This window comes from Oncorhynchus keta, chromosome 14, assembly GCF_023373465.1.
Source record: "Oncorhynchus keta strain PuntledgeMale-10-30-2019 chromosome 14, Oket_V2, whole genome shotgun sequence".
Lineage (NCBI taxonomy): Eukaryota > Metazoa > Chordata > Actinopteri > Salmoniformes > Salmonidae > Oncorhynchus > Oncorhynchus keta.
The window spans coordinates 50,263,930-50,408,108 of NC_068434.1; the positions used below are offsets into that span (position 1 = coordinate 50,263,930).

The 144,179-nt window shown below is 42.1% G+C and overlaps 4 protein-coding genes and 2 long non-coding RNA genes across 11 annotated transcripts in view; 2 read left to right on the top strand and 4 right to left on the bottom strand.

The window, feature by feature from the left end:
* Positions 1-18,415: 18,415 nt before the first annotated feature.
* LOC118393574 (nucleus accumbens-associated protein 2-like) lies at positions 18,416-29,516 on the bottom strand. Of its 2 annotated transcripts, none has more exons than XM_035786352.2 (6): positions 29,133-29,516; positions 28,209-28,762; positions 27,623-27,796; positions 23,171-23,276; positions 22,872-22,969; positions 18,416-22,745 (listed from the first exon to the last, which is right to left on the bottom strand). In XM_035786352.2, exons 2-6 carry the CDS (start codon positions 28,711-28,713, stop codon positions 22,180-22,182), a joined length of 1,449 nt encoding a protein of 482 aa, XP_035642245.1. In that variant the 5' UTR covers positions 28,714-28,762; positions 29,133-29,516; the 3' UTR covers positions 18,416-22,179. The 2 variants fall into 2 exon arrangements, with proteins under 2 accessions (XP_035642245.1, XP_035642243.1); XM_035786350.2 differs by having other exon boundaries at positions 27,918-28,762.
* A 12,314-nt stretch (positions 29,517-41,830) lies between these two features.
* On the bottom strand, positions 41,831-97,560 carry qsox2 (quiescin Q6 sulfhydryl oxidase 2). The gene is made up of 12 exons (XM_035786353.2): positions 97,120-97,560; positions 68,954-69,054; positions 68,817-68,865; positions 59,520-59,625; positions 59,209-59,299; positions 58,919-59,064; positions 58,479-58,628; positions 58,034-58,163; positions 57,799-57,921; positions 46,158-46,308; positions 45,751-45,939; positions 41,831-45,525 (listed from the first exon to the last, which is right to left on the bottom strand). Exons 1-12 carry the CDS (start codon positions 97,391-97,393, stop codon positions 45,029-45,031), a joined length of 2,007 nt encoding a protein of 668 aa, XP_035642246.1. The 5' UTR covers positions 97,394-97,560; the 3' UTR covers positions 41,831-45,028.
* Positions 89,401-91,255, top strand: LOC118393576 (uncharacterized). The gene is made up of 3 exons (XR_008064305.1): positions 89,401-89,777; positions 90,999-91,102; positions 91,191-91,255. It is a non-coding gene; the product is annotated as an uncharacterized LOC118393576 (long non-coding RNA).
* A 24,311-nt stretch (positions 97,561-121,871) lies between the features above and the next one.
* cmlc1 (cardiac myosin light chain-1) lies at positions 121,872-122,677 on the bottom strand. Its single transcript, XM_035786355.2, has one exon. It carries the CDS (start codon positions 122,600-122,602, stop codon positions 122,006-122,008), a length of 597 nt encoding a protein of 198 aa, XP_035642248.1. The 5' UTR covers positions 122,603-122,677; the 3' UTR covers positions 121,872-122,005.
* A 5,893-nt stretch (positions 122,678-128,570) lies between these two features.
* On the top strand, positions 128,571-135,530 carry LOC118394277 (uncharacterized). The gene is made up of 3 exons (XR_004827716.2): positions 128,571-128,750; positions 132,333-133,794; positions 133,928-135,530. It is a non-coding gene; the product is annotated as an uncharacterized LOC118394277 (long non-coding RNA).
* Positions 135,531-142,662: 7,132 nt separating this feature from the next.
* The window catches only part of LOC118394113 (regulator of G-protein signaling 3-like), a 93,112-nt gene continuing 91,595 nt past the window's right edge, over positions 142,663-144,179 (bottom strand). For all 5 annotated transcript variants that reach the window (XM_052462634.1, XM_052462635.1, XM_052462636.1 and 2 more), the window contains one exon: positions 142,663-144,179. This exon is cut by the window's right edge and continues 2,693 nt beyond it. The gene's annotated coding sequence lies outside the window, so the exon portion shown is untranslated.

The following is a 144,179-nucleotide window of genomic DNA, read 5'->3' on the forward strand; positions in this document are numbered from 1 at the left end:
TGACTGGTTGGTTACACGGACTCCTGGCCTCCCATTCTATTCTACCCACCAGCCGGCTTTTTTATTCACGTTACCTGTACAATATGATCTTGTTGCCATCTAAGGCACATTCAAATGTTATAAATCAAAACTGCAGAGTTCTCCCTCCTCTGCTGTGCCCTGATTGTATTATTTAATTGTTTTAGTTATTTTAACCTTTATTTAACTAGGCAAGTCAGTTAAAAACACATTCTTATTTACAATGACGGCCAAACCCGGATGACACTGGGCCAATTGTGCACCAACCTATGGGACCCCTAATTACAACCGGATGTGATACAGCCTGGATTCAAACTAGGGACTGTAGTATTTATTATGGATCCCCATTAACTGCTGCCAAAGCAGCAGCTACTCTTCCTGGGGTCCAGGAAAATTAAGGCAGTTTATACAATTTTAAAAACATTACAATACATTCACAGACTGTGTGCCCTCAGGCCCCTACTCCACCACTACCACATACAGTTGAAGTTGAAAGTTTACATACACTTAGTTTGGAGTCATTAAAACTTCTTTTTCAACCACTCCACATATTTCTTGTTAACAAACTAATGTTGGCAAGTCGGTTAGGACATCTACTTTGTGCATGACACAACATTTTTCCAACAATTGTTTACAGACAGATTATTTCACTATCACAATTCCAGTGGGTCAGAAGTTTACATACACTAAGTTGACTGTGCCTTTAAACAGCTGGGAAAATTCCAGAAAATGTCATGGCTTTAGAAGCTTTTAAAAGGTTAATTTACATTATTTGAGTCAACTGGAGGTGTACCTGTGGATGTATTTCAAGGCCTACGTTCAAACTCAGTGCCTCTTTGCTTGACATCATGGGAAAATCAAAAAGAAAATCAGCCAAGACCTCAGAATCTTTTTTTGTAGACCTCCAACAAGTCTGGTTCATCCTTGGGAGCAATTTCCAAACGCCTGAAGGTACCACATTCATCTGTACAAACAGTAGTACACAAGTATAAACACCTTGGGACCACGTAGCCGTCATACCGCTCAGGAAGGAGGCGCGTTCTGTCTCCTAGAGATTAACATATTTTGGTGCGAAAAGTGCAAGTCAATCCCAGAACAGGAAAATCCCTGTGAAGATGCTGGAGGAAACAGATATAAGTATTTATATCCACAGTAAAACGAGTCCTATATCGACATATCCTAAAAGGCCGCTCAGCAAGGAAGAAGCCACTGCTCCAAAACCACCATGAAAAGCCAGACTATGGTTTGCAACTGCATATGGGGACAAAGATCGTACTTTTTGGAGAAATGTCCTCTGGTCTGAGGAAACAAAAATAGAACTGTTGGGCCATAATGACCATCGTTATGTTTGGAGGAAACCAAAGCAAAGAAAGTTAAAGTTAAAGAGCCCCCTCTCCTACCTTACTAGCACCACATGGTGCACTAACCAAAACACAGGGGATGGTCCGCCCAGGTCTTACCTAGTGTGTAAAGACAGTACATACTACAGGTACCATAATTTGCAAATAAATTCATTAAAAATCCTACAATGTGATTTTCTGGATTTTTTTTTTCTCATTTTGTCCGTTGAAGTGTACCTATGATGAAAATTACAGGCCTCTCATCTTTTTAAGTGGGAGAACTTGCACAATTGGTGGCTGACTAAATACTTTTTTGCCCCACTGTATATCATTTTCAACGGCATTCTATCTGCCCACTCCGTTCCTGACAAGCAACGCATCACATTCAATATTTTCTTTCCTTTGACAACTACTCTGTTAACATGCTCTGCCCGTGTCATTCGAGTGTCAAACCAGACCCCCAGGAATCTAAACACTCCCAACCTCTCCAGATTCCTTCCATACAACTTCAAGTATATTTCCTCCCCAACCTTCCTTCTAGAAAAAACTGTCTGTGTTTTCTCAACTGAAAACTTGAAGCCCCACCTGAGGGACCACTGCTCTACTTCACTAATCGCTTTTTTAACTCTTCTGGCTAAATGGGTAATATTTCTCCCACTCTTCCACAGCGCTCCAATGACCTCCCAACATCAGGTCTCACCTGAGAGAATACATCGTCAATCATAATGGAGAACAACAAAGGACTAATGACAATTCCCTGGGGTGTTTATACTGAATCGGGTGCTGGTAATTAAGGGACCTTTTCAGCATTCTGAAAGCACTGTTCTGACTCTTCACTACTTCTCCACACTCTTCACTCCACCAGGGGACTGCGTTTCTCTTTCTTCGCCCTGTACCCATAGGAATCACCTGCCTTGCGGGCCCTTACTATTGCTCCTCTAATTCCATCATTGACTGTTTCTATATCTGAATTAAGATCTCCTGAAACTGACCCCACTCTGCTTTCCCAAAAATCCATCTCCTCAATCCATTTCCTACTGATTCTTCTTCCCTCAATCCTACAGTGCACAAGATAGGATAGTGACACTGTAGATTCCTCCAAAACCTCCCAAATGCATCTACCTGCCATTGAACTTGAGATCAAAGTAAGATCCAGAGCAGATTAATTTCCTGTTACTGGGTCAATCCTGGTTCCCCGGCCATCACAGGCCCTATCTCATCCAGTAGTTCCTCCAACACTTGTCCGTTTACATCAGTCCATAACCCTCCCCAGAGAGTGCTTTGAGTCCCCACACCACATTACCTGTCTCCTATCTTGACCTTCTACATTCCCAGGGGCCAGCAACTCCAGTCTCTTTTACGGGTTGTAAGAGTTCACTATTACCATACACCCCCCGGAACCACACCTCTACCACTTCAACTCCCTTTCCCACACACCTATATGGGATCCCACGCTTTATAAAGGAAGCACACCCTCCCCCTATCTCTACGGGCTGCAACATAACCTTGTAATACAAAATCTAGCGTAGGTTTTAGCCATGTCTCCTGGAGACATATGTGACTCACCACCTCGATTCTGTCTTATGTAGCAAAATTTGAAATTGTGTTTTTCACATAGGATAAAAGTAGAGACTTAGAGCTACATAATAATGGTATATCATGCACTGCATTTGAGGAACAATGGAAAAATAATTCTGCTTTGAAATGTGATCAACTTGTAAACTCACTTTTGAGAAAATCGCCTTTGAATGTTTTGGTATCTAGTGAAGAGCTCTTCTTTGTCTACACCCATTCAGCATCGTTCACACCCTCTTAAGCTTTAGCCTCACCCATCTCATTTCGCTCTTGAAGCGCACACGTGACACTCTGGCCGATGATTTGTTTACCTCTGGATAACACGAAAACAGCCTAACCAGCTCTGCTGGCAACAATTTCATGATGCTTTTTGCAGACATTTACTGACACTGGCCATATTCAATGGATGTTGTACACATGTCACGCAACGTTAGCTAATGAGCCAGCCAGCCAACGTTAGTTAAACAACAATGAACAGTGCCAACAATGCCACAGTGCTGGGAGCTAACCAGCCATGTTCAATGTTAGCTAGCTAACATTAGGCTCTGACTAGGACAGCAAACGGGCTCTGGGAAACAAATAATAATGTCAGCTAGGGAGCCAGCCAGCTAACGTTAGCTAGCTAACTAACAGTACACTTTAGCTTGAAATGAAACCACTTTCTGTCAAAATTAGAAGACGTTTAATATCTGAAAATGTACTGTCGCTAGCTAATGCTAGACTATCTTACCTGTATACATCATTGTGCATGGACACGTCTGCCTGTCAGGAATGCCATACCACAGTTGCCCTTAGTTTAAAGATATAATCCGGAGACAGGTGTTTTCTCCATCTCTTTAGCTATCATACTTTAATACTTGATCCTCCAGAAAGTGGAGAGCAACACTTATGCAACTCCACTACACAATGCATTTTTAAAAAAGACACGTTCGACAGGATTACCAACACAGACTGACGAGCTTCTATGGCAGACCAATCTGAACTCCTCTCTCGGCATGTCCAGCCCACTCATTATCTCAGCCAATCATGGCTAGTGGGGAAGGTTGCTGACTTTTTCTGTGGCTTAACAAACAAGGCTCATAAATGTATCAATTGTATTCATATTTACAGATGGCATGCAAGTTTGTTATTAAGGCACATGAAAGTTCACATGCTCGAGAAGGCATTTCTGCCTTCAGTTTGATGGCTAATGGGCAAGAGTTCAAACAGTTTCTTGAGTTACCAGCCAAACCTGATATAATATGTAACCTAATTCAGAAAACTAGGCATATGTCATAAGTAACAACTTCACAGGAGAGCCATTTGAACGTAAAAAAATATTTTTTTAATCTAAATGAGTTTGAAACATTGCACCCCAAGGCATGTAAATCTGTAAGCCGTTGTGACATTAACAAGAAGTCCAAAATGCCATTGCAATTACAACCTTAAAATAGACAACCCTGAACCTCACGTGTGTGGTATCATACGTTGCCCAATCTGTAAAAGTCATTTGAAAAGCAGAGACACTGAAGTGGTTCAAGAAGTGCCACACGAGTGCTATAGTCAGCCCTTGGCTGAGGATGAACATTCAGAGAAATATGTGTTTTATGACTTTGAACCTAATCAGCTATCCGGGGTTCATTTGCCTATTTTTGTATCTACCATGACTTTCAAGGGTGAAAAGTGGTCGGCAGAGGGCTCCAATTGTGCACTACTCTTTCTAAAACACTTCAGAAAACCCCAGTACAAAAGCTTCACGTTTGTAGCTCACAATTCTAGAGCCTATGATTCCTATCTTCTTTTGAACCTCTTCATACAAGCTGTTGCACCCAGGGTCATAGCGCAAGGTAGTAAGAGCTTGTGTTTTGTAGACCCCGCCTTCAACCAGAGATACATTGACAGTTTAAGCTTCTTACCCATGAGATTGGCTCAAATGCCTGAGGCCTTGGGTTTTGAAAACTCTGTGAAAGGTTGGTTTCCTAATATCTTCACATCTGAGGAGAATCTACATTATATTGGATCTTATCCCAGCCCCGAAATGTACGGGTGTGATGAAATGTCTCCCAAAGAGCGAGAGAGATTCATGACATGATATGAGACAGTACGTCATAAATCCTTTGATTTCCGTAAAGAGACGGAGTCATACTGTGACAATGATGTGGTTATACTGCGTGATGAATGCCTCAGATTCAGAGAAGAGCTAATCAAAGATGCCGGCATTGACCCCTGGAGTTGTGCAACTATTGCATCGGCATGCATGAAAACCTATCGTACACACTTTCTATCCCCAGCATCTATAGTAATTCCATCGCCTAACAACTACCACCGACAATTCAAGTCATACTCTAGCAGGTCCATTTAATGGTTGGAGTACTTGTCCCAGGATAAAAACATTTTTATTCAACATTTTTTATGCTTTGAATAGAGGGGAGAAGAATATTGGCCCGTAATCACGTAGATGGATACACAGAGATTGATGGTGTTGAGACAGTGTTTGAGTACAACGGCTGTTTCTTCCATGGTTGTAAATCTTGCTTTTTGCCATGTGTGTCTTAAGCTCCCCATCATAATCTTTTAACTTGGAGACAGATACGTGGTAGACATTCGGTAACTGTGAACAACTCATCGCTGTAACCTTGCTCATATTTTATGTCGAAAACACCCCTCAACTTGGATATACGTACCAAGTCCCCCACTATGAATTTAAAATCTATTTTTTTCTTATGGCGAAGGGGGAACAAACCATACAGATTTTTAAAGACTTGAAAAGAGTTTTCAGAAGAGACCTCGGAGGCTTCATCCGTATACTCTTATGGTAGCTGTAGTTATAACCCTTTACTAAATCTTGAACTATATCCACATATCTATGGGTGTTGTGAGCCGTAAAGCATTTCCACATCCTCTCCTTCAAAGTTCTGTTAAAGCGTTCAACAACTGAAGCTTTCAACTTGTATCCGAACCTGTAGCAAAAATGTACGATATTGTGCTTCTTCATGAGTTTCTGAAAAGTATTATTAAAAGATTCTTTACCACCATCAGTCTGCACCGTCAGTCTCCTTCCTTCAAGATAGATTCAAAGGCCCGGGTCACCTCTGCCCCACTCTTATTTTTGAAGACCCTTACAAAAGCTATTTTAGAGGATAATATCTATAACCGTTAGCATGTATCTATTTCCATAATTGTCTATCTGCAAGGGCCTGCTTATCCCATAGATCTGCCTGAAACTGTGACAAGAGATGAGTAGAAAAAAGTCTATTTCGTGGAAATTGTTTTCGCACAGGTTAATGTAGAGTATAAGCATCCTGCTCTGCTAGCCAATCATTCACATGAGCAGCGCATAACCTGCTACCTGTTTCTTCGGCTATAGCTCTCTGGAACCTCTTCCCCCATTAGATCCTGGGTTAGAGGGGGTATAATAAATGTTTTTCATAATCTGCTCCGCCATCATTCTTGCCTATCTGATGTACAATAACATTAATGAGCCCCTTTCAAATAACGAGAACATTTCAATTTTATTTCTGCAATTTAAAAAAAAGTATTACGCATCCTGTCACGCCCTGACCTTAGTTATCTTTGTTTTCTTTATTATTTGGTTAGGTCAGGGTGCGACAAGGGTGGTTTGTTTATTTTTTGTATTGTCTAGGGGGTTTTGTATGTCCAGGGGTTTTTCTAGTCTAGGTGTTTATATGTCTATGGTTGCCTTGATTGGTTCTCAATCAGAGGCAGCTGTTTATCGTTGTCATAGCCATATTCCTTGGTTATTTTGTGAGTTGTTATTCTATGTTTAGTTGCCTGTTCTGCATTAGCCATATTGCTTCACGGTTAGTTTGGTTTAGTTCTGTTCAGTGTTCTCTCTTTTATTAAAGAGTTATGTTCGCTAACCACGCTGCGCCTTGGTCTCCTCTTTATGAAGACCGTGACACATCCATACAATTCAGGATACGTAGCAGAATATTATGTCCCGTTTTCTCAATGACCCATGCATGCAACACTTTGTATACTTGGTTTACATTTACAGGCTTATATCGCTGAATTTTTAAAACACATACATCCGTTCTATAAGTAGATAAACAACAAATATGATACATGTTACAATTAAATGATGTTTCAAACAAATAAACTAAAATCTCAGACAAGGATGTTTCTATTTCTTCAGAATCATCCACAAGACGGGATACCAGTTGTGACCATTGTAGAGTCTCCCCCGTATGCATGTATGTCGTACATGACTCATGATTTGTTCCATTTTTAGCACACGCTCTGCATTAACCCCTGTTTTGTGGGTTGTGTAGAGCGATACATTGCTCACTTTATTTTCAATAATTTGCTGCATAACATTTGTAAATCCTCTCAAAAGAAAAAATGTATTAATTTTCTAACATCGTATTCATGTACAGTAATTACCCATTGCTTTATATCTAAATAAAACATATATATTGTTACTCGTTCTCTTGGGGTTTACAGACCCAGAAAGTCACCACATCAGCCACCAAAGCTTCCATGTATTTGTTGTCGTCCACCAGTGCGTGCCTGATTTCTTTGAGTTTCTCATGGATGTAGGATCACCTCCTTCAGTTCATGTAGGAAAGCCTTGGTTACACCGTAAACCGTGGGAATAGATGGCACAAGACCCATAGACTCCAGGGCTCAGACCATCAATGGTATAAAGCAGCAGGACCACAGTCTTTTCACCAGCTCCTCAAAGTGGTTGAAGAAGTACCTGGGTGGGTCATAATATAAACACAGAGGTCGTCGTTGGCTGGGGTGACTGATCTCACGACCGTGGCATTTCTCTCTTATATACTCTCCGATCACCACATCTAAAAGTGTGGCTACAGAGGCCTTGATGGTGTCCATAAAAATACTACTGCCCACCCCATCAAACACATCCTCAGGCTGTGTACATGTAGGGGGTGTCAGGGGGCTTCCCTGTGGGGAGTAGAAAGGAGGGCTGTGAGGCATAGAGTACTTAGGGTCTGGTACCCATGACGTATTGGAGTCCTGATATGGTATATGAATATCCATGGTATATGCTGAAATGAAGAACCAGAGGGCTTTATGGTCACCCTTTTTATTGTTGAACCATTCCTTTGGTATAGGGGCGTGGATAACGTAACAGCCACGTACTTCGTTTTTTTCAGGGTATGACCCTTCTGAGGATGACCCTTCTGGGGGTTCTTTTGAATCATAATCCTTAGGATTCATATATATCATGCACTTCCTTAATTTAACCTTTCTGGTTCTGCTAGTGACCCACCTTGACAACATCCGGTGAAATTGCAGAACGCCAAATTTAAAATACAGAAATAGTCACAATAAACATTCATAAAAAATACAAGTGTTATACACTGACTTAAAGATGAATTCTTGTTAATCCAGCCGCTTTGTCAGATTTCAAAAAGGCTTTATGGCAAAAGCATACCATGCGATTATATGAGGACAGCGCCCCGCTGACAAACATTTTACAAGTAAAGGAATGACAAAAGTCAGAAATAGCAATAAAATTAATCACTTACCTTTGAATATCTTCATATGGTTGCAGTCACAAGAGTCCCAGCTACACAATAAATGTTTGTTTTGTTCAATAAAGTCCCTCTTTATATCCCAAAAACTCAGTTTTGTTGGCGCGTTTTGTTCAGTAATCCACTGACTTAAAGGCGGTCAAAACATGCAGACGAATACATCCTAATAATTACCGGTAAAGTTTGTCGAAACATGTCAAATGATGTTTATAATTAATCCTCAGGTTGTCAATTGTCTAAATAATCGATCATATTTCAACCGAACAATAGCGTATTCAATAGAAAGGAAAAACAATGAAGGGCGCGCACTCGGTCACGCATGCAAACCAGCACTGCATGATTCTATAGTCCACTAACAGAAAGGTCTCATTCTTCTTCATTTTTCAGAAAACAAGCCTGAAACAATGTCTAAAGACTGTTGACATCTAGTGGAAGCCATAGGAACTGCAATCTGGGTCCTACCCCCTTGGATACTCTATTAGGCATTCAATTGAAAACTACCCACATTTCCTCAGGTTTTCGCCTGCCAAATCAGTTCTGTTATACTCACAGACAGTATTTGAACAGTTTTGGGAACTTTAGAGTGTTTTCTATCCAAATCTAACAATTATATGCATACCCTAGCTTCTGGGCCTGAATAACAGTCAGTTTACTTTGGGCACTCTTCTCATCCAGACGTCAAACTTCGAAATAAGAAGTTTTAACAATACTCTGCCTTTGTTGGCTCTGTACAAAAAGAGCATCCACTAACTAACATTTTCAATTCCATTATATCCCAACGTTTAAAAGGAATGAGCATACGCAGCCTAAAATCCCAGTTAGTCCACCATCATGGATGTTACCGTTGCGGATTTTCTCGTTGCTGATATAGAACTCCACGCACCCACATGGTCGTCCATTCTTTCTTTTTATTTTCACCCTATGAAATATTCTTCCTGAGGAGTCAGGGGCACCTTCCCAACGGGTCTCGTAGCCCGTGAACAAGCTATAACCCTTTGTGATAACTCTCAGTTCGGGACATACCACCTTGCGAAATACATGCCAGTCTTCAAGCCTGTAGTCCACGCCTAAAGTCTGGTCTGTAAATTCTTCTCCTTCGGCTACAGTATAGAGTTTCACTCTACAGGCTGGGTAATCAAACAGATAAGCCCATAGTTGTCCATTAGACATCAGCACTTGATCTTTCAACACAGTTGCGGGCAGCATTTGGGTTCTATACATATTTGGAAAACGCTTTTTATTGATGCTTTATACACTTCCCTTTCTCTATGTTTTAACCAGTGTCCTGCTTCTGTTGTTAAGGTCATCATGGGTGTGTCAGTGATAAAAAAATCCATGTTTAATTTCTTCTTTAGTGTTCTGGGGTTTATTAGTAGTGTTCACAGCTCTTACTTATACTCCGGTTGACCAATACCCCGGACATTACTGTTTCATATACAACAGCCAGGCCCTAAGTTCACTAGAACAGGGGCCATACTCTTTCAAAGGCTCAAACACATTCCACAGTTCAACGAGGTCACTACACATCAATCATCATGACAGCTTCAAGCTTTAACATAAACACTCACTCGATAGCGTGAGAATGGAAGGACAAGATGCACATATATGGGCATAAACACTCACTTGATAGCGTGAGAATGGAAGGACAGGATGCACATATATGGGCATAAACACTCACTCCATAGCGTGAGAACAGAAGGACAGGATGTACATATATGGGCGTAACCACGTGACCCATAAAATAACTCATCAATCACTTTTTGACGTGTGCCGTCTACTGTATTCTCTCTGACAGAGATTTTTTACTAGGATTAAATGTCAGGAATTGTGAAAAACTGAGTTTAAATGTATTTGGCTAAGATATATGTAAACTTCCGACTTCAACTGTATGTTGTGTGAGTAGTGACAGGAGGATGATAATAGATCAATGGGTGGATGAGCCATGAGTGTCTCATTTCAATGCTAATATGTTCTTAATATGCTCTTAAGGCACTATTTATAGCTCTGTTACATTTACTTTTAGTTTGTTTTTGTGCCTGATTTTTGCCTACAGCACGGTATGTGGCTTGTTTGCCTTTACTACTGAAGTATGTTCTATTGCGCTTTCATTCGATCACAACAATTTATTTTACATTTTGGGAATTGTGAAAAGTGCTTTATGAATGAAATAGTTAAGTAGTGAGTCATTAGTCTGTCCTTAGTAGAGTGACCTTCAAATGTAATATCGAATCAAAATATAAATTAGGATGACATAAATGACCCAGCTGCTGGGTCAATCCCTCAACCCAACGTGCTGGGTTTATGTCACAATCCAGAAATATAGTCTAATATTTACCCAGCAGTTGGGTCAAGTGCTCAACCCAAGACGTTGGGTTAGAAGCACAACCCAAACCCGTTGGGTTGAATTAACCCAATGCTGTGTCTGACCGATATTGATCCAGCAGTGGGTTGTCGAAATTACCCAAATTGGGTTATTTTTAACCCAGGATTTTTTTTTAGAGTAACAATAACTCATGTTGGAAAAATAATATGAATTTCCATATTAGGCATAACTCAATTTCTACCTTTTTAAGATGCCAAAATATATATATTTTCTTCAGTAATTGTTTTCAGTATCCTAATGCATGCATTCAACAAACATTGGACAAAGGACTTTCTCCAGGGCCGTGTCATAACGTTGCCCTGTTGGAGAGGTTTATGACCCCCATAGCTCACAGCGTAATTTGGCTGATTGTCCTTTAATAAACTTCCATTGGTTAATCTATTGCTCAGTTAATACTCGGCTCGTAAATAATTCTGTAGTTGTCACACATGCTAAGGTCAACATCTCGATAATGTTCACATTCCTCTCATTTAAATGTTCTATTTATACATAACAAGATTAAATAAACTATTTATTTGGGAAATATCCAGTCTTAGCTATTTTCTTCGTTTACCATGCTGATGATTTCAAGTTGTATTGTATTGTTATTATTTTTTTTGTTAAAGACATTGAATATATGTTGTTTAGTTACTACATTTAGTATGTTTCATTTCCTTCTCTATGTGAAGTACACAACCGGTCAAAAGTTTTAGAACACCTACTGATTCAAGGATTTTTCTTTATTTTTTACTATTTTCTACATTGTAGAATAATAGTGAAGACATCAAAACTATGAAGTAACACATATGGAATCATATAGAAACCAAAAAAGTGTTAAACAAATCAAAATCTATTTTATATTTGAGATTCTTCAAAATGTTACCCTTTGCCTTGATGACAGATTTGCACACTCTTGGCATTCTCTCAACCAGCTTCAACTGGAATGCTTTTCCAATAGTCTTGAAGGAGTTCCCATATATGCTGAGCACTTGTTGGCTGCTTTTCCTTCACTTTGCAGCCCGACTCGTCCCAAACCATCTCAATTTGGTTGACATCGGGGGATTGTGGGGGCCAGGTCATCTGATGCAGCACTCCATCACTCTCCTTCTTGGTAAAATAGCCCTTACACAGCCTGGAGGTGTGTTGGGTAATTGTCCTGATGAAAAACAATTGATAGTCCCACTAAGCCCAAACCAGATGGGATGGAGTATTGTTGCAGAATGCTGTGGTAGCCATGATGGTTAAGTGTGCCTTGAATTCTAAACCAAAAATCTTCAATTTGGACTCCAGACCAAAGGACAAATTTCCACCGGTCTACTGTCCATTGCTCGCCCAAACAAGTCTCTTCTTATTATTGGTGTCCTTTAGTAGTGGTTTCTTTGCAGCAATTCACACAGTCTCCTCTGAACAGTTGATGTTGAGATGTGTCTGTTACTTGAACTCTGTGAAGAATTTATTTGGGCTGCAATTTCTGAGACTGGTAACTCTAATGAACTTATCCTCTGCAGCAGAGGTAACTCTGGGACTTCCATTCCTGTGGCAGTCCTCATAAGAGCCAGTTTCATCATAGTGCTTGATGGTTTTTGCGACTGCACTTGAAGAAACTTTCAAAGTTCTTGAAAGGTTCCATATTGACTGATCTACATGTCTTAAAGTAATGATGGACTGTCGTTTCTATTTGCTTATTTGAGCTGTTCTTGCTATAAAATGGACTTGGTCTTTTACCAAATAGGGCTATCTTCTGTATTCCACCCCTACCTTGTCACAACATAACTGATTGGCTCAAATACATTAAGAAGGAAAGAAATTCCACAAATTAACTTTTAAGAAGGCACACCTGTTAATTTAAATTCATTCCAGGTGACTACCTTATGAAGCTGGTTGAGATAATTCCAAGAGTGTACAAAGCTGTCATCAAGTCAAAGGGTGGCTATTTGAAGAATCTCAAATATATTTTGATTTGTTTAACACTGTTTTGGTTACTACATGATTCAATGTGTTATTTTATAGTTTTGATGTCTTCACTATTATTCTACACTGTAGAAAATAGTAAAAAATAAAGAAAAAACTTTGAATGAGGAGGTGTGCTAAAACTTTTGATCTGTAGTGTAAATTAATTTAAAGTTATGTGATTTGGTTTATGTAGATACATTTGAATTGTTTAACACATTATAACAAAAAACGGATTTAATTTGCATATTCGTACTGTTTGTCACAATGTTCGCCACAAGTTTCCTAGAATTGTTTGCCAGAAGTTGTACGAGCTGCCGCATATTTACTGCAACAGTTTGCCACAAAACAAATTTGCAAACATGTTTGGCAAATTGGCCAAAGGTTTGCCACAACTTTTTTGCCAAGAAGCCTGTTTTTTCGTTCTTCTTCCTCCAGACGGTGTATTTGGAATCTCTTTCGCCTGGAGAACAACCACCTCAAACAGAACAACCAGTTCCACACTGTCTGGACGTTTCGGAACCTCCTCTTCACATTTAGGGACACGTCCTCCTCCTGGAGAAGCTCATGGACCAGAAGGACCTCACAAAAAAGCATCACAAAACAACAATGACACATGAACATTCACCCTCCAATGCTCAAGTTATCCAAGGTACAGTAGTATGTGTAGTAGTACGTTTTGGGTAGTATAAGTATTGACATGTATTTCTACAAACAATACTCAATTAATACCGTATAGCAAAAGTGTGATTAAAATAACATGTGTGACATAAACAGCCAGCCATTAGGTTTTGAAAATATTCCAATAGCCAGACCAATCTTTGTGCAATACAAACCCGTCTAGATGTATTGATTGTGGAAGAGTTGGTTTAAAGACTAACATTAATTGTCAAGCAAGTAATAGTAATTGTGAGCAAAGTCAACCAATATAACAAACCTAACATACAATATATGCACCCATTTCTCCCAGCTCTAACCATCCTCTATTGGTAACTCTGTTGTCTTTCACATGACATCAAAACAAAGAGGATTTTGACCAATGTTTCTGTTTATTGCATCTGTTTTGTTGTAAACCACGACTCTGCTGCGCTCAACCTCGTTTCAGAACATGAGTGTGAGAAACTATGTTATTGATGGAGGGACGGACTGAGTTTTATTAGTTGTATGTACAGGATAAACATGACATACACCGTCCAACGAAATGCTTCCTTGCTGGTTCCTTCTCGACAATGCAACAGCAATAAGAAATTATAAAAGATAAGAATACGAACTTAAATATAATACAGGAAGGCACAATTTATAGTCCAATATTTACACGTGTTTTGGGGAAGGGGGGGGTTTGGTGGGTAAGAATTTAAATTGTGCAGTATTTAGCAATAATAAGAGCCTAGTAGCAGCAGTTGGGATGTGTGTGTGCGTAGCATGAATATGTGTGTGTGTGCACGCGTATACAGTATCTGTGTGGCTGTGTATGTGAGTGAGTGCATGTTTTCTTAGGTGCAGAGAGTCAGTGCAGGTGGTCAGTCCAGTTCAAGTGTTCAGCAGTCTGATGCCTAGAAACTGTCTCTGAGTCTGTTGGTATCAGACCTCATTCTCCAGACTATAAGGGAGTGAACAGCTCTTCGCTGTGGTGTGTGTTGTCCTTGATGATGCTGCGGGGCTTCTTCAGGCACCGTTTCAAGTAGATGTTGTGGATGGGCAGGAGCATGGTCCCAGTGATGTACTGGGCCGTCTTCACCACACTGGAGGGTCTTGCTGTCGTGGATGGAGGAATTACCCTTACCAGGCAGTGATTGCAACCATTCAGGACACTCTCAATGGTGCAGCGGAAGTATTTGGAGAGGAGCCGGGTTGGCATGCGGAATATCGTCAGCCGCCTTAGGAGGTAGAGACGCTGTTGCGCCCTGTTGACAAGAGTGGTGGTGCTGTTGGTCCATGTCAAGTCCCTGGTGATGTGGACACCGGGAACTTAAAACTGCTTACTCTTTTTACTGCAATCCCATATATGTGGATCAGGGCATGTGTCCGTCCTCTGCTTCCTTTTTTTTAACACATTTTTTTATTTTGTTGGTCATTTTTTCAGAAGGGGGTTACAGGTACCGGTATAACATTCAAAGTCAAATCAATTCAGATGTATTCAGTTATCATATTTGCCTTTCATATTTTTTTGTACCTGTGGGATGCCACTCGAAAGAAGAAGAAGAAAAAAACAACCAGAGAAATGCATACATACATAAAGAACAGTATCAATAGTTTTGTGTATCAACAGTTTTGTGTATCAACATTTTTGTAATACTTTTTACGCAAGGAAAATAAACAAAAAAGGCTCTGCCTCACCAAACCATTCCCCCACCCCCTCAGTCCATATCCACACACCTGCATCCTCCCTCCCTCCCCACCCAGAAACCATTTTCCCACCCCTTCCCACCCTACCAAGCACACCTCCTCCCGCATCTTCACTGAGCATTTCTGTTGAAGGTTTAGACAATGGTTTTGCCTAACGAAGGAAATATATCTATTCCTAAATATAATATTTAAAATGGGAAACGATTGGGATTCAAGAGTAGAGTTGGGGTACTCTTTTCAGGTTCTTGAGGGGGGAGTAGGGGAGATTTAGTTAGATTTATTTTATAACTTGAGCTGGAGTGGAATTTGTCTATGATCTTCAAAGCATTTGGGAGGGATTGAGATACATCTTCAGCGTATAATGAGATGATTTGAGCCGTAGAATTGAGGCAAATTGGTGTAACTTCTTTTGAATGTCGAATTGTCTGGGCCAGGGGCTCAATGGGGGGGATTCTACTAAGCTACTGTATATGGAATTGTTTTAAGAAGGTCATACCAGGGTTCGTTTTGTTATTTCATATTAATTTAAATTATTATAATTTTAAGAACCCTTGATGTATAAAACATATATTAAAAAAATTATATTTGATGACCAATGTTAAATATATATATATTTTTACCCCTTTTCTCCCAAATTTCATGATATCCCATTGATAGTTAGTCTTGTCTCATCGCTGCAACTTCCCTACAAACTCGGGAGAGGCGAAGGTCGAGAGTCATGTGTCCTCCAAAACACGACCCAGTTTGATTAACAATTTTATTTGGCCTTACTATTATTAGCCCATACAAACGCATTGAATAACAGACCCCCCCCCCCCCTCAAAAAAAAAAACAGAACAAAGTTTGTTCTGAAGTGTCTGTCCTATATCTGAGAGATATAAGAAAGGTCAGGAAGCATTTTCAATTTTTATGTACATATTTAACACCTTATTTTTGTCACAAAACAGTCTCCATGTACAGCGCATTCGGGAAGTATTCAGACCCCTTGACATTTACTGCATTTTGTTACGTTACAGCCTTTTTCTAAAATAGATTAAATAAATACAAATCTTCATCAATCAATCTACACACAATACCCAATAATAACAAAGCAAAAACACTTTTTATTTTATTTTTAGAAATGTCTTGCTAATTTATTACAAATATAAACAAAAATACCTTGTTTACGTAAGTATTCAGACCCTTTGCTATGAGACTCGAAACTGAGCTCAGGTGCATTCTGTTTCCATTGATCATCCTTAAAATGTTTCAACAACTTTATCCACCTATGGTGAAATTAATTGATTGGGAATAATTTGGAAAGGCACACACCTGTCTATACAAGGTCCCACAGTGCATGTCAAAGCAAAAAACAAGCCATGAGGCTGAAGGAATTGTCCGTAGAGCGCCGAGAAAGGATTGTGTCAAGGTGCAGATCTGGGGAAGAGTACCAAAAAATGCCTGCAGCATTGAAGGTCCCCAAAAACACAGTGGCCTCTTAAATGAAAGAAGTTTGGAACCACCAAGAATCTTCCTAGAGCTGGCTGCCCGGCCAAACTGAGCAATCGATGGAGAAGGGCCTTTGTCAGGGAATGACCAAGAACCCGATGGTCACTTTGACAGAGATCAAGAATTCCTCCTTGGAGATGAGAGAAACTTCCAGAAGGACAACGATCTCTGCAGCACTCCAGCAATCAGGCATTTATGGTAGGGTGGCCAGACGGAAGCCACTCCTCTGTAAAGGGCACATAACATCCCGTTTGGAGTTTACCAAAAGGCTCCTAAAGGACTCTCAGACCATGAGAAACAAGATTCTCTGGTCTGATGAAACCAAGATTGAACTCTTTAGCCTGAATGCCAAGCGTCAACGTCTGGAGGAAACCTGGCACCATCCCTACGGTGAAGCATGGTGGTGGCAGCATCATGCTGTGGGGATGGTTTTCAGCGGCAGGGACAGGGAGACTAGTCAGGATTGAAGGAAAGATGAACAGAGCAAAGTACAAAGAGGTCCTTGATGAAAACCTGCTCCAGAGCTCTCAGGACCTCAAAATGGGGAGAAGATTCACCTTCCAACAGGACAACGACCCTAATCACACAGCCAAGACAACGCAGGAGTAGCATTGGGACAAGTCTCTGAATGTCATTGAGTGTCCCAGCCAGAGCCCAGACTTGAACCCGATCGAACATCTCTGGAGAGACCTGAAAATAGCTGTGCAGCGACGTTCCCCATCCAACCTGACAGAGCTTGAGAGGATTTGCAGAGAAGATTGGGAGCAACTCCCCAAATACAGGTGTGCCAAGCTTGTAGCATCATACCCAAGAAGACTCGAGGCTGTAATCGCTGCCAAGGGTGCTTCAACAAAGTACTGAGTAAAGGGTCTGAATACTTACTTAAATGTGATATTTCAGTTTTTTTTAATCCATTTGCAAAAATGTCTGAAAACCTGAAAACCCTCATTATGGGGTATTGTGTTCAGATTGACGAGAGATAAAAAACAATTTAATTAATTTCAGAACAAGGCTGTAAAGTAACAAAATCTGGAAGAAGTCAAGGGGTCTGAATACTTTCTGAATACAGCGTATGTTGGAGAGTATGTTGGTCTCATTAGATTTGTCCCGCATGTCCAAAATGGCATTCATGTCTGTCCGAATAACCAGTTGGAATTCAGTCAATTCTAACAATATGCTGGTCAGAGAACTTAAAAAAAAAACTTGGGATCATATGAATTTGGAGCATACACATTGATAAAGGCAATTCTCTTGCCATTATGGACATTTAAGGAAAGTGATTCTGCCTTCTTGGTCTTCGCCTTCACCAGGGATACTGTGATTTTGAGTTTCTTATGCATCATTATGATAACACCCTTAGTTTTATTTGGGGCTCATTAAAAAGCCACCAGTTTGTACAAATGGTTCTCTATTCTATGTGCGTCCTTATGGAGAAAGTGTGTTTCTTGGAGCATTGCTATATCAATATGGTTTCTTGCTTGAATATAAAGACAGCTGGAATGTTTGATAGGATTACTAAAGCCTTTCAGATTCCATGAGACAATAGCTAGTGTTGCCATTGTTTTTCTAAAATGTAATTGTTATCCTTAGTGTTGATAAGATCATGGATGTAAAATAAAATAGCACGACCCACTGGGTCTCTATAAACCGTTCCCCCTTCCCTGCCCCCCCTTCCTCAGCCCCCTCCTTCCTATGTAGCTCCCAGCCCTCCTTCTCCTGTTCCCCCCACCCTCCTTCTCCTATTCCCCCCACCCTCCTTCTCCTATTCCCCCAGCCCTCCTTCTCCTGTTCCCCCAGACCTCCTTCTCATGTTTCTCTTAAGCAGCAGGGGGGGATCTTAAGCTATAACATTAAAAAAACACATTATTATTGTTAAATAAAACATCAAATAAGCAACCAATTTAGACCTTTACAGTTAAGTTTGCAGACTTGAGTAAGGGTGGGGAATGAAGGAAAAAATAAAGAAAATGAAAACAAAAACATGACAGATATGCAAGTCTAATGCCTAAACAGTCAAAAATGGGAGGAGCAATAGATCTTAATCCATGATATGCATAAATTATTAGCCATATGCTTTGAATGACTTTAAACATATATTTGCCCTCCTTTAAGTGCTCTGTTCTATGTACAAAACAAATAAGAGGGTATGTGCAAAAAGTGAAGTCTATACTCTAGATGCTACTGTATATAATAATTTATCATTGCCTGTAGGGCAAGTCCTCCCTGGGAGATACATTTAGTGCCTAAATAGAGGGGGAAAGGAATCAACAAGAAGGAAAAAAGCAAAAACAAAACAGCTATTGTATAGTAGTAGCCCGTATTGGACTGGCCATCTCTCCTTGGCAGTAGCAAAACATCTATACAAAATTAAACATAAAATAGTAGGGGAATAGCTACTAACTTAAACTACTTGACTATATATAACTATATTGTCCATTGCTCATTAATTGGTGTGGTGCCATTACTGTGTAAATGTCCAGGACCATAGGCAATATACTTATAACAAGTTTAATGCTCAGCAATAATATTATTATTGTTCCTTGTACCCAAACATTAGGGGGTGTCATCACTGTCTTATGCTGAGGGCAGCATCATAGCCATAGGCTAGGCCGCGTGATTGTGCATGGATAGCATACCTTAAAAAATGTGCCAGTCATGAGGTTCCTTCTGTTGGCTTGTCCCGTTGTGTGTTGGGTTTGATGTGCTTCTTGAAGAAGTCTTGAGCTTCCTTGGCAGTAGAAAACATGTGTGTGGTGTTCTGGAAGGTCAAGAGGAGTTTTGTCGAGTGGATGAAGCCGAATCTCAGGTTTAGCTTGCGTAGCTGATATCGCACCTTGTCGTAGGTTTCCCTGTGTTTTAGCATTTTGGCACTCAGGTCTGGGTAGATGTTAATCCTCTTCCCTGCATAGTCAAACCCCCAGATTACACTACAAGGTGAACAATTCTCCGCTTTACTTCAAAGCTGTGGATCCGTACAATCATACAGTGAGAGCCGTTGGAGTTGACCGCTGCAGTGCTCACTGTTAATCAGTGACATGGGACCTCCCGCCTGAACAGCTCATAGAAAATATTTTGCTCATGAAGGAAGTTGGGTTGACCAGTTTCAAGTCCTGTGACCTGCACATTGAATTTACAGGAGTTTGATTATCCCTTCCAACTTAGCTTGCGCTGTTTCCAGGTCATGGAGTCACACCTCTGTCGCATTGGTTGCCTTCTCCAGGCTTTCCACTTTAGAATAGGTATCCACGTTAGCAGTGAGCACAGCCAATGATTCAATTATCGGTTTTAGGGCAGAGGTAATCTCCTCACAAACAATCTCTCGTATAGTAGTGGCCAGCTCTTTTTGTTGCCTGGTGTTGAGAGCCGCCATGCTCCCACAGTTGAATTGGGAGCACCACAATGCCGGTTTACTTACAACCTCCCTATAGACTGACTCGTCATTGTTGGTTACCAGGCCTACAATTGTGGTGTCGTGAGCAAACTTGATGGAGTTGGTGTCATGCAAAGCCACGCAGTCATGGGTGAATAGGGAGTACAGCAGAGGGCTGAGGAGATACCCCCGAGGGTCCCCTGTGTTAAGAGTTAGTATAGAAGAGGTGTTGTTCCTGTGGTCTGCCCGTCAGGAAGTCCAGGACCCAGTTGCAGATGGTGCTGCCCAGACCCAGTGCTCTGAGCTTGGTGTCGAGCTTTGAGGGAACAATAGTGTTGAATGCTGAACTGTAGTCAATGAACAGGATTCTCACATAGGTGTTCCTCTTGTCCTGATGTGTTAGGGCCGTGTGAATAGCGATTGAAATGGGATCTTCCATGGATCTGTTGGAGCGGTAGGATAATTGGAGTGGGTCCAGTGTGCCTGGCATGCTGGCCTTGATGTGGGCCATGACCAGCCTCTCGAGGCACTTCATGATGACTGGGGTGAGTGAGACTGGTCGGTAGTCATTTTGGGAATGTCACTTTGTTTTTCGTGGGCACTGAGACAATGGTAGTCTCCTTGAAGCAGGTGAGGACTACTGCCAGGGAGAGGTTGAAGATGTCTGAGAAGACGCTCACCAGCTAGTCAGCACACACTCTGAGAATGTGGCCAGGGATGCCAACTGGTCTGGCGGTTTTGTGAGTATTCACTCTTTTGAGAGTTTTCTTCACGTCAGCCTCAGAGTGAAAGCACTTGGTTGTCCGGAGCAGCGAGTGTCTTCCTGGATGGCTCGGTATTGTCTGCCTCGAAGCGACCATAGAATGTGTTAAGCTCATCTGGGAGGGAGGCTTCGGTGGGCACCACACAGCTAGATTTGCCTTTGTAGTCTGTAGTCCTTGCCACGTGTCGCGAGTCTAGGTTGTCAAACATCAATTAAAGTTTGAGTCTGCACTGTCTTTTTGCGTCACTTATGGATGAGGAGCTCGTAACTGCTTGCCTTGTACGCATCGCTCCCCATCGAGTCATCAGGGTCCGTTCTGCTGACATTGAATGCTGCAGTATGGGCTCTGAGCATGGTACGGAGATCTCTGTTGATCCAGGGTTTTTAGTTGGGGCATGTCCGGATTGCTATTGTGGGAACAATATCAACACATTTCCTAATGAAGCCTCTGATTGATGGTGTATATTCCTCAATGTTGATGGATGAGTCCTGGGTGGATGAATCTTTCAACATATTCCAATCAGTAATATCAAAACAGTACTGTATATAAGGTAAAGAACAGATCAATCTCACTGGGGCTATACCTTCAATGCATCGCAGTGGACCGACAGTTTGAAGCTGATTAAAATAAAGGAATATAGAAGCAATATTATGTGGCCTCCCCATTTTGTTATTGGTAATGTTTGTCTTATTCAGTGCCAACAGTTGATTATATAGATGAACATAATGTCACATTAGAGGTAATTAGGTGGAAGCAGAACAATTAGAAAACAGAATTCAATAAAGAAGTGTTTTTTTATACTTTATTTTAAGGAAGAGAAATTGCTTGGTATTTTCTAGGAAATTGTGAGGTATTAATGGGTACTTTCTGCTACTTACTTCAAAGACCTTTAAACTATTGGTAACTACCTGGTACCAAATGGTGCTGAGTGGTGCTACTTGCATTGAGCCTCAAATAAACAAATGTCGGTTATAGGTTATTATAATGGTTTAATTGCATTTTACAATGCAATTTCTATGTATTTCTATTTCTATGTAAAATACCAGGTAATTTCTGTACTGTAAAATAAAGTGGTACCGAACTTTTGGTAGAAGTAGTGAGTCGTACATTATGACCAGTGGTGTAGTAGAGGGTAAATGCACATAAAAGACAACCCTAGACCTCTGGTCTTGTAGGCTTTACAAGAGTACAAACGACAACTAAAAACTCAACGTTTTTCCTCATTCGCCCCATGTCTGTTCACCCACCTTATCTATCAGCGAGTCCATCAAGGTGCCACAGTAGTAGCAATTCTTCTCTTCTCCTTCAAGGAATTATTATACTGCATTTCATTTTTTCATCAGTTTTCTTTTAAGTGCATGTCTGAACTGCAATTTCTGCAATGTTACATGCAGTTGAGTAGCCAAAGCTTAAATACACATACATATACATATATAGATTGTTGGAGAAGACGGATGTTAGGACCTCACTGGTCATCTTCTAGCAACTTGTCCTCCTGCTGTCCTGTGTGTTTGGAGGAGGGGGAGCCCCCGGCCCCAGCCTTACCCTGTGTGCTGAGGGAGGGGACCTCAGCTGCTCTCTCCAAGCACTCAGAGAGGCGTTCAGTTCCTTGGCCCGCCTGGGCTCCTCGTCCTCCTCGCTCAGGCCCATGCTCTGTCTCGGACTCAGCCAGCTCTGCTGCTGCAGCCCCCTCCTCTGACCTGGTGGTTCCCACAAACTGCAGGTGAGGTAGGAGAGTCTCTTTGCGGCTCTCGGCGTAGAGCTGCTGTTCTAGGGTCAGGTAGGACGACGTCAGGTGTCTGAAGTCCATTTCAAAGGGCAAGGCCGACGACAGCACACTTGTCTGGGATGACGCACAGGCCCTGGACTGCCCCTTGCAGGAGCTTCTGCTGCTCTCCTTGGTCTCTGGGAGCATGGACTGGATCTTGGGCAGCCAGCGCTTTCGCACACGCCGGGCGTTTGTGCACATGTCGGCTGCAATCACGTTCATCTCACTCTCTTTGAAATTAGGTGCAAAGTTCTGGCAGTAGACTGCAAACGAGAGGAAAGAGACAAGACAACATTGAAAGAGATGCATATTGTCAACTTTACATACAGTGTTGAGCCAAATGAATCCAGTATGGTGTTTAACACCCGAGAAAACAGAAGGGCACCTACGTTTGACAGTGTTTAGTACTCTGTTGTCCAACGGTTTTCGGCTGGGATCATTGGTGGAGGAGCGAATTCCAGTTCCACAGCTATTGGCCAGTGTGTTTCTATGTATACAATAGCATAATCAGTATCCATATAGGGCTTTCCCTTTCTCCTTTCTACCATTTTCTCTGCCCCCCTCTCTGATTTTATCTGTCTAAAAAGACCAAATATGCTTTATAAAGAGCTAGGAGCCTACTGTCTAGGTCCAGAATCTGGCTACGACAATATAGTTACAAATGCACTGTATAATTTAACAGTCTAACCTGTCAAAGAAGGTGGCGAGCAGCCGACGCAGCAGGACTTTGTGCTTAATGCCGGCACACAAATGACAGTTCATCAACTGGCCACGAGTCATATATACACCAGAACCTGGGGAAAAGGACAGAGCAATGCTGCTCACGTTCACATCCATGATGAAAACAATAAAATGGCGGGCCTCCCTAATGATCTCTATGTCCATGGTAACATCTCTGTGTTGTATGATACAGTTGTAAAGAAGAAAATATACTGTCTGCATGTGAGGGCTTGGGTCTTCAACACTACAACAGCCAATGGCCACTGACGTTTGATTTTGTAAATTTAAAAAAATCTGCCCCCCCCAAAATAGCAACGCCCTGCTACCTTCCCTGACTTTTCCTAAATATTTGTTTTACATTGCTCAGTTGTCAGAATTTTTCAATCACAAACAGAAAGGTATTTAGAGGCTGTTTACCTGTTGTTTTTTCATATCTTCTTCTAACTTAAGGGGCCAAGACAAATGTGCCGAAGGGTGTTGGTATAGAGGCTCTAATGCATCTCTCTCCTCACTCTGAATGAGTGTTGTCAATGGATGGGTGATAGAAACCAGATAGAAACCGATAATTGTGCACGTGACTTCACACCTGAATTTGAATGAACTTGAATGATGAGGAGGAAGCTGAAGAGGGTGATTGAATTTTAATGACCTGAATGAGGAGGGAGAAGGGGTTTGAATTTAGAACAATAGTGTAATGATGATAAAGAACTGTGGGGAGGTCTAATTATTTGATTCTGAAAACCTGGAAATTGTATAATCTCAGCTCAGAGAGTCAAATCAGAAACTGAGAACAACACACAATGTGTGTCGTTCACAATGGCAAGCCGAACCAAACGAATGGACACACGGACAGCATTGCACATGCTGTAGAATTTAGATGAGCTGGAATCGGATGGAGGATCGGATATTGAGCTTGAGATCAACGTTTCTGATGAAGATTATTCATCTGATTCGAGACTCTGCCTCTGATGCCTGAGCCTCGCCGCAGCAAAACCAGAAGCTCAACTGAGACGGTGATCCTACCTGCCACAGTGAGACGAGTCTGGCAAAGAAAACTGGCCTGAGCGGAACAGTGAACAAGCTGAGACTGGAGCTTCCGTCCTCTGCACAAAACAACATACCAGCGGAGCTTTACTCCACATCAGTGATGGAGAGTGGTAAAAGCAACACTCACAGTGTACAGATGGAAAATAAACAAGAGTGTTTGCAATCCTCAGCACCATGCATCCCACTGTTGCCATCAGCAGTTACCAGAAGAAGACATCGGAGACAGTGACAGACTACAATCGCACAAAGGTATGTAGCTCTGCTACATACAGATAGCCTTTCCATCTGCCTTTCCAGCCTTTCCATCTGCCATGCAACAAATATTTTCTCCTATATTGTCTTACGTTAATATTATTGATATTACTATTAGTTTTATTATATATAATTCAAACATTTTCTATTCTATTTTGTTTTATGCAATAGCTTGGTGTGGATGCACTCGACCAGATGGCAAGACTGTACTCTGTAAAAGGAGGTACTTGCCGCTGGCCTGTTGCAGTGTCCTACAACGTGATCGACGTGGCTGCTATCAATGCGCATGTGTTGTACAAGCAATGCCTTGACAAGGTAGTCAGCAGAGACTTCATCATGGATCTAGCATGTGAGCTTCGTGAGAACCACATGAACACCAAGAAAGCAGCTACAGCCGCCAAGGCAGCAGCGCGTCCTGCTCTCCCTCTTCCCTACGCACCATAGCTCCCATTCGGGAAAAAGAGGACAATGTCAAATTGCGTTGTTTAAAAAAACAATTATTGTCATTGATATATTTCCACAACTTTTTCTTTATGTAATTCATCCTTTACAATTGTTCATGCACTGGTGGTTTTATTTGGTGGTTTTATTTAGGAATACATCAAATCACTTCACATGAGCACTTTGTCAGAGAAGCTGTAACTGGACTGTATGTAATACTTACTATAACTATTACTAATCTACAAATAAAGTTGCTCAAATGTATTGCACTAATGTTATTATTGTAATGGAAACGAAAATAGGCTGTATGCCTACCTTTTTCGCTAGGACTTTGTAGAATTATTTAAAAAAATATCCTTGACTCTATCCCAAAAAAAAAACTATTGTTTTTATATCTAGTCATATACAGTGGGGCAAAAAAGTATTTAGTCAGCCACCAATTGTGCAAGTTCTCCCACTTAAAAAGATGAGAGAGGCCTGTAATTTTCATCATAGTACACTTCAACTATGACAGACAAAATGAGAATTTTTTTTCCAGAAAATCACATTGTATGATTCTTTATTAATTTATTTGCAAATTATGGTGGAAAATGAGTATTTGGTCACCTACAAACAAGCAAGATTTCTGGCTCTCACAGACCTGTAACTTCTTCTTTAAGAGGCTCCTCTGTCCTCCACTCGTTACCTGTATTAATGGCACCTGTTTGAACTTGTTATCAGTATAAAAAGACACCTGTACACAACCTCAAACAGTCACACTCCACTGAATCTGCCATAGGTAAGCAGCTTGGTTTGAAGAAATCATCTGTGGGAGCAATTATTAGGACATGGAAGACATACAAGTCCACTGATAATCTCCCTCGATCTGGGGCTCCACACAAGATCTCACACCGTGGGGTCAAAATGATCACAAGAACGGTGAGCAAAAATCCCAGAACCGCACGGGGGGGACCTAGTGTATGACCTGCAGAGATCTGGGACCAAAGTAACAAAGCCTACCATTAGTAACACACTATGCCGCCAGGGACTCAAATCCTGCAGTGCCAGACGTGTGGGCCCCCTGCTTAAGCCAGTACATGTTCAGGCCTGTCTGAAGTTTGCTAGAAGGTTTTGGATGATCCAGAAAAAGATTGTGAGTGTCATATGGTCAGATGAAACCAAAATAGAACTTTTTGGTAAAAACTCAACTCGTCGTGTTTGGAGGACAAAGAATGCTGAGTTGCATCCAAAGAACGCCATACCTACTGTGAAGCATGGGGGTGGAAACATCATGCTTTGGGGCTGTTTTTCTGCAAAGGGACCAGGACGACTGATCCATGTAAAGGAAAGAATGAATGGGGCCATGTATCGTGAGATTTTGAGTTAAAACCTCCTTCCATCAGCAAGGGCATTGAAGATGAAACATGGCTGGGTCTTTCAGCATGACAATGATCCCAAACACACCGCCCGGGCAACGAAGGAGTGGCTTCATAAGAAGCATTTCAAGGTCCTGGAGTGGCCTAGCCAGTCTCCAGATCTCAATCCCATAGAACATCTTTGGAGGGAGTTGAAAGTCCGTGTTGCCCAGCAACAGCCCCAAAACATCACTGCTCTAGAGGAGATCTGCATGGAGGAATGGGCCAAAATACCAGCAACAGTGTGTGAAAACCTTGTGAAGACTTACAGAAAACGTTTGACCTCTGCCAACAAAAGGTATATAACAAAGTATTGAGATCAACTTTTGTTATTGACCAAATACTTATTTTCCACCATAATTTGCAAATAAATTCATAACAAATCCTACAATGTGATTTTCTGGAGTTGTTTCTCTCATTTTGTCTGTCATAGTTCAAGTGTACCTTTGCCTCATCTTTTTAAGTGGGAGAACTTGCACAATTGGTGGCTGACTAAATACTTTTTTGCCCCACTGTATATACTTCCACAAATATTTATTCATGCAATTAATCCTTTACAATTATTCATGCACTGGCACTTCTGTTGAGGAATGTTGTGGTTCTGTAGCTCAGTTGGTAGAGCATGGCGCTTGTAACGCCAGGGTAGTGGGTTCGATTCCCGGGACCACCCATACGTAGAATGTATGCACACATGACTGTAAGTCGCTTTGGATAAAAGCGTCTGCTAAATGGCATATATTATTATTATTATATTATATGGCAAATCATTTCACCTGCACACCTGGATTTTCTGTTTCTACTTTGTCAAAATAATCTGTAACTGGACTGTAATACTTATTATAACTCTATTACTAATCAAATCTAGAAATAAATGTATCAAATGTATTACACTAATGTTTTATTATAAAGGAAATTAAAATAGGCTTTACGTTTTTCAGTAGGACTTAGTAGAATTATAAAAAATAAAAAACTTGACACCATCTAAACAAATAACTATTGTTATATTTTTACATGTATATATTTCTATTCGTATTTCTTTATAGAGTTTAACCTTTACAATATATTTTCAAGAGTTGGTGCTTATGTTTGCACACCTTGCAGGTTGATATTCATCTGATACGGACGCTAAAGGGGACTCCCGGCAATGTTCTCTAGCGGGTCCTTAAAGGCGGAAAGGCCCAGCGGTTCTAGTGTTAACTGAGTCAGTGCTTGAGGCGAGCTGAGATGCACCATAGACATACATATTATAGAGTGGCCTATATCAGGGGTCACTGCTTATGTCTTACCTCCCACCAGCTCCACCTTCTCCCCGGGATCCCCTTCTGTGTACAGGGTGGGATGGCAGCGGTAGCCAATCTGGCTGATGAGACTGGGTGGCAGCGCCATCGTGTCCCTGCCGATCAGCACACAGCGCCTCTCAGTGGCCAGAGGTAGGGACAACACGTCCAACTTATCCTGCACTGGGGGGAACAAGTGGAGGCAGAATTTCAATACTAGACAGTGTATTCTAAAGATGAAGTTGTGTTTCAAATGAGAACTACTGGTGCTTCAAAAAAGTAACACAGAGGATGGATAATTTACTGCTGTAGGAGTTGGTTGGGTGCCCATAATTCTGCCCATAAACCCCGTTTGTATTGCTGCTGCCGTAGAACTCCTCTTCAAACTCCTCCTCGTTGGGGTGGGAAGTGGGGCTGTCAGTGGCTGGGAGGCTGGAGGCCCCTGGGCTAGAGCGCTCACCAGAGGCCATAGGGTACGACTGTACTCCGGGTACAATACCACTCCCTCCTGCCCTCATGTAACATTGCGCACTGCTCCTTGTGGTGTAGCCCTTGAGGCCCTTAGCTGTGTGCTCCTCACTCATTGGGGACTCACATCTTTCCTGCTTAATCCTACAAGTGGCCATTTGTGTGTCGCCTGGCAACAGAGCCGGATGGCTGTAGTTGGGGCTTGACGGTTCGAAGCCCAGATCCTCGGTGGTGGCCGTCTGGGAATCGCAGTGTGGAGAGTTGGCCTTTAGCATGAGATTCATCCTGCGCTCCACAATGTTCTGGATCTGGAGGTAGCCGGCCGTGTACATGAGCACGAGCTGTTCGCTGGCGGCCATGGTCAGCCTGCCCGTGTAGCAGAAGGAGAGGATCTGCTGGAAGCAGGACGGGGTGACCGAGGAGGGTAGTTCAAACATGCCCTGAGAGCTGCCACTGAACAAGTCTCTGAAGTAGAGGCTGCTGGCGGCCAGCACGGCGCGGTGGGCCTTAAAGGACTGGCCGTTGACCATGACGGCCACATCACAGTACTGGCCCTGCAGGCGCTGCTCGTTCAGACTCTCCAGCACAGAGCTGCCAAAGTTGGGGATCTCCACATGCAGGAGCTGGGACATTATGATGAGAGCAGGTCTTCACTGGAGACAGGACCGGCTGAAAGGGCATCTGCCGACAAAGACAGATAGAGGAGATGGAAAAAAAAGTTATCCACATTCAGACAATACAACATGCATATTAATATGCTATTTAAAAAGGAGTAATAGTTCACAGTATCTTTGCAACTATTTCCAACAAAAAATGTCAGTAAGCTAACATTTATTTTCCAGAACTTATACAGTTAATACAGAGGAATGAGATGCAAGTTTTGAACTGCTCTGCATATGCTTTCAGGTATTCAATAGACTGTACTAACTGTTACCTGCACAGAAAGTCAGCCAACACTCATCCTCCTATTACAAACAGTCTCTAACCTGTACTGCACAGTCCTCTCTAAACAAATCAAACATAAATTCAGAATAAAGATAAGGTTGCCCACCAGAAAGAACAGAAGCACTCCAATTCTCTCCTTCTCCATTCGAGACTGAGGTGGTAGAAGAGGGTGAGGTTCTCTATGCACAATCAATGCAACGTCTAGCGTATGTGTCACAGGGAAAGGGGGGTAGGCTATAGACACAGACAGAGGAAGGGAGGGTGTGAGACGGAGAGGAGGAGTCATTTAAGGACATAGAGAGAGCTAATGCGGATAACTGCCCTGCAGAGGGTGACTGTGTACTATAGAGCTGGGAAATGGAGACATGTATTACATACCTCATCTGTTTCAGAGATTAATAAGACGGAAGATTGATTGTTACTGAGACCGTCTAAAATACAGAGGACAGATGAAGAGCTCCGGCATACGGGTTGTCACGCACACTATGGTATAATACTGTCGACTTATGTTCTTTACAGTAGATGATCTACACTGTGTGATCAGACAGCCTGTGTGCCAAGACTTGGGCAAATGCACAGCGCTGCAATGCAGTGCCTGTCCCAACTTGGCATGCTGAGTACATAGTGTGCATACTGCGTCTATGTGCCAACTAGGAGCCAGACACACAGGACACTGCACACAAATGACTACTCGTCTGTGATTAAAGAAAGAGCTGGATGTGCCTGTTATTTCTTATAATATGGCAAGGATAACTCATAGGTTATGGAGGATAAGTGGGTATTATCCGATACTGCTGGGATTATTGTCTAAAGACTATATTGAAAAGGATATTATTGCAATTAAAGATTGAGGAAGGGCATGAAAACTTGATTTTGAAAGTCAGCTTCTGATTATCTAGCCAGCATTAATGTAGGATTTGTACTGCAGTGATAATCTAATGGTTAACTGCAGATGTGATGTTAGTAGTGGACTGATTAATAATAATATGTATTTTTCTAATGAATTGACACCCCTCCAAACATAGGCTAGAGGTAAAAGGATTTTGATATATTAAAAGGCACAATCTGTAATTTCAACAGCCTGACCCTGCCACTGTAAATTACTAGAGCTGAGGAAATGTAACCACTTTTAGATTCATTTGGAGCTATGGATACAACACCAACATCATAGTTTTAAACATGGTGGGGCAATTGTAAAGTGCTATTGCGTGTCAGCGCCAGATTTCTAACAGTGGTCACAACCGGAGCTTCACAATGAGCTAATAACAATCTTGATTGCACATAAACAAGAAAGGGTAACACTTTACAATACGGTTCCATTTGTAAAGGGTTTGTAATAGTTATTAACTGTTAATTAATCATTTGTAAATGCATTATCAGCCATTAATAAATGGGTTATAACAAATTGGTCAAAAAAGTGTGATAGCCAGTCAGTGCTTGCCAAATAGTGAGCTACTATTTACCTCCAACTATTAACCATTTATAAATACACTTACAAATGCGTATAATATTGAACGCTTATGTACTGTATCATGCAAACTTTTTCCCAATGGTTTCATAGTTAAACAATATTTATTTTCTCACTTTTGGATGTGATGCATTCTTGCTCTGTTCCGGGAACAGAAATGTTTGGTTTCAGACCAAAGGTCAACTCCCACAATGGGTCTTACATCTGAAACCCTGATGATACATTGGTGCACTTTAACTCTATATCTCAAGATCTCAAGTCATATTATTGGTGTGGTTTGCGGGTTTCTGAAAAATACCCTGTGAAACAGGCTTGAAATAAAGACGACCTAGAACATGCCCAGAATGTTGTTGACACTGACATCATGTGACAGTGCGTCGTGAAGAATCATGATGGACGAGGTTATGAGAAGTGTGCAAAGGCCAGAGAGAAGAGATTGCGCGAAAGAAACGTTCACAAGATACACATTTTCACACAGGAGAAATCCTCTATGTAATTTGTTTCACTTTTGAATACAGAAGTTCTGCTGTATAATTTAGCATGCTGCCCAGCTGGCTAACGTTTGCTAGCACCTCTGTCATTTACATTACATTTAAGTCATTTAGCAGACGCTCTTATCCAGAGCGACTTACAAATTGGTGCATTCACCTTATGACATCCAGTGGAACAGCCACTTTACAATAGTGCATCTAAATCTTTTAAGGGGGGGTGAGAAGGATTACTTTATCCTATCCTAGGTATTCCTTAATGAGGTGGGGTTTCAGGTGTCTCCGGAAGGTGGTGATTGACTCCGCTGTCCTGGCGTCGTGAGGGGGTTTGTTCCACCATTGGGGGGCCAGAGCAGCGAACAGTTTTGACTGGGCTGAGCGGGAACTGTACTTCCTCAGTGGTAGGGAGGCGAGCAGGCCAGAGGTGGATGAACGCAGTGCCCTTGTTTGGGTGTAGGGCCTGATCAGAGCCTGGAGGTACTGAGGTGAAGTTCCCCTCACAGCTCCGTAGGCAAGCACCATGGTCTTGTAGCGGATGCGAGCTTCAACTGGAAGCCAGTGGAGAGAGCGGAGGAGCGGGGTGACGTGAGAGAACTTGGGAAGGTTGAACACCAGACAGGCTGCGGCGTTCTGGACAGATTCTCGCCACGCCACCTGGTAGGAGCGACCTGTCAGGTAGGACGCAATCCAAGCGTGGGCCGCGCCGGAGATGCCCAACTCGGAGAGGGTGGAGAGGAGGATCTGATGGTTCACAGTATCGAAGGCAGCCGATAGGTCTAGAAGGATGAGAGCAGAGGAGAGAGAGTTAGCTTTAGCAGTGCGGAGCGCCTCCGTGATACAGAGAAGAGCAGTCTCAGTTGAATGACTAGTCTTGAAACCTGACTGATTTGGATCAAGAAGGTCATTCTGAGAGAGATAGCGGGAGAGCTGACCAAGGACGGCACGTTCAAGAGTTTTGGAGAGAAAAGAAAGAAGGGATACTGGTCTGTAGTTGTTGACATCGGAGGGATCGAGTGTAGATTTTTTCAGAAGGGGTGCAACTCTCGCTCTCTTGAAGACGGAAGGGACGTAGCCAGCGGTCAGGGATGAGTTGATGAGCGAGGTGAGGTAAGGGAGAAGGTCTCCGGAAATGGTCTGGAGAAGAGAGGAGGGGATAGGGTCGAGCGGGCAGGTTGTTGGGCGGCCGGCCGTCACAAGACGCGAGATTTCATCTGGAGAGAGAGGGGAGAAAGAGGTCAGAGCACAGGGTAGGGCAGTGTGAGCAGAACCAGCGGTGTCGTTTGACTTAGCAAACGAGGATCGGATGTCGTCGACCTTCTTTTCAAAATGGTTGACGAAGTCATCTGCAGAGAGGGAGGAGGGGGAGCATTCAGGAGGGAGGAGAAGGTGGCAAAGAGCTTCCTAGGGTTAGAGGCAGATGCTTGGAATTTAGAGTGGTAGAAAGTGGCTTTAGCAGCAGAGACAGAGGAGGAAAATGTAGAGAGGAGGGAGTGAAAGGATGCCAGGTCCGCAGGGAGGCGAGTTTTACTCCATTTCCGCTCGGCTGCCCGGAGCCCTGTTCTGTGAGCTCGCAATGAGTCGTCGAGCCACGGAGCGGGAGGGGAGGACCGAGCCGGCCTGGAGGATAGGGGACATAGAGAGTCAAAGGATGCAGAAAGGGAGGAGAGGAGGGTTAAGGAGGCAGAATCAGGAGATAGGTTGGAGAAGGTTTGAGCAGAGGGAAGAGATGATAGGATGGAAGAGGAGAGAGTAGCGGGGGAGAGAGAGCGAAGGTTGGGATGGCGCGATACCATCCGAGTAGGGGCAGTGTGGGAAGTGTTGGATGAGAGCGAGAGGGAAAAGGATACAAGGTAGTGGTCGGAGACTTGCAATGAGGTTAGTGGAAGAACAGCATCTAGTAAAGATGAGGTCGAGCGTATTGCCTGCCTTGTGAGTAGGGGGGGAAGGTGAGAGGGTGAGGTCAAAAGAGGAGAGGAGTGGAAAGAAGGAGGCAGAGAGGAATGAGTCAAAGGTAGACGTGGGGAGGTTAAAGTCACCCAGAACTGTGAGAGGTGAGCCGTCCTCAGGAAAGGAGCTTATCAAGGCATCAAGCTCATTGATGAACTCTCCGAGGGGACCTGGAGGGCCTAGCTAGCTAGCTAGGAAATATTAACCACAGATAGACATTTCACTGGAATACATTTCACTGGAATGCATTTCAATTAACAGGTGTGCCTTCTTAAAAGTTAATTTGTGGAATTTCTTTCCTTCTTTATGCGTTTGAGCCAATCAGTTGTGTTGTGACAAGGTATGGGGTGGTATACAGAAGATAGCCCTATTTGGTAAAAGACTAAATCCATATTATGGCAATCTGGAAAATTTCAAGAACTTTGAAAGTTTCTTCAAGTGCAGTAGCAAAAACCATCACAAGCACTATGATGAAACTGGCTCACACGAGGACCGCCACAGGAATGGAAGACCCAGAGTTAACTCTGCTGAAGAGTTCAAGTAACAGACACATCTCAACATCAACTGTTCAGAGGAGACTGTGGATCAGGCCTCCATGGTCGATTTGCTGCAAAGAAACCACTACTAAAGGACACCAATAAGAAGAGACTTGCTTGGGCCAAGAAACACGTGCAATGGACATTATTCCGGTGGAAATGTGTCCTCTGGAGTCCAAATTGGAGATATTTGATTCCAACCGCCATGTCTTTGTGAGACACGGTGTGGGCGAATGGATGATTGCCGCATGTGTATTTCTGACTATAAAGCATGGAGGAGGTGTTATGGTGTGGGGGTGCTTTGCTGGTGACACTGTCTGTGATTTATTTAGAATTCAAGGCACACTTAATTAACTAGCATGGCTACCACAGCATTCTTCAGAGATACACCATCCCATCTGGTTTGGGCTTAGGGCGACTGTCATTTGTTTTTCAACAGGATAATGACCCAACACACCTCTAGGCTGTGTAAGGGCTATTTTACCAAGGAGAGTGATGGAGTGTTGCATCAGATACATGGCCTCCACAATCCCCCGACCTCAACCAAATTGAGATGGTTTGGGATAAGTCGGACAGCAGAGTGAAGGAAAAGCAGCAAACAAGTGCTCAGCATATGTGGGAACGCATTCAAGACTGGATAAGCATTCCGGGTGAAGTTGGTTGAGAGAATGCCAAGAGTGTGCAAAGCTGTCAAGGCAAAGTGTAGCTACTTTAAAGAATCTGAAATATAAAATCTATTTTGATGAACATTTTTTGGTTTACGACATGATTACATGTGTTATTTCACAGTTTTGATGTCTTCACTATTTATTCTACAATGTAGAAAATAAAGAATAACCCTTGAATGAGTATGTGTTCTAACATTTTTGACCGGTAGTGTATATACATTTTGGCAACTCCGTTATGTTTGTAGGTTTGTCACTTTAAAATAAGGTACACTCAGATCTTAGACATACAGTACTCATAGGCAGTATTTGGTACTCATCACTACATACATGTGAGAAGATTCAACACTTTATTAAACATGTTCAGTCAATGAATGGTGGGTATAAAGACCAAAACGTTCAACGTTGTGAGAGGATACCTCCTCCATTGTTTCCCCAACCGAAGGCATTACAGTTACCATTTCACACCAGAACATTCACCATACTTGGACTATCACAGAGATGTGATGTTGATTGAGTAATGTCGATGATGTAAATTTGACCAGAGCATCAGGGTTTCAAAGGTCGGTCAAGACACATCATGAAAACCAACCTCTTCAGTTCCTGGGTCAGAGCAACAATGCATCATCACACCTAAAAAGGGAGACATGAACTATTCAGCTACTGAAAATAAGGTTGCATGATGATACAGAAGGGTTCAACTTATAAGCATTTGTAAGTGCATTTATAAATGGTTAATAACGGGAGGTAAATATTGTTTCTGTATTTATTATGGATCCCCATTAGCTGCCAAGGCATCAGGTACTGTTCCTGGGGTGCAGCAACATAAGACAGTTACATACTACATGACATGACATTTCATAACACCTTACCCAGCACATTCAGTGTTCCCTCAGGTCACCACCACAAAGTTACAATACAACATCCATGTGCACATGTGTGTAGAGTTCGTGTCTTATCTTGTGTATGCCTGTGCCTGGGGATTGTGAAGAGACCTTTGGTGGCATGTCTTGTGGGGTATGCATCGGTGTCCATATGCTAGTAGTTTAAAACAGACACCTCAGTGCAATTCAGCATGTCAACACTTCTTACAAAAACAAGTAATGATTTAGTATCTCCTCCACTTTGAGCAATGAGAGCTTTACATGCATATCATTAATGTTATCTCTCCGTGTACATTTAATGGCCAGCCATGCTGCCCTGTTCTGGGCAAATTGTAATTTTCCGAGGTCCCTCCTTGTGGCACCTGACCAGACGACTGAACAGTAGTCCAGGTGCGACAAAACTAGAGCCTGTAGGACCTGCCTTGATAGTGTTGTTAAAAAGGCAGAGTGCACTTTATTATGGACATATTTATCCCATTTTAGCTACTGTTGTATCATGTTTTGACCATGACAGTTAACAAGCCAGGGTTAATCCAAGCAGTTTATTCACCTCAACTTGCTCAATTTCCACATGATTTAGTACAATATTTAGTTGAGGTTTATGATTTAGTGAATGATTTGTCCCAACTACAATGCTTTTGGAAATATTTAGGACTAAATTATTCCTTGCCACCCATTCTGAAACGATCTGCAGCAGTTTGTTGAGTGTTGCAGTCATTTCACTCGCTGTAATGACGTGTATAGTGTTGAGTCATCCGCATGTATAGCCACACTGGCTTTACTCAAGGCCAGGGGCATGTCATTAGTAAAGATTTTAAAAAGTATGTGGCCTAGACAGCTGCCCTGGGGAATTTGTGATTATACCTGGATATTGAAGAGGCTCCCAATAAAAAAACACCCTCTGTGTTCTGTTAGACAGGTAACTCTATCCACAATATAGGACAGGGTGTAAAGCCATAACATCTACGTTTTTCTATTGACAGATTATGATCAATAATATAAAAAGCCACACCGCAGTCTAACAAAACAGCTCCCATAATCTTTTTATCATCAATTTCACTCTTCAGTCATTTGTCTGAGTGCTGTGCTTGAATGTCCTTCTATAATCTATAAGCGTGCTGAAAGTCTGGCAATTTGTTTACAGTAAAAAAAACATTGTATTTGGTCACACACATTTTTTCCCAGAAGATTACTAAGGGTTCTTAATAGGTTGATAGGTCGGCTATTTGAGCCAGTAAAGGGGGCTTTACTATTCTTGCTTAGCGGAGGGTACACACTTTCAAGTAGGCTTAAATTGAAGATGGGGCAAATTGGAGTGGCAATACCATCTGCTATTATCCTCAGTAACTTTTCATCCAAGTTGTCAGACCCCAGTGGCTTGTTAGACCATTTTTTCCACTTCTTTCACACTCACAATTTACAAAATTCAAATGTCATAATTTGATCAGTTATACTTATGCATGTCATGCCTAAATTTGCTAATCTTGCCAATGGAAGTAGTTGGCAATATCAGTGGGTTTTGTGAAGAATGAGCCATCTGATTTAATGAAAGGAGATGAATTTGCATTTTGCCAAAATTTTAAGGTGTTCCAAATCTTTTTATCATTCTTTATGTAATTTCTTTGTTTCATAGCGCAGTTTCTTCTTTTAATTCAGTTTAGTGACATGATTTCTCAATTTGCAGTACATTTGCCAATCGGTACTGCAGCCAGACTTATTTGCCATTCCTTCTGTTATTTACAGTTGAAGTGGGAAGATTACATACACGTAGTTTGGAGTCATTAAAACTCATTTTCCAACCACTCCACAAAATTCTTGTTAACAAACTATAGTTTTGGCAAGTCCAATGTGCATGAAAAGTAATTTTTCCAACAATTGTTTATAGACAGATTATTTCACTTATAATTAATTCACTGTATCACAATTCCAGGTCAGAAGTTTACGTAGACTAAGTTGACTGTGCCTTTAAACAATTTGGAAAATCTCAGAAAGTTGTGTCATGGCTTTAGAAGCTTCTGATTGGCTAATTGTCCTGTACTCATGCTCCTGGATAGCACAACATTTTTGCTCCAGGATCTGAGACATTTCTCACCATTGAGCTGCCCAATACAACGGCCAGAGAAAGGAGTGGAGAAATCCTCCTATTCCCACCCCTTAGACAATTTGTTGAACCTTTCACCAGCCCAAAAGAAGCAGGATAGCGTACGCTCGCTGCTCCCGGCGATAGGTCCAGACCTCCCATAGCAGGCAGTGCGCTGTCAGCTCCAGAGAGAGGAGCGAAACTCGACAACGAAGCCGCTGCCGGAGTCAATATACACTGCTCAAAAAAAATAAAGGGAACACTAAAATAACACATCCTAGATCTGAATGAATGAAATATTCTTAAATACTTTTTTCTTTATATAGTTGAATGTGCTGACAACAAAATCACAAAAATTATCAATGGAAATCAAATTTATCAACCCATGGAGGTCTGGATTTGGAGTCACACTCAAAATTAAAGTGGAAAACCACACTACAGGCAGATCCAACTTTGATGTAATGTCCTTAAAACAAGTCAAAATGAGGTTCAGTAGTGTGTGTGGCCTCCACGTGCCTGTATGACTTCCCTACAACGCCTGGGCATGCTCCTGATGAGGTGGCGGATGGTCTCTCCGCACTGCTAAAGCTAACTCTCTCTCCTCTGCTCTCATCCTTCTAGACCTATCGGCTGCCTTCGATACTGTGAACCATCAGATCCTCCTCTCCACCCTCTCCGAGTTGGGCATCTCCGGCGCGGCCCACGCTTGGATTGCGTCCTACCTGACAGGTCGCTCCTACCAGGTGGCGTGGCGAGAATCTGTCTCCTCACCACGCGCTCTCACCACTGGTGTCCCCCAGGGCTCTGTTCTAGGCCCTCTCTTATTCTCGCTATACACCAAGTCACTTGGCTCTGTCATAACCTCACATGGTCTCTCCTATCATTGCTATGCAGACGACACACAATTAATCTTCTCCTTTCCCCCTTCTGATGACCAGGTGGCGAATCGCATCTCTGCATGTCTGGCAGACATATCAGTGTGGATGACGGATCACCACCTCAAGCTGAACCTCAGCAAGACGGAGCTCCTCTTCCTCCCGGGGAAGGACTGCCCGTTCCATGATCTCGCCATCACGGTTGACAACTCCATTGTGTCCTCCTCCCAGAGCGCTAAGAACCTTGGCGTGATCCTGGACAACACCCTGACGTTCTCAACTAACATCAAGGCGGTGTCCCGTTCCTGTAGGTTCATGCTCTACAACATCCGCAGAGTACGACCCTGCCTCACACAGGAAGCGGCGCAGGTCCTAATCCAGGCACTTGTCATCTCCCGTCTTGATTACTGCAACTCGCTGTTGGCTGGGCTCCCTGCCTGTGCCATTAAACCCCTACAACTCATCCAGAACGCCGCAGCCCGTCTGGTGTTCAACCTTCCCAAGTTCTCTCACGTCACCCCGCTCCTCCGCTCTCTCCACTGGCTTCCAGTTGAAGCTCGCATCCGCTACAAGACCATGGTGCTCGCCTACGGAGCTGTGAGGGGAACGGCACCTCAGTACCTCCAGGCTCTGATCAGGCCCTACACCCAAACAAGGGCACTGCGTTCATCCACCTCTGGCCTGCTCGCCTCCCTACCACTGAGGAAGTACAGTTCCCGCTCAGCCCAGTCAAAACTGTTCGCTGCTCTGGCCCCCCAATGGTGGAACAAACTCCCTCACGACGCCAGGACAGCGGAGTCAATCACCACCTTCCGGAGACACCTGAAACCCCACCTCTTCAAGGAATACCTAGGATAGGGTAAGTAAGGGTAAGTAATCCTTCTCACCCCCCCCACCCCCTTCTCCCCCCCCCAACAAGATTTAGATGCAAGTGGCTGTTCCACTGGTTGTCATAAGGTGTATGCACCAATTTGTAAGTCGCTCTGGATAAGAGCGTCTGCTAAATGACTTAAATGTAAATGTAAATGTCTCCTGAGGGATCTCCTCCCAGACCTGGACTAAAGCATCCGCCAACTCCTGGACAGTCTGTGGTGCAACGTAGCATTGGTGGATGGAGCGAGACATGATGTCCCAGATGTGCTCAATTGGATTCAGGTCTGGGGAACGGGCGGGCCAGTCCATAGCATCAATGCCTTCCTCTTGCAGGAACTGCTGACACACTCCAGCCACATGAGATCTAGCATCGTCTTGCATTAGGAGGAACCCAGGGCCAACCGCACCAGCATATGATCTCACAAGGGGTCTGAGGATCTCATTTTGGTACCTAATGGCAGTCAGGCTACCTCTGGCGAGCACATGGAGGGCTGTGCGGGCCCCCAAAGAAATGCCACCCCACACCATGACTGACCCACCGCCAAACCGGTCATGCTGGAGGATGTTGCAGGCAGCAGAACGTTCTCCACGGCGTCTCCAGACTCGGTCACGTCTGTCACATGTGCTCAGTGTGAACCTGCTTTCATCTGTGAAGAGCACAGGGCGCCAGTGGCAAATTTGCCAATCTTGGTGTTCTCTGGCAAATGCCAAACGTCCTGCACGGTGTTGGGCTGTAAGCACAACCCCCACCTGTGGACGTCGGGCCTTCATACCACCCTCATGGAGTCTGTTTCGGAACGTTTCAGCAGACATGCACATTTGTGGCCTGCTGGAGGTCATTTTGCAGGGCTCTGTCAGTGCTCCTCCTGCTCCTCCTTGCACAGAGGCGGAGGTAGCGGTCCTGCTGCTGGGTTGTTGCCCTCCTCCACGTCTCCTGATGTACTGGCCTGTCTCCTGGTAGCGCCTCCATGCTCTGGACACTACGCTGACAGACACAGTAAACCTTCTTGCCACAGCTCGCATTGATGTGCCATCCTGGATGAGCTGCACTACCTGAGCCACTTGTGTAGGTTGTAGACTCCGGCTCATGCTACCACTAGAGTGAAAGCACCGCCAGCATTCAAAAGTGACCAAAACAACAGCCAGGAAGCATAGGAACTGAGAAGTGGTCTGTGGTCACCACCTGCAGAACCACTCCTTTATTGGGGGTGTCTTGCGATTTACCTATAATTTTCACCTGTTGTCTATTCCATTTGCACAACAGCATGTGAAATGTATTGTCAATCAGTGTTGCTTCCTAATTTGACAGTTTGATTTCACAGAAGTGTGATTGACTTGGAGTTACATTGTGTTGTTTAAGTGTTCCCTTTATTATTTTTTTGAGCAGTGTCTTTGGAGTCAGCACTGCCGTCAGACACAGGCAATCACAGCGATGAAGGCACAGGTAGATCAGGCACCAGTGCAGCGAAACTATTCCTTAAATCAATCTGCTCCGAATCTCTCACAGTCAATCCTGTCCATTTAGCAGCATGCCGCTGTTCTCCGTCTACTTCATTACAGGATTGAGGAGAAGTAGATAGAAACGACTTCCATGGCAGGCAAGTTCGAGGTAGCACAGGCCATTTGGATAGGGACAGATGACAATGCGGGCAAACACTTACCAGTTAAGTGCATTTACAAATTATTAACTGTTAATAATGGAATTATAACACCCTTCACAATTTTAAACTTATTGTAAATCAAAGGTAAACAAACAATAACCAGGAGATGGTGAGGCAATTGTAACCTGTGACAGATTGTACGGTGCCTGTCAAGGTTGCTACAATATTAAAGATCCTGAGCATTAAAAGATTTCACGTTTTTTTGCCGCCACCTCGTTCTATTTTTCAGCATTTCCCTGTACAGTAACTAATCACGGCCTATCTCACGTTGAAGATAGATTGAACTGCACTCAAAAAAAAGACAGACAATCGCATCTGACATTCTGTAGGGTGAATGTGAGGCAATATTACAGTCAGGCAACAGTCCTTCTCCAATCTTCTAATATTACTGTAATGTACACAATTAAATAAAAAGCAATTTACTCAAAAGGAAATTTGTTTTTACAGAAAAATGTACGCACTCAAAGTAAATCATAACTAGAAATATTTTTAACTCGAATAGGGCATAAGGTAAAGATTAACACAACAACTATCTACTTGGGGCTGTTCCAGGAAGTAGGATTAATGAGACAGCCAGTGAACTGTACCAAATCATCTTAAATAACTTATTTTCGAGAAATATACTTGAAATTGGCATGGTATAATTGACTCGTCAAAACAACAATGCATATTCAAGTTTAGCTTAAATCAGAAAATCAACAGTTAATTTGACTGCATATCAAAGTTAGCTGGCTTTATGGAACACTCCACCAGCGTTGTGGTTGTTTGCAGGTAGGCCTAAATGCTTGCTGGACAACAACCTCTACTCATGTCTAAACGGGATCCTGGGACGTCACACCATTGGCGTAAAAAATGTCAACAGTTAATGTAAGGGAATGTAAGGGTAGTAGTTATGGTAGGGACGTCCCACGGATCCCTGATAGCACTAACCATTCTCAATCTGGGTTGGTCCGGAATACGTGAATATTTACCCTGTGTTAAATTATACTTAACAGTGGTTGGGCCAGTATCACTAGAGTTTCAGAGTTATTATAATGCCAGATTGTTCAAACAAAGTACAATTTCAAATGATCTATTATCAACTCTTGAAAATAAATGAAAAAATAAGAATGCACAGAGACAAAAAATAAATGAAATAGTAAGACATATAAATTAAATGCAATGATTTCCAGCAGCTCAAAAGTAGTATGTGCCAAAACGGTTTGTGCAACTTGTCCATCACTTTTTTCAACATGAAGTAGCAGTGACAAGTCTTGACACATTTAAATGAATTTTCTCCACATTAAGCGAGAATACACACGAGAAGTAACAAACAAATTAACACCTATTTACATAATTTGGTTTTATTTTCCAGTTCGATCAGATCCTGGTGACAATCTGACCAAGCTACATTGTGTAGCAAATTGTACAATTAATTGTTGCAAGTCTTCAAGTAAGCTTTGTCTTTGTTTATGTGGCATAATATTATTTATTTCACAGAATTGATCAGGGAAGTCAATTTACACTTAAAATGTTCAAGAATACCACCAATCTATTGTGAATTCAAAGTTCCAATACAGTTACTTTTGGCAAAAAAACAAAAAACATTATCAAGGACCAGCACCTGGAACAAAACATATATGTTCTATTCACAATACTGTGTAGAGCATTCTATTTTGAGAAGCACTAAGTCTAACTTGGTTCAGAGCTACAGTAAGTGGTTCCATTCCTACCTGCATTGCATTAAGTCTCAAATTAGAGGAACATTGCAGTTAGCTGAAGAACGTGCCCAATTTCAGATATAGAAACACACAACATTTCATAAAACCAGAATGCAGATTAGCAATATTGTGACTCAATCCTATTTTACTCAATCATGTCACCATCTGACAAGTTTCTATCCAATGTTTCTGTCATTTTATGCATCAAATAAATCCATTTTAAGTAGAGAAATAAGCTTTTCAAAGACAATGAACAATAATGTACGGGCAGATGAACCATCAGATCACCTTTTATTAACACAAGGGTATTTGAGTAATATTGGGTGTCAGTTTTGTTCGTGTAATGTACTATGACCTATACATTCTGAAGATAACTGGCTACAGCTCTATTTGTAGTACATTACATATCCAAAAGTATGCTCGTCGAACATCTCATTCTAAAATCATGGGCATTAATATGGAGTTGGTCCCTCCTTTGCTGCTATAACAGTCTCCACTCTTCTGGGAAGGCTTTCCACTTTGTTGCCACAAAGTTGGAAGCACAGAATCATCTAGAATGTCATTGAACGCTGTATCATGAAGATTTCCCTTCATTGGAACTAATGGGCCTAGCCCAAACCATGAAGAACAGCCCCAGGCCATTATTCCTCCCCCACCAAACTTTACAATTGGCACTATGCATTGGGGGAGGAAGCATTCTCCTGGCAACCACCAAACCCAGATTCATCCGTCGGATTGACAGCCGGTGAAGCGTGATCCATCACTCCAGAGAACGCGTCTCCACTGCATCAGAGTCCAGCCGATGCTTGGCTTTGCGCATGGTGATCTTAGGCTTGTGTGCGGCTGTTTGGCCATGGAAACCCATTTCATGAAGCATCCGACAAACAGTTCTTGTGCTGACGTTGCTTACAGAGGCAGTTTTGAACTCGGTAGTGAGTGTTGCAACCGTGGACATAAGATTTTTACAAACCTACATCACTTGGCGGTCCAGTTCTGTGTGCTTGTGTAGCCTACCACTTTGCGGCCGAGCCGTTGTTCCTCTTAGACATTTCCACCTCAGAATAACAGCACTTACAGTTGACCGGGGCAGCTCCAGCAGGGCAGACATTTGATGATTTTGTTGGAAAGGTGGCATCCTATGATGGTGCAACATTGAAAGTCACTGAGCTCTTCAGTAAGGCCATTCCACTGCCAATGTTTGTCTATGGAGATTACATGGCTGTGTGCTCGATTTTATACACCTGTCAGAAACAAGTGTGGATGAAATAGCCAAATCTACACATTTTAAGGGATGTCCACATACTTTTGTATATACACTACTGTTAAAAAGTTTGTCCATTAAAATAACATAAAATTGATCCAAAATATTGTAAATGAGAATTGTAGCTGGAAACAGCTGCCTAGAAGACCAGCATCCTGGAGTCGCCTCTTCACTGTTGACGTTGAGACTGGTGTTTTGCGGATACTATTTAATGAAGCTGCCAGTTGAGGACTTGTGAGGCGTCTGTTTCTCAAACTAGACACTAACGTACTTGTCCTCTTGCTCAGTTGTGCACCGTGGCCTCCCACTCCTCTTTCTATTCTAGTTAGAGACAGTTTGCACTGTTCACAGCGTTGTACGAGATTTTCAGTTTCTTGGCAATTTCTCACATGGAATAACCTTAATTTCTCAGAACAAGAGTAGACTGATGAGTTTCAGAAGTGTTTTGTTTCTGGACATTTTGAGCCTGTAATCAAACCCACAAATGCTGATGCTTCAGATACTCAACTAGTCTAAAGTCCAGTTTTATTGCTTCTTTAAATCAGCACAACAGTTTTCAGCAGTGCTAACAATTACAAAAGGGTTTTCTAATGATCAATTAGCCCTTTAAAATTATAAACTTGGATTAGCTAATACAACATGAATTTGGAACACAGGAGTGATGGTTGCTGATAACGGGCTTCTGTACGCCTATGTAGATATTCCATAATAAAAAAAAATGCAGTTTCCAGCTACAATGAGTCATTTACAATATTAACAATGTCGAAACTGTATTTACGATCAATTTGATGTTCTTTTAAAATGGACAAAAAATATATATTTTCTTTCAAAAACAAGGACATTTCTAAGTGACCCCAAACATTTTAACGGTAGTGTATAGTGTATCATACCACATACTATCTGGACTAGAATGAATGATGAAATCACATTAAGGCCACCTAGGGTCTGGGAGAATACAGAGGACTTCAAATGCACACCAAGTATTTAGACAACAAGCACTTGGGTAAAATAAGGCTGTACTTGCTCCTCTCTTTCTCATGGTTATGGACAGACATAGGTTGTAATAAGTGATCGCCTTGATACGTCTGGAAAATAATACATTGAAGTTGAAATCATAAATTCACACAGTAAGATTTTAGTAGTAGTCAATACAAATATTCCAGAGGTTCACCTTAGTCCATTAAAACATGACCAATACCGTTGAATTAGATAGAAAGATATAAAAAACACTTGATTAATTGGACTCTGCCATGGTTTTATACTAAAAACAATTCCTTACCATCATAGCTAAGAGACATTGTATTGGGAATGAATTGTGTACAGTCAAGTCCTTCCCCCAAGACAATGTTATGTATGGGGTTCTGTTATGGGACTAAAACGGTTTTAACCAGTCGCTATTGTAAAATACTTCATCTGAAGACTGTTGCTTCACAGCAAATATTATACAGAACATAAACAAATAAATAAAAAAATGTGACCTTCTAATCTAACTTAAAAAAGAAAACTCAATTCCAAAAAAAACCTCTTTGCTCAGTCAAATGTGCAGACCTGGACCAGTAGACTGCTATACATATGGACGATTGTAGCGGATCTTCCACCTTTTGGAGCGGACTCGGAAAAAGAAGAACATGACCATGAGAAAGACACAGGAGAAAGCGTAGAGCACAACGCACAGACTCATGTCCACACTGGAGAAGCCCAGACCCAGGAAACTCACCCCCGGCCTGGTCTCCCTGTGAGCCCCTGTGCCCGCCTGCCCTGCTCCCTCCACGTCACTCTGCTTGGCATGGACTAGGGAGCTCTCAGGGGCCACTGTCTTTACCTGTGTGGCTTTAATGGGCATGCTGTCAGGAGATCCAACAGCCTCCTGGTTTGGCTCATGCCGACTGCTGTACATGTGTTTGGGGGAGATGTTGGCGGCCCCGTAGTGCTGCTTGAGGAACATGAGCACCTTGTCTTCGTTCCACACGTGGATGCCATCCTGCTCCTCGTGGCAGATGGGGCAGAGGTCCGGGCTGGGCCACTGGGTCTTGGGGAAGTGAGGGTCTTCACTCATTGTTCCTACAGAGAGGACACAGGGTCAATAGCACAGGTATAACACCAGGTCAAGTTATTGTTGGCCCCACCAGTCATTTTGACCGGCCAACTCAATTCTAACAGACGTTGCTTACTAACCTATACCACAGTATATATCTACTATACGGATTGTATACTTCTAATGACAGTATATTCTCCAGGTTAGGTTTGAGATCTCAAACGATGCCGATATAGATGTAGGTTCCCCACCTGCGAGGCGTCCATTGACCTGGTTGTGTTTCCTCCAGAGCCACAGTACCGCCTGGTCCACAGACTTCACCTGGGGCAGAGACGCCACGGCCATCTCCTCAAAGTGCTTCCCACACTCCTGGCAGCCGAAGAAGTTCACAATGTACTTGCGCATTGTCTGCAGCACTGCCTTGGGATTCTCCTCCAGGCCTGATGGGACAGAAGGGAGGTGGTCAGGGGAACGAGAGAGAAGCACAGTCGTTTTCTTGACAAGGCACACATTTCATAATCAACCCACAGTTGAGATATTCATGATGGTACCAATCATGATGTTGTCATCTATTTTCAAAGGTGTGCAGTGTCGCTATGACATGGATGTTTCTTAATTACACAAGTATTTCGCTGCATGCATGCGCATGCATACATACCGGTGTTGGCCAATACGTCAGGCCGGCTGGCTGCCTGGACAGTCAGCACATGGAACAGGGTCCACAGTGAACAGGGGTAGCCCCTCAGTCCGACTCTGCTTCCCTGGCAACCCACCCATTGCAGCTGGTCACTCAGGAACATCCCTGAAATCTGAAGGTGGTCAGGGAGAGAGTCAGAAAAACTCACTACTAAGCCACAGAGTAGATCAGGGGTGTTATGGTTCACTGGACTAAACAAAACTGGTCTGTCACAAGCTGCCAGTTTCGGTAATGCAGTTTGCGAAAAGTGGACCGAGGTGTTTCCATCTACTTCATACTGTATTATTAAGGCTGTAATGACATGTGTATTTGAACAGGACCGTCTAGTATGGGCCATCGGTTCACAGGATGTGCTATGCATGAGGTGAACCAAATGACAATTTTAAACACAATGTGCCAAAAAATTGGAACATGGGAGAAAAAAAATTCTGCCACGGCACATGTACTACAGCTGTCCACATTAAATTTCTCAGCCAGCAAGATGAGTGACGTTACAGAACAGCATAATCAGATATCCCCAGAGTGGTAGGCTAAACCATTCCACTGGTATTCCTCCGGAGGCACTTTCAAGTTGCTAGTCCCACATGGAGAGAAACTTGCATTCTGATAAGCCCAGTCATTGCGAAACATTTCTAAATGCAAACATGGTAAAAACACAGTAAAAAAAATAATAATAATAAAAATTAAAAAAAAAAAAAAGAGGCCGCCCGTCAATTTATGGGGAGTTTCTCCCATTCTTCTCTGCTGATCGTCTCAAGCTCTATCAGGTTGGATGGGGAGCGTCGCTGCACAGCTATTTTCAGGTCTCTCCAGAGATGTTCGATCTGGTTCAAGTCCGGGCTTTGGCTGGGCCACTCAAGGATATTCAGAGACCTGTCCTGATGCCACTCCTGCGTTGTCTTGGCTGTGTGTTTAGGGTAATTGTCCTGTTAGAAAGTGACCCTTGACCCAGTCTGGGCTCCTGAGTGCTCTGGAGCAGGTTTTCATGAAGGAACTTTCTGTTCTTTGCTCCGTTCATCTTTCCCTCGATCCTGACTAGTCTCCCAGTCCCTGCCAATGAAAAACATCCCCACAGCATGAACCTGCCACCACCATGCTTCACAGTAGGGATGGTGCTAGGCTTCCTCCAGACGTGACACTTAGCATTCAGGCCAAAGAGTTCAATCTTGGTTTCATCAGACCAGAGAATCTTGTTTCTCATGGTCCGATAGTCCTTTAGGCAAACTCCAAGCGGGCTGTCATGTGCCTTTTCCCGAGGAGTGGCTTCCTTTCTGGCCACTTTACCATTAAGGCTTGATTGGTGAAGTGCTGCAGAGATGGTTGTCCTTCTGGGGGGTTTTCCCATCTCCACAGAGGAACTGGAGCTCTGTCAGAGTGGCCATCAGGTTCTTGGTCACCTCCCTGACAAAGGCCCTTCTCCCCCATTAGCTCAGTTTTGCCTTGGTGAAGTCTTGGTGGTTCCAAACTTCTTCCATTTAAGAATGATGGAGACAACTGTGTTTTTGGGGACATTCAATGCTGCAGAAATGTTTTGGTACCCTTCCCCAGATCTGTGCATCCTCAAAATCCTGCCTCTGAACTCTACGGACAATTCCTTCGACCTCATGGCTTGGTTTTTGCTCTGACATGCACTGTCAACTGTGGGACCTTATATAGACAGCTGTGTGCCTTTCCAAATCATGTCCAATCAATTGAATTTACCACAGGTGGACTCCAATGAAGTTGTAGAAACATCAAGGATGATAAATGGAAACAGGATGCACCCGAGCTCAATTTTGAGTCTCATAGCAAAGGGTCTGAATATTTCTGTAAATAAGGTGTTTTTTGAAACATTTTGTAATACATTTGCAAAAGATACAAATATTTTCAGTGTCATTATGGGGTATTGTGTTTAGATTGATGAGATTATAATTAATTTAATCCATTTTAGAATAAGGCTGTCACGTAACAAAATGTGGAAAAGTGAAGGGGTCTGAATACCTTCAAAATGCACGGAATCTCGACGATTTGGTTCTACCGTACCTACCTACACGTAAGACTCTGTCTTTACCTTCAAGTCTTTATTGATGATTGAGTGTAGTCTGGCCCCACAGTGCGAATGCAAACGGCAAGGCACTGGAGTGACAAACCACCCTTGCTGTCTCTGCCTGGCCAGCTACCCTATCTTCACTGGGCTCTGCTGCCTCTGACCCTATTATCGGGGCTGAGTCACTGGCTTGATGGTGCTCCTCTTCCATCCAGCCTTCCTTGCTTCCTTTCCTCGGGCTTGTGCGGTGGGGAAATCTTTGTGGGCTATACTCAGCCATGTCTCAGGGTTGTAAGTTAGTGGCCAGTTGATTTCCCTTTAGTGGTGTGGAGGCTGTGCTCTGCCAAAGTGTTATATTCTGCCTGGTTGTCCCTGTCTGGGGGTAACTTTCGTCTGGGCCACGGTTTCCCCGACCCCCCGTCTCGGTCTCCTGTATCTATACTACAATAGTCTATGTTCCCGGGGGGCTAGGGTCAGTCTGACATATCTGGTGTAATTCTCCGGTCTTATTTGGTGTCCTGTGTGATCCCAGATATGCTTCCTCTAATTCTCCCAACTCTCTCTCCCCTACCGAAGGACTTGAACCCTCGGATCATGTCTCTGGACTACCTGGCAGTCCCCCCAAAACCCCCTCCCCACACATGCGATCTCAACGTAACAGCATGTGATTACTATTTGAACATTTTATTTGACTCTATGAACTTTTGAAAAACAATCTGGCCATATACTCAATCTCTACCTGGCACAGTCAGAAGAGGACTGGCCACTCCTTAGAGCCTGGATGCTCTCTAAGTTTCGTCCTGGGTTCCTGCATTTCTAGGGAGTGTTTCCTAGCCACCGTGCATTCTACATCTGCATTGCTTGCTGTCTGGGGTGTTAGGCTCGGTTTCTGTATAAACACTTTGTGACAACTTCTGTTGTAAAAAGGGCTCTATAAATTCAATAGATTGATTGATTAAATTATTGAAACGGGGAGCCAGATACTTTCATAGCAGGAATCAACAAAGTATAGGCTATTACTGTTGACTAAATTATGGTTTTAGAATAAATCTACAGGAAACATGCAAAACCACAGAAAATTACTGACATAAACAAAATGCGTCAGTAAGAGGGAGGCAATGCAATGTCTGTCAGTAATTTTCTGTTGATCGTCCCAGCTCTACACTCTACACAGCTCTATACAGTAGCCTAAAGGCTTGGGCTGTATACCGTACAGTGCATTTGGAAAGTATTCAGACACATTCCCGTTTTCCACATTTTGTTACGTTACAGCCTTATTATAAAATTTATTCAATTAAAGGTTTTCATAATCTACAACCAATACCCAATTATGACAAAGCGTAAACAGGTCTTAGAAATTGTTGCAAAAGTATAATAAAAGAAAACAAATACCTCAGACCCTTTGCAACAAGACTCGAAATTGAGCTCAAGTGCATCCTGTTTCCATTGATCATCCTTGAGATGTGGAGTCCACCTGTTGTAAATTCAATTGATTGGACATTATTCGGAAAGGCACACACCTGCCCATATAAGGTCCCACAGTTGACAGTGCATGTCAGAGCAAAAATCAAGCCATGAGGTGGAAGGAATTGTCCGTAAAGCTCAGAGACAGGATTACGTCGAGGCACAGATCTGGGCAAGGGTACCAAACATTGAAGGTCCCCAAGAACACAGTGGCCTCCATCATTCCACTTAAATGGAAGAAGTTTGGAACCACCAAGACTCTTCCTAGAGCTGGCCGTACGGCCAAACAGAGCAATTGGGGTAAAAGGGCCTTGGTCAGGGAGATAGTGACCATCGGGTCCTTGGCTGACAGAGCTCCAGAGATCCTCTGTGGAGATAGGAGAACCTTTCAGAAGGACAACCATCTCTGCAGCACTCCACTAATCAGTCCTTTATGGTAGTTTATAGACGGAAGCCACTCCTCAGTAAAAGGCACATGACAGCCTGCTTAGAGTTTGCCAAAAGGCACCTGAAGGACTCTCAGACCATGAGAAACAAGATTCTCTGGTCTGATTAAAGAGTCACGTCTGGGAGGAAACCGGTCACGATCCCTACGGTGAAGTATGGTGGTAGCAGCATCATGCTGTGGGGATGTTTTTCAGAGGCAGGCACTGGGAGACTAGTCAGGATAGAGGGAAAGATGAATGGCGCAAAGTACAGAGAGATCATTGATAAAAACCTTCTCCGGAATGCTCAGGACCTCTGGATGGGCAATGGTTTACCTTCCAACAGGACAATGACCCAAAGCACACATCCAAGACAATGCAGGAGTGGGTTCGGGACACGTCTCTGAATGTCCTTGAGTGGCCCTTCCAGAGCCCGTACCTGAACCCAATAGAACATCTCTGGAGAGACCTGAAAACAGCTGTGCAGTGACGCTCCCCATCCAACCTGACAGAGCTTGAGAGGATCTACAGAGAAGAATGGGAGAAACTCCCCAAATACAGGAGTGCCAAGCTTGTAGCGTCGTACCCAAGAAGACTCGAAGCTGTAATCGCTGTCAAAGGTGCTTCAACAAAGTACTGAGTAAAGTGTCTGAATACTAATGTAAATGTATATTTCAGTTTATTTTTGATAAATTTGCAAAAACGTATTGTGTGTTGGTTAGAATAAGGCTGTAACATAATAAAATATGGAAAAAATCAAGGGGTCTGAATACTTTCCAAATGTACTGTTTCAATACCGTTGAAACTATTTGAAATATTTTCATAAATTTAAATATTTGTAAATACCTGCAGTCAACTTGCACAATACGTTAGGAGATAAAGAACATTGTTTTCTTCACAACATTGTTTACCTGTCACATTATTATGAAACTTACGGTAGTCCCCAGTTACATTGGGTCTGTTTACAAGCACACAACAAGAGACAGGAGCCTTGTGAGTCACTTACTGTTGTGCAGCATGCGCCAGGTGATCGAATTACAGTATGGAATTCACAACTAAATGTTTGCCAGCTAGATATCTTCTAACTATTAAGTTTACTGTCTAAAATGTGCCAAATGCTCTGCAGTTGTGCATTTGGTTTGCTAATTTAGTAGCTAGTTAGCTTAGTGGTTAGATTCTTCCGTAATCAAGCCTTTGCTTAATAACAGCAGAGAATCCCCTCCTGGATCAAGAGCCTTGCTGGCTAATATTTATTTAGTGTGTGCAACAAACTGCAAGTAGCATTTGCGTTACTTGTATAGTTTACGTGAAACTGTACAATATGTTCGGAATGCGCTCGTTAGCATTTAGTTATCATTCTCTATGGGATTTGACATGAGGTTGTTACCATTGCTAATTTGAAAAATTGTCCCTCCTTTTGGACTGAAACCCCCCGGCAGAACAGTGGCCCAAGAACAGAGGTACGCCCAACAACCTGCCTGCTCGACCCTATTCCTTCCTCTCTTCTCCAGACCATTTCCGGAGACCTTCTCCCTTACCTCACCTCGCTCATCAACTCATCCCTGACCGCTGGCTACATCCCTTCCGTCTTCAAGAGAGCGAGAGTTGCACCCCTTCTGAAAAAAACTACACTCGATCCCTCCGATGTAAACAACTACAGACCAGTATCCCTTCTTTCTTTTCTCTCCAAAACTCTTGAACGTGCCGTCCTTGGCCAGCTCTCCCGCTATCTCTCTCAGAATGACCTTCTTGATCCAAATCAGTCAGGTTTCAAGACTAGTCATTCAACTGAGACTGCTCTTCTCTGTATCACGGAGGCGCTCCGCACTGCTAAAGCTAACTCTCTCTCCTCTGCTCTCATCCTTCTAGACCTATCGGCTGCCTTCGATACTGTGAACCATCAGATCCTCCTCTCCACCCTCTCCGAGTTGGGCATCTCCGGCGCGGCCCACGCTTGGATTGCGTCCTACTTGACAGGTCGCTCCTACCAGGTGGCGTGGCGAGAATCTGTCTCCTCACCACGCGCTCTCACCACTGGTGTCCCCCAGGGCTCTGTGTACTAGGCCCTCTCCTATTCTCGCTATACACCAAGTCACTTGGCTCTGTCATAACCTCACATGGTCTCTCCTATCATTGCTATGCAGACGACACACAATTAATCTTCTCCTTTCCCCCTTCTGATGACCAGGTGGCGAATCGCATCTCTGCATGTCTGGCAGACATATCAGTGTGGACGACGGATCACCACCTCAAGCTGAATCTCGGCAAGACAGAGCTGCTCTTCCTCCCGGGGAAGGACTGCCCGTTCCATGATCTCGCCATCACGGTTGACAACTCCATTGTGTCCTCCTCCCAGAGCGCTAAGAACCTTGGCGTGATCCTGGACAACACCCTGTCGTTCTCAACTAACATCAAGGCGGTGGCCCGTTCCTGTAGGTTCATGCTCTACAACATCCGCAGAGTACGACCCTGCCTCACACAGGAAGCGGCGCAGGTCCTAATCCAGGCACTTGTCATCTCCCGTCTGGATTACTGCAACTCGCTGTTGGCTGGGCTCCCTGCCTGTGCCATTAAACCCCTACAACTCATCCAGAATGCCGCAGCCCGTCTGGTGTTCAACCTTCCCAAGTTCTCTCACGTCACCCCGCTCCTCCGCTCTCTCCACTGGCTTCCAGTTGAAGCTCGCATCCGCTACAAGACCATGGTGCTTGCCTACGGAGCTGTGAGGGGAACGGCACCTCAGTACCTCCAGGCTCTGATCAGGCCCTACACCCAAACAAGGGCACTGCGTTCATCCACCTCTGGCCTGCTCGCCTCCCTACCACTGAGGAAGTACAGTTCCCGCTCAGCCCAGTCAAAACTGTTCGCTGATCTGGCTCCACAATGGTGGAACAAACTCCCTCACGACGCCAAGACAGCGGAGTCAATCACCACCTTCCGGAGACACCTGAAACCCCACCTCTTTAAGGAATACCTAGGATAGGATAAAGTAATCCTTCTCACCCCCCCCCCCCTTAAAAGATTTAGATGCACTATTGTAAAGTGGCTGTTCCACTGGATGTCATAAGGTGAATGCACCAATTTGTAAGTCGCTCTGGATAAGAGTGTCTGCTAAATGACTTAAATGTAATGTAAATGTACATAACAAACCATTGATTTAGTGAACGGTTACAACCCTACTACTTTTGTGGCGGCCTACAAGAACCTGTCGGATGTTGCGACCATTTGTTGGCAAAAAACAACATTTAATGAAAATGTGTTTGAGGAAATAAAGTTTTGGATACGTTATTGTAATGAAAACGTATTGTATGATTATTGAAAGTAAATAGTTAAAATAGTTTTATTTTTTACATGTTAGCTAGCATGTCCAATGTGAAAACGCTAGCTCAAACCTGCAGCTGACTTGGCCCATTCAAGATAACATGCTACAGATCAATGAAATCAGGCTGGTTTATAAACAAAATAATTATCTAGCTAGCTAGTAATGTAGTAATATAAATTTGTCATTTGCAATCAACATTGTAGTTATAAATACAAGTAGCTCAGACTTTAATTTTGTCAACAAGTAGCCATTTGCAAGAGCTAACGTTAATCGATTCATAAAAGAGGTTCCCCACTTACCGATGTTGCTTGGTCAGTGACATGAAAAGTGATCAAAATATATTAACAGTATTGCAGTAATTTCACCAGTTCAGATGATTTAGATTTTAGGTAGCAAAGCAATCGATATACTATCCTAAACTTGCTGAAATCGAGAGCCATCGTGCTGTCATTCATTATAAAAATGAGCCCTGGACACTTACCTTCACTCCCCTCAAAGATATTAAAGCACTGGAAAGGTGTAGATGAGAGCATGATTACATTTGTTTTGATCAGTCATGTAAATTTAAGTGCTGAAAACATTTTGGCACACTATTTAAAAAGAAGATTGAGAACAAGCTGGCATTTGAAATGGATGAAAAATACTGGCATTTTGGCGCAGGAAAAGCCGACGAGCACTAGCAAATGCTACCTAGCAAAGACACACACATATATATATTTGTTTTTACAAATCGATACTTGGAGATAAAGTATCGACAGAATATCGTCCAAACTAATATTGCGATATGTAACTATTGATTTTTAACCTAGCTTGTGTGTAGAGTGCACCATTGAGCTTGTGTCTAACCGCTGGTCACCCTCCCCTCACCCGTATATTTGGGGGAAAATACTGCTGGTTATGCACATAACACTGATCTTCAACAAATCACAGAACGGCCCGTCTTCGCCAAAGTACGTGAGGTCACATGATATCACAAAATAGTTTCAATAATGCCATCTATCTGCTTAAGGTGGGGTTTTACCAAGTGTTTTTTCTCTTAATTTATGCTTTGGCTACAACTACAAGTTGATAATGTATGTGATATCAACAGAGAAGTATATTTTCTGGGTGATTTAAATATTGACTGGCTCTCATAAAGCTGCCCACTCAAGAAAAAACTGCACTTGACACTTGTGAAATTGCTTATTCCAGTTACTAATAATTATGCACCCATTAAGAAGATGATTGTAAAACTGTAAATCCCCTTGGATTGATGAGGAATTGAAAAATAGTATGATTGAGAGGGAGGCAAAAGGTATGGCAAATAAGTCTGGCAGCCCAACTGATTGGCAAATGTACTGCAAATTGAGAAATCATGTGACTAAACAAAAAAAAATATGAAAAAATATATACACTATGAAACAAAAATAAATCAAAAGTAAAAAGCTTTGGAGCACATTAAATTACATTTTTGGAAAAAGGGTAACTCGGCTCCATCATAACAAAACCCACTGATATTGCCAACTACTTTATTCATTGGCAAAATAAGCAAACTTATGTATGAAATGTCAGCAACAAAACGCTGACACTATACATTCAAGTATATCTGACCAAATTATACTTTTGAATTACATAAAGTCAAAGTGGAAGAGGTGAAAAAAAGTATTGTTGTCTATCAACAATGACAAGCCGCCGGGGTCTGACAATCTGGATGCAAAATTACTGAGGATAATAGCGGACGATATTGCCACATCTTCAATCTTCAATTCCTACTATAAAAGTGTGTGTGCCCTCAGGCCTGGTTGGAAGCCAAAGTCATTCCGGTACCCAAGAAAAGTAAAGCCCCTTTTACTGGCTCAAATAGCCGACCTACAGGCCCTAATTTTGTCCCACCTACTGTTCAGTAGTGTGGTCAGGTGCCACCAATATATATATTTTTGTGTTGCAGTTTGCTCAGAATAGGGCAGCACGGCTGGCCCTTAAAAGTACAGAGAGCTAACATTAATGACATGCATGTCAATCTCTCATGGCTCAAAGTGGAAGAGATATAGACTTCACTAATTGTTTTTGTAAGGGGTGTAAAGCTGAATGTACCGAGCTGTCTGTTTAAAATACAGTACTACATAGAGCCATGACTACATGGAACTAATTCCACATCAGGTAACTGATGCAAGCAGCAGAATCAGATATAACATTAAAAAAAAGATGTAATAATACACCTTATGGAACAACAGGGACTGTGAAGAGACACACAAAGGTACAGACACATGCATACATTGTGATATTGTTGCATTGTGGTATTACATTTTATATTGCAGATATGTAGTGGTGTTTCTGTATAGCAGTGGTAAATGACGAGTCAACAGCATGATTTGGGTATGAGTTGACAGTATGACTATTTCGAAATGCTTTTACTTTTGGCTAATAAGAATTTAATCTCAGCCACTAATTTCAATGGCTTGGTGGCACGAGTGGCCAGTGCAAATTTTTCTTCATGTCTATCCCTGCTATACAGAAACACTTTGTTTACAAACGATGGAGTAAAACGTTAACACATTTTTGTGGTTGTTTTGGGCTCCCGGGTGGTGCAGCGGTCTAAGGCACTGCATCTCAGTGCTAGAGGCATCACTACAGACCCTGGTTCGATTCCAGGCTGTATCACAACCGGCCGCGATTGTGAGTCCGATAGGGCGGCACACAATTGGCCCAGCGTCGTTAGGGTTTGGCCGGGGTAGGCCGTCATTGTAAATAAGAATTAGTTCTTAACCTCTTGGATTTTGGGGGCGATATTTTAATTTTTGGATGAAAAACGTTCCTGTTTTAAACAAGATATTTTGTCACGAAAATATGCTCGACTATGCATATAATTGACAGCTTTGGAAAGAAGACACTCTGACGTTTCCAAAACTGCAAAGATATTGTCTGTGAGTGCCACAGAACTGATGTTACAGGCGAAACCCAGATAAAAATCCAACCAGGAAGTGCCGCATTTTTTGAAACCACCTCATGCCAATGACTCCTTATATGGCTGTGAATGAGCTACGAATGAGCTTACGTTTTCCCCAAGGTGTTTACAAGCATTGTCTTTTTAGGCATTTCCATTGAAGAATGGCTGTAAGGGACCATATATGGCATGTGGTCACATGGTGTCTCCCGCAGAAAACCTTGTGTAAAATACTGAGGTAGCCATTTTTCCAATCGCTTCTTATGAGAAACCAACTGCCTCGACGGATATATTATCGAATATATTTGTTAAAAACACATTGAGGATGGATCCTAAACAACGTTTGCCGTGTTTCTGTCGATATTATGTAGCTAATTTTTAAAAAAGTTTGGCGTTATAGTTGAAGTATTTTTCGGTCGATTTCTCAGCCAAGCATGGTGAAGAAACGGGAGCTTTTTCGCCTACAAAAATAATATTTTTGGAAAAAAGGAACATTTGCTATCTAACTGGGAGTCTCCTGAGTGAAAGCATCCGAAGTTCTTCAAAGGTAAATGATTTAATTTGGTTGCTTTTCTTATTTTCATGAAAATGTTGCCTGCTGCCAAGCAGAGCCTAGCATAGCATTATGCCATGATAAACTTACACAAATACTTGTCTAGCGTTGGCTGAAACACATATTTAGAAAATCTGAGATGACAGTGTTGTTAACAAAAGGCTAAGCTTGTGTTTGAATATATTCATTTCATTTCATTTGCGATTTTCATGAATAGGAAAAGTTGCGTTATGCTAATGCGCTTGAGGCTATGATTACGCTCCCGGATACGGGTTTCCTCGTCGCAAGAGGTTTTAACAGACTTGCCTAGTTAAATAAATAAAATAAAACCGAACAAGAACCAAAAATCAAGGGACTAACTGAAAGTGTTGTGAACCGTTTGTTACATTGGTTGTTTAAAAGGATAGTTTAACTAATTTGACTTCCTTGGGCTGTGGTTGTTTCCTCTAAACTGTGTCTACATTTGATTACTGGTTACTTAGCAATGTTAAGTGTTATGTTCTGTTAATTACTGATGTCCCCTTTAAGACGGGAGCACCCTTGGTCATGCGCAGTGTTGTTCTATGTTATTCTGGTACTAACTCGTTTGAGTAAATGTGAAGCTCCAGTTCAATTGCTTGTATTCCGAGTCTTTCTTATTACATAAATTACATAAATAAGTGTTAAGACACTGCATTAAGAATAATCTGGCTAGCATTTTTGGTAAAAGTACCATTGCTAGTGGAAATGGATCGTTTCCATTAGAAATGCATTCAAGTACACCCCTTCTGCAAAAAAGGACACCCTCCCCCACTTTACCAATTATTCCTGAAGGGCCCTTTAAACTATGCCAAACAGCAATTTTATTTGAGCACTTGATAATGAAATATAACACAAATGCCTTCCTTACCCGCATCTTGTTGTTGACCAAGTCGAGGATAGCATCAACGGGTATTTTCTCCAGAGGAAGACTGACCAGCCATTCCAGAAGAGTTTCTAAGAGTTTTACCACAGACTGGCGACCCGGGAAGAGCTGGGATTCAAGAATCAAAGAAAAGATAAATGTTACTTCTCTAATAGAAACAAGAGGGTAAATATTGTTTACTTGTTTGTGCGGACCCACAACAGCCTTAGGGCACTTATACCTTAGCAACCACTGTCACAAAGTCTTTGAAGGTCTTGAGCTCTTCTCCCTCCAAGGTTTGGTGGGTAGCCAGCTCCACTCTCAGCAGGTAGTGCAACCCTGACTCAAGGTCTGCCATGTACACCTTGGACCTGGAGAAAATCAGGGAGACGGGTAGCCTAGCGGTTAAAAGCATGGACCAATAACCGAAAGGTCGCTGGTTTGAATCCCCGAGCAGACTAGCTGAAACATCTGTTGATTTGCCCTTGAGCAAGGCACTTAACCCTACTTGCACCTGTAAGTTGCTCTGGATAAGAGCGTCTGCTAAAATGACAAAACTTTTAAAATCAGTGATGGGGCCTCGAATCAGACATGGTGACACACAAAGAACGCACGTGCGCACCCACACATACCCACTGGTATCGTCTTCATGCATATATAATATACTGTGTTAGCATCAGACTCACTTCTCAAAGTCCTTCAAGGCCTCAGCCGTCCCGGGACCTCGTGGCCCCTCCAGTAGGGGCTCCTGTGGTGCTCCAGAGGTGCTTAGCTTTCTGTGGACCCCTAGGAGAAGCTTGAGGAACGAGGAGAAGAAGAAGCGCAGTCTTTTCTGCCTGGTGATACAGAAATATCAGAGGAACATTTAAAATGCCTGGATTTATAAAACAGACTACATAAAGAAGTCAAACATTTCACTGACAATTGGGATGAAATATTATTTTTAAATAATAATTACAAGTTTGTAAAAAAAATATATAAAATAATAACAACAACGCTATATTCTGTTCACATACAACCCACTAAAAGGGGATGTTATGCCAACTACAACAACACATTTGTTGAGTCTCCAACATTTGAACCAGAACTCCTGGGGAAGTAAATATAGTAGAGGTTGCCAACTTACACATGCAGAATGGCATGTGTTCCATTAGGGTGGAGAAGGTATGCTGAGGGGAAAGAGTTGATGCCAAGCTTCTCTGTGAGGCTCCTTTCTGAACTCAATGCCCTCTTCACTGTTAGCCCCTGATACATCATCAGGTCCAAGATAACCTATAGAACAGTTGACGTTACATTATATATATTTAAACCCCCCTATAAAGCAGCATTTAAGTTAAATTACTTTGATGTTTTGAAGTCTGATAGTATAAGAATGCCATGAAAGGTACAGTTCAGTTTAATTTGAAATCATCATACCTCTCTGCCAACATAGGAGTCCTCGTTCTCAACAATGACAGCTGTATATTGGTTGGATTTCTGACCAATCAAAGGCAATATATCTGCAGAGCTGAAAAGAGGAAATGAGACACTCTATTTAATATGATAATCACCCGTATTGTGTGCCACTCACTTTTCATTGAGCGATTCAAAAATCAACCTGACAGTGGCCCATATTAGCAGACATAAGGCAGTGTAAAAGGACAGAGGTTATTTAGCAAACCATGGATTTGGCTAATTGTTCTGGTCGCAAGACTGTGTTGAAGGCCAAGGTGTGCCACTGGACAAACCTGTAAGGCTCAAGTGGAGGACAGCTGACAGGCCAGTCCTGTCTTGTGTGGTTCTGGAGGAAGTTGACCATCAGCTGTCGCACTGTCTGTAGCTCCCTATCTGCACCTAGGGAGAGAGATGAGACTTGAGCATGGCGATATTGATAAAAACCCATATCTCGATAAATGGACCCAATAAATTGACCCATAAATATATTCATCCACAATCTGCTCTGGGTAAGTCCAGTCCTCCTGGACTGTCTTAACAAAATGAAACCAAAATATTTAGACTGACTTCATCCAGTGTCCAGAAAAATGTATTTGCACTGTATAAAATATATCATTAATTATGCACCTATAGCCTAATATTTCGGAACAATTTTATTTAAAAAAAACTATTCGATTTTAGTCTACCTTCAACTGATAAAAGGTTGATTGTGATATGATTAAGGGAAAACAATTACCCTGAGGATGTGGTGCCTGGCCTTAAGATATGAGAAATAAATGACATACTCACAGAAATGTGTGACTCTCCCCTCTGTAACTAAAAACAACCATAGTTGCTTTGAAAACTATTTTACAGCAATTGCATTTTGACCAACGGTCATATGCTTGTGCTTCTCAGAATGCATCTCTCCCTACTTTGTGGGCACAGTGGGGAGAGGGAGTGAGAGTGGCACGCTCACACAGCAGCTGCTAGTGAAACGGGGACAGCCAGTTACTTTCATAGCAAGAATCAACATAACGAACAGACATTACTGTTGAGATGCATTGTTTTACAACAATCTACAGAAACTTTGTGTAGCAAAAATCACGAAAATTCCCGACGCAAGCAAAATCAGTCATTTTCAGGTTTAATGTCCCAGCTCTAGATGAGAGGTTGACATCTGCACACACTCTGGTCCTTTATACAGGAGAGAACACAGTAGGCAGGGCTGTGAAGGTCATGGAATTCTTTGGATGACGGTAATTGGCCAGCCATATGACCGCGGTCACCGTAATAACTGTTCAAATGTATATATACACACTCTACCTGGCCATAAGTATGTGGACAAACTATCAAATTTGTAGATTTGGCTATTTCAGCAATACCCGTTGCTGACAGGTGTATACAATCGAGCACACAGCCATGCAATCTCCATAGGTAAACATTGGCAGTAGAATGCTCTTACTGAAGAGCTCAGTGACTTTCAACATGGCACCGTCATAGGATGCCACCTTTCCAATAAGTCAGTTCGTCAAATTTCTGTCCTGCTAGAGCTGCCCCGGACAACTGTAAGTGCTGTTATTATGAAGTGGAAAACTCGATGAGCAACAACGGCTCAGCCGCAAAGTGGAAGGCCACACAAGCTCACATAACGTAACCACCGAGGGCTAAAGCTCATAAAAAGAGTCTCTGGAAACAACGTCACCACATGGGTTTCCATTGCCGAGCAGCCGCACACAAGCCTAACATCACCATGCGCAATGCCAAGCGTCAGCTGGAGTGCTGCAAAGCTCACTGCCATTGGACTCTGGAGCAGTGGAAACGGGCTCTCAAGAGTGGTGAAGTGATGAATCATGTTTTACCATTTTGCAGTCGAATGGCTGAATCTGGGTTTGGCAGATGCCAGGAGAACGCTACCTGCTTGAACACATAGTGCTGACTGTAAAGTTTGGTGGAGGAGGAATAATGGTCTGGGGATGTTTTTCATGGTCAGGATCCTTAGTTCTAGTGAAGGGAAATCTTAACGTTACAGCATACAATGACAGTCTAGATGATTCTGTGCTTCCAACTTTGTGGCAACAGTTTGGGAAAGGCACTTTCCGATTTCAAGTTGCTTGAAAAGGTATGAGCTCTGCTTTGTCTTTTGCGCAGCTGTACACACTTCAGTCATTCACAATTTGACAAGCACTTGATAATGTCTTGAATTTTTCCGCGGCATCCCATTTGTGCGGCCATAATGCACCCTAAAAAAATCCATGCCTTTCGCGACCATTGGCCGTTGTGCCCTTCTCCTTGAGTGCTGCGCGCTCTGAAGCACCTCTCACCCACATGGCTCTCTCTCACGTGATCGGGTATTTCTCAAAGGCTACAAGTGAAGACAGACATCGGGGACGCAACTGCACGCTTCCTTATCCAATTCCGATTGCATTTTGAAGATAGAGGACTGTCCACTTTTACTTTTCGTCAGCCAACAAGATGAGTAGGCCAAACGAACAGCAAAAGCCTCCAGCCTATCTCAATATATTATCCACCATAGTACAAAAGTTGTGCTATTCTATTCTTGGCTAGAAATAAATACACCAAACAGTCTGGGACTGTTTTGGGATGCGATAGAACCCCCCCACCCCCTCTTTTTACGCTGCTACTACTCTCTGTTTATCATATATGCATCGTCACTTTAACTATACATTCATGTACATACTACCTCAATTGGGCCGACCAACCAGTGCTCCTGCACAGTGGCTAACCGGGCTACCTGCATTGTGTCCTGCCAACCCCTCTTTTACGCTACTGCTACTCTCTGTTCATCATATATGCATAGTCACTTTAACCATATCTAAATGTACATACTACCTCAATCAGCCTGACTAACCGGTGTCTGTATGTAGCCTCACTACTTTTATAGCCTACTGTATAAAGCCTGTCTTTTTACTGTTGTTTTATTTCTTTACCTACCTATTGTTCACCAAATACCTTCTTTGCACTATTGGTTAGAGCCTGTAAGTAAGCATTTCACTGTAAGGTTGTATTCAGCGCACGTGACAAACTTTGATTTGAAATACCATTATCAAGTGACCTCAAATGCGATTATGCATGTAATGCTTTTATTATATGCCAGTTAGGCTCTACACCCATCGTAAAGCGGATTAATTTGCTTAATTTGAAGAAGTTATTTGGCCACTTTAGTTGTGATACAAACCTCATCAAAACATATATGCCTATAGGCAGGCCTACATGAGGTGTGCAACTATGATTCAAAAAAAGCCCTTGTTTCTTGCTTTACGCTGGGCATCATTCACAAGTGACAAAACATAATTCACAAGTGATAAGCTAATATTGTCACCCATCTTGATTTAATCTGGTCTTTATATAAACTTTGTTTTGATTTAGAATGGACCATTATCATGCACCTGTCTCGAAACCGGGGCAATGGGAAAAAATACATGCACTTAAATGGAGGACACTTTTTCTGTCGTTAAATGTCATGCCAGCCAGGTGGGCTATACTCCTGTTGTAAAGACAAGCAATGTGCTTAACATTCGGAAAGTCATGAAATTAATATAGTAGGCCTAGCCAATAGAAAGCTGATTGGATCCTGTTGTGGAAATGTAGTACTGAGAAAGACTTAATTTCTTCAAACAATCATATTTAATATTGCAATAATGAAACAGTCTTGACTAATAATGAAAAAACAGACATCTTATATAGGACGACTAAAATGCTTTGTCATGCAGATCAAGGGGCATCATAAGCCACACTGGACTTATCCTGTCTTTATCTGTACCTGGCATTATCTTAACCCCCGACCCTGGCCTAATTTACCAGATGCCAGGATGTCTAAGAACCATTGAGGCCTTTGTTCTACTCCTCTCTACCAGCTGTAGGTTTTTATCATCAAGTCAATCAATTGTCAGCTCAAACCACACAGGCCCAACTCGAACCACAGACACAGACGAGAGATTACTCATCAACCCTTCTAAACTTGTAATTTTCTGTCACAATGCCTCTCTTTTTAAGAAACTGTTTTCTTGCGCAATTGACTAGCCTAAAGAAATGTTGTGCAACATGAGCTCTTGGACTCACATGAAGTGTTTGATTTGATTTTTGATTATATTTGCATTGATGTCAGAGTGATTAGAGGGATAATAGAGTGCTGAGTACCAGGCAGTTAGCAAGTTTGGTAGGCTACTAATGACCATCAGCAGCATCAGAGTTTGGGCTCCCAAATGGCACTGCATCTCTGTCAGTGCTAGAGGCGTTACCACAGACCCTGGCTCGATCCCAATCGGCCATGATTGGGAGTCCCATAGGGCGGAGGAGAATTTGCCCGGCATCGTCTGTTAGGGTCTGGCCAGGGTAGACCGTCAATGTAAATAATAATTTGTTCATAACTGACTTGCCTAGTTAAATAAAAGGTAAAATATTAAATAAATAACAATAATTAGTGACTAAATTGTCATGTGGAGTTTGACTGCCTTGACAGGTGTGGCGGTAACACGGTCACCGCAACAGCCCTACTCCAGACGTGACACTTGGCATTCTGGCCACGGAATTCAATGTTGGTTTCATAAGACCAGAGAATCTTGTTTCTCATGGTCTGAGAGTCATTTAGGTGTCTTTTGGCAAACTCTAAGCCGGCCTTTTACTGAGGAGTGGCTTCTGTCTGGCCACTCTACCATAAAGGCCTGATTGGTGGAGCGCTGCAGAGATGGTTGTCCTTCTGGAAGGTTCTCCCATTTCCACAGAGGAACTCTAGCGCTCTGTCAGAGTGACCATCAGATTCTTGGTCACCTCCCTTACCAGTGCCCTTCTCACCCGATTGGTTCCAAACTCCTTCCATTTAAGAACGATGGAGGCCAGTGTTCTTGGGGACCTTCTATGCTGCAGAAATGTTTTGGTACCCTTCCCCAGATCTGTGCCTCGACCCAATCTTGTCACAGAGCTCTACGGAAAATTACTTCGACCTCATGGTCATCATCAACAGGATGCACCTGAGCTCAATTTCGAGTCTCTGAATACCTATGTAAATACATGTTCCGCTTTCTCACTATGAGCCTATTATTGTGTGTAGATTGGTGAGGGGGGAAAAAAAAAACACTTAAATACATTTTAGAATAAGGCTGCAATGTCACAAAATGTGGAAAAAGTGAAGGGATGTGAATACTTTCCGGATGCACTGTATGTATTGAACTTGTCTGATGTTTTAAGCACACTGTTGGATTAAGTTAAGACATACAAATGACTCAAGCAGGAGCAATAGATCAAGATAGCCTAACCAGAAGAAGAAAAAAAATCCCAAACCACCTCCTCCCACTGCTGCTTGCCTTTGCAGAATCTGCCATTATGCTCCTGAAGTTGCTGGTGGTAGGCTACACCAGCGGTCGTCAACCTTTCCCATTTGGAGTGCCAATTTATCTTACAATTTCTACCAATAATTCCACATTCACTTCCAGCATTGAGTTTTTTAATCTTTTTTTTTACACACTGTCACATTTATTTTGTGTTAATATGCCTCTATTTAAAATGTAAAAATCCTTAATTATTCACAATAATTATTCTCCTCTGACTTGTGCAATTGTTTTTTGTTTTCACCACTAGTGGGCGACAATACGATTTCCGGGGGTCTGTACTCCCGAAGTTGACGACTGTTTTTGTGCTTGCCAGTTAGCTAGCAGTTCTCAGCTGTCAACAGCTAATGGCTAGCAGCTTCTTTCTGGGCATAAAAACAGATGATTGCCATAATTTCTTCATGACATTATGGAATTATTTAATGTAACAAATCAAACATTAAACCTTGTAACAATTCATGGTAACCTCGTAAATATTTAATTTAGACGCAACACTTACTTGAAACGGGTGTTTATTTGCTGAAATGTGTGCCATTGCCCGGCTATTAAGAGAGATAGGCGGCTATTTGAGACTCAGCGTTTAATTATAGTTGCACGATATTGTACAAAACATTACGAACACCTACCTGCTCATTCCAGAACATTGACGGTTCTGTTCAGATGAATCCAACATGTAAAGTGTTGCTCCTATGTTTAATGAGATTAAATTTAAGATCTCAGAAATGTTCCATATGCACACAAAAAATTATGCTGAGGAGTATTTGTGTCTGTAATAAAGCCTTTTTGTGGGGAAAACTTTATTATATATATTATAAACACACACACCAAAAAATTAAGCTGCACATTTTCTACTCTCCTCTGCCTCTGATGATGCCATTCAAACAATGATGGCATAATGGAATCCGACATTACAAAAAAACACATTCTATTGCATGAGCCACATCAGTTAACAACATTTGAATGAATATGCTATATTACCTTGAAAATGATTGCATCAAAATTCCCGGGCAGCCATTCCAAGTGTACCCATGAGTTTAGGGTTGTGACTAGAGAGAGTACAGCTACGACCGAAAGTTACTTATCGTAGCAGGTTAGGAGAGCATTTTAGCTAACCCTAACCCTTTTCTTAACCCAAGTCTCATAACTTGCTGTGTAAATTCTCCTGTAAATTCTGCTACGTCACTTCCGGTTGTAGCTGTAGTCCCTCTAGTCAGAACCTGAGTTTTCCAGTCAAATTGCCAGGGTTAGAGGTTCCAGGCCTATTCTATTGATTCTACTTCCATGTGTGCTGCTGCTGCATTGTGGTGGGCATTGCCTAGGCAACAGAAACACTATTTTGCTTGTTTCAGCAAGGAGTACAAAAGTTTCATGTTAAGATGTTAAGAGACCATGTTACGGCCGAAACGGAATCAACCGCACGAATGCCTGGCCTTCCTGTCCTCAGTCAGCTATTCATTTCACCCAAAAATAAAAATAATAATTATTATTATTATTAAAATGGTACACGTACTTGTACCGAACCGTTCGGTACGGGGACCCAGGTTCGGTCCACACTAAACCTGAAGTAATACATTTTTAAAATGATATAAAATAAAACCGAGGCCTCTTGGCTTCTTGAGTAAATATCAGCTTTAAAAAACATTTCAGGCTATTCCGTAAAACTAGAGCCTACGCACAAGTTGTAATAAAAATGTATACCTTAATTGGCACATTTTCTGAGGCGCAGCAAGGAACTATTTCTGTACGATGGCGAGGTCAATAAACCAGGAGGATTCTCCATTGTCGAAATCTCCAGTTTGGGAAAATTTTGGCTTCCCAGTGGATTACAACAGTGACAAACAGAGAGAGAATAGCCTATGCAGCCGACAACATCTAAAACATGTTGACACATTTATACCAAGATCACCCCAGTATTCCTACCAAAAAACTTTGTCTCCCCTCTGTATTCAAGCAGCCCTTTGCAGCAGACTTTGACCGGGCCAAATAAGACCGATAAGTATGTTTATAGCCGCGTATATGCGCCGATTCTCGGTGGAGAAGAAAAGTGCTCGAGCCACGTTACAAACATCACCCTCTTGCACCCATTTCAGCAAACAAGTAGCACCCTGTTTATATAAGCAAGCTAAAGCTGAAGTTGTCAATTAATTGGCAACTTACTACAGATGGATGGACCCTCCAGGGCTACAGAGAGCTACTTTTAACAGTGAAAGCCCATCACATTATCCCAGAGTGGGAAATGAGAAGTACTGTGCGAAAGACACACTGCCTTTATGAGAGTCACAAAAGTGTGCATATGTTTCTTTATGTACAGTACCAGTCAAAGGTTTGGACACACCTACGCATTCAAGGGTTTTTCTTTATTTTTACTATTTTCTACAATGTAGAGTGACAGTGAAGACATCAACCACTTGAAATAAAACATAAGGAATCAAGTAGTAAAAGGGTTTAACAATTCCCCCCAGAATTATATTTGAGATTCTTCACAGTAGCCACCCTTTGCCTTGATGACAGCTTTGCACACTCTCGGCATTCTCTCAGCCAGGATTCATGAGGTAGTCACCTGGAATGCAACTCAATTAACAAGTGTGCCTTCTTAAAAGCTAATTTGTGGAATTTCTTTCCTTCTTAATGCTTTTGAGTCAATCAGTTGTGGTGTGACAAGGTGGTATATAGAAGATAGCCCTATTTGGTAAAAGACCAAGTCTATATTAAATGACAATCCATCATTACTTTAAGACATGAAGGTCAGTCAATCCGGAAAATTTCAAGAACTTTGAAAGTTTCTTCAAGTGCAGTCGCAAAAACCATCAAGCGCTATGACAAAACTGGCTCACATGAGGACCGCCACAGGAAAATGAAGACCCAGAGTTAACTCTGCTGTAGAGGATAAGTTCATTAGAGTTACCAGCCTCTGAAATTGCAGGCCACATAAATGCCTCAGAGTTCAAGTAACAGACACATATCAACATCAATTGTTCTACGTGAATCAGGCCTTCATGGTCGAATTGCTGCAAAGAAACCACTACTAAAGGACCAATAAGAATAAGAGACTTGCTTGGGCCAAGAAACACGAGCAATGGACATTAGACCGGTGGAAATCTTTAATTTGGTCTAATGAGTCCAAATTCGAGATTTTTGGTTCCAACCACCATGTCTTTATGAGATGCAGAGTAGGTGAATGGATGATCTCTGCATGTGTGGTTCCCACTGTGAAGCATGGAGGAGGTGTGATGGTGCTTTGCTGGTGACACTGTCTGTGATTTATTTAGAATTCAAGGTACACTTAACCAGCATGACTACCACAGCATTCTGCAGAGATACGCCATCCCATCTGGTTTGCGCTGCTGGGTTCTGACTTACTAACTTTAAACTATGAAATATTCTCATTCATGACACTGAGGGAGAGAGGGTAATGTAAAACATTTACATTCTGTCAGAATATGTTATTGTTAGACATCAGGGATCTTTTAGGGAGGAGTAAGGAATTTGGGCAGAGGTCAGGTCAGATGACGTGAGGAAGAACAGATATCACTAAGGTTCTGTCAAGCAACAGAGATGTGTAGGAGGAGACTCAGCATAGGAGAAAGGGTTACATACCAGAACTTATGTGAATATGTTCTTTGTCTTGTGCAACTGTATGACCCAGTGGGTGAATAAACTTGGTTTGAGCTTTACTAAGCGCCCGTAAAAATGTTTTACTCTGTTTATTTTAGAACCTAACAGTTGGCGCTGCAAGCAGGGTTCACCGCAATTTACAGTCGACCTAGAGATTCCGAATCAGTGAAACAAGAGCCGGTACCAAAAACAGGATTGGCACAGATCCTACACCTGTTACCACTAATTCACAAATCTTGGGAAGATTTGTAGCATACGGACCGAGAAAGCCTGAACTTATTCAGCAGTCCCGTTGTATTCCGACTGTTCCCAGCTTTATTGTAAGTCCCGGAGGGTAAGCCTGAGCAGCCTGGTACCTGCAGAGGGTAACTCCTAGGGCATAAATCCCAGCCCTAACAGTACGTCTTTATGGAAACAACTTCAGGAGAATGTCGAATATGAAAACAACTGTCTTGAGATGGATATATTAATCTAGAATGCAGCGGTGGTACGGGTCTGTCTACATTTGGCAGTATGGCACAACATTTACAAACTGCATAACCTCGTCAGACAAACAATATCGTGAACATTTAAGTTCATCCAAATCAAAACTACTTATTTTGTTCCAAAAACAATCCCGAAATGCACCTACAAGTACCAAAATCTTACCTCTGTATGTTTTTCCAACATCAAATGTGGGGCCACGTGCTTTAAAGTACTGAGGGAGAAAAGAACAAGCGGCAGAACTGTAAAACAATAGTGGCATATTAGGAGCCTACATGATTCAAATATTGTCTGGCACATACTCTGAAGGTGGGGTAGAAGTGAATGCCAAACTCCTTGCAGATGTCAAAGTTATTCTCTTGAGCACAGTCCAGGACTCCAATCCGTATGGCATGCTCCCAATCTGTGAGAGAGAGAAAATGGATGTCAGTTGTTGATACAGGGACAAAGACAAAGTAAAGTCATCAGCATGCTTCAGTTCGGCTGTAGCTTAGCGTAACGAGTGTGCACGCATACTCCCTTAAAAGACCTTCTCGTTTTTCAAGCGAAGAAAACGGCAATACTGTTTGTCCATTTTGAGATGCCATGACTAGTTTACACTTCCTCAAAAATAGTCAGAATTCATCTAAAGTAACTCAAGAAATGTCATTATTTTTTACATTTTTGCAGAGTTGTGCAATTTTACATCGAAGATGTCAAATCTGTTTGGTGCAGTATTTGTCAATGAAAAAATGTGCATGAAAACGAGTCGTCTCGCATTGGATTACAACAAAGACTTTATTGAAGAATCCCTAGAGTTGACCAATCACTGACGAAGGGGCATAGACTTCGGCTCTGAAATTCGGTTTGCCTCTAGAAAAAAAATGTTTGCCCAAACACCCGGAAAAACTCACCGAAGTAAAGAATGAACAAAATGTCACAAAATATCCAAATATATGCACAAACTCTTCTGAACTGTTGTTTGGAAAGCATGCGGATGCCTTATAAGGCAGTGGTACAAATCCTAATTAAGCAGTTAATAAATGTAGTGAAACTAAAAAGGCAAAAAGTACAGTCGTGGCCAAAAGTTTTGAGAATGATACAAATATTAATTTCCAAAGAGACTGCTGCTTCAGTGTCTTTAGATATTTTTGTCAGATATTACTATGGAATACTGAAGTATAATAACAAACATTTCATAAGTGTCAAAGGCTTTTATTGACAATTACATGAAGTTGATGCAGTGTCAATATTTGCAGTGTTGACCCTTCTTTTTCAAGACCTCTGCAATCCGCCCTGGCATGCTGTCAATTAACTTCTGGGCCACATGCTGACTGATGGCAGTCCATTCTTGCATAATCCATGCTTGGAGTTTGTCAGAATTTGTGGGTTTTTGTTTGTACACCCGGCGCTTGAGGATTGACCACAAGTTCTCAATGGGATTAAGGTCTGGGGAGTTTCCTGGCAATGGACCCAAAATATCAATGTTTTGTTCCCAGAGCCACTTAGTTATCACTTTTGCCTTATGGCAAGGTGCTCCATCATGCTGGAAAAGGCATTGTTCGTCACCAAACTGTTCCTGGATGGTTGGGAGAAGTTGCTCTCGGAGGATGTATTGGTACCATTCTTTATTCATGGCTGTGTGCAACCCCACACATGAATGGTCTCAGGCATGACACAGGACTGATGGTAGCGCCCACCTTGTCTTCGTCAGACAAGCTTTTCTCCGGATGCCCCAAACAATCGGAAAGGGGATTCAGAGAAAATTATTTTACTTCAGTCCTCAGCAGTCCAATCGCTGTACCGTTTGCAGAATATCAGTCTGTCCCTGATGTTTTTCCTGGAGAGAAGTGGCTTCGCTGCCATTCTTGACACCAGGCCATCCTCCAAAAGTCTCCACTTCACTGTGCCTGCAGACGCACTCACACCTGCCTGCAGACGCACTCACACCTGCCTGCAGACGCACTCACACCTGCCTGCAGACGCACTCACACCTGCCTGCAGACGCACTCACACCTGCCTGCAGACGCACTCACACCTGCCTGCAGACGCACTCACACCTGCCTGCAGACGCACTCACACCTGCCTGCTGCCATTCCTGAGCAAGCTCTGTACTGGTGGTGCCCCGATCCCAGAGCTGAATCAACTTTTGGAGATGGTCCTGGCACTTGCTGGACTTTCTTGGGCGCCCTGAAGCCTTCTTTACAACAATGGAAAACGCTCTGCTTGAAGTTCTTGATGATCAAATAAATGGTTGATTTAGGTGAAATCTTACTGGCAGCAACATCCTTGCCTGTGAAGCCCTTTTTGTGCAAAGTAATGATGACGGCACGTGTTCCCTTGCAGGTTGACAGAGGAAGAACAATGATTCCATGCACCACCCTCCTTTTGAAGCTTCTTGTCTTTTATTTCATCAGCATGACAGAGTGATCTCCAGCCTTGTCCTCATCAACACTGACACCTGTGTTAACGAGAGAATCACTGACATGATGTCAGCTGGTCCTTTTGTGGCAGGGCTGAAATGCAGTGGAAATGTTTTGGGGGATTTAGTTAATTTGCATGACAAAGAGGGACTTTGCAATTAATTGCAATTCATCTGATCACTCTTCAAAACATTCTGGAGTATATGCAAATTACCATCATACAAACTGAGGCAGCAGACTTTGTGAAAATGAATGTCATTCTCAAAACTTTTGGCCACAACTGTACATTCTGATACGGAAAACACCAACGTTCACAGGTCAGTCTTACCGCCAATAAATAAGGATTTCGGGGCTGTATAGAAAAAGTAAAGTAGCCAGCCAGGCACCCCACTATTTCCAAAAACCAATGAGCAACTCCAATCTACAAACAATACCCCATAATGACAAAGTGAAAACAGGTTTGTAGATTTTTTTTGCACATGTATTTACAAAAACATTATTTACATAAGTATTCAGACCCTTTGCTATGAGACTCAAAATTGAGCTCAGGTGCATCCTGTTTCCATTGACCATCCTTGAGATGTTTCTACAACAAGGGGGGCAAAGTACAGCCCGTGGGCCGTATCAAGCCCGCCGGGCACTCCAATCTGGCCCGCGAGACATAAAAATGTAACCCCTTTTTTCTCCCCAATTTCGTGGAATCCAAATTGATAGTTACAGTCTTGTCCCATCGCTGCAACTCCCGTTTGGACTTGAGAGAGACGAACGTCCCCGGAAAACATGACCCAGCCAAGCCGCACTGCTTCTTGACACATTGCTTGCTTAATGCGGAAGCCAGCTGCATGTGTCGGAGGAAACACAGCACACCTGGCAACCATGTCAGCGTGCATGCGCCCGGCCCACCACAGAAGTCGCTGGATCACGATGGAACAAGGAAATCTCAGCCTGCCAAAACATTTCCTAAACCGGACGTCACTGGGCTAATTGTGCGCCACCTCATGCATCTCCCAGTTACAGTCAGCTGTGACACAGGCTGGGATTGAACCTGGATCTGTAGTGTCGCCTCAAGCACTGCAATGCAGTACCTTAGACCATTGTGCAACCCGGGAGGCCCCAGCAAATTGATTATGAAAAATGCGGCCCTCCGTTGAATTTCAGTTTGTCCACCCCTGTTCTACAACTTGGGAGTTCACCTGTGGTAAATTCAATTCATTGGACATGATTTGGAAACGCACACACCTGTCTATATAAGGTCCCACAAATGGCAGTGCATGTCAGAGCAAAAGCCAAGCCATGAGGTTGAAGGAACTGTCTGCAGAGCTCTGAGACAGGATTGTGTTGAGGTACCGATCTGGGGAAGGGTACCAAAAAATGTCAGCAGCATTGAAGGTCCCCAAGAACACAGTCGCCTTCATCATTCTTAAATGGAATGAGTTTGGCACCACCAAGACTTCCTAGAACAGGCCGCCCGGCCAAAGTGAGCAATCAGGGGGAGAAGGGCCTTGGTTAGGGAGGTGACCAAGAACCCAATGGTCACTCTGACAGAGCTCCAGAATTCCTCTGTGGAGATGGGATAAACTTCCAGAAGGACAAACATCTCTGCAGCAATCCACCAATGAGGCCTTTATGGTAGAGTGGCCAGACGGATGTCACTGCTCAGTTAAAAAGGCACATGACAGCCTGCTTGGAGTTTGCCAAAAGACTCCCAGATCAGGAGAAACAAGATTCTCTGGTTTGATGAAACGAAGATTGAACTCTTTGGCCTGAATGCCAAGTGTCACATCTGGAGGAAATCAGATGAAGTAGCAGCATATGGTTTCAGCAGATCTTGCTGTGGGATGATTTTCAGCAGCACACAGGGATGTTTTTCAGCAGCAGGGACTAGTCAGGATCGAGGGAAAGATGAACGGAGCAAAGTACAGAGAGATCCTTGATGAAAACCTTCTCCAGAACGCCGAGAACCCCAGACTGGCGCCAAGGGTCACCTTACAACAAGACAATGACCCTAAGCACACAGCCAAGACAATGCAGGAGTGTCCAGCCAGAGCCCGGACTTGAACCCGATCGAACATCTCTGGAGAGACCTGAAAATAGCTGTACAGCGACGTTCCCCATCCAACCTGACAGAGCTTGAGAGGATCTCCGGAGAAGAGTGGGGGAGAAACTCCCCAAATACAGGTGGGCCAAGCTTGTAGCGTCATAACCAAGAAGACTTGATGCTGTAAGCAACAAAGTGCTGAGTAAAGGGCACATGTGATACATTCGCATTTTCTTTTCTAAAAACCTGATTTTGCTTTGTCATTATGGGGTATTGGGTGTAGATTGATGAGGAAAAAAACCTATTGAATCAATTTTAGAATAAGGCTGTAACGTTACAAAATGTGAAAAAAGTGAAGGGATGTGAATACTTTCCGGATGCACTGTATGTACTGAACTTGTCTGATGTTTTAAGCACATGGTTGTATTAAATAAGACACACAACTGACTCAAGCACGAGTGACAGCCTAACCAGAATATTTTTTTATTCTTTTTTTTCCTTTTAACTGTTCCTGACCCTCCTCCTCCTGCTGCTGGCCTTCGCAGAATCTGCCATCCTTTTCCATTTGGAGCGCCAATTTATCTTACCGTTTCTACCGATCTGCATGCCAGTTGTGATTTGTCACGTGCAAATTTTCATGGAACAGATTTATTGAATTTATTTATAATAGTCTTTGTATCGCTAAACACAGACAATGATTTTATCTCAAAGAAAATTATATACATCGAAAGTAATTTTTATTGCCATTGCCAACGATGTAAAAATTGCCTACATAAAAGCCAACAAATAACATTGCAGCCTGCATGTAGAAAATATCCTGATAAAAATAAAACACATTGTTGCAGACAGGCCATGCATAGTCAAACTTGAAACATTGTATCAACTGTCAACTGGGTCAACCCGAAACTCACTAGCAAACTTGCAACATTGTATAAAATATTCTGGGCCCTCAAGAGTTATCCACACCAGTAAGCTTTGGACAGACACAGCTGTAGGCTATTTGTGCAAGGGATAAGAAGTAATATGGTATTTTATGACGTTTCCGCTGGATAAGAACATTACATTTCTCCCTTCCTTTCTTGCCGAGTGGTTATCAACTTTTCAAATATTTTTGATTCTAAAACAGACTTAATTTTACTTGGTGTTTGAGGTGAATAAAAAAATGACTGAGAAGCTCCACATCTCCTTAGCGGTGGTGAGTTAAGATAATCAGAAATACTAAAATCAGACATCCCCAAATGGGCACATTTTATAAGCCTACATTTGTGCGCAGGCCAGGTAGATTAGTCCTACTTCTATATTTGTAATCAGGTGTGTGTCCTTACTCAACATTGACAGGGGCATTTCAAACTAAAAGTTGATGAATAAATTGACAAAACTGAAATGGAATGAAATTTTTAAAAACTTGTTTCTCACAAGTGTAGCATAGGTTGTGATTTCTTCAAACTATGTGTCCATGCCGACAATGATTTTAAACGACTAATAATAATATTTTGAATGTGTTAATAGAATTTACAGTAACCAAATAAACATTGCAGATTAGAAATTATGGGAATTAACAGTAAAATGTAGGCTTACACCTGGTGACATAAATAAATGGGGAATTGATAGACACAGCAAACCATGCACACACTATGAAGTTATGAAACAATGAATATTAGCGGGAGAGCGCACAATCTGGAGAGAGCCGTGCCTTGTACTGCTGACCCCTACTTTTCATAGACCGTGGCATCCGCGCGCTCTCAATGGATTATTCCACTGAGACCGGCGCAAAGACAGGTGTCTCGTGTGCCATGAGGGAAAAAAATCTATTTGCCACTGCTCGACTAAAAAGAATCTCGGTCGACCAAACAACCGACCAGTCGACTAAATGGGGTCAGCCCTAATGCATGGTTTATGTTCCTGTTGTAAACAATGGAGTAATGCAACCTTATATTTTGGGTTATGATGGGGTAAGACAGTTAAGCTATGCTCTAGACATTTGTTAGTTATAATATTTAAAGGAAAGGCGTCACCACAGATTCAAAAGTGGTGTGGCTAAATTCGTATGTGTCTTTTCTGGCCTGGAGTTTTTCCTGATCTCATGGCCTCATCAGGTAAAAAATCCTATTTCCTATTTGTAGGCTGACAGGATCCAACGGTAACTTTTTTTCTTAACTGGCACGACCGGGCCAGTTGGCCAGACAAGGTGTAGTTTTTAATTCATTGGGGTCATGCAGTGCCCATAGGTTGGCATTCTTTATCTCTATATGGAGCTATTAACAGGCTACATTTAAAATAAATAAATTGGTGGATACTTATTCTGTCCTATTTCACACATGTACATTAATATGCGTGATTTGAAAATGTTTTTGTTTTTTTTTGCATATCCCAAATTGCAGAGTGGGGTCACAGCCAAGGTCTGCCACTACTTTAATACATATTTTTAGTTTTGTTGGAGTTGTTAGAGTTGGTGTTGGTGATTTTTTAAATATATTTTTTATGTTTAGGCAGTAGATCAGCTTTAATATAGATAGAATGTAGCTCCATCATTGTAATTGTCAGCATAATTTCCAATTCCCCATATATATTTGTTTGTAAATACAGTACCAGTCAAACATTTGTACACCTACTCATTCCAGGGTGTTTATTTATATTTACTGTATTGTAAAATAATAATAGTGAAGATAAAACTATGAAATCATGCAATAACCAAAGTGTTAAACAAATCAAAATATATTTTATATTTGAGATTCTTCAAAGTAGCCACCCTTTGCCTTGATTTCCAAGAGCGTGCAAAGCTGTCTCTCAACTAACTTCATGAGGAATGCTTTTCCAACAGTCTTGAAGGAGTTCCCACATATGCTGAGCACCTGTTTGCTGCTTTTCCTTCATTCTGCGGTCCAACTCATCCCAAACCATCTCAATTGGGTTGAGGTCGGGTGATTGTGGAGGTCAGGTCATCTGATGCACTCCATTACTCTCCTTGGTCAAATAGCCCTTACACAGCCTAGAGGTACATTTTGGGTTACTGTCATTGTCCTGAAAAACAAATGATCGGTGGGACTAAGCGCAAAAAAATATGGGATTTGCGTATCGCTGCAGAATGCTGTGGTAGCCATGCTTGTTAACCTCTTCCTCCTACCCTCTAATTTTTCGAACATTCTGTTAAAAATCACGCAACATTTCAGCGCCCTGCTACTCATGCCAGGAATATAGTATATGCATATGATTAGTATGTGTGGATAGAAAACACTCAGACGTTTATAAAACTGGTTAAATCACGGCTGTAACTATAACAGAGCCTGTGTTTCATCGAAAAGCACAAGAAAAACTGATCACTGAAAACTGGAAAAAGTATCAATGCGCCACTTGCATGTATTGTTTATGGGAAACCAAATTACATGGGGCTGAGATTGCAAGTCCTACAGCTTCCACAGGTTGTCGCCAGTCTTGTCAATTGCCTGGCCTTGGTTTCTTGGTCAAACGAGTGAGAGAGCCCATTCCTTCCGGTCTCCGACAGGATGTTTTGTGGTCCTTCTGTGGCTCAGTTGGTAGAGCATGGCGCTTGTAACGCCAGGGTAGTGGGTTCGATTCCCGGGACCACCCATACGTAGAATGTATGCACACATGACTGTAAGTCGCTTTGGATAAAAGCGTCAGCTAAATGGCATATATTATTATTATTATTATATCATATATTATTATGTTTTGGAGTAGAAATTTCTGAACATGATTTCAAGACGTGGAGCTATTGAATACACATCGCCCCGTGATCAATTTGATAGATTATTAACGTTTACTAATACCTAAAGTTGGATTACAAAAGTATTTCGAAGTGCTTTGTGAAAGTTTATCGTCGACTTTTTTAATTAAAAAAATGACGTTGCGTTTTAAAACGCTGTTTTTTCCTTGATCGACATTTAGGGTATATATGGATCAATTTAATCTGAAAAAAAAGACCCAATAGTGATGTTTATGGGACATCTAGGAGTGCCAACAAAGAAGATCGTCAACAAAGAAGATCGTCAAAGGTAATGAATGTTTTATATTTTATTTCTGCGTTTTGTGTAGCGCCGGCTATGCTAATTATTTTGTTTACGTCCCCTTCGGGTATTTCGTGGTGTTGCATGCTATCAGATAATAGCTTCTCATGCTTTCGCCGAAAAGCATTTTAAAAATCTGACTTGTTGGCTGGATTCACAACGAGTGTAGCTTTAATGAAAATTTGAGTTTTAACGAGTGCTATTAGCATTTAGCGTAGCGCAATTGCATTTCCAGATGGCTAGATGGGACGCATGCGTGTCAGGTCGACTTAAGAGGTTAAAACCCTTTACAATGAAGATGTGAAGTTATTTGGATTTTAGCGAATTATCTTTAAAAGACAGGGTCCTGAAAAGGGGACGTTTCTTTTTTTGCTGAGTTCACGTACGGTCACTGTGGGGACGACGTCGTCGATGCACTTATTAATGAAGCCGATGACTGTGGTGGTATACTCCAATGCCATTGGATGAATCCCGGAACATATTCCAGTCTGTGCTAGCAAAACAGTCCTGTAGCGTAGCATCCACGTCATCTGATGCTCGCCGTTTGGTGAGACCTTGTCCCGGTGGCAATGGCTAGACTGAGCATACATGTCACGGCAGTGGGGGAGATCCCATGTGAGAAATGTGCAAGAGGGCATAGTCAGAGGGAGTGTACAGTTGAGTGTACAGTTGAAATAGAGAAAGCACTGTGTCAACTGTGAGGGTTCCCATGCAGCTGGGGATCTGAAGTGCCCTGTGAGAGCGAGAGACATGTTGAGTTTGCCATAGTTCAAGTGGGACAGAAAGTTTCCTATGCTGAGACAGTAAAGAGAGTAGAGGATAACCAAGGGTGAGTGAGTCGACTGAGAGGCCCAGAGTGAGTAGACCTGAAGAGGGAGCCAGAAAGGATGAGTTTTAGTAAGGTTGGATTTCTTGCATTTATAACCATGGTGATCAACTGCACACGTGGAGCGGAAATCACAGAAGCTAGATGTTGTAGAAATATTTGTGTTTGAGATTTTAGTGCAGAAGATCTACAGGAAGTTGAGAGAAGAGGTTCATTCATTCCTCCCAGGCCGACGGCTTGGTGTAGGATCGTTAAGGGCCAAGTAGTGGGATGGAGTGATGGGTTAGATGGTGGTGCAATTCAATAAGTTGTTCCCCATTCCCTATTCTGTTTTTTTGGGGTGACCAAAATGTGCAATTCGCACTTCGACCTGTGACAGGTAGCAATATGACACACGAAGAAGAAGGCCCACGGCTTAGAAGTAAGATGGTTAAAGACTTTAATGCATGACTCAGAGATCTGTTATCAAACGTAACATCACTACTAACTAGCTTTGTTTGTTGAAACAGTCTCTGGGCAGTGACTGTTGTTAACATTAGCTTGCTAGCCAGCTAACGTTAGTTAAAAAAGACCAAAGGGTGTTAGTTAGCCAATAGACCTTGCTTGGTTGCCTTTTTATGCAGATCCTTCTATGCATTGTTCTGTTTGTGTCTAGCTAACAATGTTAAATGTTGAACATAGCTAGGTGGCTAGCTAGTACTGCTAACGTTAGCAATGATAGCTATGTTAGGTAACATTTGAACATTTTCATGCCAAGGCAGCAGCTACTCTTCCTGGGGTCCAGCAAAATTAAGGCAGTTTATACCATTTTAAAACATTACAATACATTCACTGATTTCACAACACGCTGTGTGCCCTCAGGCCCCTTCTCCACCACTACCACATATCTACAGTACAAAATCCATGTATACAGTGTGTATGTTATCATGTGTGTTTAAGTGCCTGTTTGTGTTGCTTCACAGTCCCTGCTGTTCCATAAGGTGTATTTGAATCGTTTTTTTAGCTATAATTTTACTGCTTGCATCGGTTACTTGATGTGGAATAGTAGTACTGTGCACCTCCTCCCATAGTCTGTTCTGGACTTGGGGACTGAAGAGACCTCTTGTGGCATGTCTTGTGAGATATGCATGGGTGTCTGAGCTGTGCGCCAATAGTTCAAACAGACAGCTCGGTGTATTCAACATGTCAATGTCTCAGAAATACAAGTATTGATGAAGTTAATCTCTCCTCCACTTTGAGGTAGTAGTTCAAACAGAAAGCTTTGAGCCAGGAGAGATTGACATGCATATTATTAAATGTTAGAGGGACGCAATTGCAGAGCCTCCAGAGACATGCAGAGGCAAAATTGAGCTCTGTACCGCAGGGTTCTGTATAGCTCCGCATTGACATGATTGGTTGACGGTAGGCGGGGGCGGTACATCCTGTATGAACACAATCTCAGTTCTTGACAACAGCTCTGCACTGCCCACGAGAAACGCAAACACTTTATTTAACTAGGCAAATGAATGCTCTGACTTCTGCTGAGGCCATATCACCGTAAATGCTGTATGGCCAATACAGATGTCAGAATGACCAAGCATCCAGATGCACAATGCACTTCTCTCTACAATGTTTGTTACTTGTTACCACGTCTACGCAGACGACACCATTCTGTATACTTCTGGCCCTTCTTTGGACACTGTGTTAACTAACCTCCAGACGGGCTTCAATGCCATACAACTTGCCTTCCGTAGCCTACAACTGCTCTTGAATGCAAGTAAAACTAAATGCATGTTATTCAACTGATCACACCTGACCGTCCATCCAGCATCACTACTCTGGATGGTTCTGATTTAGAATGTGTGGACAACTACAAATACCTAGGTGTCTGATTAGACTGTAAACTCTCCTTCGACTCACATTAAGCATCTCCAATCCAAAATTAAATATAGAATTGGCTTCCTATTTTGCAACAAAGCATCCTTCACTCTTGCCGCCAAACATACCCTCATGAAACTGCCTATCCTATTGATCCTAGACTTCGGCGATGTCGTTTAAAAAAAATAGCCACCAACACTCTACTCAGCAAACTGGCAAACTGGATGTAGTCTATCACAGTGCCATCCGTTTTGTCACCAAAGCCCCATATACTCGCCACCACTGTGACCTGTATGCTCTCTTTGGCTGGCCCTCACTACATATCTGTTCTCAACTAGCCTACCTGGTTAAATAAATGTGAAATAAATGACTGTAACCAAAGTTTATTTTATTGCATTCAATATTATTCCAGCATTCCCGTTCTCATTGGAGTGGACACACTGTTCGCAAAGTGCACAACCTATGCTACACTTGTGAGAAACAAGTTTTGATTAATTTCATTCCATTTATGAGTTGTCAACTTCGTCATTGTCTTTTGTTTAGAGCGCAGAAGAACATTTGAAGTGCTGGTACTCAGCTCTGGTGAGCTCCTGCCCAAGTCAAGCACTGCCTCTTCTTATCCCTTCCGCAAATAGCCTATAGTTGTGTCTGTCCCGATCTCACTGGTGCAGATCTCATACAATGTTGCAAGTTCACCAGCACAAGCTTTGGGCTGGATCCAAGTTAATAGTTGATACAATGTTTCAAGTTCGTTGCAGACAGGCCATGGGTAGCCAATGTGATTTATATGATATTTAAAATCAGGTACATTTTCTACCTGCAGGCTGCAATGTTTTTATTTGTTGGCTTTATGTAGGTTATTTTTAATGTAGTTGGCTATGGCAACATAAGTTACTTTTTTGGTTTGTGTCTTTTATTTCATTGATAGAATTTTGATTAACCACATGATTGCGATATGAAGACGTTAATTGTAAACTAAATGAAACTGTTTACATTAGCATCACTAACGGCTATACAAAGTTGGGCATAGTTGTTGCCTCTTCAGAAAGTTAAAGAAATACAAATCAATAATATATTCTGTTCATGTCTTATGATAAACTTGGGCGAATTTCAATACAGTTAGTTGATTCTCTACTAACATCAATAAAACATTTTGTATTGTTGAATTCCGTTTTAATGCCCCGATTCTGATATTTGGACCAGAATGAGGCTCTCCACTACCTATGATGATTCACCATCTTCATAAAATGTTTTCATAATGTATCTGCAGCAAATCGACAAAAAGCCTAGGCCTACCAGTAGCCTATGCAAATTAGTGAGGCAAATTAAAGGCTCTCACCTCAGTGATGTGCGGTCAGGGAGATAGAAGCCTGTCTCTAATAAGAACCTATTGTGTTCAGTGATTTAAGCAAATAGAAACGCCCGGTAAGCTGATCAGGATGGCCAACACGTTTCATCTGAAATGGTAGGCTACACTGACTGACACATACTTTAGTGTCACTGTCTGCCAAGCCCCGACATCCTAGGAAAGGAAACCATTGGTACCAATGCAATACCATGGACATATAACCACGTTGCATTATTTTAGAATGGCAAAAGGATGTAGAAGATCGACTTTATTCCATCAGTTCAACACCTTTTATAAACTAGTCAACACTTGCTGTTCGGTTGTCAATCAAAACACAGTAAATAGCCTATGCGCCACGACTATGTGGTTGGCTATGTGAAACACGCGAAAGAAAAATCTTCCAGAAAACAATAATTAGGCTAAGTGGATTTTGACTCATTGTTACCACCTACAGTGCCTTGCGAAAGTATTCGGCCCCCTTGAACTTTGCGACCTTTTGCCACATTTCAGGCTTCAAACAAAGATATAAAACTGTATTTTTTTGTGAAGAATCAACAACAACTGGGACACAATCATGAAGTGGAACGACATTTATTGGATATTTCAAACTATTTTAACAAATCAAAAACTGAAAAATTGGGCGTGCAAAATTATTCAGCCCCCTTAAGTTAATACTTTGTCGCCCCACCTTTTGCTGCGATTACAGCTGTAAGTCGCTTGGGGTGTCTCTATCAGTTTTGCACATCGAAAGACTGAAATTTTTTCCCATTCCTCCTTGCAAAACAGCTCGAGCTCAGTGAGGTTGGATGGAGAGCATTTGTGAACAGCAGTTTTCAGTTCTTTCCACAGATTCTCGATTGGATTCAGGTCTGGACTTTGACTTGGCCATTCTAACACCTGGATATGTTTATTTTTGAACCATTCCATTGTAGATTTTGCTTTATGTTTTGGATCATTGTCTTGTTGGAAGACAAATCTCCGTCCCAGTCTCAGGTCTTTTGCAGACTCCATCGGGTTTTCTTCCAGAATGGTCCTGTATTTGGCTCCATCCATCTTCCCATCAATTTTAACCATCTTCCCTTTCCCTGCTGAAGAAAAGCAGGCCCAAACCATGATGCTGCCACCACCATGTTTGACAGTGGGGATGGTGTGTTCAGGGTGTTGCTTTTACGCCAAACATAACGTTTTGCATTGTTGCCAAAAAGCTCAATTTTGGTTTCATCTGACCAGAGCACCTTCTTCCACATGTTTAGTGTGTCTCCCAGGTGGCTTGTGGCAAACTTTAAACGACACTTTTTATCGATATCTTTAAGAAATTGCTTTCTTCTTGCCACTCTTCCATAAAGGCCAGATTTGTGCAATATACGACTGATTGTTGTCCTATGGACAGTGTCTCCCACCTCAGCTGTAGATCTCTGCAGTTCATCCAGAGTGATCATGGGCCTCTTGGCTGCATCTCTGATCAGTCTTCTCCTTGTATGAGCTGAAAGTTTAGAAGGACGGCCAGTTCTTGGTAGATTTGCAGTGGTCTGATACTCCTTCCATTTCAATATTATCTATTGCACAGTGCTCCTTGGGATGTTTAAAGCTTGGGAAATCTTTTTGTATCCAAATCCGGCTTTAAATTTCTTCACAACAGTATCTCGGACCTGCCTGGTGTGTTCCTTGTTCTTCATGATGCTCTCTATACAGATGCTCTCTGCGCTTTTAACGGACCTCTGAGACTATCACAGTGCAGCTGAATTTATACGGAGACTTGATTACACACAGGTGGATTGTATTTATCATCATTAGTCATTTAGGTCAACATTGGATCATTCAGAGATCCTCACTGAACTTCTGGGGAGAGTTTGCTGCACTGAATGTAAAGGGGCTGAATAATTTTGCATGCCCAATTTTTCAGTTTTTGATTTGTTAAAAAAGTTTTAAATATCCAATAAATGTCGTTCCACTTCATGATTGTGTCCCACTTGTTGTTGATTCTTCACAAAATTATACAGTTTTATATCTTTATGTTTGAAGCCTGAAATGTGGTAAAAGGTCGCAAAGTTCAAGGGGGCAGAATACTTTCGCAAGGCACTGTATATTACATGGGACGTGCAAATTCACAAGCATCATGCTATCTCCCTCCTCTGTGTAACGAAATTTGACAGCAACCAACCACTGTGCACACCAGAAAGTGGGACTGACAGCAGACTAAAAATCCCTGTCATCAATTGCTTTGTGAGTGACAGGCACCTATACTATCAATAGATCACTAAAATATGCACATTGTTCATTCTAGTGGGAGAGGGCTCGACGGACTAGCAAATTGAAAAGTAGCCTAGTTAAGACGAAGTGGAAAAAATAGCCAGCTGAAACTGAGTCTGTAACCGGCTGATTAGCCGACAGGCCGGCACTAATGGAAAAAAAGTTTAAGGACAGGCAAAATAGATTGTTGGTGGAGAAAGCAACAGATTGATTATTTAAATTGTGCCTGAAGGCAATACAAAACAACTGTTGGTTAACCCCCCGCAACTGCATGGAAAGAAAAGGCTGTGCATGGAGCCAGTGGTGTCCATGGGCTGTTCCTATTCTCCATCTCCTTACGATCCTTAATGTGTCTGGGCTCATGTGGAGAAATGCAAGCCCATGGGTCAATAGGAAACAATGAGCCTGAATGACCCCCATTGAGAGAGTAACAGCTGGTAGGCGCCCATTCACGAGCCAGCCAGCCGACAGCATGTGCCAACAAAGAGAGGTATAATGTATTAATTAAACAGCTCTCTCTGATGTGATCCTTCCTCGTCTTCTCAAGAACTCAGTCTGCCTCCCTAAAAAACATGCAATTCGGCAGAATGCTTCTTAGTGAGAATTTAGGCCAACATGATCAATCTTGTCTATTGTATACATCTTAGTGCTGAGCGAATAACGGTGGAAAAATGAAAAATATTCACATCCAACTTATCAGGTGCAGGATAGATGAACATTTTAAATAAAAAAAGTAATATCTGCAACTCTGGTATGGTGATTTAATCAGACGCACAAAGACGACAACATTTCGTCCTGGCGAAGATACAACTCGGACCGAAATCTGACGAGGATCCAACTTTGATTGAAACATTGTCTTTTTCGTGCGTCTGATTAAAATAAGTACTATGTGCTACACCGGTTCATACTTCCTGATGTGATGAGCATAATACTATAGCTAAACTGCTGCTTGTTAGAGAGAATAAAAAGAAACTACTGGAAAATTAAAGAATTGGCTAGGTGGTCACAGAGGACAAACGAGATTAAGAAAGAAAAAAATGGTAGGCCCACCTTGCCCATGTATCTACTACTAGGATAAAGCATTTCCAAGAAAATGTAAGCATTGAAACCAATGACTGTATATATGAATGGAAAAAGCCATCGGTCAGGTGATACCATTCATTCCTATGTAAAGACTCATCAGCGCATTGAAGCCAAATTAAGGATTTGGACTAGTTACCACAACGTCAAAATTGTCTATATTGTAAAAATGTATGAAAAGAAAAATGTGCTTTTGGTCTTAATTTATGTTTAGGCGGGTTAAGCATAATGTTAACCGTGTGGTTAAGTTTAAAATCAGATTTTAAAAGGCAAAATTGTACAAACAGGCAGGGTTTATGACATTTGAGGCTGTGGTAAATAATGTTTGTGACGAACCTTGTATGACCGAGTAGCCAGCTCTAGGAAGAGTCTTGGTGGTTCCAAACTTCTTCCATTTAAGAATGATGGAGGCAACTGTGTTCTTGGGGAACTTCAATGCTGCAGACATTTTTTGGTACCCTTCCCCATATCTGTGCCTCAAAATAATCCTGTCTCTGAGCTCCACGGACAATTCCTTCGACCTCATGGCTTGGCTTTTGCTCTGACATGCACTGTCAACTGTGGAACCTTATATAGGACAGGTGTGCGCCTTTCCAGATCATGTCCAATCAATTGAATGTACCACAGGTGGACTCCAATCAAGTTGTAAAAACATCAAGGATGATCAATGGAAACAGGATGCACCGGAGCTCAATTTTGTCTCATAGCAAAAGGGTCTGAATACTTATGTTAATAAGGTACAGTGGCAAGAAAAAGTATGTGAACCTTTTTGAATTACCTGGATTTCTGCATAAAATGGTCATCAAATTTGATCTATCTTCATCTAAGTCACAACAATAGACAAACAGTCTGCTTAAACTAATAACACACAAATGATTGTTTATGTCTTGTCTATATTGAATACATAATTTAAACATTCACAGTGTAGGCTGGGAAAAGTATGTGAACCCCTAGGCTAATGACTTCTTGGATTCAGGAGTCAGCTAACCTAGAGTACAATCATTGAGACAAGATTGGAGATATTGGTTAGGGCTGCTTTGCCCAATAAATAAACACTCACAAGTTTGAGTTTGCTATTCACAAGAAGCATTGCCTGATGTGAACCATGCCCGAACAAAAGAGATCTCAGAAGACCTAAAGACCCAATTTATGCAGAAATCCAGGCATTTCCAAAGGGTTCACATACAGTGGCAAGAAAGTATCTGTTTATTTTTTATAAATTTGCAAAAAATGTCTAAACCTGTTTTTTATTGTGTGTAGATTTTTATTTAAATCAAATGTAAAATAAGGCTGTATCGTAACAAAATGTGGAAAAGGTCAAGGTTGTCCGAATACTTTCCGAATGCACTGTATGGACCACCCATACGTAGAATGTATGCACACATGACTGTAAGTCGCTTTGGATAAAAGCGTCAGCTAAATGGCATATATTATATTATTATATTATGTATTGAGCTCCTTCATCAAGTTGTAAAATAAAGCAGATCAGAAACTGTCTACTCTTTAGTTGACTGATTTAGCTGGCAAGGTAACTGCTGTTTAACTTGTCAGAAAAAAAGGAGTGTTTATTCGCAGTGCTGAGTATTGTAACTGAAATGTACAGTAATGTTAGCTAATGTCTAATCACCTCTCGACTGAGATGAATGAATAACCTACACTAGCAGCTACCACAGACAGGTATCTGTGTGACCACCATTTGCCTCATGCAGTACGACATATCCTTCACATAGAGTTGATCAGGCTATTGATTGTGGCCTGTGGAATATTGTCCCATTCCTCTTCAATGGCTGTGCGAAGATGCAGGATATTGGCGGGAACTGGAACACACTGTTCCAGAGCATCCCAAACGTGCTCAATGTGTGACATGGCTGGTGAATGTGCAAAACTGGGACATTTTGAGCTTCCAGGAATTGTGTACAGTTCCTTGTGACATGGGGCCGTGGATTATCATGCTGAAACATGAGGTGATGGCAACGGATGAATCGGTAGGATAACAGACCTCAAGATCTTGTCACAGTATCTTCGTGCATTCAAATTGCAATAGATAAAATGCAATTGCTTTCATTGTCCGAAGCTCATGCCTGCCCATACCATAACCCCACCTGTCTGCAGTTCTGAGGCCGGTTGGACTTACTGCCAAACACCTTACATGTTTTACCAAAAGTTCCGTACCGCATTTCCATGCGCCTCCCAAATTTTGTAACAATGCTGAGGGCACTGTATAGCTTCTCCGCATTGACATAATTGGTTGACGGTAGGTGGGGGTGGTACATGTTGTATAAACAAACTTACTTCATTGACAACAGGTCTGCACTGCTCAGCGAAGCGCAAGGAGTATGAATGCCCTGCCTTCTGCTGAGGCCGTACACCGTAAATGCTGCATGGCCAATGTAGACGTCACCAGTAGTACATTTACCATTAATTCTTAGTCTACAATGATTGTTTCAGTCATTTCTGTTAATGCATAAAATATTATTATTCCAGTCTTACCATTCTCATTGTCAAAGTGGACAAATTGTTTGCAGAGCGCACCAACTATGCTACACTTGTGAGAAACCAATTTTGGTTTATTTCTTATGAGTTTCGTCCATTTAGTCATTGTCTTTTGTTTAGAGTGCTCATGTGAATGTTGAGTAGGGATGCGCAAGCACATAAGTAGGCCTATAGGCTACCTGGCCTGCGCCCAAATGAAGGCATATTAAACGTGCCCATTTGGGGATCTGATAGTATTTCTGATTGGCTTAACGCCCCACCACTAACAAGCTGTGGAGCTTCTCAAAGAAATGTTTTCTTCACCTCAAAACAGGCAAACAAAAAAAGTGTGTTTTTACAACCATTGAGAATGACAATAGAGTTCAACGTATTTGAAAAATCTTCCCATCTTTCTCCCTTACGATTTTGAATCAGCGTGAAATGCAAAAATGTCATGCTCTGATCCAGTGGAAACATCAAGAAATAGGCTTACCTGATTACTTCTTATCAGTGCTTGACTGAAATATTTTATAGGAGGACCAGGAGCTCAAGCAGTACAACATTTGAGATGCCGGTACTCAGGTCCGGTGAGCTCCTGCCCAAGTCAAGCATTGCTTCTTATGCCTTGCGCAAATAGCCTACAACGGTGTCTGTCCCAAACTCACTGGCGTGGGAAACTGAGGACCTGTCATGCCAAAGTGTCCCCATCTACGTCACAATGGGAATCGATGAGTTCAAGCTTCTGTTGCTAGGGCTGTTGCTACAACTTGCAACATTCTGACCGGATTAATGAACCAAAGCGTCCGTTGCTATGCTGGTTGTTTGGCTCTATTTTACCCCGTTGCAGTCGTGAAGGAAGGAGGACGCAGGCAGTTCTAGTTCTATTTCACCACATAAACGCATGCTCAGTCCGCACAAAATTATTACCTCAGAATAGCTCTCCAAGGTCGGTGTTTTTGACTGTGACAACCTGCCTACTACCTACTGCTTCAGAGGACCGAAAATACTGGAAAGAGAATTTTATTTACCATGTATTTGTCGTTATACAAGTACATATTGTTAAATAGGAATAAATAATTTAAGCTGTTTTAAGATTGACGTTGCTAGCTAATGTACTTATAATGTTATACCTCAACCTGCCTAGTCAGCTAACCAGCTACAGTAGCTGGCTAGCTAGCTTTCCAGACAGTATTATTTAGCTAACGTTAGCTAGCTAGCCAGCCAGTATTATTTAGCTAACATTAGCTAGCTAGCAAGTAAGCTAGTGTAACTGTTATTGCAGCTTTCTGTTTGTATGTAGCTTGCACTTCAAAGGCATCCCTCGAGATTTTATTTTGTCTTTCCAAACCAGGCGAAGTATTATGAAGACTGATCGCAACATTGAGAAATTCACAATTCAAGGTAATGGTAAGCAGTTAACTTCAATTAGATAACTGGACTGTTTTAGCTATGTACAACCCTTTTCAACAAACATTTTCCATCTAAACGTTAGCTAGTTGCGAGCTATACATGTAGTTCAGTGGAGGCTGCTGAAGGGAGGATGGCTCATAATGTCAGAAATGGAGTAAATGGAATGGTATCACATACGTGGTTCCCATGTGGTTGATACATTCAATTGACTCCATTCCAGCCATTATTATGAGCCGTCCTCCCCTCAGTAGCCTCCACTGATAGTTATATCTCTGTCATATTGAGATGTCTAGCTAAAAGTTAAACCTGATCAATCAAATGGATAGGTGTAAGCAATTATGGTAATTCCAAATACCCTTAACCAGGGGGAAGGATGGTCAGCCACACAGGAGGGTGACTTTTACTAAAGAGGAGGCCGTGCTGACAGATGCATGCTGGCCATTTCGGAGTGAGACACATGATTGCCAAAATCAACCTACACTTATTCTGACAGAGAATTGTCAAGGAGGTGGACAGCTGGGTAAGTGAAATAATAATAGAATGTACACAATAAAGAAAAGGTTAAGTACATTCTATTATATCCGAAATTAGTATTATTTCAATGAATGTCTTATCAGAGAGCACATAATGTTTCAATTTGTCACTGTTTGCTTAAAAGGTCAGTACCCTGTCTAGCATGCAGAAGTTTGAGAGGTTGAAGACTGTGGTTGAAGCCCATCAGTTGTTTTACCATGGCACATGATCGGTAAGTGTCCCAATTAAAATGTTATAATGGTTTCTTTATTTGACCACAGCAGAGTGCAATATCAAAGAATGTGTGTGTGTGTGTGTCCTTACAAATATGAAAATCTGCATTCTGTATGACACAATAGATGTAAGAAAAAAGTAAATCTCTAACACGGTACAGATGTTACAGGCTATATTCTGTCACCAAAGGTTAGTTTTATTTATTTTTTACCATTTGTTTTTGTTTTTCCATTGTACATAAATCAGACATTTTAATATCCTACATTGTCAATAGATAACGCTTTCCTACCCCCTCCTCCAGGTTTGGTGAAAGGACCAACACCGAACCTCTTGCCATGGGCAAGTTCCTTGATTGGTACCAGGAAGGGTGGGAAAACAACCTGAAGGTAATTCTCCTTGCACACAACAGTAGCATCTAGACCGAGTACGGGCGGGCGCCGCAGCTGTTGAATGAGGCAAACAACACAATTGTATATACAATTATTGCATATACTGTAGTCTTATAAATTTGTGATCGACTTAGTGTTGTTTGACTATTGCTATTTTGTATAACGTACTTTTAGATCACTGAAACTCCACCTGATGTGGTGGAAGTTGTCGAACCAGATCAGAACACCTTCGAGGACTACCTTCAGGCACGGACTGAGAACGATGTGGAGATTTTTGACCAGGTAAAAATGATAGTCAGCTGTTAATTTATTTTCTTGCCCTCCAAGAGATATGTAAGAAATGTATTTGTAATATGAAATATAATTGCATGTAATTCCTGTCATCAATCAAGGTGAGACTGAACCTGCACCTACCCGCCGGTCCAACATCACTACTCTGGACGGCTCTGACTTAGAATACGTGGACAACTACAAATACTTAGGTGTCTGGTTAGACTGTAAACTCTCCTTCCAGACCCATATCAAACATCTCCAATCCAAAGTTAAATCTAGAATTGGCTTCCTATTTCGCAACAAAGCATCCTTCACTCATGCTGCCAAACATACCCTTGTAAAACTGACCATCCTACCAATCCTCGACTTTGGCGATGTCATTTACAAAATAGCCTCCAATACCCTACTCAACAAATTGGATGCAGTCTATCACAGTGCAATCCGTTTTGTCACCAAAGCCCCATATACTACCCACCATTGCGATCTGTACGCTCTCGTTGGCTGGCCCTCGCTTCATATTCGTCGCCAAACCCACTGGCTCCATGTCATCTACAAGACACTGCTAGGTAAAGTCCCCCCTTATCTCAGCTCGCTGGTCACCATAGCATCTCCCACCTGTAGCACACGCTCCAGCAGGTATATATCTCTAGTCACCCCCAAAACCAATTATTTCTTTGGCCGCCTCTCCTTCCAGTTCTCTGCTGCCAATGACTGGAACAAACTACAAAAATCTCTGAAACTGGAAACACTTATCTCCCTCACTAGCTTTAAGCACCAACTGTCAGAGCAGCTCACAGATTACTGCACCTGTACATAGCCCACCTATAATTTAGCACAAACAACTCTTTCCCTACTGTATTTTATTTATTTATTTTGCTCCTTTGCACCCCATTATTTGTATTTCTACTTTGCACATTCTTCCACTACAAATCTACCATTCTAGTGTTTTACTTGCTATATTGTATTTACTTTGCCAACATGGCCTTTTTTTGCCTTTACCTCCCTTCTCACCTCATTTGCTCACATCGTATATAGACTTGTTTATACTGCATTATTGACTGTATGTTTGTTTTACTCCATGTGTAACTCTGTGTCGTTGTATCTGTCAAACTGCTTTGCTTTATCTTGGCCAGGTCGCAATTGTAAATGAGAACTTGTTCTCAACTTGCCTACCTGGTTAAATAAAGGTGAAATAAAAAAGAAAATAAAAAAATATTTTTCTCTTCCTAGGGATACCTCGGTGGAAGCCAACAATCTTCTACAGTTGGAGAAGTTGGACGGTCGACCACTGGAAGCACTGACGCCCTACACTTCAGTGAAGCCCAAAAGACAAAGTATGTTAAGCTTTGGTTGCCATTTGAGATAGCAAGAAATTGTAGTTCTGCTAAACTTATAAAAACGTACCTCTTCAAATGACTTTAGGACCATCGACTGTCCGAGCCCCCCAGGAGGTATCCCATCCACCAGAACCAGTGAGTCCAAATCAGTCTGATTCTCTGTGCTCTGAATCAGAGGGGGACCAGCTTGAGTTAGGCTATACCTTCCAAGTGTTGAAAAGTACATGTCTCCCATTTCTAACACTACACTAATCCATCATTTTTTTTCACAGTAAAGTGTAACCTGTGTGTGTGTGCTTGTTTAAATCTGTCTCCTACCCTGTTCCCTTTAACTCTGCTCCTGTTCTCCAGGAGCTAGGGGTTCTGCCCAACACCCAGACACGTATTCACCCGATGTCCTCCATTACCAACCACCCTCCAACTTTTCATTACATCATCTACAGCCACTGTCATGATCTGCTAAAAAAATTATCTTGCTCTATCATACTGAGCACATAATATTTGAGATACAAAGATTAACTAAAAACACTAGCACTGCACACACTCAGAACAAAGAGAGCAGCATTGCCTGGACTTTGCAGTCTCCCTCTTCAAGTCCCTCTTCTGAGACTGGCTGCCTGTTGAGAACAAGTGACACCCACACAGCAACCACCTCCTCTATATTCCACACAGCAGAATATTTCATGATTGCCATGTGAGTGCACAACAAATCTGTGAGAGATTAATGGCCCAAAACTCTCAAAGTTTGTGTTAAAATCTTAAATATAACAGGGTTGGTTTTTGCAGCTGTTTCACAAGGTGTTAATTATTGTAAGCTGTATGGTATCCTTTGATGCTATTTATTTGATCCACATTATTCATTGTTGGAGCCTAGTTACCTACATATTAACCCACAAGGGTGTACTATGCGAAATAGAAAAGAAAGAAAAAAAGAGGACTACTGAAATTACATTATTTTAATGTAGATAAGGGAAGAGCACTTTTCACTTTTTATTTATTATATTTTATTCAAACACGAACGTTGAAAGTTATCTGCGGTCGCAAAAACCATCAAGCGCTATGATGAAACTGGCTCTTATGAGGACCTCCACAGGAAAGGAAGAACGAGAGTTACCTCTGCTGCAGAGGATACGTTCATTAGAGAGTGAGCAGCCTCAGAAATTGATCACAAATAAATGCCACAGAGTTCAAGTAACAGACACATCTCAACATCAACTGTTCAGAGGAGACTGCATGAAACAGGCTTCCATGGTCGAATTGCTGCAAAGAAACCATTACTAAAGGACACCAATAATAAGAAGAGACTTGCTTGGGCCAAGAAAAACGAGCAATGGACCTTAGACTGGTGGAAATCTGTCCTTTGGCCTGATGAGTCCAAATTTGAGATTTTTTGTTCCAATCACCGTGTCTTTGCGAGACGCAGAGTAGGTGAATGGATGATCTCCACATGTGTGGTTCCTGCCGTGAAACATGGAGGAGGTGGTGTAATGGTGTTGGGATGCTTTGCTGGTGACACAGTCTGTGATTTATTTAGAATTCAAGGCACACTTAACCAGCATGGCTACCACAGCATTCTGCAGCGATAAGCCATGCCATCTGGTTTGCGCTTAGTGGGACTATCATTTGTTTTTCAACAGGACAATGACCCAAAACACACCTCCAGGCTGTGTACGGGTTTTTTTTACCAAGGAGAGTTGATGGACAATGCTGCATCAGATGACCTGGCCTCCAATCACCCACCCTCAACCCAATTGAGATGGTTTGGGATGAGTTGGACAACAAAGTGAAGGAAAAGCAGCCAGCAAGTGCTCTGCATATGTGGGAACTCCTTCAAGACTGTTTAGATTTTTTAAAACACTTTTTGGGGTACTGCATGATTCCATATGTCATTTCTTAGTGTTGATGTCTTCACTAATATTCAACAATGTAAGAAAATAGTAAAAATAAAGAAAACCCCTTGAATGAGTAGGTATGTCCAAATGTTTGACTGGTACTGTACATGGATGAGTATCTGAAAATGGCCTGAGGGGATGTAATTGTAAATTATGTAAATAATGCTGCTGTTGTCTTCAAGGCCAGATGGTGTGACTTATCTTTAGCCACCCAGAACATAGCAACAAAGACAAGAACAGACAGCTTTACACTTCATGCTGGAACTGTGTGTGCGTCCAATTTTTCAAAAATATTTTGAAAAACTAAATTTACGGGTGTAAAAAAACATTGCAATGTTCAAAACATTGCTCTGCATTACTGATAGAGCTCTGTGTGTGCGCCTACAAGATACTGTTTATGGTGTTTATTTAAAAAAAAAATTGGCTCTATTTTAAACAATGTTTGACCATTTTGAAGAGTGTGCAACTGAAGGGATTTGAAGTGTCAACAACTTTATTTACCAGGTGGGGTCTACAATGCAGTCTCCCCAAACAAATTCCAGAATAGAACTGATTGTCACAGGGAATGCCATAAGATGACTGACTTACAATGGTCATACAAGGTGATTGAAAATGACTGTCATAAAAAAAGTGTACCAACAAGAAATAACATATTTACTAAAACTAATTTACACAACAGTCAGTCACTGAGTTCATCTTAAGGATTCGGGCAGAGCTGAACAGGAAGAGTGTAGGACAGTAGAAGGTGGGTTTGAAGGGCTAATATTGGATCATACTAGTCCTCAGATGAGCTATGGCCTGCATACTTTCAGTGTCCTCATTGCTGTTCTCTTCAACGGGGGAATGATTAGCTTTGTCCCAACATCAGCCAACATCCCCTCGATGGTGAATCCCTTGTCAGCCATGATACCTTCTCCAGGCTCCAGTAACTCCACAATTCCTGACAGCCTTTTGATGTCTCGGTCAGAGAGCAGTTACGGTTCGGTGTAGAGCTCAGAGACAAAGGTAACTGCTGCACATGGGGCAATCCCGATTAGCCCTTTGAAGGTGTTAGTGTTCTTATAAAAGGAGAATATCTCAGATTGAAGAGTAAGGATGTTGAATTCTCACATCTTATTTCTGTGCATTCAATGATAACTCTGACGTCTGGACTGTGCTGTTGGAACTTGTCAGGCATCATCACAATCGCATGCTCTCTGGTCATCCAGATGGGCAATGAACCCAGGACTAGGAAAAGACAGTTGGCCCATGTGATGACTACACGGTTGACAGTAGGGACACTTATTCTAGAGATTAGAGGTTGACCGATTAAATCGTAGTGGCCGATTAATTAGGTCCGATTTCAAGTTTTCATAATCGGAAATCGGTATTTTTGGACACCGATTTAAAAAAAAACACCTTTATTTAATCTTTATTTAACTAGGCAATTATTTTCAATGACAGCCTAGGAACGGTGGGTTAACTGCCTCCTTCAGGGGCAGAACGACAGATTTTCACCTTGTCAGCTCGGGGGATACAACCTAAAGGTTAACTAGTCCAACGCAATAACGACCTGCCACTTGTTGCACTCCACAAGGAGACTGCCTGTTACGCGAATGCAGTAAGCCAAGGTAAGTTTCTAGCTAGCATTAAAAACATATCTTATAAAAAACAACCAACCATAATCACTAGTTAACTATACATGGTTGATGATATTACTAGATATTATCTAGCGTGTCCTGCGCTGCGTATAATCTGACTGAGCATACAGGCAGCTGACTGAGCAGTGGTAGGCAGAAGCAGGCACGTAAACATTCATTCAAACAGCACTTTTGTGCGTTTTGCCAGCAGCTCTTCGTTGTGCGTCAAGCATTGACTTCAAGCCTATCAACTCCCGAGATTAGGCTGGTGTAACCGAAGTGAAATGGCTGGCTAGTTAGCGCACGCTAATAGCATTTCAAATGTCACTCGCTCTGAGCCTGTGGTTGTTTCCTTTGCTCTGCATGGGTAACGCTGCTTCGAGGGTGGCTGTTGTCGTTGTGTTTCTGGTCCGAGCCCAGGGAGGAGCGAGGAGAGGGACGGAAGCTATACTGTTAAACTTGCAATACTAAAGTGCCAATAAGAACATCCAATAGTCAAAGGTTAATGAAATACAAAAGGTATAGAGGGAAATAGTCCTATAATAACTACAACCTAAAACTTCTTACCTGGGAATATTGAAGACTCATGTTAAAAGGAACCACCAGCTTTCATATGTTCTCATGTTCTGAGCAAGGAACTTAAACGTTAGCTTTCTTACATGGCACATATAGCACTTTTACTTTTCTCCAACACTTTATTTTTGCATTATTTAAATCAAATTGAACATGTTTCATTATTTATTTGAGGCAAAATTGATTTTATTGATGAATTATATTAAGTTAAAATAAGTGTTCATTCAGTATTGTTGTAATTGTCATTATTACACATTTAAAAAAATATATTTAAACAATTAAATTGTCCGATTAATCACTATAGGCTTTAGGTCCTATAGGTCCTCCACTATAGGTCCTCCAATAATCGGTATCGGCGTTGAAAAATCATAATCGGTCGACCTCTACTAGAGATGTCAGACAAGACCTTCACCTTCAATCCTAAAGCTAAATGGCAGCAATACAGGAAGAACTTGTCAATGATTTGCAACTTGCGGTTAGGACTGGCGGTTGTTTCCTGTCCAATTAGCAATCCCATTCTCTGTCCATTGGACGAGCTTAGATGCAGTGAAAATCTTTGACTGGAAATGGGTATAGAATCGAAAATCTTCATCAGAAGCACAGAATCTGTTGACTTGTAACAGAGGGGAGTGGCTTATTCTCAGTTTCTGGACTTTATGTTCGAGCTCTCTGATCCTTTCTGCTGCAGCATCCAGTGCACCTGTTGTTAAAAGTGACTTGACTAGATTACCCTGATTTAGATCATATTTTATTTATGGTTGGACATTGTTCATAATGTCTACATCAGGGACAGTGGTAAAATCAATAGGTGACCCCATTAAAGCCTAAGCACCGTGGATAAGTAGGATGGTAAACACTAATGAAAACGACACTATTTGTAAAATAGGTAGATAAACTCCATCCCCAAAAAATGAAAGTGTGGGTTAGCTGACTTTACTTGAGCGTGTGCTCTACTTGATTTTGTCCCCCCACACCAAACGCAAACATGACAAGCAGGTTGAAATATCAAAACAGACTCTGAACCAATTATATTAATTTGGGGACAGGTCGAAAAGCATTAATTTGTGAATTTACAAAACGCCAAGAGAGCACTCTGGCACTACAAATTGAATTTAGAAACACACCCGTAGTCGTAAAATGTCTAGCTAGTAATTTGTTATGCTAACAAGCTAGCAAGAGGTTGCATAGCAACAGCATCAACTTCCAGTAGACAAGCGAAGAGCTAGTACACTCAACTGAAAGGATACCGTTCGTTTACAGTATACTAAAATTAACTAGTGTGTAGTATTATATACACTCATTAAGTGTGCAGTATACAGTATGTTAAAACTGTTATTCAAACAACAAATGAGGTTGCCAAGTCACGTGGTGTAAGAGTTATTGAAATTTGAATATTGTGATCATGCACTTTGTTGACTGTTCTTTAACTAGTGTCAGTGCGCAAGGCTGTCTAAAAATAAGACCCTTTTTTACTTCATAAAGAGCCTCATCTGGTGTATGTAACGCTAGATCAAATCGTTCGCGACCTATTGAAGATTTAAGGTCCGAATATTCGGCAAATATCTAATCTCAAACCAACCACGGTGTTAAACCGTACCATATGTTGACGGACTAGAAGAGCAGAGAAAAAAAAACATCCAAATAGCTACCGTTAGCTAAGAAAACATGCACGCAATAGCTAACATCATGATGCTTACCGTTATTGTTATTTGTAATGTTAGCTAACTAGTGTATCACATTTTAATCCAAACTCAATTAAAGGTAGCTACCAAACTAGCTAGTTATCAACCAGCTAATAATATTAGCCAGCTAACGTTGTTAGCTATCCGCTAAGAAGATAGCAGAAACACAACAGGGAGAGATCATTTAGAAAATGCTAGCAAACATTTTCTTTGACCGTGCTAGCTAGCTAAATATCCATAAGACTCACCTTTTACATCGCCAGCTAGTGCCTTCCAGGTAGGAGAGTACTGGATGCAGTGACCACACCATGATGAGTAGAACTGGACCAGCCAAGCTGTGGAAGAGTTGACCAAAGTCTGCTTGACAGTCGCGCTTGTCAGTATAACCACGGGGTCCTCCTCAGAATACAGCCGAGTGGTTAGAGACGGATTAAATAGAAACACAAAAATAATGCTCGTTTTGAACAATAAAACAACTGTTTTTCGGAGCGAAGGGCAGCCGTCAACACACAGAGTCGCCATATCGTAAAGACAATGTGGAGATGGAAAGCGAGAGGCTACGGACGGACACGCCTGGTGCCAAAATTGATGACGTATATCGATCGAGTGGAGACAAACGGATTCGGTTCAGTCAAAGATTTGTTAGACTAAAACAAGATATACCACAGCCTGTCATCTCCAATGGGAACGAATGAGCCATAGTGGGCAGAACAAGCAAGGTGGGCACTATAGCTAGCGAGATCCTATTGGCGCGTTCTAGCAGACATCTGCATATTTCCGTTAGGGAACGCCTCCTCTGTGAAGTGCGCGTGTGCAATAACCCAATTCGTCTTTGTACTCATTCTAAACAACACGATTTAAAACAAATAACATATGGTAGGGAATAGGAAACTGTATTGAGATCAAATGTTTCATCGATGAGAAAATGTGCAGAATGTCAGCCAAAATCCATCTCGTTCCTGCTTCCCCCACTGCCGGCCAGTGGGCTTCCTCCTCTCAGAGCAGATGATTTATATATCCGTTAAAATATGTGATTGTGTTATCTGTGATAAAATATTGTGATTGCGGCTAGAATCTTCAGCGAGACCGTGAAATGTGTCTGCCGAAGTTGGGACTTGGGAGTGTTCCGAGTGAAGCCGTTTTTATCCGAGTGAATTGTTCGTTGTTGTTTTGGGATTTTTTTAAAACAAAAAGTCAATGCCGTAAGGTGTACATTTTCGGTGCAATAAATGTGCTTCAGCGGTCACCCTGGTCTGATGTTGGATACACCATCTCGCTACCTTCCACTATAACGCTTCGATCACACCAAAGTTCATAAATCCCCTTTCTGCTTGCTACCATTTCTGTCAAGCGGCCTGCGCATACAGTTTGAAGAATATATTCGATAAATCCAACATAAGAGACACACAGAATGCACGTCAACTGCCTCTGCAACGCAATGCTGCAAGGCAAGTGCAATGTTCCATTGGAAATTAATGTACTTCTGTTGTACCAAAATGCAAAAGTGCAAAAACATTGTCGGTGTAATCGAGGCATAACATGCTGACCACATCGCCTGCGATTTGCGTACAAGCATTGTAAAATAAATGTACACATACTTGTTATTCAATCACACCTGTTACACATACCTGCTCACGTGCATGCTAAAATATAACTTTTTTTTATACATTTATTTTTTTGTGGGGGGGGGATCAGCTGTAATATTGCAGGTAGATCAATGTAATGACTGAATCACTTCCAATCCCCCCCCCAAAAAATTATCAAATATATATATTTATATACATACATACACAGACCTGTTTTTCCATCTTATACATACTATATACATTTTATGGACACACTATTTTACAATAGTTTTATTTTGTTTGTTTTTAACTCTTGTCCTTCCTCCACCCTCAACCTCTCCCATATATGGATGATATCCATCCGGTTTGATTTCTATTTGCCATATATTTCAAACTGTGCTCTTTCAAAAAGTTCTTAAGCTATATCCGTTTTACGGGCACATTATGTATGTTTTACATTCGTTATCTTGTTGTTATTAGTCCCAACCTTCAGCTCCATTTAATCCCTCCCATCTATCTCTGACACCATCCATATTGGATTTCTATTTGCTATGCATTTTTCAACTGTGCTGTGAGGTTTCACAAAAGTTCTGAACATTTCTATTCTCATTGTTCCTACAGATTGTAAATTGAAAATATATTTTTGCTAAAAGTATTATTATATTACTGATCGACTGACTATGACTTTTCAGATCGCCCAGTAGTGCTGTCCGCAGGGTTAGCTCCAGATAAATATTGCAATTCTTCAACTGTTCCTGGACCTGTGACCAAAAACAAGCTACATAATGGACAGTACCAAAACAAATGATCTAATGATTCTGCCTCTTCGCTGTAAAATCTGCAGTGCTGGGAAGGTTGTATCCCCCATATAAATAACATTCTGTTGGTTGCAAGAATTCTGTATAATAATTTAAATTGAAAAATTCAACATTTCTAATAGGGTGTCGTTTTGCATATCAGTTCATAAACCATGTGCCATGGAATCGGTACATCAAAAATCTCTTCCCAACTATTTTGCAATCTATATGGCACGGCTGTACATTTTTTTGGTCCTTAAATTAAATGAAACTAGTATAGACAAATTCCTTACTTTTTCCCCCTTCCACTTTCCTCTTCCATTTTTTGCGGTAATGCTGCAATTAGTTGGTTTTGGGTAGAACTTGGTTCTATTTTTGATGCATGATGTGCTTCAAGTCCAGCCTCTCTCATCTCCTCATTGGTTTTTAAGAGCACATACCCACGTGGGTGATTGAAAGCTGAACTGAGGTCCACAATCCAGTCGGTTGTAGTAATGCACCTTAATATTGGTTGCTAACCTCCATATGAAGTCCACAGAAGAAGAAGAGATTACTAGAAACTAACTAAATTTACCCTTTTATCTGTGGATTAATTATCGGAGTAGAGAACACACCATTTTTTGTGACTCAGAAAGTGTAAAAATTCAGCAAAAATCCAGGAAAAAATGCACCTTGTGCATTTAATGTAAAATAACAACCCAGTGTTTATATCCCAGGACAACAGCAAGCAAGCTAACTAAATGTCCATAAATGTTTCACGTGTTTCGACCTGTCCCCAAATTAATATAGTTAGTTCAGAGTTAGTTTTGATATTTCAACCTGCGTGTCCTGATTGTGTCTGGTGGGGATGGACAAAATCAACGTGCACATGCGCGTGCCTGGTGTAGTCAGCATGTTACATGCTGACCATACCACCCCGTGTTGCATATGTGAGTATTGCAAAATAAATGTACATATGCATGTTATTTAATCATTTCATCCAAACTGCTCACGAGCATCTGCATAGCCAGGCGCTAAAATAGAACTTGGTTCTATTTGTGGTAATGCACCTTATTAAAAGTTGGTTGCCAATCGCCATATAAAGTCCACAAAAGAAGAAGAAGACGGGAGGAGGAGAAATAACTATCTAGGTTTCCCCTTTTATCTGTGGATTAATTGTCAGAGTAGAGAACACACTATTTTGTGTGACTCAAAATTGGTTAAAATTCTACAAAGATCCAGAAAAAGAACCTTGTGCATTTCAGGTAAAATAACAACCCAATGTTTATATCCCAGGACATATTAGCTAGCAACAGCAAGCTAGCTAGCTAAATGTCCATGAATGTTTAATGTGTTTCGACCTGTCCCCAAATTAATTTAGCGGATAGATGCCCCCTATCAGACGCTATTTCCGTTTTTTTTAATGGAAAATAAACTCTCTCTATATATATATATATAGTTTATTTTCCTTCTTTTTTTTTTACGGAAATAGTGTCAAATGTTTGGGTAGCCTTCCACAAGCTTCCCACAATAAAGTTGGGGAAATTTTGGCCCATTCCTCCTGACAGAGCTGATGTAACTGAGTCAGGTTTGTAGGCCTCCTTGCTCACACACACTTTTTCAGTTCATCCCATACATTTTCTATAGGATTGAGGACAGGGCTTTGTGCAGGCCACTTCAATATCTTGACTTAGTTGTCCTTAAGCCTTTTTGCCACAACTTTGGGAGTATGTTTGGGGTCATTGTCCATATGGAAGACCCATTTGCGACCAAGCTTTAAGACTGATGTCTTGAGATTTTCCACCCCCATGATGCCATCTATTTTGTGAAGTGCACCAGTCCCTCCTGCAGCAAATCACACTCACAACCTGATGCTGCCACCCCCGTTCTTCACGGTTGGGATGAAGTTCTTCGGCTTGCAAGCCTCCCCCTTTTTCCTCCAAACACAACGATGGTCATTATGGCCAAACAGTTCTATTTTTGTTTCATCAGACCAGAGGACATTTCTCCAAAAAGTATGTTCTTTGTCCCCATGTGCAGTTGCAAACCATAGTCTGGCTTTTTTTATGGTGGTTATTGAGCAGTGGCTTCTTCCTTGCTGAGTGACCTTTCAGTTTATGTCGATATAGGACTCGTTTTACTGTGGATAAAGATACTTTATACCTGTTTCCTCCAGCATCTTCACAAGGTCCTTTGCTGTTTTTCTGGGATTGATTTGCACTTTTCGCACCAAAGTATGTTCATCTCTAGGAGACAGAACGCGTCTCCTTCCTGAGCGGTTTGACGGCTGCGTGGTCCCATGGTGTTTATTCTTGCATACTATTGTTTGTACAGATGAATGTGGTACCTTCAGGCATTTTGAAATGGCTCCCAAGGATGAACCAGAATTATGGAGGCCTACAATGTTTTTTTCTGAGGTCTTGGCTGCTTTCTTTTGATTTTCTCATGATGTAACGCAAAGAGGCACTGAGTTTGGAGGTAGGCCTTGAAATACATCCACAGGTACACCTCCAATTGACTCAAATGATGGGAATTAGCTTCTAAAGCCATGACATCATTTGCGGGAATTTTCCAAGCTGTTTAAAGGCACAGTCAACTTAGTGTATGTAAACTTCTGACCCACTGGAATTGTGATACTGTGAATTATAAGTGAAATAATCTGTCTGCAAACAATTGTTGGAAAATGTACATGTGTCATGCACAAAGTAGATGTCCTAACTGACTTGCCAAAACTTTAGTTTGTTAACAAGAAATGTGTGGAGTGGTTGTGAAACGAGTTTTAATGACTCCAACCTAACACGGAACCCAAACCGGCTGCGCGTGTGCGCCATCTTGCACTATCGTGCATACATTTATTTTGTCCCCCTACACGTAACGCGATCACGACACGCAGGTTAAAATATCAAAACAAACTCTTAACCAATGACATTAATTTGGGGACAGGTCGAAAAACATTAAACATGTATGGCAATTTAGCTAGTTAGCTTGCACTTGCTAGCTAATTTGTCCTATTTAGCTAGCTTGCTGTTGCTAGCTTATTTGTCCTGGGATATAAACATTGAGTTGTTATTTTACCTGAAATGCACAAGGACCTCTACTCCGACAATTAATCCACACATGAAAAGGCCAACCGAATTGTTTCTAGTCATCTCTCCTCCTTCCAGGCTTTTTCATCTTTGAACTTATATGGTGATCGCATCTAAACGTTCATAGTATTACCACGACAACAGGAAACAAAGTTCGTCTTTCAATCACACACATGGGTAGAACAAATGAGGAGATGGCATGTGGGAACCTGCTTCTATAAACCAATGAGGAGATGGGAGAGGCAGGACTTGCAACGCGATCTGCGTCAGAAATAGGAATGCCTTCTATTTTAGCCCTTGGCATCGCAGATGCTCGTTGGCGCGCGCGAGCATTGTTGGTGCAATAATTGAATAGCATGGATTTCTACATTTATTTGGCGACACGACGTGACGACGCGACGTGTTTGGTCTCGTCAGCATGTAAGTGTGTGTGAACTTCCGACTTCAACTGTATTTGTGCCGTCATGTGCATTAGTAGCACAATTTCTAAATTATTTGCATTCATTTTTACTAACACCTGTATGTTGACTTCTCCATTGAGGAAGGGTTGTTTTTAAGTTTTCGCAGACTTTTCTTAGTGGATGTACAATCGTTCCAAATTGAATCATGTGGAGTTTCAGGCCCCGTAGTGAACATACTGTAATTGTTCACTCGCAAGCCGACTAAAAACGAGGGCTGAGGGGCTTACGTTGCAAACTTTCCTTGGTTGGCTAATCATTTGGACCGCCCTCCATGATGGTGACGGGGATTCCCCGAAGGGCATAAGGTGAGGTGGATGAGGAAGTGGATGAGGAAGTGTGTCTTTTAAATGTTTGGACCACAGCCTATGAATTTACATCGTCTAATTCTATTGATCAACAATGTAAATATCAAAGCCTGCCACTTCATGGCACTCAAACCTCATTAAAGAATATGGCCACCCTGTGAATATTTATTTGTGCACTATTCTCAAGAACAAGACAACAAAATCATAACAATCAAATCTCAGAATTTGCTCCCTAAAAGCTTGATTATATTTAAACCATATTTGATTAGTAATTCATTGCAATAGTATAAACATAAAAAATGTAATTATGAAAATAATAATTCTAACCTGTCTTTTGCTTTTTTTTCAGATTTCATTAGCATTAAACAAACATTCTACTAGGAGCATTTTACTGTTGAGCATTTTCACTTGAACACAGTGTTTTTTGTTCTAATGGCTATAACTTTTATTAGAATAACACATAACTAAACCCTCCACATCCCACCCACCTTAGACTTTACTGTAACGATCGTCGTTGGTGGAATTAGACCAAGATGCAGCGTGGGGTAGGTTAATCATATTCTTTGATGATAACCGGCAAAACAAGAAAAAGAGAACCAGCCTTCTGTGGCTCAACAGCAACAATACAAGGACAAGATCCCACAACATATGTGGGAAAAAAGGCTACCTAAGTATGATTCCCAATCAGAGACAACAATAGACATCTGCCTCTGCTTGGAAACCACACTCGGCCAAACACAAAGAAATACAACACAGAATTTTTTTTATTTATTTTATTTTACCTTTATTTAACCAGGCAAGTCAGTTAAGAACATATTCTTATTTTCAATGACGGCCTGGGAACAGTGGGTTAACTGCCTGTTCAGGGACAGATTTGTACCTTGTCAGCTCGGGGGTTTGAACTCGCAACCTTCCGGTTACAAGTCCAATGCTCTAACCACTAGGCTACGCTGCCGCCCCAAATCACATCCTGACCAAACCAAATAGAGACATAAAACAGGCTCTCTAAGGTTAGGGCGTGACCTTTATAAAAAAAATATTTTAACTGTTTTGTTTTAAGAGCTACACCAAATTTGGTTACGTTAAAGCCTCGTTCTAAAATGGATTTAAAAAATCATCAATCTACACACAATACACCATAATCATCAAGCAAAAACAGTTTAGATATTTTTGCAAATGTATTACAAATAAAACGTTTTTTTTTTTTACATTTATTCAGACCCTTTGCCAGTGATTACAGTCTTGAGTCTTCTTTTGGGTATGACGCTACAAGTTACACCTGTATTTGGAGAGTTTCTCCCATTCTTCTCTGCAGATCCTCTCAAGCTCTGTCAGGTTGGAAGGGGAGTGACGCTGCCTAGCTATTTTCAGGTCTCTCCCAAGACGTTCGATTGGGCACAAGTCCAGGCTCTGGCTGGGCCACTCAAGGACATTCAGAGAGACTTGTCCCGAATCCACTCCAGTGTTGTCTTGGCTGTGTGCTTAGGGTTGTTGTCCTGTTGGAAGGTGAACCTTCACCCCAGTCTGAGGTCATGAGTGCTGTGGAGCAGGTTATCATCAAGTATCTTTCTGTACTTTGCTCTGTTCATCTTTCCCTCAATCCCGACCAGTCTCCCAGTCCCTGCCGCTGAAAAACATCTCCACAGCATGATGATGCCACCACCAGGCTTCACCATATGGATGGTGCCAGGTTTCCTCCAGACGTAATGCTTGGCATTCAGGCCAAATAGTTGGCTTCATCAGACCAGAGAATCTTGTTTCTCATGGTCTGAGAGTCCTTTCGGTGCCTTTTGGCAAACTCCAAGTGGGCTCTCCTGTGAGTTTTACTGAGGAGTGGCTTCCGCTTAGCCACTCTACCATAAAGGCCTGATTGGTGGAGTGCTGCAGAGTGCTGGTTGTCCTTCTGGAAGGTTCTCCCATCTCCACCGAGGAACTCTGGAACTCTGTCAGTTTGACCATCAGGTTCTTGGTTTCCTTCCTGACCAATGCCCTTCTCCCCCCTGATTTCTTAGTTTGGCAGGACGGCCAGCTCTAGGAAGAATCTTGATAGTTTCCAACTTCTTCCAGTTAAGAATGATGGAGGCCACTGGGTTCTTGGGGACCTTCAATGCTGCAGAAATGTTTTTGTACCCTTCCACAGCTCTGTGCCTCGACACAATCCTGCCGTACAGCTCTCCAGACAACTCCTTTGACCTCATGGCTTGGTTTTTGCTCTGACATGCACTGTCAACTGTGAGACCTTATATAGACAGGTGTATTCCTTTCCAAATCATGTCCAATCAATTGAATTTACCACAGCTGGACTGCAATCAAGTTTTAGAAACATCTAAAGGATGATCAATGGATGATACACCTGAGCTCAATTTGGAGTCTCATATTAAAGGGTCTGAATATGCACTGTACATACACAATCCATGTCTCAAGGCTTAAAAATCTTTCTTTAACCTGTCTCCTCCCCATCATCTACACTGATTGAAGTGGATTTAACAAGTGACATTAATAAGGTATCATAGCTTTCACCTGGATTCACCTGGTCAGTCTATGTCATGGAAAGAGCAGGTGTTCATAATGTTTTGTACACTCAGTGTATGTTCTCTACACACACACACTGACCAGTCTCCTCAGAACAACTGCAGTGAGAGAGAATAAAAATAAAAAAGTTCAAAAGTTTCAACATCTGAGTATTGCATTCACGGTAGCAGCCCATTTTACAACTCTTGCTGCATCAAGAGGCAACTATAGATAATAATTTAGTAAAATAAGATTTAACATTCTGTGGTACTGAGCTGAGCTGTACCAATCCACGCCACTCGTCAGTCAGTATGGCTCACTATTGAACAGCTTGCTGTAATTATTTTGCCCAACCCTCTTCATGGAGAGCTATCTTCCTAAAGGTTTTCACTTCATTCCTTACCTAACCTACCTGTACACATTCAGTACAGAACAATCCACTGTACACAACCATCTTTTTAACCAATAAAGTCAATAACGTCACCCTCTCTACGTGAACAAATGTTCTGATAACAATGCCTCCATGCAGAGTCAAAGCTGTATTAGAGGAACTCTCAGTACCACTAATGATTAAGTTATGGGGGTGGTTGATAGAAGTCATGGTTACCTGCAGGAAGTCCCCAGTGTGCTGGGCATAGAGAAGAGCCATGTACTTGGAACAGAGTGGACTCCTGTAGCTCCTATCTCTCTCAGCTAAGCAGTTAAACAACATCCCCACCACATAAATCAAACTAAATCCAAATGTTATTGGTCACATAAACATATATAGCAGATATTATTGTGCATGTAGCAAAATGTTTGTGTTCCTAGTTACAGTAGTTCACAACAATACACACAAATCTCAAAGTAAAATAATGAAGAAATATACATTTTAGGACGAGTAATGTCAGAGTGGCATTGACCAGAATACAGTTTATACTGTACATATGAAATGAGTAAAACAGTATGTGTCACGGCTGATTTCCTCCTCTTCGTCTGAAGAGGTGTAGCAGGGATCGGACCAAAATGCAGCGTGGTAAGTGTCCATAGGAGATTTTAATGAATAAACCGAAACAGTACAAAACAATAAACGAAACGTGAAAAACCAAAACAGTACCATGTGGTGAAACAAACACAGACACGGAAACAATCACCCACAAAGTACCCACAGAATATGGCTGCCTAAATATGGTTCCCAATCAGAGACAACGATAGACAGCTGCCTCTAATTGAGAACCAATCTTGGCAACCATAGACATACAATATACCTAGAAAGGAAACAGCCCCATAAACATACAAAACAAGACAAAAACACGTACATCACCCATGTCACACCCTGACCTAACCAAAATAACAAGGAAAACAAAAATACTATGGTCAGGGTGTGACAGTATGTAAACATTATTTTAGTGACCAGTGTTTCATTATTAAAGTGACCAGTGATTCCATGTCTATGTACATAGGGCAGCAGCCTCTAAGGGTTGAGTAACCAGGAGGTAGCTGGCTAGTGACAGTGACTAAGTTCAGGAGAGGGTACTGGGTGGAGGTCGGCTAGTGATGGCTATTTAACAGTCTGATGACCTTGAGATAAAAGCTATTTTTCAGTCTTTCGGTCCCAGCTTTGATGCACCTGTACTGACCTTGCCTTCTGGATGATAGGCCGTGGCTCGGGTGGTTGATGTCCTTGATGATCTTTTTGGCCTTCCTGTGACATCGGGTGTTGTAGGTGTCCTGGAAAGTGGGCCTTCATGGAAGAGGGATGGAGAGAGAGAGATGGTTAGAGGTCATTCTCTTTTATTGTAACTGCACAAAAACTGCCAGAGTAAAAGTAATCAATTCGGTATTTCAAAAAGACTGTCTCTAGTAATTAGTTAGCGGTGTACAATATTCACTATTTAGCTGTGTACTATATTCACCTAATCAATAGCTTGCTTTAATAACAGAAGACTAAATAATAACCTACTTCAAATTCAATATTGAAATCATAGTTGATTAGTTGGTGTCGGGAATAATGATTTGCTCAAGGAGTGGAACATGCTGAGCCCAAGGATAAGGCAAACAACTTCTAAATTTAAAGGTTTATAATTGACAAACAATTGACAGACATATTGAAGACCGACACTTTCCTCTGAGAGGTTTGTAGTAATCTGCTCATCGCTCACCAACTGCCTCCCTGGTCAAAACAAAAGTCAACTTGCAAGGCCAGTGTGAACAATGGAGTAGACGTCTCTAACACTTTAAAGTGCTTAGCTGAATTACAGCCATTGGCCCTAGCCCCAGGAATGTCACTTAGGGCATTAAATGCTGTTTTATGGTGACCCCACTTGCTGTTTTATGGTGACCACTACCCTCCACCTAATAAAGCATTTATAATGGATTAGTAAATAGTGTAGTCATAATTTATTAATCATTACTCCCACATTTGTAAATGTTAGTAACCTAGTTATTCACAAATGTATAAACAACAAGTATTTAATAATCATTCATCAATTAATTCATTACATTTTAAATATAGGTCCTTATAAACCATTTATGAATCATTAGTTCAATATTTTTGCGTGGCCTCATCTAAAGTGTGGGCTATTTATACTTTCTAAATACTTTATAAGTGTTTTGTGTGACCAGTGTAGTTTCTCACAAAAATATGGACATGCCATTGGCAGACAACATGACACCTAGAAGACATCCTTAAACAATAAGCACATAATACAGAGGATGTTTAAAGGTCCAATGAAGCTGTTTTTCTTGTCAATATGAAATCATTTAGGGTAACAGTTAGGTACCTTTCTGTGATTGTTTTCAATTAAAATCGCCAAAAAGAAACAAAAATAGTTTCTTAGCAAAGTGTAATTTCTCAAGTAAGAATTTAGCTAGGACTGTCTGTGAGTGGTCTGAGTGGGGAAGGGGAAACTGAAAATGAGCTGTTATTGTGACAATACAGAGGCGGATGCAAGATGCAAGCAACGATGGTTTAATGAATACAGTTTACAACAGCAACAGGACAGACAGACTGTACTCAGACGGAATCCGACCCAGGGACTAGGGCGCATCTTCCAATGATAGCGTGCTGAGAAATCCAGGGGAGTGTGTCCGGATGGGTAGGAAGGAGCACAGCAGATAATCCACACGAGGGCGGCGAGAGAAGAGCACAGACACACGACACAACCTCAGGGAAGTAACAGCGATCTGACAACAAGAAACACTGGTTACAGAACATATAAAGGGAAGATAAGTGGTTCCAGCTGGCGCAGACAATCAGCCCGAGATTGGGAACCACGCCCACACAAACACGGGAGAGAGAGAGAGAGACAGTGGATTCATGAACCGTGACAATACCCCCCCCTAGGAACGCCTCTTGGCGTTCCCAGGCGAATTACCTGTCGATTGAAATCATCGATAAGGGAGTGATCCAGAATGTCCCTAGCAGGTACCCAACTTCTCTCCTCCGGGCCGTAACCCTCCCAGTCCACCAGGTACTGGAATCCGCGTCCCCTCCTTCTAGAGTCCAAAATACAATTGACAGAAAAGGTGGGCTCCCCATCAACAAGTCGTGGCGGCGGGGGAACCGGGACCGGCGGGTTAATGCGTGCCTGAAACACAGGTTTTATTTTAGACACATGAAAGGTAGGATGAATTCTCCTATACGCCGGAGGAAGCTTGAGCCGGACCGCCACCGGACTAATGATCCTGGTGACTCTGAACGGGCCGATAAATTTGGGGGCAAGTTTGTTCGAAACGGATCGGAGTGGAATGTTCTTAGTAGAAAGCCACACTCTTTGGCCAACGACGTATACCGGAGGCTTCGACCGGTGGCGATCGGCCTTAGCCTTGGTGCGCGCCCCCACCCGGAGAAGAGTCTCACGGGCTCTGCTCCATGCGTGACGGCACCTCTGGATGAAAGCGTGAGCGGAAGGAACAGTGACCTCGGACTCCGTACTGGGAAAGATAGGTGGCTGGTAACCTAAACTACACTCAAACGGAGAGAGACCCGTAGCTGCCACTGGCAACGAATTGTGAGCGTACTCAACCATAGAGAGTTGTTGACTCCAGGAAGAGGGATTCTTAGAAACCAAACATCGCAACACTCTCTCCAAATCTTGGTTGGCCCTCTCCGTTTGACCGTTGCTCTGGGGATGAAACCCTGAAGACAGGCTGACACTCGCTCCCAGTAACCTACAAAACTCTTGCCAAAACTTGGACACAAATTGGGGCCCCCTGTCAGAAACTACGTCCATCGGCAGGCCATGTAAGCGAAAGACGTGATCCACGACAGCTACCGCTGTCTCCTTGGCAGATGGTAATTTAGGCAAGGGAATAAAATGAGCCGTCTTCGAGAACCGGTCCACCACGGTCAGCACCACCGTCTTGCCCTGGGAGGGCGGGAGGCCGGTAACAAAATCTAGCGCGATGTGGGACCAGGGTCTCGAAGGGACCGACAGCGGTTGGAGTAACCCATCTGGGGGTCGATTAGAAGTCTTCCCAGTGGCACAAACCGAGCAAGCCAAGACAAAACTGTGAATGTCACGAGCCATCAGTGGCCACCAAAAGCGTTGCTTAACCAAAAGCTAGTGCGGCTGACTCCTGGATGACACGCTACGTTGGAGCAATGGCCCCACCGAATAACATCGGACCGACACCCCTCCGGCACAAACAACCGATTAGGCGGGCAACCGGGCGGAGGCGTTACCCCTTCTAAGGCCGTTTTGACCCTCGATTCAACCTCCCATGTGAGTGTGGATACCACTAGGGTCCCGGGTAGGATGTACTCGGGAGTGGATGGGCGTTCGGAATGGTCAAAAATGCGAGAAAGGGAATCGGGTTTGACATTCTTGGAACCCGGGCGATACGAGAGAGAGAAGTCAAAACGTCCGAAAAGAGTGCCCACCGCGCTTGTCTGGAGTTGAGTCGCTTAGCGGTTCTGATATATTCCAAATTCTTGTGATCGGTCCAAACTATAAAAGGTACCCCGAACCCTCTAACCAATGGCGCCACTCCTCCAGTGCTAACTTCACTGCCAACAACTCTCTGTTGCCAATGTCGTAGTTGCGTTCCGCAGGTGATAACCGATGGGAAAGGAACGCACAAGGGTGCATCTTGTCGTCAGAAGAGGAACGTTGGGAAAGTATCGCACCTACCCCCACCTCTGAAGCGTCCACCTCTACTACGAACTGACGCGAGGGATCGGGAGCTATGAGGATGGGAGCCGAAACAAAGCGGCTCTTGAGTTTGGCGAATGCAGCCTCGGCTGTATCGGACCACCTGAACGGCACTCTGGGGGAGGTTAAGGCGGTAAGAGGAGCGACTATCTGACTAAAGTTGCGAACGAAACGCCGGTAGAAATTGGCGAATCCCAGAAACCTCTGTAGGGCCTTACGGGAATCTGGGCTTGGCCAATCCACCACAGCCTTAACCTTGTCAGGATCCATGCGAATACCTTCAGTCGAGACGATGTAACCTAGGAATGGAACGGATTGTGCATGAAAAATGCATTTCTCCGTCTTGACAAAAAGTCCATTCTCCAACAACCTCTGAAGCACTCGTCTGACGTGCTGAACGTGTTCCTGGAGAGAAGAAGAAAAAATCAGTATGTCATCCAGGTAAACATATATGAACTGATCAATCATATCTCTCAGCACGTCATTGACGAGTGCCTGGAAAACCGCTGGGGAGTTGGATAGCCCAAAAGGCATGACCAAATATTCGAAGTGCCCTCTGGGGGTGTTAAACGCGGTCTTCCATTCGTCCCCCCTTATGCGAACCAAATGATATGCATTACGTAAATCCAACTTAGTGAACACGGATGCTCCCTGTAACCTTTCAAAGGCTGAGGACATCAACGGTAAGGGATAGGTATTCTTCACTGTGATGTTATTCAACCCACGGTAATCAACGCAAGGACGCAGAGATCCGTCCTTCTTTCCCACAAAGAAGAACCCCGCCCCGCTGGAGAAGAGGAAGGACGAATGAATCCAGATGCCAGAGAATCAGAGATGTATCTCTCCATAGCCTCCCTCTCAGGAACAGAGAGTGAATATAACTTGCCTTTAGGCGGAGACTCACCTGGCAATAATTCTATTGCACAGTCATAGGGACGATGCGGAGGAAGAGAAGCAGCACGGGACTTACTGAACACCTCCTTCAGGTCGAGGTATTCAACGGGCACGTTAGACAAATCCACTGCCTCCTCTAGAAACACAGAATCAGACACAGACGAACAGGCAGACACTAAACAGGACTCAAGACACTTGTTACTCCACATGGATATAGAGTTATGACCCCAGTCAACTCTGGGGTTGTGTTGGGTGAGCCAAGGGTGGCCGAGAACTAATGGTGCAAGGGGTGAGTCCATGAGTAGAAATGATAGTGTCTCAGTGTGATTGCCAGAAGTGATGAGTGTGATAGGTTCAGTGGTGTGAGAAATGTTGGGGAGTTCTTGACCATTGAGAGCGTTGACGGATATCTTGTGCGTGAGTGAGGTGATAGGAATCTGGAGTTTGTGAGCGAGCTTGAAGTCCATGAAATTACCCTCTGCTCCTGAGTCCAGTAAGGCTTGGGTGTCGTGCGTGTGGGTGGCCCATCTTAGTCTTACCGGGAGGAGAGTAGATGATGAGGTCTTCTCTGTGGTGACACCACCCGATAGTAGCCTCATGTTTACTACCGGGCCTGATCTTTTACCGGGCAGGAGTGGATAAAGTGGCCCGCTCTACCACAGTAGAGACAGAGTCCTTGGGATCTCCGCCTCTCCCTCTCTTCCCGGGAGAGGCGAGCTCTCCCCAGCTGCATGGGTTCGTGAGCGGAGGCTGAACTGGCCGTGTTCCCGCCGCTGGCATGCCCGCCCTCCGTGTCGTTATACGGTCTGTTAGGGTATGCTCGGCGGCCAATACGACTCAGACGAGCGTCGACCCTCAAGGCTAGTTCCACTAGTCCATTTAAACTCCTGGGAAGGTCCAGAACATAAATCTCCTTCTGGATCCGGTCCTCCAGCCCATGCAGGAACATGTCCCACTGCGCCTCCTCATTCCACTGACACTCTGCGGCCAGAGTGCGGAATTGGATGGAGTATTCCGATACTGAACGGTCTCCTTGGCGAAGGTCAGCGAGTAGTCTGGCCGCCTCCCTACCCGCCACGGCCCGATCGAAGACCCTTCTCATCTCCTCGGAGAGTGTCTGGAAAGAGGTGCAGCATGGGTCCTGGTTCGCCCACACCGCCGTTCCCCAAAGAGCCGCTTTGCCTGATAGCAGTGTGAGTATGAATGCTACCTTAGACTGTTCACGGTTGAAGGTCCGTGGCTGCAACGAGAAATGCATGGAACATCTCGTAAGAAAGGCTCTGCAATAGTCAGGATCACCTGAATAACCCTCTGGTGTCGGTAGCCGTGGCTCTAGCTGGGAATCCGGCTCTGGCGGGGCGGGTTGAACTGCCGGTGTAGGTGGCGCAGCGGAACCCCTCAGATGTTGTAATTGTTGGATCAGCTGGGATACCTGCGTCGCAAGGGCTTGTACTGCCCGATCTGTGCTGGAGATGTTCTCCTCTTGTTGATCCATTCTCGTGATACTGCGGGAAATGAATTCGGTCAGACTCGTTGAACTCGCTGCATCCATGGTATGGTCAGATCGTTCTGTGACAATACAGAGGCGGATGCAAGATGCAAGCAACGATGGTTTAATGAATACAGTTTACAACAGCAACAGGACAGACAGACTGTACTCAGACGGAATCCGACCCAGGGACTAGGGCGCATCTTCCAATGATAGCGTGCTGAGAAATCCAGGGGAGTGTGTCCGGATGGGTAGGAAGGAGCACAGCAGATAATCCACACGAGGGCGGCGAGAGAAGAGCACAGACACACGACACAACCTCAGGGAAGTAACAGCGATCTGACAACAAGAAACATTGGTTACAGAACATATAAAGGGAAGATAAGTGGTTCCAGCTGGCGCAGACAATCAGGCCGAGATTGGGAACCACGCCCACACAAACACGGGAGAGAGAGAGAGAGAGAGAGAGAGAGAGAGAGAGAGAGAGAGAGAGAGAGAGAGAGAGAGACAGTGGATTCATGAACCGTGACAGTTATTGGCAGAGAGGTTTGAAACTCTTTCGTATTTGTCCATATACTAATTTACTGCATGGTGATGTCACTATGGAAGGCCAAAACTCCATCCTACCAAAACAGGCAGAAATATTTCAAACAGGTCTTACACTAAGAGGTCATAATCACAATTTTCACAATTTCACAGTATTATTCCAACTTTATAGTGTGGAAATATACAATGAGATCCAAAAGTATTGGGACAGTGACACTTTTTTTTGTTTTGCTCAGTACTCCAGCACTTTGTATGATACAATGACTATGAGGTTAAGGCGCAGACTGTCAGCTTTAATTTGAGGATATTTCCATCCATATCGGGTGAACTGTCTGTAAATTACAGCACTTTTTGTACACAGTCCCCTCATTTAGAGAATCAAAAGTAATGGGAGGAATTCACTTATGTGTATTAAAGTAGTGAAAAGTTAAGTATTTAGTCTCATATTCATAGTATGCAATGACTACATCAAGCTTGGGACTACACATTTGTTGGATGCGTTTGCTGTTGGTGTTGGTTGTGTTTCAGATTATTTTGTGCCTATAACACATGAATGGTAAATAATGTATTGTCTCAATTTGGAGTCACTTTCATTGTAAATAAGAATAATTTTGAATAATGATGAGTGAGAAAGTTACAGATGCATAAATATCATACCCCCAAAAATCAAAAATGCTAACCTCCCCTGTTATTGTAATGGTGAGAGGTTAGCATCTCTTGGGGTATCACTTTTTGTGCATCTGTAACTCACTCATCATTATTCACGATTCATTCAGGATTAGCCGTAATCATGGTAGCATCCACATTAATGTAGAAATGTTTAGGAACATATTCTATTCTTATTTACAATATAAGTGATTCCAAAATGAGTCAATACATTATTCCAAACTAATTTTGCTCACTGGGTAGTCACCTTGTGCGTCCCAAATGGCACCCTATCCCTTTGTATTGCACTACTTTAGACCACAGCCGTATTTTATTTATTGAACCTTTATTTTAGCAGGGAGTCCCATTGAGACCACGGCCTCTTTTTAAAGGGAACCCTGCATGAACACAATTTATTAGATTTACAACATTCAAACATACAACGTATAAAAACCATAAGACATATAAGACACAAGACATGAAATAAGACATATGGAATCATGTAGTGACCAAAAAAGTGTTAAACAAATCCAAAAATATTTTATATTTGAGATTTTCAAAGTATCCACCCTTTGCCTTGATGACAGCTTTGCACACTCTTGGCATTCTCTCAATTAGCTTCATGAGGTAGTCACCTGGAATGCATTTCAATTAACAGGTGTACATTGTTAAAATGTCTTTCCTTCTTAATGCGTTTGAGCCAATCAGTTGTGTTGTGACAAGGTAGGGGTGGTGTACAGAAGATAGCCCTATTTGGTAAAAGACCAAGTCCGCATTATGGCAAAAACCATCAAGAGCTATGATGAAACTGGCTCACATGAGCACCGCCACAGGAAAGAAAGACCCAGAGTTAACTCTGCTGCAGAGGATAAATTCACTAGAGTTAACTGCACCTCAGATTGCAGCCCAAATAAATGCTTCATGGAGTTCAAGTATCAGACACATCTCAACATCAACTGTTCAGAGGAGACTGCGTGAATCAGGCCTTCTGCAAAGATAGCACTACTAAAGGACACCAATAATAAGAACATACTTGTTTGGGCCAAGAAACATGAGCAATGGGCATTTGACTTGTGGAACTTTGTTTCAACAAGTCAAAATACATTTCTTTTCACTCCTCAGATACCCTGTGATCAAACTATAAAATTTATTACGGAAAGAAGTATGTTCAATAGGAAATAGGATTTTAGCAGGTGCGTCATGTCTTCATGGCTTGCTCAAACACACATTTCCAAGACTATGTCCCTGTACTAAAACTGATATTTATTATTCATTTTTGAAGTTACAAACCTGAAACCTTGAACATAGACACCTGACAGCCTGTGGAAGCCATTGGAGTTGCATCCAGGGAGCTAATTTTCAATATGACCTTACACTTGCAATTTTAAGAGGATGGTCTCTCAAAACAAATTTATCCTACCAAATCTATTATGTTATATTCTCCTACATTATCTTAACATTTCTACAAACTTCAAAGTGTTTTCTTTCCAATGGTACCAATTATATGCATATCCTGGCTTCAGGGCCTGAGCAACAGGCAGGTTACTTTGGGCACATCATTCAGGTGGAAATTGAGAAAAAAGGGGCCTAGCCCTAAGAAGATTTATTAATTACTTTTTCATTGGCAAGATAAGCAAACTTAGGGATGACATGCCAGCAACAAACGCTTACACAACATATCCAAGTATATCGGACCAAATTATGAAATACAAGAATTGTACTTTGAATTCCGTAAAGTCAGTGTGGAAGAGGTGAAAAAAATATTGTTGTCTATCAACAATGACAAGCCAACGGGGTCTGACAATCTAGATGGAAAATTACTGAGGATAATAGCAGATGATATTGCCACTCCTATTTGCCACATCTTCAATTTAAGCCACCTAGAGAGCCTGTCTTGTTAGAGTTCAGTGCAGCTTTTGACATTATTGATCAGAGTCTGCTGCTGGAAAAACGTATGAGTTAGGGCTTTACACCTCCTGCTATAATGTGGATAAAGAGTTACTTGTCAAACAGAACACATAGGATGTTCTTTAATAACGTCTTTGGGATAGGGGGCAGCATTTTCACTTTTGGATAAATAGCGTGCCCAATTTCAACTTCCTGCTACTCATGCCAAGAATATAAGATATATAAGATATATAATAATATAAGGCATATTATTAGTAGATTTGGATAGAAAACACCCTGAAGTTTCAAAAACTGTTTGAATCATGTCTGTGAGTATAACAGAACTTATGTAGCAGGCAAAACCCCGAGGACTAACCGTTCAGATTTTTTATTTTTTAGGTCTGTGTCTGTTCAGTGAGTCTCGTTGGCAAACAATATTTCTTAGGAACTGGTTTTCAGTTCCTACCGCTTCCACTGGATGTCACCAGTCTTTGGAATTTAGTTGAGGTTATTCCTTTGTGCAATGAAGAAGTAGGCCATCTAGGAACTGGGTAACACTGTTGAGAGTGCGCAAGATGTGAAAAGTAGCATGGTTTGTTGTCTTCCTGTATTGAACACAGATAGACCTGTCTACAACTTGATCGATTATTAACATTTAAAAATACCTAAAGTTGCATTACAAAAGTAGTTTGAAATATTTTGGCAAAGATTATAGGCAACTTTTTAAATATTTTTTAGTGACGTTGCGTTTTTTGGAAGCTGTTTTTTTTTGGGATCAAACGCACTTTATAAATTGACATTGGGATATATATGGATGGAATTAATCGAACAAAAGGACCAATTGTGATGTTTATGGGACATATTGGAGTGCCAACAAAAGAAGCTCGTCAAATTTAATTTTAATTTGACCTTTATTTAACCAGGCAAGTCAGTTAAGAAAGGTTTAAAACAAAAAAAAAAAAAATCTGCTAAATTGGTGTCCAAAAATACAGATTTCCGATTGTTATGAAAACTTGAAATCGGCCCTAATTAATCGGCCATTCCGATTAATCGGCCGACCTCTACCCTAAATATTTTTAAAACTAAAAGCACTGTATTTGTAACAGAACACTCACTAAACACTAAACCTCAACCAAATATTGTAATAACTCATGTGGAAATTGAGTAACACTAGATTAGAGTAACACTAGATTAACACTAGATTGTAAACTGTCATGGTCAAAACATATTGATGTAAGGACTTATGAAAATTGCAATTGGCTCAGAACAGGGCAGCACGGCTGGCCCTTGGATGTACACAGAGAGCTAATATTTATCATGTCAATCTCTCCTGGTGGAAAGTGGAGGAGATACCCACTTCATCACTACTCCTTATTCATGAGAGGAATTGACATGTTAAATGCACTGAGTAGTCTGTCTAAATTAGTGGCACACATCTCGGATACTCATGCATACCCCACAAGACATGCTACAAAAGGTCTCTTCACGGTCTCCACACACACACACACACACACACACACACACACACACACACACACACACACACACACACACACACACACACACACACACACACACACACACACACACACACACACACACACACACACACACACACACACACACACACACATGGATGTAGTACTGTAGATATGTGGTGGTGGTGGAGTTGGGGCTTGAGGGCACACAGTGTGTTGTGAAATCTGTGAACGTATTGTAACGTTTTAAACTGCCTTAATTTTGCTTGACCCCATGAAGAGTAGCTGCTGCTTTGGCATGAACTAATGGGGATCCATAATAAATACAAATACAAATACAAATTGAGATGGTTTGGGATGAGTTGGACCTGCAGAGTGAAGGAAAAGCAACCAACAAGTGCTCAGCATGTGTGGGAACTCCTTCAATACTGTTGGAAAAGCATTCCTCATGAAGCTGGTTGAGAGAATGCCAAGAGTATGCAAAGCTGTCATCAAGGCAAAGGGTGACTACTCTGAAGAATCTAAAATGTTAAATATATTTTGATTTGTTCAACAGTTCTTTGGTTACTACATGATTCCGTATGTGTTATTTCATAGTTTTGATGTCTTCACTGTTATTCTACAATGTAGAGAATAGTAAAAATAAAGAAAAACCCTAGAATGGTTTGTTGTGTCCAAACCTTTGACTGGTACTGTAAGTATTCGGAGGGCATGTTGTCCGGACCTCTGACAGTCTCTATGGCCGTACCACAGGGTTCAATTCTCGGGCCGACTCTTTTCTCTGTAAATATCAATGATGTCGCTCTTGCTGCGGGCGATTTCCTGAACCACCTCTACGCAGACGACACCATTCTGTACACTTCTGGCCCTTCCTTGGACACTGTGCTAACTAACCTCCAAACGAGCTTCAATGCCATACAACACTCCTTCCGTGGCCTCCAACTGCTCTTAAATGCTAGTAAAACCAAATGCTTGCTTTTCAACCATTCGCTGCCCGCACCCGCCCGCCCTACTAGCATCACCACCCTGAATGGTTCTGACCTAGAATATGTGGACAATTATAAATACCTAGGTGTCTGGCTGGACTGTAAACTCTCCTTCCAGACTCATATTAAACATCTACAATCCAAAATCAAATCTAGAATCGGCTTTCTTTTTCGCAACAAAGCCTCCTTCACTCACGTCGCCAAACTTACCCTAGTAAAATTGACTATCCTACCGATCCTCGACTTTGGCGATGTCATCTACAAAATAGCTTCCAACACTCTACTCAGCAAACTGTATGCAGTCTATCACAGTGTCATCCGTTTTGTTACCAAATCACCTTATACCATCTAGTCGGCTGGCACTCGCTACATATTCGTTGCCAGACCCACTGGCTCCAGGTCATCTACAAGTTCATGCTAGGTAAAGCTCCCCCTTATCTCAGTTCACTGGTCACGATAACAACACCCACCCGTAGCACACGTTCCAACACTGATCATCCCCAAAGCCAACACCTCATTTGGCCCCCTTTCCCTCCAGTTCTCTGCTGCCAGTGACTGGAACTAATTGCAAAAATCACTGAAGTTGGAGACTTTCATTACCCTCACCAACTTTAAACATCAACTATCTGGGCAGCTAACCGATCACTGCAGCAGTACATAGTCAATCTATAAATAGCCCACCCAATCTACCTACCTCATCCCCATACTGTTTTATTTTATTTACTTTTCTGCTCTTTTGCACACCAGTATCTCTACTTGCACATCATCATCTGCTCATTTATCACTCCAGTGTTAATCTGCTAAATTGTAATTATTCGCTCCTATGGCCTATTAATTGCCTACCTCCTCATGCCTTTTGCACACACTGTATATAGACTTTATTTTTTCTACTGTGTCATTGATTTGTTTGTGTTATTGTCTTGTTTATTGTTTACTCCATGTGTAACTCTGTGTTGTTGTCTGTGTCACACTGCTTTGCTTTATCTTGGCCAGGTCGCAGTTGCAAATGAGAACTTGTTCTCAACTAGCCTGCCTGGTTACATAAAGGTGAAATAAAAATATTTAAAAAATAATAATAAATTCACACCCCTGAGTCATACCCATACTAGAATCACCTTTGGCAGTAATTACAGCTGTGAGTCTTTATGGGTAAGTCTCTAAGAGCTTTGCACACCTGGATTGTACAATATTTGCACTTTAAAAAAAAAGGTATTCATCAACTCTGTCAAGTTGGTTGTTGATCATTGCTAGAAAGCCATTTTCAAGCTTTGTCATCGATTTTCAAGCCGATTTAAGTCAAAACCATAACTAGGCCACTCAGGAACATTCAATGTCACAAGCAACTCCAGTGTATATTTGGCCTTGTGTTTTAGGTTACTGTCTTGCTGAACGGAGAATTTGTCTCCAAGTGTCTGTTGGAAAGCAGACTGAACCAGGTTTTCCTCTAGGATGTTGGTTGTTCTTAGCTCTTTTCTGTTTTATTTATCCTAAAACAACTCCTTAGACCTTGCTGATGACAAGTGTAACGGATGTGAAACGGCTAGCTTAGTTAGCGGTGTGCGCTAAATAGCGTTTCAATCGGTTACGTCACTTGCTCTGAGACCTTGAAGTTGTAGTTCCCCTTGCTCTGCAAGGGCCGCGGCTCTTGTGGAGCGATGGGTAACGATGCTTCGTGGATGACTGTTGTTGATGTGTGCAGAGGGTCCCTGGTTCGTGCCCGGGTATGGGCGAGGGGACGGGTTGAAAGTATACTGTTACATTGATGCTGTTGACCCGGATTACTGGTTGCTGTGGAAAAAGGAGGAAGGTCAAAAGGGGGGTGAGTGTAACGGATGTGAAACGGCTAGCTTAGTTAGCGGTGTGCGCTAAATAGCGTTTCAATCGGTTACGTCACTTGCTCTGAGACCTTGAAGTTGTAGTTCCCCTTGCTCTGCAAGGGCCGTGGCTTTTGTGGAGCGATGGGTAACGATGCTTCGAGGGTGACTGTTGTCGTTGTGCGCAGAAGGTCCCTGGTTCGCGCCCGGGTTCGCGCCTGGTTCGCGCCCGGGCGAGGGGACGGTTTAAAAGTATACTGTTACACAAGCATACCCATAACATCACCACGCTCGAAAATATTATTTAAAAAATAAAGAGTGGTATATACAGTATTGAATTCCGGACATAAAGTTAATTTCGTTAGCACATTTTTCCAATTTTACATTAGTGCCCTATTGCAAGAATGCATGTTTAGGAATATTTTTATTCTGTACAGGCTTCCTTCTAACAATAGGTGCCCTTCTTTGCTCCCTGGTCTTTGTGGTTGAATCTGTGGTTGAAATGTATTGCTCGACTGAGGGACCTTACAGATATTGTATGTGTGGGGTACAGAGATGGGGTAGTCAGTTAAAAATCATGTTAATAAACACTATTATTGCACACAGTGAGTGAGTCCTTGCAACTTATCATGGGATATGTTAAGCAAACTTTACTCCTGAACTTATTTAGGCTTGCCATAACAAAGGGGTTGTATTCTTCTTGACTCAAGACATTTCAAAAAACATAATTCCACTTTGACATCATGGGGTTTTGTGTTTAGGACAGTGACAAAAAAAATATCTAAACATGATAAATGTTATATTCAGGCTCTAAATCAAAAACATGTGGAAAAAGTCAAGGGGCGTGAATACTTTCTGAAGGCACTGTATATTCAGAAACTGTGCCTGAGATTCAATGAATTTCAATTTGACACGCGCTGTACAGCGCTTGACATGAAAAGGTCATGAATGCAATCTCAGCGAACGTGGGGACCTTGGCTTCAGAAGGCGCATTGTCGACAGCGCCCTACAACATGCCTCAGATTGAATCCTGGCCTATGATCTATTGTGACCTTTTCAAAAATATAGCAAATCCTAGACATTGTTGTGACATGTGGGGTTATCAATCAGTCTTGAGCTCTGGAAAGCAGCTGGTGTGTGATCTGTCCCTGTAGGAAGCCTGTGATTTACTCACAAACCCAACTCTCACACTTACTAATTGATGTCATGTACTGTATTTACACAAAGTCCGTATTGTGACTTATTCGGTTTTGAATCAGACACTAAATGGGTTTCAACAGCTTGTCTTTACCGGGGAAACATTCTGACAGTATTTCTCAGCAATGACCGTATATCACCAAACCTAGCCAACTTTGGAGGCTTATATCTTACTGCTGCTGTTGCTTTTTAAACAGTATTTCTCAAAAAATTACTGAACACACCTAGAATGATGGGCATTTATTTAAGAATCAACATTGTTCAGCATACAGACAGAAAGGGCAATATATGTTCCATTCAGTCCTTTGAGCCAGGCAATGTTAAAGTAGAATTTGTAATGTGACTCAAGAAAGAGCAGCTCACGTAGAGAGGATGTGTTTGACAAATTCGGTGTAATTGATATGGCCACTTGAGTCCTCTTGTCCGATCATGAGTTGGTCCACTTCGCTCTCCATCAGCTTCTCCCCAAGGGTAGCCAAAACGTGCCTGAGCTCGGCCCCCATCACCGTGCCATTCCCCTCTTTGTCGAAGACTCTCAGACCCTCCACAAAGTCCTCAAAGGTCCCTGTCTCCTTGGTTCGGGAGATATGCTGCAGCATGGGCAGGAAAGTCTCAAAGTCCACCAGCTTGGAATTCATCTCCTCAGCCTTGGGCTTGCCCAGCAGCTTCAGCACATCAGTGTTGGTGGGGTTATGACCCAAGGCCCGCATTAGGTCTCCGCACTGGGCGTACCTGATCTTCATCTCGCCCGTCGGTGTTTCATCGAACAAGGTGAACGCCTCCTTGAACTCCTCAATCTGGTCCAGCGTGAAATCTAGAATGATACTCTTGAGGTCCACCTCAGGCTCCTTGGGAGGCTCAGGTACAGGGGCCTTTGCTGGCTCTGCCTTGGCCTCTGCTTTGGGCTCTGGTTTCTTAGGCTCTACTTTCTTGGGTTCCACTTTTTTCGGTGCCATGTTGCCAGTATACCTACTGCCACGTCAATGTGTGCGGATGTGAGGAGAGAACGAGCGAGTGATACAGGGCACACTGTGCAAGCCTCTAGAGCTTTTATACTGTTCTTAGTGCGTATAAGATAAGGGTTATCTAAACCAGTACACTGACGCCTATAAAAGGAATAAACTTTAAATAGAACCACTTACCGTTCACTTCACAATGGAACTTTTCCAGCAGCTGTCAAGATAGAGAGATTTATTACACGAGACGGAAATTTTCCTTCTGCTTTTTATCCAACCCACTGATACACACACACACACGCACGCACGCACGCACGCACGCACGCACGCACGCACGCACGCACGCACGAGAGCCAGTCAAGCCTTCAACAATTCTACAGAGTGGGGTTCAATTAGGATTTTGGAGGTTGGCTCTACCCTGATTTCCAAAATGACACCTTAGTTCAACTGCTCACTCAACATTGACTTGATTTTCAAAGGTACAGTGCATAAAACATTTCATACTAAAAGTATTTTGAGAACAGTATTTTGACCACATATTAAACCATTCAATATTTCCTTCATGGTCCTTCAAACCTGCTAGTGCAATTTTTTTCCAAGGTTAAAATTAATTGACAGTAATTACACATAAAAAAAATGAAGGGTCACACTTTAAACAAGGTATATCCAATAACGCTTAATTAAAGCCCTTTATAAGCCCTATTAAGGCCACCAATAATGCGTCACAAATTATTTTGAAGCTAATGTCTACCATACCATCCTCACGTCTTTTGCTTTGTCATATGTGGCATAAGCCTTATACTACCCTTTTATATAGTTCAACATCTGCTTGTAAATAAATGCTTCAGGCCTTATGAAGGGCTTATGATGGCTTCATAGGGTATCATTTGCTTACTGTGACCACAAAAAAAAGAAAATATATCTTGTGCATAAGAACTTGACCACCAAAACTCAATTGGTTTCAGGCTGAGAAGTGAGAAGATAGGGCAGGAATGAGGCAAGCGATATCCCAGGAGCAAGAGTGGCTTTGAGCTGTTGAGAGAGAGCAAGAGAGAGAGAGAGAGAGAGAGAGAGAGAGAGAGAGAGAGAGAGAGAGAGAGAGAGAGAGAGAGAGAGAGAGAGAGAGAGAGAAAGGCCTACTGGGTGTCTGGCATACATCTCTGTTGATGGAGCTGCTATTTCGGTGATATGAGCTCAGCTCGTAAAGGACTGATAGGAACCATTCACATTCCAGATGATCCCCGTATTGTCAGCCTCGATCAATTAACTTTTCTAAACACTTGAAAGCCCATCTCAATCAAATGTGAATCTCCCTAATGGCAGGTATTGAAATAAAGAGGCGTATCACAGTATATGGCCCCTGGGGGCCACCTTCTATATCTTTTATCATTATGACCTTGTGAATAATATGGTGTGGAAATCAGCATCACGATCACATCTGGACCAAATTGGTGGTCAACTCTCTCTGACCTATATGTGTCGGAACTGTGTGTCCACACATAACACAGTCCTGTGTCCCCTGTGGTGTCGGGGGGCTTAGACCTCTCAGTTCAAACTTATGCCCTCTCAGTTTAAATTTTTTGTCTGTACATAAAAGTTGCAAAAACATTTGAATGCTTGACAGGTTGGGGCCCAAATATCAGTGTTTCTGCTGGTTGTAGGCAGCCTGGTCTCATAGACTAGATGTAACATAGTAAATGTAGATCCGGGACACTCAAAATATATGTTACATTTGGTATGGTTTACATAAGACAGATTAGGTTACTTAATAAAGGTGCAAAATGCAGAAATCGTTCTGCTATTTCCTGGTTGCTAAAATTGTCACGATCGTTGCAATAAATGGACCAAGGCGCAGCGTAGAGTTCCACATGTTTATTAGATGAAAATCACCAAAAACAATAAAGAGTAACGAAACGTGAAGCACTTTTTTTAAGGACATTGAACAAGTTTTTTTGTTTGTTTTTCTCACAGGCACTACACAAAAACAAGATCCCATAAAAACCCAGTGGGAAAAGGCTGCCTAAATATGATCCCCAATCAGAGACATTTACATTTACATTACATTTAAGTCATTTAGCAGACGCTCTTATCCAGAGCGACTTACAAATTGGTGCATTCACCTTATGACATCCAGTGGAACAGCCACTTTACAATAGTGCATCTAAATCTTTTAAGGGGGGGGGGGGGGGAGAAGGATTACTTTATCCTATCCTAGGTATTCCTTAAAGAGGTGGGGTTTCAGGTGTCTCCGGAAGGTGGTGATTGACTCCGCTGTCCTGGCGTCGTGAGGGAGTGTGTTCCACCATTGGGGAGCCAGAGCAGCGAACAGTTTTGACTGGGCTGAGCGGGAACTGTACTTCCTCAGTGGTAGGGAGGCGAGCAGGCCAGAGGTGGATGAACGCAGTGCCCTTGTTTGGGTGTAGGGCCTGATCAGAGCCTGGAGGTACTGAGGTGCCGTTCCCCTCACAGCTCCGTAGGCAAGCACCATGGTCTTGTAGCGGATGCGAGCTTCAACTGGAAGCCAGTGGAGAGAGCGGAGGAGCGGGACAACGATACAACGATACAGAGACAACGATAGACAGCTGCCTCTGGATTGGGAACCATTCCAGGCCAACATAGAAATGCAAAAACTAGAGTACCCACCCTAGTCACACCCTGACCTAACCAAAAAAATAGAGAATAAGAAGGATCTCTAAGGTCAGGGCGTGACAAAAATTGCAATAGTTTGCCTAATTTTAGTTTATGTGAAAAAACAAGCAGTCATTGTCTAAAGAATCATTGTAGCATCTAAACCACTGTGAAATATATTTTCCCGTAACATATCATACAAAAATGGATGATGGACAATCTCAAATTAATACATATATATCACTTTAATAAATAAAGTCAACCCTCAGGGGTGCGTGCTAAAGTCCCCTCCTGTACTCCCTGTTCACCCATGACTGCATGGCCAAGCATGACTCCAACACCATCATTAAGTTTGCAGACGACACAACAGTGATAGGCCTGATAACTGACAACAATGAGACAGCCTCTAGGGAGGAGGTCAGAGACCAGGCAGTGTGGTGCCAGGATAACAACCTCTCCCTCAACGTGATCAAGACAAAGAAGATGATTGCGGACTACAGAAAAAGGAGAACGGAGTACACCCCCATTCTCATCGAAGGGGCTGTAGTGCAGTAAGTTGAGCGCTTCAAGATCCTTGATGTCCACATCTCCAACAAACTATCATGGTCCAAACACACCAAGACAGTCATGAAGAGGGCACGACAATGCCTATTCCCCCTCAGGAGATTTGGCATGGGTCCTCAGATCGTCAAAGTTCTGCCGCTGCACCCTCGAGAGCATCATGACTGGTTGCATCACCGCCTGGTATGGCAACTGCATGGCCTCCGACTACAAGGCACTACAGAGCGTAGTGCGTACAGCCCAGTACATCACTGGGACCAAACTTCCTGCCATCCAGGACCTCTATACCAGGCGGTGTCAGAGGAAGGCCATAAAAATAGAAAAAGACTCAAGCCACCCTAGTCATACACTGTTCTCTCTGCTACCGCAAGGCAAGCAATACCGGAGCACCAAGTCTAGGTCAAAAAGTCTTCTTAACAGCATCTATCCTCAAGCCATAATTCTCTTGAACAGTTAATCAAATGGCTTCCCGGACTATTTGCATTGACCCCACCCCACCCCCCATTTTGCTGCTACTCTCTGTTTATTATCCATGCATAGTCACTTTACCTCTACCTACCTGTACATATTACCTCGACTAACTGGTGCCTGGCACATTTACTCTGTACCAGAACCCCTTGTATATAGCCTTGCTACTCTTATTTTATTGTTGCTCCTTAATTATTTGTTATTTATTTTTAAAACTGCATTGGTGGCTACAGCTTCAGTTACAAGAAAAGTATGTGAACCATTTGGAATTATCTGGATTTCTACATGAAGGGGTCATAACATTTTATCCGATCTTCATCTAAGTCACAACAACAGAAAAACAGTCTGCTTAAACTTAAAATATTGTATTTTTCTTGTCTATATTGAAAACATAATTTAAAACATTCACAGTGCAGGTTGGAAAAAGTATGTGAACCCCTAGGCTAATGACTTCTCCAAAAGCTAATTGGAGTCAGGAGTCAGCTAACCTGGAGTACAATCTCTGAGATGAGATTGGAGATGTTGGTTAGAGCTGCCTTGCCCCATAAAAAAACTCACTAAATTTGAGTCTGCTATTCATAAGAAGCATTGCCTCTCAGAAGACCCAAGATTAAGAATAGTTGACTTGCATAAAGCTGGAAAGGGTTACAAAAGTATCTTTAAAAGCCTTGACTTCAGTCCACAGTAAACAAATTGTGTATAAATGGAGAAAGTTCAGCACTGTTGCTACTCTCCCTAGGAGTGGCCGTTCTGCAAAGATGACTGCAAGAGCACAGCGCAGAATGGTGAATGAGGTTGAGAAGAATCCTAGAGTGTCAGCTAAAGGCTTACAGAAATCTCTAGAATATGCTAACATCTCTGTTGACGAGTTTACAATATGTAAAACACAAAAAAATAGTGTTCATGGGAGGACACCACGGAAGAAGCCACTGCTGTCCAAAAAAACCATTGCTGTACATCTGAGGTTCGCAAAAGAGCATCTGGATCTTCCACAGCACTATGTGTGGAGGGGGAAAAATGCACAGCACACCAACATCAAAACCTCATCCCAACTGTAAAGTATGGTGAAGTGAGCATCATGGTTTGGAGCTGCTTTGCTGTCTCAGGGCCTGGACAGCTTGCTATCATCGACGGAAAAACGAATTCCCAAGCTTATCAAGACATTTTGCAGGAGAATGTTGGGCTATCTGTTCCCCAAAACACAGAAGTAAACCAACAACAGAATTGCTTCAACAAAAGAAAATACGCCTTCTGGAGTGGCCCAGTCAGCCCTGAACTCAACCCGATTGAAATGCTGTGGCAAGACCTCAAGAGAGCGGTTCTCACCAGACATCTGAAGAATATTGCTAAACTGAAACAGTTTTATAAAGAGGAATGGTCCAAAATTGCTCCTGACCTTTGTGCAGGTCTGATCAGCAACTACAGGAAACGTTTGGTTGCGCTTATAAAGTTAAGAAATAGCCTAATAGTTTAGCAACATTTTAAACTAAACGCTCTGACCTGTTGCATCAGCCTCATTGTGTAAAACATGTTTTTTGATGTTAGTGGTTGTATTAATTTGGGATCTATCGCATCCCACAACTGTCCCAGAATATGTTTGGAATATTTATTTATTGCACAGAATAGAATAGATCAACTTTTGGACTATGGGGGATAGTAGATTGACAGGCAAGTTCTTTTGTTGTTTGTTATGTTGGTCATCTTGTTGGCTGACGAAAAAGAAATGTTGACAGTTCTTCCAAATATCTTCAATATGCACCTCAGAATTGGATAAGGATGCCGCAGTTGCATCCCCGATGTGTCGGTCTTCACTTGTAGCCTGTGAGAAAGACCAGAGCACGTGATAGAGAGCCATCTTGAGGCAATGTGCAACAAACAACTCATCAGTAAGTATTCTATTCACATTGAAAGGAAAAGGAAAGGTCTCAGTTATAACTCGGATAGTTCATTACAGTAGGCTCTTTTTTGAAAGATAATATTGAGTGTGACGATGTGACGAACAATGTCTGATTTACAGTTTGGAATGGTCTTGACAAAACATTTCTTTGAGGGGGTGCATGCTAAGAGTGAACATCTTACAGCTGATATACTATGTGGCAAAGAAGGGGGTCGAGTGATAAATGTCAGAGCAGAACTAATAAACGGGCTCTGCCCTATCACTAAAATGGCCACCCCGAATCAGAACTACAGATCACAAAATTGCTGACGGCCAAAACTACAATTCCCAGAAGCAAGGGGAACCCTCAGTAGGTGGGGCTGACCCACAGATAAAGGGTCAAGAAGAGAGAGAAAGGGCTGGAAGGATCTGTGAACCATAGAGAAAGATACGATATATATCGGCTGGATTTACCGTGTATGAGCTGGACTGTTTGGACTTACCTGTTGGCATTTGGACCTGGACCTACCGAGAACCCAATTCCTGTACCGAACCCTGCTATCTTTGACCTTGTCTGCGGCCTGGGTGGATCAGGATATAGAAACAAACACACAGGTACTGTTCTGTTCGAAAGAACTCTCATTCTAGGGTGATTTTTGGTGACAATATCCCACTTACTTTGTGAAAAACGCTCCTAATCTTGAAGAGATTTGCCACAACTAATTGTATGTCTTTGAAGAGTTGAGAGAGTATTCCTTATTTTCTTTACCCAACTAGTACATCTACTCAATAAAATGGAAATGCTTCTTTAAACTTTTTTGTTGTCTGATTGCCCCTAAGCCTCCAGACCTGTCCCTTTTATTGTCTGCCACGCTCTTTTTTAATGTGTTGTGACGTCCTTTGTGAGGATCCACAAAGTTGTTTTTGGTTGACTGTCTGGTGACTGTAACCTAGCCTATTCAGAGACCTGACATATGCTCCCTAGCAGTCACTCAGAATGGTGGAACCTCTTCGGAACCTCTTCTCACATGTCGTCTGATAGGGATAAACGGTTCTCCACCATTTTGAATAACTGGGCGCCGTCAGTTATGTTTGACCTCCATCATCCCAAACACCCATCCCTGTTTTCTCCACATTGTCCCCATCCTTCCACGATTGTACTGAAAGATAGGAACAAGTGCGTATCGTTATTTTGTGAAATGGAGTTGGCCAGTGGTTAGTCATGCTTTTAAATGGTGGACCCGAAACATGATCCTATGAAACAAACACATCTCAGTGATGTTATCAAATAATTCTGTACACAAAATGGGTAAGCTCTATTTTTTTTTCATATCAAATGTTATTGTTCACATATACATATTTAGCAGGTGTTATTGCGGGTGTAGCGAAATACTTGTGTTCCTAGCCCAAAAGTGCAGTAGTATTTAACAATTCACACCAATCTAAAAGTAAAATAATGGAATTAAGAAATATATAAATATTAGGATGAGCAATGTCTGTGTGGCATTGACTAAATACAGTATATGAAATGAGTTAATCAGTATGTAAACCTTGTTAAAGTGACCAGTGATTCCATGTCTATGTACATAGGGCAGAAGCCTCTAAGGTGCTGGGTTGAGCAAATGGGTGGTAGCTGGCTAGTGATGGCTATGTAACAGTTTGATGGCCTTGAGATATAAGCTGTTTTTCAGACTCTCGGGCCCAGTTTTGATGCACCTGTACTGACCTCGCCTTTTGGATGATAGCGGGGTGAATAGGCCGTGGCTTGGGTGGTTGTTGCCCTTGATAATCTTTTTTGCCTTCCTGTGACATCAGGGGCTAAAGGTGTCCTGGAGGGCAGGTAGTTTGATATCGATGATGTGTTGGGCAGACCGCACCACCCTCTGGAAAGCCCTGCGGTTGCGGGCAGTGCAGTTGCTGTACCACGTGGTGATACAGCCCGACAGATTGCTCTCAATTGTACATCTGTAAAAGTTTGAGGGTCTTAGGGGCCAAGCTGAATTTCTTCAGCCTCCTGAGGGTGAAGAGGCACTGTTGCACCAACTTCACCACACTGTCTGTACGCTGAGGAACTTGAAGCTTTTCACCTTCTCCACTGAGGTCCCGACGATGTGAATAGGGGCTTGCTCTCTCTGTTGTGTCCTGAAGTCCATGATTATTATGACGATTACAGGGACTGAGTCACTGGCTTACTGGGGCTCTCTCATACCATCCCCGGGAGGGGTGCGTCACCTGAGTGGGTTGAGTCACTGATGTGATCATCCTGTCTGGGTTGCCCCCCTTGGGTTGTGCCGTGGCGGAGATCTTTGTAGGCTATACTCAGCCTTGTCTCAGGATGGTAAGTTGGTGGTTGAAGATATTCCTCTAGTGGTGTGGGGGCTGTGCTTTGGCAAAGTGGGTGGGGTTATATCGGATGGGGCCACAGTGTCTCCTGACTCCTCCTGTCTCAGCCTCCAGTATTTATGCTGCAGTAGTTTGTGTGTCGGGGGGCTAGGGTCAGTTTGTTATATCTGGAGTACTTCTCCTGTCCTATTCGGTGTCCTGTGAATTTAAGTGTGCTCTCTCTTTCTCTCTCTCGGGGGACCTGAGCCCTAGGACCATGCCTCAGGACTACCTGACATGATGACTCCTTGCTGTCCCCAGTCCACCTGTGCTGCTGCTCCAGTTTCAACAGTTCTGCCTTATTATTATTGGACCATGCTGGTCATTTATGAACATTTGAACATCTTGGCCATGTTCTGTTATAATCTCCACCTGGCACAGCCAGAAGAGGACTGGATCCTCTCTACGTTTCTTCCTAGGTTTTGGCCTTTCTAGGGAGTTTTTCCTAGCCACCGTGCTTCTACACCTGCATTGCTTGCTGTTTGGGGTTTTAGGCTGGGTTTCTGTACAGCACTTTGAGATATCAGCCCAAACTCCCACACTTGTTCTGTTTTTATTCCTTTAATGTCCTTGTTTTTTGAGGTGGGAGTTGAGCAGGGTCTGTGTTTTGTTTACCTCTGAATCAGAAGACTGACTATACCGGCACACTTTACAGTGACAAAACAAGGGTTTTTAATTTGATTTGAAGGTTGTACAATGTAACATGAATATCTAGACTTAGGAATGCCACCCATTAGATAAAATACCAAAAGGTTCTGTATTTCACTGAAAAAATAAATCGTTTTATTTTCTAAATTATAGTTTCCGGATTCGACCATATTAATGACCAAAGGCTTGTATATCTGCTTGTTGTTATAATTAAGTCTATGATTTGATATTTGATAGAGCAGTCTGACTGAGCGGTGGTAGTTAGCAGCAGGTTCGTAAGCATTCATTCAAACAGCACTTTCATGCGTTTTGCCAGCAGCTCTTCCCTGTGCGTCAAGCATTGAGCTGTTTATGATTTCAAGCCTATCAACTCCCGAGATAAGGCTGGTGTAACTGATGTGAAATGGTTAGCTAGTTAGCGGGGTGCGCGCTAATAGCGTTTCAAACGGCACTAGCTCTGAGACTTGGAGTAGTTCTTCCCCTTGCTCTGCATGGGTAATGCTGCTTCGAGGGTGGCTGTTGTCTGTGTTCCTGGTTTGAGCCCAGGTAGGGGCGAGGAGAGGGACGGAAGCTATACTGTTACACTGGCAATTAAGTGCCTAAAAGAACATACAATAGTCAAAGGTATATGAAATACAAATGGTATAGAGAGAAATCGTCCTATAAATACTATATTAACTACAACCTAAACTCTTACCTTGGAATATTGAATTCTTATGTTAAAAGAAACCACCAACTTTCATATGTTCTCATGTTCTGAGCAAGGAACTTAAACGTTAGCTTTTTTACATGGCACATATTGCACTTTTACTTTCTTCTCCAACACTTCATTATTTATTTGAGGCTAAATACATTTTTGTTGATGTATTATATTTTAAGTTAAAATGAGTGTTCATTCAGTATTGTTGCAATTGTTATTATTACAAATGTTTAAAAAAAAAATTATATGCGTATCCGAGCTTCTGGGCCAGAGTAGCAGGCCGTTTACTTTGGGCACGCTTTTCATCCAAAAATCTGAATACTGCCCCCTACCCTAGTGAAGTTAATGATTTTTTTAATGACTACCTCATCTCAAGGCACTGTAATAATGTTATCAATAATAAAAACAGAATGGTGTCACCTATAAGAGACAGTTGTTTTATAAAAACATTCTATCTTGTTTTTTAGGTGGTTTGTTATCCATGGTGCTGTGGATGCTTACAGCAGGCTTGTGTTTCTAAAGGCCCCTGGCAACAGGAGTGCCACAGTCATGGAGTCATTTGAAGCAGCCATCACCAGCTATGGAGTACTATCCCGGGTGAGATGTCATCGGGGTGGTGCAAACAACCACATCGGTGCCTTCATGGAGCAGTTCAGGGATGGTGAGAGGGGAAGTGCCCTCAGGAAGGAGCACTCGCAACCAGAGCATAGAGCTGCTGTGGGGGGACGTCTGGCATGGAGTCTCCAACGTTTACAATTCTTGGAGTTCACCTTCTGTCACAGGCGTAAAGAGATCTGTTGTGCCAGTCAGTGGAACCACCATGGGCTGAGGACTGAACAATGGCAGTCAGCTCTGCAGTTGTTCGTATCGGGTTCCCTGGTAATTTTGAGCGCCTATCTGACCCTTGGACTGGATTTTGTTCGCCCCAGCTTCAACCACATCACCTCAGCTCCTCCAACCAGCACCCCCACCTCAGCTCCTCTAACCAGCATCACCTCAGCTCCTCTAACCAGCATCACTTAAGCTCCTCCAACCAGCACCACCACCTCAGCTCCTCCAACCACTAGCGCCTCAGCTCTTTACTGGTCGGATGGGGTGATTGTGCCACAAATCCAGTTCACCATCAGCAACACACAGATGGAACTGTTGCGAACAATGAATCCATTGGAAGGCCCCAGAGGCAGCCTGGGAGTTTAAATTCTACAGAGGGCTATGGCAATTATATCTTCAGCGGCACTCGTTCCTTTTGAATCAGTTAAATTTTATAATACTAACTAAACTGTTTGAGGTAACATTCCCCCTCTAGGGACCCTGCGTGCCGCAGGGGTCTAAGGCACTGCATCGCACCGATCCTGGGCTGTTTCACAACCAGTCGTGCTCGGGAGTCCCATAGGGCGGGGGCACAATTGGCCCAGCATCGTACGGGTTATAGTGGAGGGTTTGGCTGAGGTAGACAGTCATTGTAAATAAGAATTTGTTCTTAACTGACTTGCCTAGTTAAATAAACATTATGATTTGGTCTCTATAAAGGTACTACAGACGTATCTTAACAAAGAGTGTCAAGGTGTATGGTCCCTCGGTGGGTTCAGAGAAATATCTTTGTGTTGAGGTTACTTGACAACTTGTGCTGAACTGGAGTGGACCTTGACCAGAGTCGAAGCAGTAAGAGACCTGCCCAAAAGCTAAGTACTTCTCCATTCAACATATTCCCCTCCTATCCATTTACCTTTGATTTTGAATGACCTTATCACACATTTCCCTGTTGAGTTGTGGATTTATCTACTATTATTCATAGTTTTCTTTGCCATTACTGTATTCCTGCGTTTGGAAACCCCTTACACCCTCCTTGACACTCTGTATGATTGGGTCTCTAGAAATGTATGACAGATCTTCAACTCTAAACGGATGGGGCCCAGAGTTTAGACACAGGTGATCTTAACAATCGTAAAGTACTTCTCCAATTTAAGATATACGGCCTATGGTTGAGATCAATTGTATTTTGCTCTATGGTGCTTTAGCACAACAGCCCCATCTGCTGACACAATATTTGTCTTCCACTCAGTACAACACAACCCAGGAGAGAGGCCTACTGCAAGCACTGGATTCGAGCCTTCAGTGTGCCTGCCAGTCGGAGGTCAACCAAACATTCTGAATGGACATTATTAAAACAGAACTTTACCTTTTTTTAATGCCCAATTGGGACTTTTATAAATTGTTAAAACAAATAATCATGTAACTTCCTATAGTTAAAAAAACATGTAGATAGGGGTTCTGTTCTGTCCCTGTTACACTTTATATCATGGTGATTAACAGCAACCTACTATATTACAGTTAGTAACATAACATTGTAACATAACATTGTTGACACATTGTGGTTGACATTGTGGGTGCCGGGCTCTCAACCCTGTTCCGGGAGAGCTACCGTCTTGTAGGTTCCCAAAAGGGGAGCTGTCACTTAATGCAATGGATGGGAAGCCTTCTTATTGCATGTAGTTCTAATTAAATTATAATGGCTGAAATTAATTTATTCTTAAATGTAGGACATCAAATTATCAGATTTGGATGAATTGGCTGTCATATGGCAGCAGTACTTCAGTCAATATCAGCAAAGGATTTTGGTTGAGTGTAGTGTTACTAAAAAAACAACCATAAAACACCAAGACAAACTATGGACTGTATCATTTAATATTAGTGATCATTAAGTGAACAATAACAGCCAATATGGAAATACAGTGCATTTGGAAAGTATTCAGACCCCTTGACTTTTTACGCATTTTGTTACATCAGAGCCTTATTCTAAAATGTATTAAATAAATATGTAGCGTCATACCTAAGACTTGATTGTGTAATTGCTGCCGAAGATGCTTCAGCAAAGTACTGAGTAAAGGGTCTGAATACTTCAATTTTTTTAATACAATATAGATTTGCAAAAATGTGAACCTGTTTTTGCTATGTCATTATGGGGTATTATGTGTAGATTGAGGGGGCAAAAAATATTATATCCATTTTAGAATAAGGCTGTAACGTAAGAAAGTCAAGGGGTCTGAATACTTTCCGAATGCTCTGTACTAACAATACAGAGATGTAAGTAGATAAATGTTGATGTGCAGTTACATTTTCAAACACTCAATTGCTACTGTAGTTTAGTGCTACTAGATACAATTCTGTGTTGTAGAAATGTTGTAATGCAACACAAAAATGTGGGGAATTCACAATCCCTGGAGGTCATGAAGTCATTGTAGGTGCTATGAAGAGGGAGCCTTAGTTTCTCAGCACACATGTTTGCCTCTGGGTACTTTTTCTTCTACTGCCCAGAGAGACATCTTCGCGCTGTGTGGAGGAATTTGATGGTCGGGGTGTCCTCAAACCCCAGGGGTGGCACCACTGTTGCTCCAGTAGCAAACTCCAACACCATTTCCACTGTGAGAGGAGGGCATTTTAAAATGCACATTTTAAATCACAAAATGGAATAATATGCAGTTAGCGATTTTAAACTTGAACATTTTAACTACTATCTTACATTGTACCTCTGGCAGCCAGTTGAACCAGTGGTAGATGGTGTCGTTCTCCAAACACTACTGGTTCCCGCCATGTATGGAATGGGTTACTTTAAACAGGTCCCTGGCAGTGGGAGGCTTTGTGGAATGTCATGACGTTGCACCCTTTGGGTACTGAAAGCCCCCCTCTCCCTGTCTCCTACACCCAGGCTGCTGTGGTCAGAGAGAGGTCGTAAATTACAGGAGATTATCTCCTCATGGCCACAGTATAGAGAGAGAGAGTGAATTTTCAGAGAACAAAGGAATTTCTTCCACCTCACAGAACTTGAGGTCCGAACAACATTTATGTTCTGGAGAAGGTATAAAAGATCGGTGAAGAATCTAGCTACGAACTGGTCCGTTTGGTACAATTTTGTGAAACTCATGGGAGACGATACGGCCACATTACCATAACTCTGTTTATATAATGGCCTCAGATATGAAGTTTCCATCTAATTGTTGTATAAAATGAATGAGTGACGATGATACTGTTTGTAAAATTGTGTAATGTGATTTTGGACTGTTTAATGAAGGAAACTCCAATTCCCTTTTTGAGGTGAACTAAATTAGAGGACCGCACATGAGCCCAGTTCGGACCTGGCGTCATGAGACAGCCTTTTTCTGCTCTCCCGAATAAAACCCTCACTTTGAGAATTTCTCAACAGACCATGTTGCTCTCAATTACGAGAGGACAAAGGTTGCAGACCAGCTTACCTTGATAACGAGAGGGCCAAGTTGAGACCAGACTGCTGAATCTTTTAACCATCCCACGTGGTTAAACTCTTAGACAATCGATACCGACAGAATAAGAACAAGTCGTTGATATTAATTACTAGTCTGCAGCTAGGAATTTGGTATCATTGAACTCAAAGAACTGATAACTGCCGAAATATCTATCCATAATGACATGAATGAATGTTACTGAACTATCCATTCTAACCCCGACAGAGAGGGCGGACAAACTCCAACAGAAACACACTTTTCAACAGAGACCCCAACGACACACTGAGCATAAATATATATATATATATTGATTGCAATTGTTCCCCAAATGAGTGAGTGTTCATGTGCAAAGGATTAGCATTTAAATTGTTATAATTATCAACTGTGCGTTGTCTTCTCTCAGTCGAACCCCACTTCCCTTTTGTACACCAAGTCGCGATGCCAGTTTATCCCACTAGGGGATAACTCCGTTATCATTTCCTTGTAACTACTGTTTGTTTATGCATTTCTGTGAATTACTTAGTTAAATAATTTATTTACTAAGACAATTGATGTATGGATGACTGATAGTGAAGACTGGGTTCGTGCAGATTAGCCAACAATTTACAATGTTTGGAATGAGACTAACGTGAGGTAAAATAAGAATAAGTCATTAATCAGAAGACTAATTGATCAGAAATAAAATATCTTAAAAGTTATGAGGAATATTCTAACTTTGTAATCTTAATATTTTCCTTGGTGCCCCGACTTCCTAGTTAATTACAGTTACATGATTAATCAGTTTAATCGCGTAATAATAATTACAGATTATTGGCATCATTATACTAAAAATTAAAGACACGGCGGGAGTCCACAAAAAACTGCTCGGAGGCTGTCTGGGTGGTTCCCCAATGCCTCGAGCAGCCCAAGAGAGTTGAGACCATATTTGAACCTGTTATGGTTTAGAGACTGTATGTATATTTCGTTATAGACGTTTCATCTCCTGTGGCAAAAATAAGTATTGAATTAATCTGTTTTGTGAATGAAAATGTTTCCTGTTGGAATGTGTGTGATTAACATATTTACTAAAATATTATATACATTCTCCTGTTCTGCAGCTAGAGAGATTGTAGGCATCGTCTTGGAGATGCCGTATCTCCTGTCTTTCCTCTAGAGACTGAAATCAATACAGGTAAAGCCATTCTGATAGTTAAATTACAATGAGAATCCTATAATGAATATTATACTTTTATAATTTGATGCTAAAAGTGGAAACGGTCATTTAATGTTCCAAACCTCATGTCACTGAAGCTTGTGAGGTAACAGGGAGGTCTATCTCCATAGGCAGAGTCTCTGTCTGAGGTTTTCTCCCTTACAGTTTCCTTTAACATATAAATACAAGAAATCACTAGTTGATCAATTATTTTAAAACTTTTGTACACAGAGGGAAATCCAGTTTATTTTCAAATTAATTAATTACCTATGGCACTTATCACATGACATAAAGCTCAATCAACCTCCCCCTTCCTAACTCATAAACGATCAAATACCTTCAATCTTAAGTACAGAGCAGACCTCCCTAGCCCAGCTGATTTGATTGCAGCTAGACACATGCTGTCCAGCTGTAGGGGAAAGAGCCTCATCCTGTCTGTCTTAAAGGCCTATACATTTGGATTCACCCAAAACCTAAAAGAAGCTGCTCTCCTCCTGGCCACGGGGCACTTTGATCTGCCTCACAGGATACTCTAAAGATACTGCGATATGGAAACATTATTTAAATATAATAAAAATTATCATAATATAAAACAGGGAAACAGTCCATGATCTGTAAATCAGTAAAATAACCTTTTATGTCTGTTAAATCACGAGAGAGATTCACACCCAGCTTACTTGCAAAGCAAGCACTGTGCACCGCACTGTTTGTCCTCATGTACTGCATGGATATAGGGAAAATGTACCTATCCTGTTCAACTGCTGGATGGTAGGGTCAGGGATCAGGCAAACCCTCAGTTATCAGCCTGCTTCTCCCGGTTTGCCACCTTTGGACTCCAGGATTAATCAGTCTCCTGAATCATTGAAATCTTACATGTGCAAATGTTATAAAAGTTACAGCGATATCCCATCTGGTTTAGGTTTTTTTTTTTACTAGGCAAGTCAGTTAAGAACAAATTTTTATTTTCAATGATGGCCTAGGAACAGTGGGTTAACTGCCTGTTCAGGGGCAGAACGACAGATTTTTGTACCTTGTCAGCTCGGTGATTTGAACTTGCAACCTTTCGGTTACTAGTCCAATGCTCTAACCACTAGGCTACCCTGCCGCTTAATGGGACTATCATTTATTTTTTCAACTGGCCCAAAACACACCTTCAGGCTGTGTAAGAGCTATTTGACCAAGAAGGAGAGTGATATAGTGCTTCATCAGATGACCTGACCTGTCCGCAATCATTTGACCTCAACCCAATTGAGATGGTTTGGGATGAGTTGGACCGCAGCGTGAAGGAAAAGCAGCCAACAAGTGCCCAGCATATGTGGGAACTCATTTAAGACTGTTGGAAAAGCCTTTTGCATGAAGCTGGTTGAGAGAATGCCAAGAGTGTGCAAAGCTGTCATCAAGGCAAAGGATGGCTATATATATATATATATATATATATATTATATATATACTCTAAACTAAACGTCAAACTCTAATGTCCAAATATTGGACATTGGAACAGTATTTCTGCCATCCAAATGCTTGGAACGGTTGGTGGGGATCTAAAGAATAATCATGTTAGTGTTTATTATTTTGTGATGTCATTAACTTCTTGGTGACAGGCAGTATTTTCACGTTCGGATGTAATGCATGCCCAAATTCAACTGCCTGCTACTCATCCCCAGAAGATAAGATATGTATATTATTAGTCGAGTTGGATAGAAAACACTGACGTTTCTAAAACTGTTTGAATCATGTCTGTGAGTATAACAGAACTTATGTAGCAGTCGAAACCCCGAGGAAAAAACATTCCAATTTTTATTTTTGAGGTCACTCTTTTCATTGGGAATCCAGATTTCTAAGGGACTTTCTTGCAGTTCCTTCCGCTTCCACTGGATGTCACTAGTCTTTAGAAATTGGTTGAGGTTTTTCCTTTGTGTAATGAAGAAGTAGCCCTGTTCAAAACGAGGGTCACTTCAAGTGTACAGTTTGTTAGAGGCGCGTGACCAGAAGGTAGTGTCAGTTTGTTTTCTACCTGTATTGAACACAGATCATTTTGTCTATTTATTTACGTAAAAAAAATACCTAAAGTTGTATTACAAAAGTAGTTTGTAATGTTTTGGCAAAGTTTACTGGTAACTTTTGAGATATTTTGTAGTCACGTTGCGCAAGTTGGAACCGGTGTTTTTCTGAATCTAATGCGCCATTTTGGATATCGACGGAATTAATCGATCAAAAGGACCATTTGTGATGTTTATGGAACATATTGGAGTGCCAACAGAAGAAGCTCGTCAAAGGTAAGGCATGATTTATATTTTTATTTCTGCGTTTTGTGTTGCGCCTGCAGGGTTGAAATATGTTCTCTCTCTGTTTACTGAGGTACTACTCTTAGATAATAGCATCGTTTGCTTTTGCTGAAAAGCCTTTTTGAAATCTGACATGTTGGCTGGATTCACAACACGTGTAGCTTTAATTTGCTATCTTACATGTGTGATTCCATGAAAGTTTGATTTTTATAGTAATTTACTTGAATTTGGCACTCTGCATTATCTCTGGCTTTTGGCCAGGTGGAACGCTAGTGTCCCACATATCCCAGAGAGGATGGTATAACTAAATAACTATCTCTGAAGGTGTACACATTCTAGTTGTCAGCTTTACATCTAAATGTTGTATAAATATAAGTATGACAATACTTTTGTGAAGATAGCAATGTGATTTTAGCCTTCTAAATGAATTGTTTTTCATCTAAACTTGTACCCAGTCAGTAGCCACGCCCCAGTGAGCTCAGAGTTCGTGCCAGAATGCTTAAAGGACTTACTAAGAATTAACATACTAGACCAAGTAGACGGACAGTGTGAACTGGAACTTAAAACTACAAGACCAGTGTGAGCGGAACGTTACGAAATGGTTAGAAGCTCTGAAACTCTCAATCTCTACAGAAGAAGATAACTTACCAAGGAGACTGTGGTGCAGCTGTGCATGTAAAAAGTGGTCCTAGAACTTTGACTAAAAGACTTGGAGGGAAGGAAGACAATCCCCTTTGAGACAACTGTTGGTACGTCTGAAGTATCTATCTAACGAACACTCCAAGTCCATAGAATCTCTACAACTAAGGACATTGTGACCTCTGGTGGACAACCAGAGCCTTTCATTACCTATAGACGGATCTATTGGTTTCAACAGAGATCGACAGAGAAAAACAGCTACGCGTAAGTATATATATATATATATTATTGCATTCCTAATCCGAATGAGCGGGTGTTAGGGTGCTATGTATTCATATTTCCGTGACCGTAACTTCCAAATGTATGTAAGATAAGTTGACTCCATCTTTCCCCACCCCCTCTTCCCATTGTGTAACAAGCCGTCATATCATGTCAGTCCACTAGGGACTTCTCATGTAAGTATGTCTATTCTGTTATTATTTAGTTAGTTAATAAATAAATACATTTGTGTAGTACTGAATATTCAAAAGGGATGGGGTTCTTGTGGATCCATGGGTTATGCGACATTCAAAATGAGACTGAGGTAGTAATTGACTGTTATTGATGTAAGAGATATCTGTATATTCTTAGAGTTGAAGTCGGGAGATAGTAACTCATTAAACAACTTTTCCCATGGTGCCCCAAATTCCTAATGAGTTAGTTGTTACATGATTCATTGAATCAAGTAACAATTAATCAAACATTTTATGCCACGTTTATATTATTCTATTTTGTTGGACTTGAGCGATACTTCTGCCTAGCCTGTGCATGCGCACATGGAAAAGTATCGCTTGAGTCCAACAAAATGGAATATTGCAGATTAAGTTGGTTCTTCAGATTGGAGCATAGAAAGCGGTGAAACACTACAAACTCAGTGTTTGTCAAACAAAAGAAACTCAGTTCTTGGTTCAGTCTACTCCACTGGACCCAGAGTTACAGTAGGAACATTGGTACACTTAATTGTTGCTGTATTGTCTCCTGCTCGCTTCTCAAACATGGCAATCAACAAATTATATAAATAAATAAAGCCGCAGCCAAGTTTGTAGTGTCCTCCATATGGCATCCTATCCCCGTAGTGCACTACTTTTGACCAGGACCCATAGTGCACTTTATAGGGAATAGGGTGCCATTTGGGATGCAGCTTAAGAGTCACTCAGTCAGCAAGGAATCATGAACAATAAATGTTGTATTTTTTAAAATAGATTTTACACCCCCCATAGAACACTCACTCCCCACTAGGTGCTATCTAGAACCTAAAAGGGTTCTTCGGCTGTCCCCATAGGAGAACCCTTTGAAGAACTAGTTCCAGGTAAAAACCTTTTTGGTTCCAGGTAGAACCCTTTTCGGATCCATGTAGAACCCTTTCCACAGAGGGTTCTACATGGAACCAAAAAGGGTTTTCTTATCGGGACAGCTGAAGAACCCTTTTGGAACCCTTTTTTTCTAAGAGCGTAGTTTGCCAAAACCTATTCCCTCGAAGCGGGGGAAAAACACCAGTTGAACAGGAAACTCTGTGTCCTGCAAGTCCTGACTTGAACTTGTTTCCACATCCGACCAGAGTGTAGGGTGCAGGCAGAGAAATCAATATCTCAGGAAAATGGTTGGCTAGATGGATAGTGGTCTGGAGGACACCCAATCCTCAGTTTGTGTGCTCTCTGCAAATAATATTACTTGACCTTATGTCCTCAAGTTCAGGTAAATGTATATTTTAACCTCTCATCTTTCCTAAACTTGTAGAAATACCTTTTAAGTAATTGTTTAAGTGAATTGCAATTGCATATTGCTGGCCCTAAATTTGACCAGTGACTGTGGCTTTCATTTGAAATTATAAAATGTGTATTAAAGTAGTAAAAAGTTTAGTATTTGATCGCATATTCATAGCACAACAATGACTACATCAAGCTTGTGATTCTACAAATTTGTTGGATGCATTTGCTGTTAGTTTTGGTTGTATTTCAGATTATTTTGGTAAATGAGTGAGAAAGTTACATACATGATGCACATGTATCTACCATCTTTGTTGTAGTCATTCCTATTGTATGATTGTCACTGCTCTCTACTGTTCTGTAGGTGACAGTACACAGTCGCGTCCACCAGCTGGCCCTATATGCAGGTGCAGTAGCAATTACTAAGCCCTTTGTCCGGGCCCATAGGGCATTTAGCAGCTTGATGTGCCCCCTGGACAGGACAGTAGTCTAATGCAGGGACATGCGCTCAATCCATCTCCTAAATGCCAAGCAGAGAGGCATCAGAACCCATCTTTAAAGTACACCTCGACCTGGGATCAAACCTTCTAATCTTAGTGAGGGCACTAACCACAACTTCCAGTGTCCTTTGGGCTGTGGAATAGCTTGACAGTTTATGCGATTAAATGATACGAGGCCATGTTAATACTTGATTTTATTGTATTTGGGTATTGATAAAAACAAGACTAGTCTGACATGACAAGATTAGACTGACATTTTTATTGTATTTTTTGTCTAAAGCAACAGCCATTTCACAGAGTACTTTATTTTGCCTAATGGTGGAGAACAAAAGTAACATTGTGGTAAATGTTAACAATACATTAAGAAACAGTAAAACGATCAGTATATCTCTGCATCCATTGAATAGGAACTGACAATTAAAATGATACAAGTTCAGAATCTACAGTCCCTGCTCTTATCAGTCATTTTATTTGAACGTCTGATCTAAGCCCTTGGTTCGCGTTATCTACTAAGCTAACATGTTTTAAGATAGTCATACCATGGATCATTTAGCTAAATAGCTTTTTATGACCCCTGTAGGTATAAAATAATGAATTTGTATTTTACTGTTATAGCCCATAGAAACACATTGATAAGATTCATAAATGGCAAAACAGCCCCAAAATAAAAATAACATGTTTTTGAAATGTCTGTCCTATAGTTCGAGTCAATAGTCACGTAATAATAAGGAATTCCCCTCGACCACGCTCACAAATTGGGGAAAACAAATATTTCCATTGTACAAGAGCCAAATCCGTCGTTGATTTTGCAATGCTCCCACGTAGGAAAATGGAGCCTGCGAGAAGAGCCCTGTGGCTTCAGGCTATTCAGCGTAAGAGAGTGTTTAGTACAGTCAGTTTGTAACTCCACCCACTACTTGTATCTGTATAGTCAGTTTGTTTGTGTTGTTGGTCTTGGCTAGCTTAATGTTCCGGTCGGTAGCTACCTTGCACACACGCTCGCTCGAATGGCTGCAAGCTTCGTCATGAAAAGGGGCATGAGGGAAGACCTACAATATTAAATCTAAGTAATGAGAATGCTATGGCGCAGGCAATGCTGAAAAGTTATCTTTATACATGTTGTACTTTTCTTAAATGTAGTTTTGTAATTGACTGTTTTACTGTGGATATAGATATATATATATAAATATATATCAATTAACTATAGGCAAATTAAAATGCTCCATATGTTAGATTGTACATAGTGAATAAACCAAAATGCACTCTTATTAAGCAAAGCATCTTTATACATTTGCAGCATAAGTAACAAACCTATAACAAATTCTATAACTTCAGTCTCTTTTTCATATGACCCATTTGTTTGGTTAACGTGTTTGTTTTTTCTCCTTGAGGATAAATGTTTCTCCTTAGGGGTCTCTAAAAGTCAGATATGTGCTGTGGATGTCATGAGCTTAATTATTGATGACAAATTATGTAGTATATGAGCCTCCCTAAACCAATTACTAGTATATAAGATACTATAATACAAAAACGTACAGGGTAATATACTATTTCTCCTTTATACAGTACCTTCAGAAAGTATTCACACCCCTTGACTCTTTCCACATTCTGTTGCGTTATATATAGCCTGAATTTAAAATAGATACTTTTCGTTACTAGCCTACACATAATAGCCCATAATGTCTGGAGTCAAG

Coding starts and splice junctions, on each gene's coding strand:
- LOC118393574 (XM_035786350.2), bottom strand. CDS start 28,713: ATGTCCCAGCTCCTGCATGTGGAGATCCCCAACTTTGGCAGCTCTGTG. Junction 27,797..27,917: donor CCCAACCAACTCCTACAGCA/GTAAATTATCCA, acceptor TGTTCCCCCCAG/TGCAGGATAAGTTGGACGTG. Junction 22,970..23,170: donor CTCGCCACCTTCTTTGACAG/GTTAGACTGTTA, acceptor TTGTATACATAG/AAACACACTGGCCAATAGCT.
- qsox2 (XM_035786353.2), bottom strand. CDS start 97,393: ATGGCGACTCTGTGTGTTGACGGCTGCCCTTCGCTCCGAAAAACAGTT. Junction 59,626..68,816: donor TGTTGGAAAAACATACAGAG/GTAAGATTTTGG, acceptor CTCTCTCCCTAG/GTGCAGATAGGGAGCTACAG. Junction 57,922..58,033: donor TTGTGACAGTGGTTGCTAAG/GTATAAGTGCCC, acceptor CTTGAATCCCAG/CTCTTCCCGGGTCGCCAGTC.
- cmlc1 (XM_035786355.2), bottom strand. CDS start 122,602: ATGGCACCGAAAAAAGTGGAACCCAAGAAAGTAGAGCCTAAGAAACCA.